At 38.0% G+C, this 142,216-nt stretch overlaps 14 protein-coding genes across 19 annotated transcripts; 6 read left to right on the top strand and 8 right to left on the bottom strand.

The window, feature by feature from the left end:
* The first annotated feature begins 2,745 nt into the window (after window positions 1–2,745).
* LOC141910352 (uncharacterized) lies at window positions 2,746–3,860 on the top strand. The gene is made up of 2 exons (XM_074801090.1): window positions 2,746–3,093; window positions 3,543–3,860. The coding sequence occupies exons 1-2, from the start codon at window positions 3,013–3,015 to the stop codon at window positions 3,858–3,860; spliced, it is 399 nt and encodes a 132-aa protein (XP_074657191.1). The 5' UTR covers window positions 2,746–3,012.
* LOC141910341 (uncharacterized) lies at window positions 3,836–6,760 on the bottom strand. The gene is made up of 2 exons (XM_074801079.1): window positions 6,103–6,760; window positions 3,836–4,531 (listed from the first exon to the last, which is right to left on the bottom strand). The coding sequence occupies exons 1-2, from the start codon at window positions 6,326–6,328 to the stop codon at window positions 3,966–3,968; spliced, it is 792 nt and encodes a 263-aa protein (XP_074657180.1). The 5' UTR covers window positions 6,329–6,760; the 3' UTR covers window positions 3,836–3,965.
* Window positions 6,761–7,438: 678 nt separating this feature from the next.
* LOC141902300 (crooked neck-like protein 1) lies at window positions 7,439–12,296 on the bottom strand. The gene is made up of 16 exons (XM_074789965.1): window positions 12,240–12,296; window positions 11,501–11,594; window positions 11,274–11,363; window positions 11,114–11,176; window positions 10,807–10,898; window positions 10,601–10,684; window positions 10,272–10,513; window positions 10,000–10,178; window positions 9,724–9,885; window positions 9,513–9,641; window positions 9,142–9,354; window positions 8,887–9,033; window positions 8,603–8,797; window positions 8,361–8,516; window positions 8,138–8,230; window positions 7,439–7,902 (listed from the first exon to the last, which is right to left on the bottom strand). Exons 2-16 carry the CDS (start codon window positions 11,567–11,569, stop codon window positions 7,723–7,725), a joined length of 2,094 nt encoding a protein of 697 aa, XP_074646066.1. The 5' UTR covers window positions 11,570–11,594; window positions 12,240–12,296; the 3' UTR covers window positions 7,439–7,722.
* A 201-nt stretch (window positions 12,297–12,497) lies between these two features.
* LOC141914742 (atypical kinase COQ8B, mitochondrial-like) lies at window positions 12,498–15,571 on the bottom strand. Its single transcript, XM_074806025.1, has 5 exons — window positions 15,252–15,571; window positions 13,840–15,162; window positions 13,606–13,713; window positions 13,252–13,404; window positions 12,498–13,136 (listed from the first exon to the last, which is right to left on the bottom strand). The coding sequence occupies exons 1-5, from the start codon at window positions 15,441–15,443 to the stop codon at window positions 12,846–12,848; spliced, it is 2,067 nt and encodes a 688-aa protein (XP_074662126.1). The 5' UTR covers window positions 15,444–15,571; the 3' UTR covers window positions 12,498–12,845.
* A 1,677-nt stretch (window positions 15,572–17,248) lies between these two features.
* LOC141898447 (uncharacterized) lies at window positions 17,249–19,168 on the bottom strand. Its single transcript, XM_074784372.1, has 7 exons — window positions 19,076–19,168; window positions 18,838–18,945; window positions 18,583–18,648; window positions 18,441–18,491; window positions 18,242–18,360; window positions 17,673–17,867; window positions 17,249–17,481 (listed from the first exon to the last, which is right to left on the bottom strand). The coding sequence occupies exons 1-7, from the start codon at window positions 19,166–19,168 to the stop codon at window positions 17,301–17,303; spliced, it is 813 nt and encodes a 270-aa protein (XP_074640473.1). The 3' UTR covers window positions 17,249–17,300.
* A 1,046-nt stretch (window positions 19,169–20,214) lies between these two features.
* On the top strand, window positions 20,215–23,055 carry LOC141914940 (G2/mitotic-specific cyclin-B-like). The gene is made up of 10 exons (XM_074806291.1): window positions 20,215–20,232; window positions 20,630–20,780; window positions 20,873–21,032; window positions 21,106–21,333; window positions 21,413–21,555; window positions 21,632–21,736; window positions 21,840–21,995; window positions 22,117–22,278; window positions 22,467–22,709; window positions 22,876–23,055. The coding sequence occupies exons 2-10, from the start codon at window positions 20,637–20,639 to the stop codon at window positions 22,999–23,001; spliced, it is 1,467 nt and encodes a 488-aa protein (XP_074662392.1). The 5' UTR covers window positions 20,215–20,232; window positions 20,630–20,636; the 3' UTR covers window positions 23,002–23,055.
* Window positions 23,056–23,472: 417 nt separating this feature from the next.
* LOC141911772 (solute carrier family 35 member F6-like) lies at window positions 23,473–26,347 on the bottom strand. Its single transcript, XM_074802813.1, has 12 exons — window positions 26,188–26,347; window positions 25,738–25,897; window positions 25,394–25,449; window positions 25,254–25,315; window positions 25,100–25,179; window positions 24,857–24,992; window positions 24,695–24,789; window positions 24,579–24,623; window positions 24,301–24,481; window positions 24,051–24,133; window positions 23,921–23,963; window positions 23,473–23,845 (listed from the first exon to the last, which is right to left on the bottom strand). The coding sequence occupies exons 1-12, from the start codon at window positions 26,280–26,282 to the stop codon at window positions 23,634–23,636; spliced, it is 1,248 nt and encodes a 415-aa protein (XP_074658914.1). The 5' UTR covers window positions 26,283–26,347; the 3' UTR covers window positions 23,473–23,633.
* Window positions 26,348–26,474: 127 nt separating this feature from the next.
* On the top strand, window positions 26,475–28,094 carry LOC141914850 (GPI ethanolamine phosphate transferase, stabilizing subunit-like). Of its 2 annotated transcripts, XM_074806170.1 has the most exons (5): window positions 26,475–26,747; window positions 26,977–27,068; window positions 27,306–27,422; window positions 27,498–27,606; window positions 27,684–28,094. In XM_074806170.1, the coding sequence occupies exons 1-5, from the start codon at window positions 26,481–26,483 to the stop codon at window positions 27,792–27,794; spliced, it is 696 nt and encodes a 231-aa protein (XP_074662271.1). In that variant the 5' UTR covers window positions 26,475–26,480; the 3' UTR covers window positions 27,795–28,094. The 2 variants fall into 2 exon arrangements, with proteins under 2 accessions (XP_074662271.1, XP_074662272.1); XM_074806171.1 differs by lacking the exon at window positions 27,306–27,422.
* A 707-nt stretch (window positions 28,095–28,801) lies between these two features.
* LOC141909592 (seipin-like) lies at window positions 28,802–31,751 on the bottom strand. The gene is made up of 8 exons (XM_074800070.1): window positions 31,526–31,751; window positions 31,230–31,308; window positions 31,058–31,133; window positions 30,905–30,972; window positions 30,678–30,812; window positions 30,479–30,576; window positions 30,061–30,278; window positions 28,802–29,924 (listed from the first exon to the last, which is right to left on the bottom strand). Exons 1-8 carry the CDS (start codon window positions 31,735–31,737, stop codon window positions 29,665–29,667), a joined length of 1,146 nt encoding a protein of 381 aa, XP_074656171.1. The 5' UTR covers window positions 31,738–31,751; the 3' UTR covers window positions 28,802–29,664.
* Window positions 31,752–31,970: 219 nt separating this feature from the next.
* On the top strand, window positions 31,971–38,686 carry LOC141905688 (poly(A) polymerase beta-like). Its single transcript, XM_074794665.1, has 20 exons — window positions 31,971–32,107; window positions 32,391–32,574; window positions 32,670–32,736; window positions 32,828–32,909; window positions 32,999–33,108; window positions 33,464–33,517; window positions 33,612–33,723; window positions 33,874–33,963; window positions 34,039–34,177; window positions 34,252–34,445; window positions 34,522–34,606; window positions 34,715–34,768; window positions 35,053–35,163; window positions 35,250–35,353; window positions 35,469–35,614; window positions 35,775–36,104; window positions 36,191–36,301; window positions 36,375–36,452; window positions 36,544–36,687; window positions 36,817–38,686. Exons 2-19 carry the CDS (start codon window positions 32,405–32,407, stop codon window positions 36,649–36,651), a joined length of 2,145 nt encoding a protein of 714 aa, XP_074650766.1. The 5' UTR covers window positions 31,971–32,107; window positions 32,391–32,404; the 3' UTR covers window positions 36,652–36,687; window positions 36,817–38,686.
* A 119-nt stretch (window positions 38,687–38,805) lies between these two features.
* LOC141913885 (transmembrane protein 179-like) lies at window positions 38,806–41,313 on the top strand. Its single transcript, XM_074805064.1, has 4 exons — window positions 38,806–39,131; window positions 39,835–39,963; window positions 40,389–40,470; window positions 40,605–41,313. The coding sequence occupies exons 1-4, from the start codon at window positions 38,845–38,847 to the stop codon at window positions 40,755–40,757; spliced, it is 651 nt and encodes a 216-aa protein (XP_074661165.1). The 5' UTR covers window positions 38,806–38,844; the 3' UTR covers window positions 40,758–41,313.
* Window positions 41,314–42,127: 814 nt separating this feature from the next.
* Window positions 42,128–55,073, bottom strand: LOC141914728 (uncharacterized). 5 transcript variants are annotated; one of them, XM_074806009.1, is made up of 19 exons: window positions 55,054–55,073; window positions 51,835–51,968; window positions 48,527–48,651; window positions 48,232–48,382; window positions 47,848–47,997; window positions 47,568–47,749; window positions 47,290–47,381; window positions 44,741–47,200; window positions 44,586–44,658; window positions 44,404–44,506; window positions 44,215–44,304; window positions 43,999–44,114; window positions 43,812–43,887; window positions 43,597–43,728; window positions 43,462–43,516; window positions 43,168–43,373; window positions 42,973–43,096; window positions 42,809–42,883; window positions 42,128–42,637 (listed from the first exon to the last, which is right to left on the bottom strand). In XM_074806009.1, the coding sequence occupies exons 2-19, from the start codon at window positions 51,889–51,891 to the stop codon at window positions 42,513–42,515; spliced, it is 4,392 nt and encodes a 1,463-aa protein (XP_074662110.1). In that variant the 5' UTR covers window positions 51,892–51,968; window positions 55,054–55,073; the 3' UTR covers window positions 42,128–42,512. The 5 variants fall into 5 exon arrangements, with proteins under 5 accessions (XP_074662110.1, XP_074662108.1, XP_074662109.1 ...); XM_074806007.1 differs by lacking the exon at window positions 55,054–55,073 and adding an exon at window positions 53,316–53,371; XM_074806008.1 differs by lacking the exon at window positions 55,054–55,073 and having other exon boundaries at window positions 51,835–52,127.
* A 454-nt stretch (window positions 55,074–55,527) lies between these two features.
* On the bottom strand, window positions 55,528–58,300 carry LOC141913319 (uncharacterized). Its single transcript, XM_074804827.1, has 12 exons — window positions 58,196–58,300; window positions 57,940–57,974; window positions 57,814–57,854; window positions 57,608–57,703; window positions 57,351–57,475; window positions 57,150–57,239; window positions 56,943–57,057; window positions 56,711–56,826; window positions 56,438–56,596; window positions 56,224–56,358; window positions 55,915–55,960; window positions 55,528–55,742 (listed from the first exon to the last, which is right to left on the bottom strand). Exons 1-12 carry the CDS (start codon window positions 58,202–58,204, stop codon window positions 55,696–55,698), a joined length of 1,014 nt encoding a protein of 337 aa, XP_074660928.1. The 5' UTR covers window positions 58,205–58,300; the 3' UTR covers window positions 55,528–55,695.
* Window positions 58,301–73,885: 15,585 nt separating this feature from the next.
* On the top strand, window positions 73,886–141,611 carry LOC141898109 (uncharacterized). The gene is made up of 6 exons (XM_074783970.1): window positions 73,886–73,993; window positions 75,782–75,963; window positions 100,234–100,997; window positions 115,853–115,960; window positions 139,864–139,998; window positions 141,535–141,611. Exons 3-6 carry the CDS (start codon window positions 100,322–100,324, stop codon window positions 141,609–141,611), a joined length of 996 nt encoding a protein of 331 aa, XP_074640071.1. The 5' UTR covers window positions 73,886–73,993; window positions 75,782–75,963; window positions 100,234–100,321.
* Window positions 141,612–142,216: the final 605 nt, after the last annotated feature.

Raw genomic sequence — 142,216 nt, 5'->3', positions numbered from 1 at the left:
GTTGTTGTTCGGAACGTAACTTCATCTGCATTCGGTCAGATTTATCCACATCTGTTGAAACTCCGTTCTCGTCGAAATCAGCCCAGTTTGGCAACGCATCTCTTTTTAACGGTAAGTCAATGATAAGACAGTCGAGGTTGGCGTATCGATCGGCTTTACTTTTGCTGTGATTGCCCCAGATCGAGTTGATCTTTTTGTCGAAGATAAACAAGAAATCCATCGATGTCATTTTGAAGTTGAGAAAGCTAGTCTGAACGTGTGATGCTGGTAATACGATTTGTTGTCTTGGCCCCCTCATGTCGACGTATATATTCATTTGAAGATCAAGTGGGCGGGGCATTAAGTGTAGATGGATTGGGCGGCCAGGGCCGTTTCTTAATGCGATGTAATTACCAATTAGGGCCGTCTGGTCTTCAGACTCCATTCATTCCATGATGACCCTAACGGGATTGGCGCGTGTGTCGCGTGGACAAATTCACCATTACGTAATACTGGCCCATGAGGAAGGAAATTGTTGAACCGAAAGAGAAAAACCTAATTAGTTTGTCACAACGAAAACAGTAATTGAAAAACATGATTTTTCGGGGCGAAATTCATGATAAGGACTGATCTCGATCGCCCTTCTTCATTTACATTCCTGCTTTTTGTCTTTACGGAAAATTGTTAATTCTTCAACATTTTGGTAGGGTATCCTATTCTTTCTGTAGTCGAAACTTTGTACCACCGAATTTTTGTAGCTCCTTCTTCTTTATGACTTTGGTATAGCGGGATTTTAACTTGACACTAACATTGATTTCATCCTTTAAATCAACACCAAAGACGAATCGTGACCAGTTTGATAAGACGACGGTCTCTGTGGAGATTCCGAACCGTCATGACCTTTAAATTTTGATTTCATCCCTTGATAAATAAGTTTTAATTTCTAATCTAAATCTAACTAGTGTTTTCAATCTCATTAACTATTCTCCAGATATGAGTGTGGCTTTTTTCCAGTGACCAGTTTTATAAATTTGTGAATGTCTTTTTGGGTTTCAAAATGTTTTTCTATGCAATAAGGAAGCAATTGCGTATACGAACACCTTTTAGAAAACACATTTTAGACAGATACAATTAACAGGCCAAATATTGTTTTGTCGTCACGTAATTGCATGGGATTCAATTAGACGGCTCGCTCGACCACCGCCCCGTTATTAACCGGGATTTTCAAACAATCTAAATAGATCAATTAGTATGTCCCACGTGATTGATTCTAATCTAATCGGCCACACTTGGGTGTGACTATCATGGTGTGGCGAGACATTTAAATACAATCAGCGGTCGGCAAAATCGTGGGCATCTAAATTGGCATTTCTTTAGGTCACCAATACCCCTTCACCTTTAGGTAATTTCTTGTCTATGTCTTGCTTAAATCACTCTTGAAAACGAACGCAATCTAAACATGACATATTTCTATTTTCCATGCGAAATTTATTTCAGAAAATTTGAAAATTTCATTCATATTCACTTATCATTGGGAGGAGAATTTCCGATATGACATTTCATATTTTAGGATTTGACAAATTAAAGATTTCGACATGGCAATCATTTTCTTGTTGATTCCGGAAACTTGTAGCAAATCGTTTTATTGCAAAGTGGTTTTTGAAGGGGTCTTTTGAAGGATATCCGGCTGTAGAGTATCAAAGTCAATTCAGATGGGAGCAGGTGAACGCCTTCGGTATTTCATAACGAAGTCATTAGAGAATTACGACAACAATAAGTAACTGTTGACCTTCGTAGGCTCCCACTCCCGTGTCAGCAAAGATATTTCATGACATTCTCGTGTTGAGTCAAATAAAACGGATGTTTGTTGAACCAATTCAAAGTGGATGTACTCATACTAATTCAGGGATCATCAAACACGACATGCATGTCTAATGTTAACCATTTTCAAAATGTAATTCTTTAAAATTGAAAGACAAATCATTGACATTAACCTTTTTGATTTATATTTATTCGTCGCGTACAACACATTTATTTAAAAAAAACAACATATAACGCCAAATTATGCAACAAATGATGTTATTTAATAACCTTTTATTGACGAACAGCAATCAATTTCTTTAGCTGTCAGAAAATTAGTCGCCGTAAGCTATTTTCGGGCAAACAATGCTCAGATGAAGTTAAGGAAAGAACAAACGCAAATAAATTCGTGTGTTTACGCCCGTGTCAACTCTCTCAGCTAAAGTTCATTCTTTGAATATGAATTCAAAGATTTTCCTTGCAAAGTAATGTTTATATGCAATATTTATTGTTTTCTTATCATCACCGCCTTCAGTTTTCTAGATTCAATGAATAAAAAATGTGTATCAAATTGTTCGGTTTGGACGACGTTTTAAAAATCACGTAATTACGGGGATAGTATGGTGGCTGATTCGGGACTTTTTCTCGTTTTACCGTGGTAATTTTCGTTTTATTGCGCAATAAAACGACTTTAAGCGTCTGTAAAAAAATTTTCAATTTTTGTAAGTTTTTTACATGGCCCGAATCAGCCGCCACATTCTGACGTGGAGAATATTTTCTATTTTCTTGTGAAATTTCAGGGCAACTTAACATTTTGGGGGAGGTGCGCACCCCTGCACCCTTCCTTGGATCCGCCCAGCGCCTGGTTATCTCGTTTGTTCGTTATCTTAAAATTATAACAGAATACCAGTGTCTGTCCCTGGGAAAGGTGCAGATGTTTCTGAATGCAGGATCGGTTTGATGACGTACGAGGCATATTCGACTTCAGTACCGCTCGGAGACGATGGCATCACACCACCAATATGTCTGCGAGTGAGATAGAGTTCATATTCATCAGGATTATGTTCTGTTGACAGTAATAATTTGTTTGTCACTGAAAGACTGAATCAATATTTGCCAGTTTTGACGTGAACCAGTTACACACACACACAAACGAAGACGCGGTAAACAAACGAATAATTTACCAGCCGAAGTCGAGGTTTCTAATACCCGTCAATACAATTCTACGACGAAATGGGGATATCGCAGCAAATGGAGACTCAAACAGACCAAAAGTGTTCAAAGGGCAGAGAACGCAAAGTTAGCATAAGGAGGGTAAGGTTCATTGGAAAGGGAGATCATAATAAAAGCTGAAAAGTCGGATTTATTTCCACGAATATACGAGTGAATGAATTGTGACAATTCTGAAAATTGGAAACCGGAAAATTGTATACAAATTGAAAACATCAATTACTTGTCTATAGTATTTTATTTTCCATATTTACAAGTATGATATAATGAACTTGGTACATAACATTTTATTTTGATAATTATCAATCACTGAATACATGTCACAGATTGGGGTAAGCTTAGCTAGGTTATCTGTTCTGTCACAATGCTTACTAAAATTATTACTTCGATGCAATCGAAGGAGTTTTATTCCTCCGACGCAATCGAAGGAGTATGACAGAGCAAACAAATACGAATTTACGACGAATTTATCATGTATTTAGGTAATTTAAAATTCATCGTCTCCCTATTAAATTTGGAACGTATATTTACAGAGGAAAATTTCGGCGGTGAATAATATACCAGTGATAGTGGAATACGGTAATCGAGACTTGGAATACGCAGCTATAGGCGCCAGAATATTGGCAGACAAGTGCCTCGTGTCGGCCATTGAGACGTTACAAGATCGTTTGCGACTATTACAGCTTAAGTACGATGACTGCGCCGAGCTGGTCAACAAACGGCGGGAACGTCACAGACGACGAAAAATAAAAGAACGGATAAAAAAGACGTTTATAACGATAACGTGGTTGTTTTGGTTGCTGAGCGCGCTGACAATCTTCGCCAAACTTATCGTCGTAATTTTCGTGTGAGGAAATTTCAAATATATATATATATATACCGCCGGACTAGCATTTGATTAATAACGCCTTATACTGTTCGCGGGTAAATAATGAAATATTCCTTTCAATTAGGCATTATATATCCGATGATTTAGATATATTTCTGTTTAAAAGCCTCTCCCTCGAAAGTCTGCGGCGCATGCGTCTTTTGCGCTTTCGTTTCATACGTTTTTGACGACGAAAGAGATTCTGTTGTTTTTTGTTAGTTGATTTATTTTTGCTGTTTTTCTTGTGGTGTTGCGCGCCGTGATTTTTTCGATGTTGTGACTTTGCTCGATTGGCTTTTGACGGTTTGTCCGCACGGTGATGGTTCTTCTTGTATTCCTTTTTGCGGCCTTTACCGCGCTTTCTTTTCACGGGCATTCGTTGCGACTGCTTTTTCGAAACAGCTACGTCCGCTACGGGGCATTGTCCGGGAGTATCAATCCGTATCTTTTTGTTATGAACACATTCGCTGACAGCTAAATGGCAGGCGGTTTTATAGGTTATTCCGTCCATTCCACAGACGGCTTTCTTACCGCGGGCAATCGCTGCACCTTTAGGGCATGAAAATATACTCGGGCATCGGCATGTAGGCAGACCTTGTATGTTGAGCATGCAAACTTTCCTTTTCGGACACGAAATGCCTTCACATGCATGATCTGGAATTTTAAAAAAAATTTACATTTACACAAGTGAAGAATATAAAACAGATTGTAACCCATAAATGTAATTCTATATCAAATAAAAACGTGGAGCCAGTCAGTTTTGATCATGTGGTCTTGAAAAATAGGATAAACTAAAAGAGGATGTAGGTTTTAGACCGAAGAAGGGTGGTAGGAACCACCTGAAATATTTTTAGTATTTTTAAATAAACCGCCATTCCACAATAACTGCGGGAATTTACATTTATGGGATGATCTAATTCTAATGAGAATACAGCGAACTTAAACCTTATCGACAACCCGTGGGAACTGGTATCATTTTGCGGGATATCGATACAAAAATAGATGAGATTTATATTTTCATTTATACTCAATGCGATGTATCTTTGCGTGAGGGGATATATATGTACGAATTTATCGCTAGTCTGCAGATGCGGGGATTGATGAATTAATATGTATTATGCATGAAATAATTACTTGAGACACGCTCTTATGGAGTACACCACTAAATGCCTAACTATCGGTAATATTTACCGAGCATTCGAGGAATAATCCATCTCGTAATGGAGGATGTAGTCAAACTGATTCGATGCGACAAGTCGATTATTGTATTTCAGGCAATACTATATTTCGCGTGTTATTTGAATACCGACACTAGATACGAGATCATACGAAGTCATCTCTTTTATCAAGATTAGGTTGAAATTGGAATCGACATTTCAATCAAACAAAACTTCCAGCAGGTCCCGGATTATTTTTTTCCAAATGGCGAGTAGATAGATTTTTGGTTAACCCTCCTTCCCATACATATCAAAACGCAAAAGTTCAAATTCAATTTGAAATAATGAAAAAAGGCAAACAAATGAAAAAAGAACTTTTATCAAGATGAACTCGAGAGTATTTTATCGTGAATATAAAAAAAAATCGCTAATTAAGAGTTTTTATCCCTCGGGAAAACTATGCATTTATGCCTAACGCACTTTTTCCATTTGGTTACAATACATATTTCTTGATGGGTGATGTCAGCAACCCATTATCCCGGATTTCTGTCTGCTTTGATCATCAGTTCATCTTCAGTTCTTTTATATCAAGAAATCGATGGCCGTCGTAAGAAGATTTATGACTTTATGTTACGACCTTAGTACCGGGTTGAGAACAAAAGTTGATGTTGTATCTGAATAGAATTTTTTTCTCAGAACGACGACTCCCAAAAATATCGTCTCTGATATATCGTAATGAAAACTGCAGAACAGTCGATCGGCACGTTTCTGGTATTCATTAGCAAACCATTTAGACACGTTTGAAAAAACATTGTGAGTGATCTGAATATATATGTGTGTATATATACTAAGTGATATGACATAGTATAGTTTCTTTAGTTAGAAGGCTTATACATGGTTTTTTATATGTACTTGATATAAGATAAAAGGTTTAAATCATATGTGATACAGTTTCCATCAAGAGTATGACAGTTTTCTGTGTTACAAAAAAAAACACGACGTTAGCTATGTGATAATTAGCTTGATTTGAAGCCTATTTCTATGTTTTAAAAATGTGGGAAATCTTACCTATTTGTTGTTCGGTCGAGGGACATATCAAACAACAGTTGCATGCGTCTTGAATCGGCGACGAGTTCCCAATGCAAGACATCACTTTCGGGCATGATGCTCGGTCACATGGCTGTTCGCATCTTCCGTTTACCGAAACAATCCCTCCAATTGGATTTCTGGCAATTGGCCCAGCAAAAACTGAAGATATTGCGCACAACAGTCCTATCCACAGTATTAACAACATTTCTTCTTTTGAGGACTGACTATCGTACCTCACTTGCAGATATATGAACTGGACAGTGCACGTATTACCACGATTCTCCTCTTATTTATTCCACACTGCGAGATTTCACATTTCCATAACGATAATCGCTCTATTTGGGTCTTTTGCTTGAACGAACGTTGAGTATGTGGTTTTAATTCGATGAATTGAGGCTCACCGAATCTTAAAGCACAAGGCAGCGAACTATAAATCTTTATGTAGTTTCTCTACTCCACGATTCTCACTGACAATGAAAAGGTGTCCCGTGAGTGACGAACCCGAGGCGCTGATTTTACGTGTCACTGGACATCAAAACTCTCTTGCGATATAGTCTTTCGAGAGTTGTGATACGTTGTCGGAATATGTAAATCTAAAACGCCCTCGTATATCCTGTTTTCGAAGATCAAAAATGTGATTCAGTGCGGAAAATAAAAATATGCGACGAGCTCCCTATCATGCAGCAGACACACGCAGAGTGCGATGGATCCGTTACGCGGGAAGCTGCGAGCCGCTCGCAAATTAATACCTCCGACGCGTTGGTAAAATAAAACACCTTAGCTTCATTGTCGACTATCGTCTAACGTTTCAAATTCACAACGGGAATTTCTTCACATTATGAAACGATTAAAAAACGTCTGATGTCTGACTAATAAGAATTACTGTACTTAATGTCTCATAAAATATGGGTTAACTTTTCTTTTTATCCCGGAGCTTCATAAGTATAATATAATGAAAATATGATCAGATCCATTTCGACCTTAGAACGAAATTTCAAGAGGCCAGTGGAAAAATGGCTACTGGTTCTAACTACACGATTGTACGTTTTTGGAATCAGGATTTAGAAAGCAGTGATCTATATGTTAAAGCAGTCAAGTTTCTTCCTTTACAACTATTTCTATTCACCAGAAAATTATGAAATTTCGTCATCACAGGCAGCGCCGCATGATGTCCTCGGTTCAAATAAGAGCTATCCTCGTTTAATCCTCTATGCAACATACACGAACTACTGAATTTTTAATTATGATACAAAAAAAGATCTTTATTTACAATTGTACAGAATGTAATTATTTACAGATCTTTTTAAATGCATGATTCTTAAATTGATAATTTCTTTTTACAATAAGAGGCACAATACATGACACAATATGTTGAAAATTAGCATAATTTAGCGTTGCGCACTCTATTCATTCAAACCAGTATTCTCGGTGCCAAGTGAACTTTGGTTCGCGGCGTGGGTGGTATTTCTGCAAGTTGCATAAAAATCTAAATTTTTTTTGCAAAACTGGGCAGGAATACAGAAACTTTGCACAAAGATTTTTTAGTTAACTTAAAGAATCGACAACAAATTCAAATCTTTCAATCATTTATGTTTCATGTCATGAATTTTCTTTGTCACCCTCCCCACCATCGTCAACATCATCATCCTTATCATTTTCGGCATCTTCTTCTTGTGCCTTTTTCCATTTCTTCGCCATTGCCAACAGTTTCAGATTCGGTTTCGCTGCTTCGTCATCGGGAAATATGTAATCGTAGTATTCCTCCCATCCACTGACAGACTGAAAATAAATACAACATAATCTCATCAATAACCAAGTTTCATAAGCAAACTTTTACAACTGTACAACTACAAACGAGAAAAAAATTTCTAATTGCCTTTTCTCAAAATTGAAGGAGTTTGAAATGAGTTTTGGCCATTTTGCTCAAATTAAAGTAGTTTCATGCACCGATAAAGTATCTTCACAAAGGAGTTTTAAGTAATCAAGTTGTAGGGACCCTGAATAATGTGCTCACCCCATCTTCATTCTCCAACTTTTTACGTCGTTTAACTTTATTAGGCATCAGTTTCTGCACCTTCTCTTGACTATCTTCATCACCGTGTTCATGCTAAAAAGAAAAATGATTGTGATAATAGAAATCCCTACATACATGCCAATTCTTAAAGTAGAAATGGCGCTAAACTTTTCTGGAAACCTATCGCTAGTTATTAGTGAAACTATCAGATTTCATGATTTACCTCAAACTCTTTCCATGCTTCCAGTAACATTAAACGTGATTCCTTATCATCGCTGGTCTTCATTGCCTGTACGGCTTCCCTGTAAATGTCTCGTGATTTCTGGACGCAGTCATCTTCACCGGTGGTCATTTCAAACTGAGCTAAACTCATCCACACCTAAAAAGACATTATTTAGAAGGGTGTTAAGGCAATTAATAAACAAATAGGCACATCCGGGAATATTTCAGTTTCATCATTATTACCTTTATGTGCTGTGTTCTTTTTAATAAACGGCGATACAAACTCCTAATTCGGTCATAGTCTTCTTGTTCAGTCTCGAAATCTACGTAAGCCTTCCACAGCACTTCGGGCATATCGAGTACAGGCTGATTAATCGCTAGTTCAAATATAGCGCGAGCTCGTTCGGCATCACCAAGAATCGTTTCCAATTCAGCAAACTGTAAAACAGAGAGAAACTTTATCACAAACCAGGAAAGATGTACCTTAACAGTGGAATTACAGAGCGCTGTAAGAAGATTGTTCATACCTTCATCCACGTTGTACAATTCTCTGGACCAAATTCGAGAAATTTCTCGTATAAAATACGACATCTGTCAAACTCTCTCAGCTGAATCTCAATATCGATATACCCGCGGAACAGTTTGTTGGTTGGACATTTACCAATAGCAGCTCCCTATACACGAAAAAAAAGAATTGAGTCGAGAAGCTATAGTATATTGAAACAAATGGACGTATATTTCAACTTTGAAACAAAACTGGTAGTTTGTTGAAACTAACTTACAAGTGCTTTTCTGGCTGTGGTTAACTCGTGTTGACGTAGCTCAAATTGAGCGTAGCACAACCAAACCTTCGAGAATGTGAACTTCTTGTGCGGAATCAATTCGAGAGACGCCTTGTAAACTTGTCGAGTACGTTCGGCGTCTTCCATCGTTAGTTCTTCGTAAACAGCGTAGTTTATCCACAAATATATATAACGACGCCAATGCCTTTTTACCTGTCGAGATAGAAAATAATTTTCATCGTTCCATATTCTTCATATTCCAATTCAATGAATCATGTTTTCAATAACTTCTACCAGAAATTTACAACCAGAACTACAATTTCATCACTGGGGAAGTAATTGGTAACCAAACAGCTGTAATCAGGCCTTACCTGAGATGGTGGTACATTAGCAATAGCGCGTTCGAACACTTCTCTCACTTGTTCAGGATCGCCGTCACTCTCCATCAATCGAACATAATCAAACCACGCATCGTAGTTATGAGGATTGGCTTTCACTTCCTAAAAACAGCATGACATAAATGAACCAAGACATTTCATTTTTGAGAAAAATCTTTTTTACAGTTGCCCGATATATTCATACCTCTTCGTATTGAAATTTCCTTTTACTAACAATCACATCTTCGATACCAGCTCTGTCGCCAAACTTCTTCTCGTGAATCGTGTAACACTTGTAGATTTCCTGGCATTTCTCTTTCGGAAGATGTTCCAAAGCGTATTTATAGATAACTCTTGCTCTCTCGTGCTTGAAAAATAAATGAAATAGGCTAGGAAAATGCAATGAAGATCAAGGCGTGATATATATATATATATATATATTTATCAACATAAACCCTTTCTCAAGAGTGCACTTCATTACCTCTTTTTGCATTTCTTCGAATCTAGCGAACGCTATGAAGAGTTTCTCATCCATGTTATCCTCGCCAAAGAATTCAACAGCTCTCTCGTAAATAGACCGTGCGCTGTTATTGTAGTGGTGTTTTTCTTCAAATTTGGCATATTTTATCCAGTTTTTAACTTCCGGATGCACAATGACAAGTAAAAGATAGTGAAGGAAATTACGACACCATAGCTCTAAGCGACCACGAAGCACGCAAACGTTAATATGTAATGATTGAATGAAAAGGATATATCGTTCATAGATATTTCGAGCTCGATCAAGTTCTTTGTATCGCAATTCGAAGTTGATGTACGAATGCCAAGCTTGCTCTTCCGGTTCCCACTCCATCCAACGCTCAAAAACCTGTCGACCCCCGGCGACATTACCGAGCATTTCTTCCATGTACGTGTACTTGTACCAAAACTGATTCGCTCGCGGTAGAATCGTGATAGCTCGATCCCAGACATTTCGAGCATGATTTACCTGTCGGCTTCTGGGAATTGATTGTACCAAAGAAAAATTAATGGCGTATAAGAAAAAAAGTTCAATCTGTCTCATGAAAGTATCAAATGTTACTTACTTCATTTCCATTTCGGCGTATTTCAACCACACCGTGATATTTCTGTGGTCGACATCTAACGCTCTTTCAAAAATTGATCGAGACCTGCAGGATACATTCGACATTATTTAGAGAGATAAATTCATTTTCAGTAACAATGCTGCGACTATTAGCCTATATGAGATGTGAATTAAGTGAATATCAATTAGGCTATAATTCGTTGGTACCTTTGAATTTCTTTTTGACTTTCTTCCCAGTTGGCGTACTTAATCCAGTTTGGCATCACTGACCGATTTTTTCGAATATTATCTTCAAACATCTGAAATATGAGACTTCAGCTTTTAGACATCGGGATATTCTAAAATGTTAGTCTGTTTTAAGCAGATTGCAATGAATGATTGTTAGACAAGTCTTTTCGCATGTCTAACAATAACTTCTAGCTACGGGTGAGAAATATTTATTAGTTTCATCCAGCTAAATGCGGCAATTAATTCTAACATGCCATCTTTCAAGAATTTTGAAGCTTCTGGTTACCTTTCTTTTTCGTAACTTATACGCGGCAAGTTCACCCGGGTCAGAAATCTTTTGTTTCGGTGGCTAAAAGCAGTGAATGAAATTATATCGGATTAATACATTTGGAGTGAATACCCAAAATCGAAAAAATAAACACTGAAGTTTGTATTTTTGAACTTACTGGAGGAACCATTTCCAATTCTCTCTCCTTAGCCTCTCGTAATAACTGTTCTGCTGTAATTTGTACCGAGGCCGGCATCTTGTTCTTAACCTATATGACAAATCAAAAGATTAGTTCTATTACCACGTATAGGTAAAAAGTAATGTCTGCATAAGATCAAAATCTGAGGATTGAAAAAGAAATCTGAATTGAGGTCTTATTTTAGTCTCATTTTAGCATATGCTTACCTTTGCCACTTTAGGCACATTCTTATTCTTTTTCCCCTCCTCCAGTTCCATGATGTCGTTGTCATCCATCTTAGACAATGTAAGCCACACGCTTCTGTAAGCAATAAGACCCGTACAGTTTAATTGAGTTCACTTAATTTTGTCAGCCCATTGATTGAACAACTCATTCAAAATAAACTCCTTAATGTAGGCTCTATAGCCTTTACTTGTTACGATTTGTAGCTGCCCGTCTATTGTAGGCCAACAACAAATGTAGTACTAGTTAGTGTCGAGAGGCTGGGGAGCCTCTCTCTTCTGATGGACTTCTTTGGCATATAAGGTGGTTCTCAATTTGATATATTTAAAAGCCAAAAAAGAATATATGAAACGATGAATGTAACAGTAATTCATGTAGAACAGAACTTCATGTTGGACAGAGGGACTCTCTGCTGTGGTGGTCGACGGTCGTCGTGTGTGTCTGTGACTGTGTGGTGGAAGTTCATTTTACGTCTCTTTACTTGTAAGTCAGACAAACAAGGGAATTCCTCAGTTGTGCTAGATTATCCTAATCTAATTAGTTACCTGAGACCTAATCGTTGGTGGTAAGCTTTTTATAATTGGATGGGCTTATACCATGTGGTTTGTGAAAATATCCGATCGTGAAACTAAACCACAGACAGGTTACTGACTAATCCTAATCTAGACAATTTTCCATGAATATAAAAGTAATGTAAACAATGAATAAACGTGTCTTTCTTACCAATTCGATAAATTTTCGAAAATTCTACGATTCGATTTTATACCGATGCACCACCTGGTGGGTTGTACTAATTAGCAACGAAAAACTAATAACACGCTAATTCGCTTGCGGCCGCCGGGTCGTCAAGCATTACGGTTAATATCGTGACCAACTCGAGGATTAACAATCTTAATTATAGTTAATTGTAGTCCTTCAGATCACGAAATCCACTTGACGAATCATAAATGCAACAAAAACAAGACAAGCATTTTTCTTGCAATCATAATTTATTATTGATTTCACCACAGTCACATCACTGCACATTTTTCATTTAGGCAGTATTGCTCATCAAGGACAATATTATAGGAAACACTCAATACAATATATAACATACTAAATATCAATTGCTGAAATCTTTCTAAAAACCAAATTCGTACTGCCAAGTAATCTTAAATACCGGTACCTGAGGAATCAATAAGATTAAAACTAGCATCATCATAAGCACAATTATCCAAAAATTAATTAACATGAATACAATGTGTTTTTTTGTAGAAGCTTTACCTATAAACTAAGGTTTTTCAAAAATGTCTTTGTATGGAAACTATCAAACTAAGGAAATTAGAATTTTTATTGAGTGCTTTCTAGAGGGCCAAATTTATATCTGTTATAGACTTCATCAAACATTACTTTACAATTCACTTTCGCTGACAGTTTTACGCAAAGTAAAAACGAACCAGACATTTTTCGATGTAATGAATACGTTTCTTCAGGTGGCGCTACTAATCGGTGACGCAGCATGATCGGAATAAGTTTATTAATTCGCGACGCGGTACTTTGAGTACCGAAGTCAAACATTCCATTGTGACTAAACGCCTCACCGAGTATCATAACCGCATCAACATGTGCACTTTCCATTACCTAAAATAAGAAAAGGATACAACTGACCTAATATAAGACCGTAAAGTATACCCTTCTAGGACACACATCCATAGGGCAATGAATCTATGGAAGAACGAAAACCTCAACTACTCACCTTAGATTCATAACCTGTCAGAAAACCCATTTCCTGAGATATTCGTATGACGGCTTCCGTATCATTATCTACAGCGGCTTTAACAACTCGGATGTATAAATCTACGAATGACTTATCAAACTGACGTGTAGCCCCGAAATCCAGCAAAGACAACTGAAAATTAATTCATACTTTATTATATCAATTGAGCAAAAATTATTACAGTCAACATTGCCTAAATCTGAATATGGCAAAATTGGTAGGAGTTCAGCGAAAGTCCAAGTTGAATACGTATTAGTTGAGCAAGATAAACTGTAGTATCAAAACTAACAAGAAATTTCTTCAAGAATCATTTCGTAATCTTTAAAAACTAACCTGGTTAAACTCTTGGTCAAAAAAGAAATTTGACCAGTTTGGATCAGTCTGCATGAACTGGAGGTCGAATAGTTCTTTCAAACACAAACGCAAAATATTCTCAGCGATCTGAAAATTGAATTATGATTCAAAAAATATTTTCACAGAAGTAGATGAAAAAAAAACATCCTGGCAAATGATGATGACAGTCATATTTAGCATTCACGGAAAAAGATATATGTACAACTTAATTACCATGTTTTTAGTATCCTGGTCACTATTTAAAGCCTGATCTATTGGTGCACCGTTCACAAGTTCCGTAGTTAGAATCTGCGCAGATGAGAGATCATCGATCACTTCAGGTACATAAAACACCGGGTCATCCTTCAATGCTTCTCTAAATTTCCTGCCCCATTCAGCTTCTCGAAGGTAATCAACTTCCCAAGCTAATTCCCGACGTGCCACATCCATTGCTCTATCAAGAAACATTCCTTCTGGCAATATATTCCAGACATTGAAAACCGATAGCAGATTGTCAATATCGCTGTTGATACTGTTTGCTACACCGGGATACTGAATTTTCATGGCTACTTCTCGTCCATCGTGTAATGTAGCCCGATGAACTTGTCCGATCGATGCGGCAGCAAATGGTTTACTGTCAAATGACTGGACCTTTTCTCTCCAATCTGGTCCTAGTTCCTTATTCAATGCAGTCTCCATTTGCCATTCTGGCATGAAGTCCGCACTTTGCCTCACTCGTTCAAATATTTTTTGCAGCTGCGGGTTGATGAAAGTATTATCTTGTATACTTAACATCTGTCCTAATTTAAGAGCTGCTCCACGAACACGGCAAAGGGTATTGACAATTCTTTCTGCATTAGCTTCGGTCAGAAATGGGCTCATATCTGACATAATACCCGTTGATTTGAAACCAAAAGTTTTCCTAGTAACCTCAGCAAGAGCGCCAACACCAAGACCGGCAGCAAGACCTCCAAAGGTAGCAAGACGTCCGATTCTAGATGATGGCACTTTTCTTTCCCTGGCCCTTTCACTCAAATTTTGTTTAAGTTTTGGTGCCTTTTTTTGTTTCACATCAGGTTTTGCAATGGGCTCAGTAGAACTAATGGGAATGTCCACTGGCTTGGCTTCCATAATATGTTGTCTCCGTTCAGTGACTACCGGCGGAGTCTCTTTGCTGGCACCAGCTTTTCCATTCTCTTTAAGTTTACTTTCTTTTAGCGATTCTTCTTCAGTTATTTCCTTTAGAGTCGAATCATAGTGAAAGTTATTCACATGATTCAGTTCTAAGTGCGGCGCTTTCAAATTCACACCACGCAATGATGCAGATTTTACCTGCCACTTAGAACCACTTGTCGATCCTGGCGTAACAGACGGACTGGAATCTTGTAATATATAATCCTCGGGAAGACCCAGGTCATATTCGGGATCAAACTCTTCTGAACCGTTTGTTGTTTTGCTGTCTCCACTCCTAACAGTTTTGGACACTTGCTGCTGGAGAAGTTCGAGCAAAGCTTGAGCTTGAGCTGGGAAAACTGTCATTCGATCAATGATTGAATTCTAAAAATATATCAAATCATAAGAATTCTGATTCTATTCAGGAAGATTCATGATTCAAGTACAATCAGATTTTCCGACAGAAAACTTACCTTTGGGCCTTGATTTCCAATTAATGAGTCCGAAAATTTATCTTCAGCTTTGTTCAGACAATCCTGCGCCGCAGTTCGCAGACTCGAATTTCGCCAAATATGTCGCAATTCCTTCTCCTGATGGGTGCATAGTGCTTTTGCAATTGCATTGAATCCACGTAGGATTCCTTGTACATCGCTGAATCGAGACATTTTTTCGAATTGTTGGAAAAAAACTGTCTAGAAATCTGAAACGCGACCGTTTCTTTCCCAGTCTCCGTAGCGTGTTGGTTCCGGTCCACGTGGACCTCCTATTTCTCCTGTTTCTGGATTCTTATCTTCTGGGAATCTCGGAAATGGTGGAATTATCACCGTTGGGTTAATTTTCTCTGCAGAAGTTTCGATATTGTCGTCCAACTTTCCTGATGGGGTTGTAGCCTTTTTCAGTTTGTTTTTCTGTTGTTTATTATCACTGTTCTGCTGTTTGGATGTTTTACTAGTTGAAAAATGACGAAGAACAGCGAATGGATATGGTGTTTGAAGCAGTTTTCTCAGAGACATTACAGACATTGCCATCTCATAACATGATCCTGCAAAAAATTAACACTGTGTGTGATAGACATGACAATATGTTTACCCTCTTGGTACAGCTAGGAAGTCAAGACAATGCTCAGAGAGATGACCTAAAGTGCAGTCTCATCAAGGAAGTAGATAACAAAACGTTTCTATAGTTAGTAGACTACAATAAAATTAAATTTAACAAAGTGAATTGTATTGAGCATGTTGAGAGCCATAATTCTATGAAATATCTATAATAGACTCAGTAAATAAACTCAATATTATTACAAAAGCAACACAACTCTATACCATGAAAGACAAAAAACAAGTTTAATGCTGAATAGCTTAAGGTATACTTACAACGATTTGAAGACTCAATTACTATTTATTATTACATAAAGGTTATATATGGAATGCTCGATGACCTTCCCTGGGAGACCGGAAAGCGCATGTGCATGCGCGTATGTTTATAAACATGAGGTACGAATCCCATTTATTCAGCATCGCACATAGTAAGTAAGGGTGGCTCCGACACAGGTCACCGATCACTATAGTCTATCTCGATGTATTTCCACTATTATGACAGCATTTTAAGATGGGAAAGACTCCTGGTCTAGCCATTGAGTCTTCGTTTTAGAGTCCATGTCTGGCGGATTGACTGACTGTGAAAAGGAAATGAAACGGCCCTGCGGCCGCATTGCCCTCCTGGGAATCAGTCATTGAATGATCTGTGTGACTGGAACTACGAAAATCGACCTTGATGAAATTTCTCAGTTTCTTTATACCTATGTCCCATTGCTGAAACACGCGATAGAAGTGTTATATTTTTGGTTGATTATCTTTTAGTGTGCGCCGGCATCTAGATTGGATGACCCCCCCCCAGCGGGCGGATACAGGGACCATACTGTTGACCGGTAGCGCAACTTATTAAAAGGGCAAACGAATCTTGATACCCTTCCCCGAAAATTTTGAAATCCTGAAGAATGATGTGTCTTTTGTTGAAAATCATCTGCTTTTTCTTGCAGAAATATATGCCCTTTTCTATTTTTGGAATTGATGGAGACAAACAATGCCCTTTCTTGATTTTTTTTCGGAATTGATGCCCGACTGAGAATGGGCCCGTTTGTGTATCTGCCTCGTCTTGTTAAGTTGTACCCTTTTCTACTTTTGGGGATTGATAGATACGAATAAATGTGTCTTCTTTACTACGGGGGATGACAAAATATGAAATAGGGCACGCAATTTTCGCGACCGTAGCACGTGCACGGTACGCTACCGTACGAAGCAAATACTTTTCCTCAAAACACACACGGGCCCCCAGAAGAGCCACTGTTGATACATTTTACTTCAAACAAAAATGAAATGCGTGACACGTAACAACAAGTTCATGAACGACGAAAAAAGGAAAATGCGACACAAGTCCATGAAACAAATATTGTATCTTGTTATTGAATATCGTAAAGAGACTTTTAAGCAGTTACATGTGAAAAAAATGAGGGTGTCATATTCGATCTATGAATTCGATATTTTGGTTTGATGAAGTTTGTCTAAAAGTTGCATCTCAGCGATTTTGGGATTTTTCGTTTGTCTCAGCATTCCAACCAGTCGTTGGTTCTCCCTCGACAAACGCGCCATGTGCCCCTTGACGATTTGGTTCTCCTTCAATAATTCTTCGTATTGATCGCCAGTGAACCTAGAAACGAATATACTTATGTATCGATACAGGAATAGGACGAAACAACATTAGAAATCAGAATTCATTTTTGAATCTCCAACTCTTAACGTGGATACTTCTTATTCGCTGAGATTACCGTTATGCCTCAAAATTCCGTTAGGTTACTTTTTGTGACATTCACATGCCCACAAGTGAATTATCTTACGCACCCTTGCAGTAACTTGATGATTTTATAGTTTTCTAAGTGAGCTTTTTTCAACTGTTGTCGGTACAACACAAGTTCTCTCTCTTTTTGCTGTAGCACCAATTGTAACTGATGCACCTGAGTTGTCGGTGAAACGACTGAAGGACTATCCCCCGGTGGAATCCAGCTTTCGGGTCGCGCAAACTTGAACCTACTATTTCTTTAGAAAATAATGCATAAAGAAATCCAACGTTATTTTCATGACGACAATTATGACCACATTGTGATCTGAAATTCTAACAAGGCGTAATTATTCACCACGGAGACGGATCAGGCCTGAGAGCGCGTTCACACGCAAATCACTTACTCGGTACTAAACAGTGCTTATCAGAGCCAAGTGAGTCACTTCTAGAACTTAGTAGTAATTCACACGCAATTATTTGACTAAAATTTGGCCGGGCCTGGTCCGACGTTTTTGGCCGGGCCAAATTTGGCCCAAGTAGATCAAAACTGTTGTTGCATGCACACGTGACGCTCTGTAGTGACTTCAATAATGAAGGTAGCCGTAAGATACGCTTTAAATTTTGGGATTACCTTTCAATATTATCCATAAAGTTCGGCATTTTCCAACATGAATACGTGGCCTTCTTTTGCTTTTTATGTTGAGAAGAATCGAATGGACTTACAATGACTGCTGGCTCATCGACGGGATTCTAAAATGAAAAGTCCAGTAGTGGACAACATAAGCCAATGCTGGAAATTACTCAAACAAAAAATGTGACGAAGTCCTTACCTCTGTAATACTACAGGTCTCCCACTTCTCGTCATCTTCGTCAACTGACTCCTGAATAAATACAAAAAATTCACTCAATTGCGAATCGGAAATTCTACAATCTTAACATTAATGATCAGTATTCAGTATTCATAAACGTTACCTGGTTTTCTGCTTTATCTTTTGTCTTTTTTGTTATAAACTTCTTATTTCGTCTGTTGACGAGAAACTATAAGAATATAAGAATCACATTCAAAACAATGTCTTGATATTCATTTAATGAAATCCAATTTTCGTCTTTTCTTGAATGAAGAATGTTAGAAAACTTTGTTTCCAATTCTAATGATATTCACGGTAACATTCATAGAAAAATGGTTGATGCCGGCACTGATATACGAATAACAAGAATTCATCTTACTCCAGAAATCAAAGCATTTGTAGCCGCCGAACAGCCTTCAACTTGTACGGAATGCCAGCCTCCAAGAGCTTTATTAAATGCGAAAGCTTTTGCAGCTGTTCTCAGATCCTGAAATAACGAAAAGAATATTACTTTCACGATTTTAGGTTTCAATGCTATCATATCCCCTGAATCGATGAATTTAAATTAATGAATATTTGTCGTAAATCTTTTTGGAGATAACTAAAAGATTCAAAACCATTTTTATTTTTGGTGGCTTGTAAACTTTCTTTCGTTTTTCCTCCGTTTCTTTCTCATCTGTAGGCGCTGGATTTTCAAACCCTGTTGCCATCTTTTTATCTATACCAAAACCTGATAAAAACAAAGACTTATAGAAAGAAATCTCACGGGACACAATCAAATTCTATTTCACCAACACTAACAGAAAACGCTGAAATGAGGATCTTCTTTCGATGCAAATGAAAAAAAAAAATAATTCCCACATTTTGATAGAGTTCAAGAAGAACTCCAAACTATAAACTATAAACCAGTAGCCATCATGGCTATTCGTTTATTGCCAAAACGTTGCTCTAAATATACCCTCATTTATTCAAGAATTGTGGGATTTCAAACGTCCACATTTTTATATTCCCTACCTTACGAAATCAATTTTTGATCATCCGATTTGTCCTCGTGAGGCAATCTTCTTTTCAAACAACGTGTGTTTATGTTAAATTCTATTACAGCAATCGTCTTAACTGTACAACTGTACTGACATACGTAAATATATAAATATTCTTATGATTTAAACGTTTCACCAGATTAACGTTGATAATGTTTGTTCACACCTCGATACGCTACGATTACCAAAGCTTCGGTTTGTTCCATTACAGGGCTGTTTATGAGGCTAATCTAATTTATCACAGGTTCAGATTTCAGTACTTATGAAGTATTCTTTGACTGGCACCAGCCTTATGGAGACTTCCCAATCTTCTATTGATACAATAAGAATAAAACACTAACAACAAAATCCTCGAAAATGATTTGATGCCCTTTTTATTTCATGTAGCTTTTCAACCTTTGATTTCGAAAAATAATTTTCACTTTTTTCAATCATTTTTACCCTTTCAACCAGTACAAATTGTTATTAACGGACAATGGTTCATAATTTCATGATTTTTTTTCATCATATATCGGTATTATGAAAATTGTTGTCAAATTGAATCCCAGTTTTGCGTTGACAGTGATTATTTCAGCGCGCGAAGTTATGATATTTTGAACCTGGAATCTGCCGGGATTGACTCGAATATCCCTATCAAAAGCTTCGCGCTCCATCGCTCCCAGGTCATGTGATTTGTATACGATATTGGGTAAAGTGACATTTCATTTCCTATATTTCGGAGTGTATACGCAGGGGTAATGTAGAGTTAGAATTCACGTATATCCTTTACTTTTAAAGGTTGTAATTCACTATCGTTATATAGATATATAGAGAGAATGTGCAGCTTTAAACTCAAAATAAATAGAATGTATGTAATTCACATTGTGATGTATCTTTTTCCATGTAAATCGGTATTATCAATATGGCTAAATGAATGTATCTATTGCATTTATTATCTTGGTAAATATGCTTACAAGTAATCTCTCTTCACTTGCTAAATTCTTATTGCATTCTAAGAATGGAAGTGTCTTACAACCTCACATCAGTTTACACAAAACGGTCTGCCTTTAATGATCATTTTCAGATAATTCAATATTCAGCTGACTCGCTCATCAGTTTCCACTCCTAAATAATGCTTTTTTTCTATCACAGCACCAAAATGTCAAGCAGGTTAGGTTACTTCAAGCAACGGGTAATAGGGAAGGGAAAAAAATATGCTCCTGATTCTGTGAAAATTTCTCGGGAAAAGATGGCCGCACAAAAAGCATTTAGGACATCAAATCCAGCGTTTTCAGCAAAAATAGTGAGTAGAGATATAACGCCCAAGAACCCTTGAACAGCAGGTGTCTGATTTAAACACTACTTTCCGCTGTATCATTCTTTTCTTTTCTCCAGAGACAGCCATTGAAAGGGATCCAAAATCAAGAGCCGAGACCGCCACCAGCGGAACCGTACAAAGCCCGAGAGAGGAGTCGGGCAGTTATTAACGATATTAGGCTACGGGACACTGAAATGAGAGACGATTCAAGCACCGACTATGCTGAACTACCGTCAGGTAAAGACATATATCCGTCCAATTAGAAATTCTATCAGCCTGCCGAATTTTCGTAATAAATCTATTTATTCAGAAAATGATGACGACGACGATGATGAAGTTATGATTCTACCAGCAGTGACGGCGCCGTATCATCATGAACGGCCGTTACTTCATCAAAAGGTGCCTTCAAAAACGAACAGGCGGGCATCTTTAAATGATTACACTTTACTGGTATCAGATACAGAGGCTATCATGCAAGCCAAAAAAGCGCGTCGAGCCGGATTCGATGTCCAGGCCCCTAGAACCATGGTTCTAATGGGTAAGGCAAGATCTGAAGATTGAATAGCCAATAAATGGATGATTTTCCTGACAGGTTGCTCCTATTTCACTTTCTGTAGATGAACCGATAGATATAAGTGGTATTGGCGTTGGAATACAGACGATGCTACGAAGGCAATCTGATATAGAAGATATAGATTCACAAATCACCGATCCATTTATGTGTCAAGAATACTACCAGGATATAATTCTTTATCTGAAGGTTTGAGACACACTTGAAAATAACTAAAATCAAGTTCCTTGTTTTTTTTTGTCAAGTAAAAGTGAATATTTTACAGAGTAGAGAGGAAATGCATACGATGTCACCAGATTACCTGGACACCAGTGGTGATATTACTCCTAAAATGAGAACTATCCTGATGGATTGGTTAATCCAGGTTCAGGTTGGTCATCAAAGAGCTTCCAATTTATGTCCAATAATCACCACTCACTAATCCATCAATGAGATACTTAACGTGAGTGTATGATCATTTTTTTCTCAAAAAGATGCACCTGAATCTACTGGGAGATACGTTACACATGGCCGTATCAATAATCGACAGATTTCTGACAGTCGCCGATATTTCACTGAGTCGATTTCAACTTCTAGGAATCACGAGTTTATTCGTCGCAGCCAAATACAACGAAAGGTTTGCCCCAGAGGTAATGCTTTTTAAATGAATTCGGAATTTTATGAATGATTTTGAAAAGAATTGCAATCACTTGTTCTCACTTGATTAATGAATTCATAAACGTTTTTATTTATCTTACATAATTTGCTAAGGTCGATAATTTGGTGCATTTAACCGATAACACATATACATATGACCACGTGATACAGATGGAGCTGGTCCTTTTGCACCACCTCAAGTTCGACCTCAGCATCCCTGGGCCGTATCTTTTCCTAAACCGGTACCTTTTGGCGGCAAGAACCTCCGATAAAAAGGTGAACACAAAATTTGTTTTTCTTTATCAGTTTTCATCAATTTCATATATATATAATCATTGATATCGTTTTTAAGGGTTTCTATCTATTGTAACAAAGTTCCAGCTATTAGCTAGCGATAACATAAATATCATATAAATGTATCTTGGGATTCTCGCCAAAATACAATGAAGGTTCAATTATTTCAGGTGCAGGACCTTGCATTATTTATCATCGATTTGAGTGTGACGGACGCCCAATGTATTCCATTTCCAAAATCAGAAATCGCAGCATCAGCATTGTATTTGAGTATGTCAGTTCTACGACAAACTACCCGAGGTGTTTGGACACCGACCCTAGCATTCTACAGCATGTACAGCGAAAGAGACATCTATCCTTGCATACGAAAATTAGCCGTATTGCTGGAAGAAATTCATAGAAGTAGTTATACGGTAAGTTCTAACCTCGGGCTTGTTCAATAACTTGAAGTACGGATCCGGCTCCTGGAAATCCGCAAAAATCATCGATTTGAAAAAACAAAATCTTTTAGTCCGTATATCACAATCGGATTGGGCGATTGTGATTGATACGTAATCTTTAAATATTCTCAATCTACAGGCTGCTAGATCAAAATACTCGAGTACTTCGGCATACGGAGCGATCAGCGTATCCCCGATACTGACCTCAAACGTAGTCTTGGAAAAACTAGTCAATGAAGAAATGGCCCTAAGAAATACAACCTAATGATATCAATTCAAATACTTTCTTTACGGAAATTATTCTAAGAAATTTTTGTAAAAGCCTCAATCTGTTATAGTATAGAAATACATGTACATATTGTAAATAAATTATCATTATTAAGTTTTTGTATATTATGCTGAACTTCATATTCCAATGAATTGAATTTCTTTTCAATTGATTGTTGTAATCCTGCTCCACATGGCTGTACAAAATAATCCTCCAAAATTGTTAGAAAACAATTGTATGCAGATCCTAGACACAGTAATATACTCACATTTTTGCAAGACTGAAACATTTCTAATTTACACAAAGAAATAAATCGGAGAATTCTTAAACTAATTTCTTTGCATGCGTTTTTTGTTCGATGTGATTTTCAGCATGTTTGAGAGGTCCGTCTACGAATTCAAAATAAAAATTGCCAAATCAACCATCATTACAATTTACAATTTAGGAATCATAAAAATATATCTTTATTTATCTGAAAAGGTATTATAAAAAAATCAATTTAAAAAGATTGCACAAAGCTTTTTAGGTAATGTTACTTTTTCATTTGCTTTAGAATATATGCGATTATAAAAATTATGTATATCATTATTTGTTAATCACTATAAAAAATGAAATCAATCACAAGTCCATTAACTATTTACAGCGCTGTCCGTATCCCGTAGAAGTTTGGTGCGTTCATCGATGTCATCATTGTCATCAATATCGTTGTCCTGTATATTTTGTCTATCAGTATGAACTGTATCCATTTGTTGACCCGACTGACGGAAACACGGCAACCAACTTAAATCGATCAGTTCATTGTACAACGCAGTACCGATCATCAGGAAAAAGAATCCATCAACTGCAAAAATAACAATTTGTGCTAAGTCAAAATTAATTTAATAATCAAGATGTAAATTAAAATAAAGATACATACTTTGTAATAAACCATAAGTAATGTTGAATTCTTCCCCAAAATTCTAAAAATGAAATTATGAAGCAATATCAAATAAGAGAACATTTAGTTTTACTCTATGGTAATAAAATGAATTCGATAAAAGACCAACCTTATCGAATGCATAGTAGATCACTAGATCAACTATCCACACCAAAATTGTTCTACATGCATCAATCAACGTCCTGTGAACGGCTGCAAGAGAAATCGATCACAAATATTGAACTGCATTTTAAATGGCACCACCAGGGACAGCCAGTTCTAGGTTTAGATTCGATTCTGGAGTTAGATCATTGAATATTAACCAATTTTGAGAACTTGAGAACTAACTGTCGAACTGTATGTCCATAGAAAAGTCATACCTGTGAGCGACTTTGTAACTGCAAGACCAAAGTAGTTGTAGAATGCTATAGATAGCAGATACAGTATACAGAATATCAATAAAGAAGGACTGTTTTTGATCTGATACAGAGCATCAATACTGTTTTCATAACAATTATTCAACTGGGAACCTGGTATGAAGTACATGGCCGGAAGCACAGCCTAAAAGTAACCAATAATAAATTCATAAAGGAAAATATTAAGATCTTCTAATACACTATTCTGGTCCTTCAAACAGTGCTTTGCACTGCATACTTACAAATGCCATAATTAGAAATCCATATGTTCCTTCCATTCCAACAACCTGGGCAAAAAACATATAGTTTAATATCCCGAATCTTTCTAAGCTGTCACAGATCAATTTCTAAAACTTACTTGTAAAGGGTGAAAATTTTTTTTCTTTAAAAACATCTCTTCGATGATCATTTGTCCAGCACTTACAATTTGGCTACAGACTATCAAAACGATTCCTAAAATAATGAGAATTACTTAGAATCATAATATCATAGAGCAAATGTTCCATTTCTAAATGCTTACCTATAATAGCATTTTTGGCATCATCTGAAATCTTTTCCTCCAAAACACTTGAAATTCCAACCAACACCAATCCACAGCAGACAATAAAAATACCGGACCAGTGGATGAATTTCAGTTTGCGTTTTAAAAAGATTCTCTTCAAAGAATAAGCATTTGCGGATTAATATGCAGCATAAGCTAAAGAACAAGCAAATATACAAAAGACCTTTTCCTTGGATTAAAAACTAGCATTTTAAAACTCACGGAAAAGATGCCAGCAAAAACAATCATAGACCCTCTCAACATTTGCCACACTGATCCATTTACATAAATCAAGCCAATCCCTGTAAAGAATGATAAAATAAATTGCTGCTCAAGTTGATGCTCATCATTGTTCTCTATTTTGGTTCCAAAGTACCAGCAACTGAAGTTCCTATCAGGTCACAAATTGTAGGAATGGCTAAAATCAGCTGGCAAACCCTAAAAATAAAACATGAAATCAAATAATCTTTAAGAAAATATGATTTTTGTGTGGGGGTTCTGGCCAGCATAAAGTACCTTCCTTGATCTGGTGGATCTGGGATGTCTTCTCCATTTTCAAATCTTTCTTGCAGCTAAAATACAAAATACTTGATCCTGTACATTGCAAACAATGGAGGTGAACTAATCTGTCGATGGGTTACTAGTAACATCGTCTTTTTAATCCATTCTACACTGAATTGAAAGATTGCAAAAACGTCTTTATTGAAAGGGGTTGAATAAAGAAAAGAGACTCCATGATTTCCGGCAATGTTTAACAATTTGTTTCCATGCCTACACATATTGTTAAACTTTGTTTATTCAAGAAAATTGTGTCTTTTTTCTATCATGTGACTCGGTGACCGGTAGGTGTAGACACTGACCTCTTTCTGCCATTCATCTCGCTGTTTTTTTCTGTGATAAGCGAAACCGATGAGACACAGAAATTCTCCCATGAACATTATGATGGTCTGAAACCAGGGATGATGAAAATCATGCGGAGTGGCCGTGTTGTTGGCGGAAGCATTATAATACCCGGCCACACTGAAATAAAAATAACAGGTGTCGAACGATGTGCCAACTCGGCTGCAATTTACATCGCTCTCTGCTTGCGAAGTCATAATCTACTGGTGGAATACAGTTTTTTTTTACAAAGAAGATAATGATCAGAATGCTGCGATGTAATACGAGCAAAATGAGAATCAGGAATGCGATTATTAGACTGTTGTAGTAGGGCATATAGGGATAGGGGTGTATATAGTATGTTTAAGTAGGACGGGTGTCGGGGTGATCCCTATTTTGTTTTACTATTCCCATTGGCGCCATATTCTTACTTAACATCGTTCTGTGCTTTTTTACTTATTGTGTTAATGCTTCCAGTGACAAGCATTCCAACTGCCAGTAACACTTGGTAACATGACAAAGCCATCGCACTGAGGCAGTAAGACAAAAGTTATGATTTTATGTACATCACAACCACAGCTGATCAGTCTAAGTGTGGTGGCAGCACCAGTCGGTAACAAATCTGGCCATTTTATTTCTAGACTGGTTGCCTGTCCAATTCAATATGGGAATTGAAGATAGAGACCGGTAACCAGTCTAGGTAGTAAGTAATCTTAAATCCAAGATGTCAGCGCCCAGGGGAAATAAAACTCTGGGTTATTATTCTCTTTCTAAACAGGGAATTTCTATCCTTCTATGGTTTAATTTGACCCAAATTGTATGGCTATCGGTACTGTTCGCCGTAGCCAATTCTACGGTTGAATTGTTCCACATTGTCAAACATCCTTTGGCCGCCATCAAGGTTTTTATGCTGGTTATTGGCTTGTTGAACATTGTCTCAACGCTACAAGTAGCGCCTACAATTGAAAGCTTTCGCAAGAAGAGTATTGAGGTACTGGCAATCACCCGCTTAGAAGTGAATATATTATCTTGGTATTGGTGCTCTGGGTATGTTCCTGGAATGATTACTGCTATCTGTGTTCTCAATCTTTCTTTCCCAAGGATGCGCCAATTAATACATGATCATTATTATTGCTGTTGTAGTAAATATCTAAGATAACATGATAAGACATGGGCTATGGATACATAGATTAATGTATGTTTGCTTATTTTATTTTCAGGTTCAGAATGTCCTGAAATGTGGGTTGATAACCTTTATGGGAACAATTATATATCATGCTATTGCAATACTATTTGGAGCTCCTGTCTTTGAGTAAGTCTTCATACTGGTTAAAACCATATATATTTTGTGTTTTCAAAAGTACTTGAAAATTGTAAGGATTATTCACATGATGTAATAGTATTATAATTGTACAAAGTTCAGCTACTAATTAGTCTGAATACCAGTCGTTGTTAAGGGTTCTCTACAACGAACGATGGCTAGGTACTAGACTATTCATCTACAAGACCGGATCAGCAGTCATGTATGCTAAAAATGCTTGCTTTTCAGACAAATGGAAGAGACATACTATTTCTCAATACTCTTATCAGCAACTACAGTACTTCCATCTTGCTGCGTGCTTGGAGCATCTTTATCGGAATGGCGAAGACTCTATCTTGAACTAAAGTAAAAATTACATCCTCGATATAAAGACCATTTCCTGTGGAAAAAATACATCATTCATTCTTCGTATAATTTCAGGCCAGAGAATTTCCTTGAGACCAATATCCTCATTACAACATTTTCCAGTTTACTTGGAGCATGGATTGGAGCGTTTCCAATACCTTTAGACTGGGATCGACCATGGCAGGTGAATATCCTAAAATCAAGTGTCCGGCTGTCAATAAGTTGCTGCCTTTTTACCGCTTTTCTTATTTTCAATTATAGACATGGCCGATTACTTGTGTTGCTGGTACTGTGATTGGTTATCTAGCTGGACTATTGATAGCAACTGTGCGTATTGGCTGGAAACAGACTGGTAAAAGAAAATCTGTATGATGCCTTAATTGGAGACATATGGAATTAGTCTCAGTTGAATGAACCAGGATTAGTTTTTGGGCAGAATTCGAATCTCACATCTTGGCATTGAGTGTTGTATTTGATCGAGCTTGAATATTAAGACTTTTAGTACTCGAGTGTGTCGTTACTAGTCTTTTTGTCATTTGTTATGAGATTTGCATGTGCTTGTTTTCAAATCATGTACAAAAAGTGGAAAATAAGGAATAATAAAACTCATGTTAATAGTCAACTCCATCCATTGTCTTTTTTGAGGGTACATCTTGGATTATTTATGGATGAGAACCAGTCATGCAGAGACAATGACAATAAAAGCAAGACAAAAAATAGAATATTATTAAGCATTTATTTGTTTATACATATTAATACAATGCGTATGAAATCATTTATTATATAATATTTAATTCAAGTTAAAACATTTGTTTTTCTATTGATCACCGGATGAATGAAGATTCAACGTATTTTTACAGGAACGTGTTAGTTCATCTGTGTCAGATGAATTGGGTTTAACCATGGACTCTAAACGGTTTTACTGTATGCCTTAATGTCACTTAAAAGAAAGCCCCTAGGGGAGCGTCCAGAAATAACGTACCTCAAAATCTCCCGTTTTTCTGATCCTTGTACCACCTTTGTACCAAATTCACTGACCCCCCTCATAGGTGCGTACCATGGTACCCATGACCCCCCCCCCCAATTATATTGATGCAAAGAACACAAATCAAAACAAAATATAAAGAATATAAATACCTGATTCCAACAAGTGCGTGTAAGGTCGATACCGGTACCTGGTATCGGGAATTCCCAGTTGAACTCTACTACAAGTCACTTGAACAAGTTACAAAAAGCCGATAAAACATCATCGGCTATTTTCATTCGAGTTTGGTGCATAAAGTATGTACCAAGATTGATTAATACCCCCTCCCTCAAAGTATGTACCTTTTTGCTGACCCCCCTCCCCCATGTACCAAACAGTAACCCCCCTCCCCCAATTAAGAGGTACGTAATTTTTGGACGCTCCCTATGGAAAATTATAATAGCACCAGTCAAATATTATGTGCGTTATACAAGAAATCAATACATATTTCAATTTGTGTAATTAGAAATGTAGAAATTAACATGTAAGCCTTATAGCTAAGAAGATAGCAAGACGCATTGACTTATTCATTCTAAAGATAGGCTTGATTTACAAACCGTAACAATGAGGATCACAGTTTTGACAGAATAGACTCCATAAAAGGACAATTATCATCAGAAAAACAACACATCAATCATGAATAAAGAATTTTACACTATAACCTTGTATCACAGCCACTCTTATATGGAGAAGCCTCAACATGAAATAAATTCATTTCATTGATGTAACTCAGTTTTGAGGTTTTTTTTTATAAATTCATTCTTTTTTTGTAACATATAACAAAACTTTTTTTCAAATAATGAGACAGAGGGTTGGAGTGTTAAATCTATAATTGTTTTAACTACGTGACCATTAATTCGTGCATGCTTTGTATTCCTTTCCCAAAACTAGGAAACATTAAACATGCGCTAGTCACAACAAACCTTTCAAAAACCAATAGCTGATATTTCCCTCCCTCTTCAATAGCCATTCTCTTGATACAACTATCGTGAAGCAACCCTCCAGCCTTTAACTAAAATTATGTACAGCATTTTAAGTAGTAAATGCTGACTCTATGATTATATTTCAGCTTAAATTTAAGTACCTGACTGATAATGCTTGAATTAGACAACAAATCACTGAAATCAAGTAAAACATTTCCATCAAACGAAATTAAAATGAGGTTTATCGATCTGATAGAGATGTCGTCAGTTCTGGAATGGACTAACGGAATGTTAGTCAAGATAATTCAGCTTTTTTAATTTCGTCCGTAATTTTTTTATCAAAACGACGTCGTAATTGCATTTCTTGGTTAGAAGTTTCTGGCAATACATTTTCCGTGTCATTCTCAGGCCCTTCATCATCTTCTTCACCGAGAATGAATAGAGTTTTATCCTCCGAATCATGTCTTTCTAGTTTCTTATCTATAACTTCAAAATCGTCAGGAACAGTCTCTGGTTCAAGCACAGGACATGACTGACTACTTGATATTGTACGCACTAAAAATATTAGAATACGCTATCAGATTTATAGATTACAATAAGATTGACCAACAAGTACAAAATAACCTGGACTGATTTACAAAGATCTTGATCAAGAAAATGTTTGAAAAAGTATATTCATCTTTAAGTTTACCTTCAGTTCTTTCTTTTTTAAGAACGGCTCGCAAGCTCTTTCTCCGTTCATCCAATGATCGCCCATGTTTTGATTGAACGTGAACAACAACTGGTCTATCAATTTGTCGTACCCACAAGAATCGATACCAAGACAACATTACAACCGCAATTAGGAACAGTAGGTTTGTTCCAACACCACCAATAGCTGACAGGATTGGCCAATTAAACATGATGAATCTGCCAATAAGAAATAATGATCATTAAATGTTAGAAATCTTAACATATACATGCACATATATTAATGATCAGAAAATGCAGAGCAGGAAATACATGTATGATTGTGAATTATGTCAGTAATTTTCAAAATCAATTTATTGTTGATTGCTTTTTCCTTGTTGAAGGACTATTAAAAGTTTGGATTCTAAATTCATATCTACCTGAGACCTGTAAAATGAGCATAGATTTTTAGAGAAGCTGAATATATTTGCACTTTCTGTGATTCAATGATGATCTTAGCCTTTGTTGCTGGATGATACTGAAAATGGTTGCAGTTGTTATACAAGGAGGAGTATAATGAGTTCAGCCTTCCCAATCAATCGACAACATGGCAGTTTTGGTAAAATAGTGAATACTCACAGCATCTTCCAGATACCGGTTAAAGAACTCAACAATCAATGTCTGTTTCTGTTCACGAGCTCCAGTTAGTAACATTGGTGAATAAACTAATGTTTCCATAGTTTGTAGCATAGTAGACTTATACCGAAGGAGAACCTGTGAAAAAAAGGAGAAAATGAGAGAACCTTGAAACATATCTTTAGGGACATATGTTTTAATTTTTGTGGGAATCATAAATCCATACGTACCGAACGTTGAGAATATTGTAAAGGTTCATCTTTGCGACTGTAAAACTGTAACGCCACCATAAACATACCTGTAAGAATAGCAAAAGATCATTTTTGAGTCAATGGCTAGATTTAATGAGAATCATAATTACCATTTATATTTCTCATACTCACCTAACTTTTGATTGACAGGTGATTCAGGCATGTCTAATTGAAGGCATATTATATATGGCTGACCTCTGACCATCAACTAGAATTAGGTATAATTAAGGACATTTCAGCATAAAAAACTTAGCTTACTCAATCAAGAACAATAACAGGCATATCTAATTTCAATCTGCAATACCTGATCTTTGTCAATAGATACAAGTGAGACATCAGCTTCAGGGAAAGATGCATATTTATCGTCTTGTGTAGATGCAGAACTGTGGAAAAAACATCAATAGGCCTATGTAGGGTGACAATTAATGAAATCATTATAATGGCGTGCAAGTCTGAGCAAGCAAGCAATTAGTAAAAAAAAAATCTGTGATAGCCTACAGTAATGACAATAGGCCCTTAAAATTATTCTAACTTGCAATATCTAATAAGCAACAAGAAATACGCGAAGAATATATACGAAACGTCCGAAACTGCTCTTACCGAAAGTGGAGATGTACTGGTTTCATGTGAGATATCGATGGCATATAAATATAGTAAAAAGTTCCATATAAAAATATAGATATCCAAAGTAAAAGCGCTAAAATGCTAATGGAGAGGACTACTCTTACAACTGTGTGTTTGATTTTGGAAACCCATACTGATGTGCTAACTTTCAGCCAATTTATCACAGCACTTATCCATGATAAAATCATTTTGACAGTTCTCTCCAAATAATACTTTTTACTTCCGGGTTTTGGTACCAGGAGGTGCTGCCACCTAGTGCCTCTAATTTGAATTTTCTTACATTAATGTAAAATTAAAACGTATCATAGATTTGATAATTGAATAATTTGTTAATTGGCAGTAATATATTAATTGGTTGATTAATTGGTTGCTAGTTGACAAAAATGGTTAGGTTTTCGAGCATTGTGGGTAATTTTGTGAATTTCCGCCATGTTTGTCAAAATTTGTACTATTTCAAAATGTTGAGCATGTGAGCGCCCGGAAAAACCTGATTAGACCTTAATACAACCCTTGCAACCAGTTAATTATTGGCATTTATCTATTCCCGTTGAAAAACAGGTATTTAATTGTGTTTAGGACTCCATGGTATGCGCTGTTGCGTGTCTTCATTTTTTTACAAACTCCATTCATTTCATTATTTTCATTGCCCCGAAAATTTTTTTTCCCAACCAGCCAAAAATAACTTATGTGACCTCTATCTTAATTTGAGGTGCTTTTGTTTACTGCCATTCCTTATCATGCTTTTAGTATCACTCCGTTGAATACCTCGTCATGTAATAATAGACAATTCAAGCGCTGTCTCATTCACTTTTTATCTCTGAATCATCATTCTTCACTTCAGTTACTGTTGTTAGTATGATGATGAATTCAATACGTCAGACTGCTACACCTCCAAAATATCCGGGGATAACATCACCGATTACGCTGGCTGGACCGAAACCATTCGACATAGAACTATCCTCAAAACTGGAAGAAACGATGAAACCGTTCGGAGTTTTTGAAAGTGATGTGGAGTTAACTCACAGGTAAGATTCAAGATTTTGCAAAAAAATTGAATTGGTCTATTTTAATTGTACTCCTGGCTGGTTCTACAGTAGATGCACGTGCATATCTCTTTCAGGATGGAGGTTTTATGTAAGATTAACAATCTTGTGAAACTGTGGATTAAGGAAGTCAGTCTAAGTAAAGTACGTAATATTAATGCAACAATTCGCTATATTCAAAAAGAAATGTACCATAATCGACTTGATCAATAATGTCATTTCTTGTGAATTGTAGAATATGCCTCCTAATGTTGCCGACACAGTCGGTGGGAAAGTTTTTACGTTTGGTTCATATCGCTTGGGCGTTCATACGAAAGGTGCGTAAACAATTCAATGATTTTAACGATCTCATATATTTCCCTTTGAATATGAATCTATCATGAATGAATTATTTTGTTGACTATAGGTGCTGATATAGATACGTTATGTGTAGCTCCTCGACATGTTGAAAGGTCTGATTTTTTCTCGTCATTCTTCGAACTTCTAAAAGAACAGCCTGAAGTAAAGGATTTGAGGGTAAGAGAGTTGAGGTCTAATTCTATAGTTAGCATATATACAAGTGATTTCCAGATTGATTATAAATATTAACAATCGTTTTAGTCTGAAATTACCTGGGTTAGTCCCATGAAGCAAACTAACCTTTTGCTTATGGCAACCTTCTTATATTTCGCGAAAAATTGATAAGCTTTGTGGAACTGACCCCTGCTGGTGTAGCTTTGCTGCCGTTAAATCCCCTTAAATCGTCACTTACTACTCTTGAATTGATATTGTGCAATAACCATTGAAACTGTGAATCTTTTTGTCAATGCAAAAAGGCCTATTTTTATGGACAATGAACTCTATCTATTGATTGATATATTTATATTTGTAGGCTGTTGAAGAAGCGTTTGTACCTGTCATTAAGATGGAGTTTGATGGAATTGAGGCGAGTTTTGATACATACAATTATTTGATTCTATTCAGTTCTGATATCCTCATTGTATATTTTTTGACCGGTTGTTTGTACATGTATCTCGTAGTTGGATATGTTGTTCGCGAGGTTAGCGTTGCAAGTGATACCAGAAAATCAAGATTTACTCGACGAAACGCTGTTGAAAAATCTCGACCAGAAATGTGTGAGGAGTTTAAACGGTAAGATTCAGAACGTTGATTCTATAGTGATGTTAGATGGCGATTGAACGATGCTTTCCATTTTAATCATTGTTAGTTTGGTTAATGTTGGTGAGAATTGTGATAATGAAATGACCAAAATAAATTCAGATTGTTTGTATTGTTTTCTAGGTTGTCGAGTAACAGATGAGATTCTGCACCTTGTTCCAAATGTTGAATCATTCAGAATGACATTAAGAGCAATAAAACTATGGGCTAAAAGTGAGTACTGTACTCTAGTGTGTGGATCTCATTTTTATTATGTTATGTGATGAGATAATTGCTGTTATTTTTCAGAACGAGGGATCTATTCAAATGCGTTAGGTTTTCTGGGCGGAGTTTCATGGGCGATGCTCGTGGCTAGAGTTTGCCAATTATATCCGAATGCAGCTGCAGCCACTCTCGTACAGAAGTTTTTCATGGTTTATAAAACCTGGTGAGTTAATTGCAATCTATTATTTGACTTGATAATGGTCTCTGCATAAATTAAGAATTGGTTGATGATTTCAGGGAGTGGCCCCAGCCAGTACTATTGAAACAACCGGAGGAGAGCAACCTCGGATTTCCTGTCTGGGATCCGCGGACAAATCCATCCGATCGGTTTCATCTAATGCCAATAATTACGCCAGCCTACCCACAACAGAATTCTACATTTAACGTGACATTATCAACCCGCACGATCATGACCGAAGAGTTTATGGAAGGTAAGCGTGTTGCGACTCGAGATAGAAAGTTGATTTGCGATTGAGATGCTGAACTTGAATATTTCTTTGCGTTCAGGATTTGAAATTACAGAACAGATATTCCTTAGCAAAGAAGAATGGTGTAAACTATTTGAAACATCGGGATTCTTCCACAAATACAAGTATGGTTTCATTACGCTGAAAATTCAGTTATAAAAACGTATATTCAGAGAGATGTTGATACTAAGAGCAGCTTGCTTTTGAAATGGTTGAATTTATCTTTGTTTCAGACATTATATTGTGCTAGTAGTGAAATCAGAAAATGAGGAGCAACATTTAGAATGGTATGATCTCTCCCGATTGATCAGTGTTCTGACGATAGTATAAAGAGAATACCACAACAATGAAGATTCTTTGTAAAAGAAAAACAAAGTTCGAGATTCCTGAAGATGACTTTTAGGATATAGTCGAAACTTTGAATAAACTACTAGCTCAAGGAAACATTTTCGGACTTCATTATTGTGGGATTCTCTTTATACTATGTTCTCTCAGTGGAGAGGTGCCATTGTTCTTGAAATTTTATGATAACATTCTAGTCGAGATCAACCGTGCTGTAATCTCTTTTCAGGATTGGTTTAGTAGAATCTAAGATTCGGTTATTAGTAGGAAATTTGGAGAGAAATCCATTCATCAAGTTAGCTCATGTCAATCCCGAATCACATGGTCCATTAGACGAAGCGTAAGTCCATCTCCATACAAACATAATCTGCTGAATTTACAAATTTGATGCAAGCTTATGTTTCATTTTGTTCACTATTCTTTCAGAGAGGGAAAATTCTGCACGAAATGGTTTGTAGGATTACATTTTGTGGAAGCAAAAAACATGAACATAGATCTAACTTATGACATAAGTGCATTTGTGGAAACAGGTTGGTTCAATTCATCATTCGTCACTTGAATTAAGTTGTGCTCGCAAAGCCTTTGAATCATCTAGTTTTTAAATAGTTGGTAAATGTTGCTAAACATGTTTTTCTATCCGTATAGTGCATCGAAGTGCCGTGGCTATCAACATGTGGAAGGAGGGTATGAAAATAGATATCAGGCACGTGCGTAGAAAAGACCTGACAAGCTATTTGCCGGCATGTGTTATCAATCGCGGCAAGAAAAAAGAGGTTGTAGTTAAAAAAGTAGTAAGTTTTTGCGCATCTGGCGCATGACATTTTCACTTGTACATTTACGATACAAACTTGGTAGCACTACCTGCAACGTGATTATTTTTATATATATATATATATATATATATATATATATATATATATATGTATACTTATCATTTTGTATAATCTTCAGATTGCGACAGCTAAAGTGGGAGGAACCGTCACAAATCTGAATGCAAGCGGCCGTGCAGTGAACGCTAATCCTACTACGACAGTAGGCGGATTACATCCTAGTAAATCGGACTCTGATCTCGTGCGTACACATCAAACTCGTACGTGTATTACGGTGGAAATGGACACTGATAGTAGTAGTCAAATAACGTTTAGTCCCGATAGCCAGGACGATAGTTCGAGTGTAGTTATGAAAAATGAGAACAGTATGGATAGTGTGTTAAGTGTAGATGGTGGCGCTAATTGTGCTAACGGCGAAACCGATGGAAAATTATCTCTAGAACCAGTTCAAGTAAGGTTTTTGATGATATTTATACTGCTCAAGGGCGTTCAGATATTTCATAAACCTTCATTCGTGTTTTGTGGAATGTTTTTTAGTCGGAAAGTGACCTATCCAATGATGCTTCACAATTACCAAAACGTCCACATTCCCCCGGTGGTCATCACGGTACCCCGCCGAAACGTTACTGTGACAAAGAGGATGGCTCTGTAAGCATCTTGTACTTAGGTTTCATGTCGCTTTTCATCGACGGTTTCACAGTTCTTAATCTTGTTTTTTCAGAGCACTGGTTCACCGATGCAAGTAGATGAGAATATGTCCTCTTTTGTGGCCGCTAAAGCAGTGCTAGATCATAAACAAGTAAGTTGTTGAAATCAATAGTAATGGAACAAGTTTGCTTTTATCAAACCACCATTATTCAGTCCAACGTTAAATGTTGTGATCATTTCAGTTGACTCGTATGCCCAGTAATGAATTGCCAGATATGTCCAGTCCCACCACTGCCCCTCAGGCTATAACTGTAGTAGGAAGTAAACCAATTCGACTAAAGCTGAAATGAAGATTGTCCCATGCTAGGGTTGTTAACTTTGTTTATGTAAGTAATCATGTTTATTATGAAATAATGTATGAATACGAAATATGTGGGAAGCAGGAAGATGTCTATATTTAGTGTACATAGCTCTTATACTCCCTCCATAAAAATATTGATATTTTTTTGTTTCAGGTTAAACAGGTGCTGATACAAAATATGTAGGGTAGAATACGACGATATTTTCAGTTGGCTATTGCAGCAATGCTGGAAACTCAGTTGTTGATACAGTGTGAAAATTCTCTGTGAGTTAAATGCTCCTGTGGTGTGGTAAGTATTTATCTCTGACCAAAACACGCATCCAGTGATTGGAGCCTACGGATTCATTACAGAACGACACTCGTAATTCATTTTGTAAAATTCTGTCTTGATATTCTCAGGAAATGTCATTTATTGTTCAAACTAATGATACGATACTGTCGCACTACTACAACAACAATATTGTGTTCAACATGTTCTCTCTTTATTTAGTACTTTAATAAATGATTTTAAAATGTAAAAAAAAAAAACAGAATGCAGACCTTGACTTGTCATATCGAGTTTGGTGTCTTGGTGTTGATTGGGTTTTAAAAAATGCTGCGTGTTCATCATGCATAGAATATGATATTTTCAGTTGTTTTAGCTACACTTGCTTCAAGATTGATTCTCATGAATCGACATGCTGGGAATAATCGTTGTTTTGTAATACTTTCATGAGTGGGAATTTTGACCTGTCGATGAAAAGATTTGCATGTAAACGTATGTAGGGTGCATGTAGTTAAGAGTGATGTTAAAATGGGAGAAATAAAATGACTGATATCAAGATATCCTTGTAAAATGGTGTAACTCGAGTCGTGCGTGATTTTATTCTAATCTCTTCACAAAAATGTAAGAAAGACTGAATGTGCTGATTTTTCAAAATGTTTGAGTTTACCGTCGGGATATTTGGATGGTTTGCGATGCTGTGACTGAGAGAAGAGATGATAATGCAGATGTTAATATTCTTGGCGTTGATAAATTCTTCCGATACGTTTGTCTTTTGTCGCGTCATATCCTCGGAATTGTTTTTAAAACTGTAATATTTGAATGGTTAGTATTGTTGTTATTATAACATATTATAGTGTTAATAGAAATGCGGCTTTATAAACGTGATGCGCGTAAGAAGCAAAAAACAAAACATGTAATGGAAAATTCTCTGTACGTGTTTGTGTAGTAGTATTAACATACATCTTAGTATCATTTAGTAGGAAAAGCTTTTTAGTTTGCACTCGAAACGAATGTGTTATTCGTGTCGGTGTATTTTAAGTTGAAATATGTTCTCGAAGAAAATGGGGATCGTGAAATACTCGCTTATTCCACATACACGTACAGTCGAAGAAAAATCGATTCATGAACTGTGCGTGTCGATTCAGGTTTCCATGTGCTCGTACTGATAGGAAGCAATCCTTTCTTTTGATGTCCACATTAGTATAATGTATTTTTGTGCCCTATGGGTCGTGCTGTGTGGTCACATGTTTGCACTCTCACTATATTCCTGTTAATTATACATTTTGGGCATTGGGTATCGATGTAGGCCGACTGAGAAAGTGAGTTTTAATGATTTTCCAGCTTTTAAGAAAGAAACCAGGAGGCACTGTTTGTCTTTTAAAATACGTAAACCTATTTGAATGTATGATGTGGAAGTTATCAGCTTCCTGTTTTGCTACTTAATTGCTATTGCTATTGAATTGCAAAGGTTTATGAAGCCTCTGGGCCCTATCCTCTTTTGTTTTGTTTTTTTAGCCTAATTAGTCAGCACCATGCTAGAATTTTGCAAATTGAGATGCTCTATTTGGAATGTCATATCATCATCATTGTCATCCTTCATTGCATAGTAAACAAACAAACATTAAACAAAATACAAAGTGTAACATATTATAGTTATATATTTGCCAAGGAGTAATAAGCGGTCTCCAATATGATACTGTACATTCACATATGAAAATACACAGTCAGAAATTTCATAATTTTGTGTAAATTATTTGATTTATATTAAAAATGAAAATAAATCGTTCTTACAAAAAAAATATGAAAGTATGTTTTCTTTTAGTGGCAGGTCTGTTAGCCTATGCTGCCATCTGGTAGTCATTGATGAAACTATTAACCAGGAAGTATAACGTCAAAATCAAATAGACAGTTGTAGAAATGGGATTAGGAAATTTAGTGATTCTAATTAAGACAGTGACTTACTCGGTGGCATTTGTGCTAGCTTTCTTCATTTTCATTCCATTGGCCGTTAACCAAAGTGATTTCAATGGACATTGTTTGTTAAATGCTCGAGGGAACTGGTTGAACAATGGAACGTTGGTTATTACTGAATGGGGTACTTCCACTGGATGTAACTTCAGTTTATTCGTCGGAGTGGCGACAATGTTTGTCTGTTTACTCTCAACAATTGTCTCATTTGTTCACCTAGGTAAAGGAATCGACATGTAAGTATTTCGGTAAGATGACATGTCTTGTCAAAAAAATAAACGATGTGGTAATAATGAATTAAGTAAGTTAACTATTATTACAGTAGACCTATAGGCCTAGGTTGTGTCGCTCCGGAATTCTAGTAGAGGCTACATGATTTACGGACATCTCATACCTGGTCAACTCGTACCCCTTTTTAAGTGTTGATGTACATAACTATTCTCCTGTTATATAGCATCATATAGCATCTTGCTGGTACTAACAAATATAAGGAAATACAACAATAACATGTAAAACCTTTCATCAGAAAAAGGGTTTTTACACAGAAAGCAAAAATTCATTCTATAGTGTGTATATCTGATGTGGTATAAGGAAGATTCATGATCTTTGCTATGAGTCAAACAGGAAGCATAACCTTGAAAATTAAACGGAAAATAAGTCTTAAATCGAGGGAGGTGAATAGCTTGTCAAAATGCAGGAACAAGTCCGCGATAAGATAATCCCACGATAAATTAGCAAAAAATGAAAAGTTCTATATCAAAATGATTATATTTCGAGCAACGTTTCAGCTAAAATACTATTAGCGATCATCAGTGTTAAGTCCGCGATATGGTAAAAATTGACCTGTTCTTTCTATTCTTATTAAAAGTTCTTTCTATATTTATGTTAGGCAATAATGGGTCGTTGAGCCTTTATTTTAGAGTTTTAAAAATCTTCCAGTGGTTGGAATGAAGGTCTATGTAATATGCTGTTAAGTTGTGGTTTTACGATACTGACATTCGCCGCTGCTATTACGATATCCACCGGATTCCAAGCATGGTGCCATCTACTTAATCAGAATTATATGTCGTAAGTATGAATTTTCATGCTCACACACTAGGCCATATACATTTTCACGCTCATGAACTGTCATTGTGCTGTTATATACATCGATGTGCTATTGAACCAGCTGTGGAGTATTGATTCATATCAGTCTTACATCCTCGTTTTAGTCACACAAGTTCATAGTGCTTATCATCATCAAGTCTATCTACACAGTATCTAATTGAAATTCATTGAAATTAATGCGTTTATGAGCATTACTGGCTATAGTAGATTGAACTTATCAGGTCAATGTTATATCCATCTTAATTTATCCATTTTGTAATGTATTTTATGTGTGCAAGTGTACTTATGCATGAATATATTCTATCCTCAAATTCTTATCGTCAGGAAGCTTTATGGCTGTTTGGTCTCAATGATAGCATAAAGATCTGATTTTCTTGGTGTTTCAGCTGTCAAGATGCTCAAATTGATTTAATGGTTGGCAGCAATATAATCTCATCAAAATTTTACACTCAATTTGGAATGGCTCAGGTATCATCTAATCTTAACAAAATAATTTAGAAACTGAAATGATAAATATTTCATTAATTTTTAGATAATTTTTCATAGAATTTTGTTATCTCCCTACTTGTTTTTGTTTACAAGTTTAAACTTTTTCTTTTCAGTTTGGACTTTGGTCTGTTTGGTTTTGTTGGCTTGTTCTGAGTATCATGTGGGTTTTTAAGATGTACAAACTTTCTGAAATTGAAGATATGAAGACAGCAGTCCAAAATGAAAGAGAGCGTCTTGTGCATCGATCAGACGCTAGTAGTATTTAATAATGAACTGAATTAGGACACTTGCGACAAAGAAACTGTCAAAGATCATTTTACTTATAGGGACCATCCATAAAATTGCTATTCAACCCTTTAACAACAAGGAATTAATCGTGTTAATGCTAATGAGATTTCATAATACGGTTGTTTGATATCCCTGTTGAAAATATTGTGATGATTGAAGAATATTACGTCGAAACAATTTCTTAAAACTGTTGACAATCTTCTGAATTAAAGGCTTAAGAGAATTGATTAAACATTTGTATATTAACAAAAATTCATAAATACTAGATTAGAATTTTTGATAATAACTTTATCCTCAATTATGCTGATTTTTGTAGGTATCTTCATTTTCCAGTGACATTGTAATGAAGCTGTGTTGAAGTAATTTATCTGTCGCAATTAAGTCTTATGTAAATACGATGTGTTTATTTTGTGTTTGTATTGTATTTTACTTTTTGAGTATTACGCCGCTGGTACTTACGTTTGAGATGGTGCTTTACATTGATTTAAATATGATAACTTTCCACTTCGGCTGTGTATTGAAATTATTTCTTTATGGCAAATATAATAGATTCTATTTTGAATAATCTGTTTTCATTGTTTCTTGGTCTTTTGGATCCCAGCACTTCTAAAAAGACTGCTTTTAGTATCTTAGACTTTTCAATCTCTGTGGTAAACCACAGTACTTGGAGATAAATAAACCCCTATTCTCAAAGGACAGACTGTGAGATGGACCAGAGGAACCAATGACTTGCCTATAAAGAAAGGACAGGGAACTTCTGGTATTCAGACTAATCTGGTCAATGACTCCACGCAGTCCTGGTCATTTTTTGGTCAACACTAAGGTGAGATATTGGTCCTGCATATTAGCTGAACAACCAGTGCTGTTGATATTGGTCCTGCATATTAGCTGAACAACCAGTGCTGTTAAAGAGTTTATGTGAGGACAACTTCTGTACTGTAACATTCTGCTTCGCTGAATGTGAAATGTTCTGTCTACATATCATCTTACTGCTCATTTCATCTTGGGTGTTCTCTGGCCGCAACAAAACCCGGGTACCGTATCTGAAACCAACCACAGCTGGAGACTGAGATGAATCGTGGACATGGGGATGTACTGGAACTAATATCAGTTGCTCGAAGAGTCAGTCATTCTGTACTATCAATAAGAACATCCTTCCGAAATGCAAAATGAAATGTGGAAGTTCTAACCTCATGGAGTCATCCTTAGCTCTATCTAATTACCTCGAAATGACAGTCGTTCAACAGTCAGGCCAGGGAAGTAGGTTGGACCCATTTCCATGACGTCTTGAGGGGAAAAACCATAACTAAAAAGAAGGCACATTTAAGAATGCAATTTTGTATTAATAACTGGTTTATTAGAAGCTGTATAAAACAATAATAATACTGAACAGCATAATTACATCAAAGCAATGTAAACATTAATTTACATGATTTGCTTTATTTAATATACTATTATGAATACAATTGCATGAACAAGATAAGCCAATTCAGAGGATTTGGTAGCCTGGCTACTGAAATTTAAAAAAACAATGGACATAACTGGTCGGTCTTAATTACAATAGGATAGACTTCGATTTTATAAACTGCTTTTTACATTAAAATGTATTAGTCACAAAATGTACAATCAATCTTAATCAGAAAACAATTGTTTGTCAAAATACACATTTCATGGTCGGTATATCAATCAGATTCTGTCAATCTCTACATGGTACAATCGTTTTCACAGATGAATTATAGATGCAATGGCCAGGCAAATTTTGCATTGATTCGTTTGTATGCAAAACTACAGTCTTTGCCCTCCAACTGAAGATCTAGTCTTATTGTAAGTGGTAACTGGGTGTCATGTAATTGCGTTTCTGAAAAGAAGTAAATGTCAAATGTTTATCTATCGGCGTGTCTGGTTTCACCTCAGTTCCAGAGATCTGAAATCTAAATCAACTAAAACTAAGCATGTAGCTATCTTTGAATTAATTCTACTGACAGAATGGCGAACTGGTTCCTCAAATTGCTACTACCGATAACTTTACCTTGTTTATTGATGAGTTCAAACAGACCATAGTCCTGAGGATTTGTTATCCGAAATTTATGTGCAATCATATTACCTGTAAACAAGGTGAAAGGTGAGCATTACTGATAATGACCTTAAGGGCAAATTTTCTGTATCTTAAAGAGTTCATTTTGTACTACTTACACACTTCTTTCGTCGTCATGTTCGGCCGAATCGGTAACGAATGAGATAGAATACTGTCATTCACTTCATCTGGTATCAATACTTTCAAGAAGCCCTGCATCTCGCTTATACTCTGAACACTTGGCTAAAATCATGAGGAAAGTCATTGAATACCTTATGACAATTAAAGTTTGAAGATATGTTTTAGATAATTACCTGTCTCATAACAAAGCTCGCATTAGTCTCTTCGACTTCACGCAGAGTTTTTAGAACATGGACAGCACTGCTGAGCATCGTTAAATAATATCCACCTTCACCATTGAGTAGCGACTGGTGTAACAAACCCCACATATAATCAGCCTCAACCTCAGCACAGACGAGATTACATTTGACTAGCACACATATCAACATCGGCAAGAAATCTGTATGACGAATCAAGTTATTTCAATCTAGAGAAATCAGTGATGATAAAACTACGGGTAGTAAGATCATAGAAACACTCTTGCTTACCATCTGCTCCCATGCAACTAACTGGCTTCAACTGATCTCCATCCAATTCTTGCACCTTAAGTTTACAAAATTAAGAAATTGTCATAAATCATTTTACTAGGAGAATAATTATCATTGAATTGTTGGTCCACTCACCCCTTTGTAAATCGAATCCGTAGCACCTAGTAGGTTTTCCAGCTTTTTCAAAGGAGAGTAAGCTCTTTGCATCTTCTTCAGAAAATGATTGATAATATCTAGAGATGTGCCCTGAGGAGGAACCAACCCTGGCTGGAATTAAAGAAAATTCATTCTTTGAAAAGTATGTTCTCAACTGCCGTATTGTCATACAAGTAGATGTATTTAAAACTCACCCGAACTCCTAATTCTTCAGGAGTTTTCGTCTGTGCATATTTGATATTATTTGACAATAATTCTAAACTGCCATTCCTGAAACACATCAACAAAATGCCACTACTGAGTAATATGAAAGCTAGATATGTTTAATGGCAACATTTCCATGGTACAAAATATGCAAATTATCATATTATCACTACTTACTTTGTATAGTGGTGTACAAATAAGGAGTACAAGTGCTGTTTGAGTGGTTTAATTACGCACTTGTGAAGTGCTCCTTCTATGATGGCGTCGATGTTCAAGAATTCGTCACATTGTAACTGTGTAAACAAAGCAAATCATCAACACATATTAAACCCCTCTATATACTGTGTGTATTTCTGGTGAAGGAAACTGTTGGAGAGCTAAGTATATATCAACCTTATTACGCTCTTCTTCAATTATATCTTCCAAATTTCCTTCACCATGTTTCGTAAGATAATTCTTGATTCCACTCATGAACTGCCGTACCTGTAGTGAACATACATGGAAATTGTGCATAAAATGAAGCCAAATTAAATGAAACTTAAAGGTAGGGTACTGTATATTACAGGAATTATAATGACTTACATTACGCATTGCGACCTGAGGACTTTTCTCGCAGCTCTCTGTTGTGCATTGGATAAAATTGTCAATGGTTACACCAAAGGTTGTGCAATGATCCATAGCCAACCTGAATACAAATGATGCATGTAGCTTATACATTTTGAGTCAAGAATATGCAAGTTATTTCAAAATCGATATCGTCTTACTTATGAATAAAAGAACAGATCTTAATGCCTGGTTCCTTTCCACGATTCTTCAAGCTTACAAGTCGTGGAGCACCTGAAAATTAGATTTTTGGCGAGAAATTAAAAAAATTTCATAGAATGAGAGACATTTCATGTATTGAAAGGTTTACACTTACTGAGACTGGAAAAGAAACTATTTCTCCCTGTCACAGAATCAGTGGGAAATTTGGAAATAGTCACTGGTCGTGTTGTTGGATTATCCAGAGATATATTCACCCAGGAGTTAGAAATATTCTCCATCGTTGGTGAACAATTTTCTGTAACGCGATTCTCATTTTCTTCTTTAACGGGATGATTCTTTCTCATACAAATCGGCGTATCGTTTTGAATATCCTTCTCAATTTGTGAAGCATGGTAACTATGGTGTTCAGTAGCCAGCATTGTGGTAGCCTTTGCACACTTTATCGGTATAACTGGCGCAATATCGGCTGCTTGATATGTCCAACTATCAGCTAATGAAATGCAACTTATGTTATCAACAGATTTCAGTCCACCGTAAATTGATGTACCATCATCCGGTTTATTGATCCAATCTAGCATCGAATCGTTTATCTTATCTTTGTTTGGTAAAGGAAGTTGGGAAGAACGGACAGATAAACGACAACCACTTGTCGTGTTTTGGAGTAAATTCTCCCACAAACTACTATCCCACGGCTTACAAAACACAGTGCTGACACTTGCCGCAGAAAGAGGAGGCATAGTGCAGTTCAAGTTGTCATAAGATGGTACATGATCGCCCATTTCGTGACCGTTGTCGCTTAACCCGGGTGATGTCATTCGTAGTAAATCTTCAACTGTTGAAGTTTCTGAAAACGAAGTTCGGTTGGATGTCACAGAGTTTCGAATAGGCACAAATGCATGGAGATTCTGTAATCGGGCACTATTCATAAGAGAATGTTTCAAATGGCCATTATGAGTATTGTGAAGCATGTCATTATCACTTTTCAATCCATCGTTCATACTTTCCACATTCGCATGTTGACTAGATGTTGGCAATTCGGTATAATCTTCATCAGTTTCAGTCTTTTGCGCTGCATCAAGTTTTTCCAGTTCGAACGTTATGTCCTGTAAACTACTTTCAATATCTGCAACCGCTGTTGCAACATCGCTGCATATTTTATCTTCAGCAGGTGAAAATGACGGAAGGGACTCTTTTTCTGTAGTTGGAACGTACACAGATTTTGTCCTGTTTGGTATTGGACATTCTTTCTTCGGTATATTTGGAACAGAACTTCTTCTTTGTTTTCTTCGTCTTGGTGGCACAGGAGGTGGTTCATTACAATGCTCATCACGGCTGAACATATTTTCTGATGAACACATGAGCACATCAGGTAATTTTGTCCTGTTCTTACACGTTTTCGGTGGTGGGGGCGGAAGACATTTTGAATCACTTGAATGACTACTTTCAAGTGCATCGAACATCAACATCTCTGGACTTGAATTCATCTCATATGACAAGCTTGATAATTCATCATCCTTGACAGAAACTCTAAGATGTTTAGAATGACACACAGAAACATCATTTGGAAAAACATCCACAATGACACTTGCTACCTCTTTTTCATTTCTTTTGACATCGCGTCTATCAACAGTATACTGCTCAAACATAGGATTTATGAAACCTAAACTATCAGCTCTTTGTAACTTCGAATGATCATCCCCGTTATACACAGCATTCAGGAATGACAGACTGCCTGTTTTTGAGAGAGACTGTTCGTTACAAGATATGCTTGACAAACTCTCAGAGCCAGGTTTACTAAGTTCTATTTTCGGTATTGATAACTGATGCAGATTTGAGGCACTCGTACATGGTGAATTTGTCCATACATCTTCATAATCGCTCAATCGATCACTAAAATTTCCAGAAAAATATTCATTCGCGGACTCATATTTATCACTTTTAGAGTTTCTTGGCACATTCGATGAACTAAGAGACAAGTGGTCTTCCTCTCCAATGCTGTAATTCCTTTCCGGAAGTGGAGGTGGATCGTGCCAATGTTCCACATCAGTGAAACTGGATATACTTTTTAGAGATAACCTGTCATCTTTCGGTTTATATCTAATATCGCTACAATGAGATTCTACTGTTTCAAACATGAGTTCTTCCGTATTGAAATGATAACACTGTGACTTCGTTAAAGCTTTAAACGTATCGAGTTTTTCAGAAAAATTGCATTCTTTTGTTTGAACTTCATCCAGCTGTTGAGTATCAGGATATTCAGAGCTTTCAGCCCCGAAACCAGCTGAAAATTTGTTCATGCTTTTCGACGTAGAGAATTTTGATTCTTGACCACGACTAAACGCATTGAGTTCATTTGGAGATTCCCATGTATCCAAGTTTGATTGAATGTTTGATGATTGCAACAACATTAATGAACAATCCGACAATAGACTCGATCCTGAAGGTGTCTGGAAAATGTCTCGTTTCGGTTTATTCTGGATGAATTTACCAATCGATATTGGTGAACTAACAGTGTGCGCAACGAGCGTTGTATCCGGTGATGCAGATCTTCTCGGGCATTCGATTTCGACAAAATTCTCATTATCATTTCCATCGAAATATGCGGTCCAAAATCCTATAATGAAATAAAATGAGATGATGCTTTCCAATGTAACACCTACCGTATGATCGATTTTCATGTACGGTATTTTCGATGATAGCTACCTTGACCAAGATTTGCCAGTGATGCGAGGTGCTCAACAGTTTCAGCTTTTAAAATCAAGTTAGGAAGTTTCAACTGAATTGGTAGTTCATCCCTGTAAATGAATGGATACATTACCAACAATTTCTATCAAGATACAATCGAATGATGCCATATACAATGTCAAGAATTCTGAAGGCACAGCTGTTTTCTGGTCAATCTGGCATAAACAGGTTAATCAACAATGAATATCTTCTTGTTCATCCATGAATTTATGTATCCATCTATTAAATTGACTTACAGAGTTTCAGTATAATGTGTTATGAGAAGAGGCATTGCTGGAAAATAATGGTTTGAGCCTTCTACGTGTAAACCTTTGTCTGTGAATTCGATCAAATAATGGTCCAACCCTGGGTCGCTGTGATTTAGTTTCAATGATAATGCCATCGTGTCTTTGTGACTAGATTGACGAACCAAAAACGTCTAAAAAACGATGTAACAGTAGAACAATTTCAGTTCAATGATAGTATCAATAGATTGATAATATATCCTGTACAGTACTTTAAAGTTCAAGTACTTACGCCGACATTATGGTTGCGAAGAATGCTAGTAGCTTCATTGCGGTCGACATCGGGAAGGTACCAGATGGGATGGGTCTTGATGAGACGCTCAATCAATGATAATGGAGCAGCAGGTTCTTCTATTTCCTCTCTTTCAGGAATATGCAGCGCCTGCATGAAGAAGATAATACATATAACATGCATATACGTCAATGTACGTAACTACAAAGCTTTAATAAATACAATCACTTTTTAGATGCTGGTTCATTGTTTTGTATGATACAATAATTATCATTTAGAACTGGTTGAGCAGGATATGATTCGGTACACAATTTAATCACGACGCAATTTATAAAATGTTCTAAGATTTATTAATATAGGAATCAATTGATCGGCAAAAGTCACCTTTTCAGAATCTTCTAAAGCAAATATGTCGAGATGACTTGAGATGACAGAGTTTTGGCAAGACACATCTGCATCGGACCGTGGCATTTCATCATCCGATGCCTCATCATCAGCTTCAACTCCTGCCATGTACTGCTCGAATATTGAAGCGCTGAAAATGATTACGATTAAATAATTCAGCTTTCATTCTTGATTCCTGTTTCATATGTTACGTAATGTTTGCAAGATTTTATAGCACAAAAGAAATTAGACCAAAAAGAATGTTTTAGATATCTCTTTTGGATGAAGCACTTACTGTTTTTCGCTTGGAATTATACCTTCTTCATCCCATGGTGAGACCCGAGTTGGACCGATCTGTGGATAGTTTTTATATAGGTCATTGAGGAGGAAATCTAGGTCATCGGCTATGCTGCTCAGAAGCTGAAATAATGAGGAAATTACTGTTGACAGCTTGGAATCATAATTACCATGTTTCATCAAACGCATTAAGGAGCGCCTGGTCAAACATTACAGTAATGAAATACCAGCATTGTCTTTCTAACTTTGAATAATCAGGTCATTGGTTCACAATATTATGACAAATGCTTGGATTTTGGGGCAGAGGATGTTATGCCAGGCACTTATAGTTCATTTGAAACTAATCATCCATAAAAATGCAAATCTTCAGAATCTTTTGATTTGACAAATTAGTTGCTTTTTTTAGGTTAGCTGATATTTGGTTCATAATAATAATGAAACTTCTTATTCCAGCACATCAATTATATAGGGATATTATTCATAAAAATGATTAATATTCCAACGCTACAACAGGTCAATCGTTAAGCTATACGTTATATAATATTGCGTGATATAAATACACCATTAATCTCTACTGTATAAACCGAGAGAATATCATACAATAAAATATCAGACTGTTCAAACAACCATTCAGCAATATATCCCCATGTACAGACGAAAATATATCAAAATCGTATGAATACCAATAATATTGTGCGTGAACATCCAGACATCATTACAGATATATGTGAAACATCTCCAATGTCACATTCAAATTTCTCAAACAGGTTACATAAACATAAACTGAATTAGATCTGTGAAAATCTAATTGAATATTCAAGCGTTACAAATTTTGATAATCATATTCGGATAGTGAAATTGAAAAAAAGATCCGCAACTGAAATGCTATCATGAAACTGGATCGTATCAACATCATCTTGAGTACAAATATACTGTCAAATATTTATGATTACTAACTTACATCCTCAATATTTTGCAGTGATTTTCGTGGTTCTACTGGATCGGATAACATGATTTCAGTGGAAGAGCTATTCCTAATGCCCATCATTAGACCCAGACTGCCGGACATATACGTCTAAACCTACGTTATTCCAGCACGCTGTTTGAGAGTCGTTGAAAATATAAGTTTGAATCCATTGAAGTTTGTCACAAGAATGGTTCATTGACGTACGCACTTTGAAGAACTAATTTCTAAATTCGATCGTATGAACTAAATTGTTGAGTATATTACTAGTACTATACACAAGATTATCAATATAAGATCATTATATGTTGTTCTTGTCTCCACGGTTTGTGGTCAAATCGCCATGTAACATAATATCATTACTCGGAATTATGACTCTTTGTTTGCACACAATACATGTCCTCGATCGGAGTAAGCGTCTGGTATGTACCGATAACTTTTCCACAAAAAAAAATGATATGAATTCATTCCGCCAAGCCTACTGAGAGGTGTGTTGATCTGGGAAGGAACTGTGTCGGATTCAATCCTAAATAGATAGCGCCAGTCAATCACATCAACATAAAGCCCTGCCTACACTTTGCATTCAATGTTGGTATTTAAAAAAGTATTTTTCCATTACGGCAAAATGGCACACGGCCAATTTATGGCCTGTCACCTTTCATAGTAAAGTCGATAATGACTTTTATGTGACTTCCGGTTACTGAGAATTTGTTTTGATATGTGTATAATTTATATGGAATTCACATTATAAATGCAAATTGCAGAACGAGGACATCATAGAGTACTTCTGATCTCTTGTATGTACAAGCCACAATGCTACTAACAAAATCAAAGATTCACAAGGGCGGATCCAAGGGGAGGGTGCAGGGGTGCGCACCCCTAAAAATGTCACAAAATGCCCTGAAATTTTATGGGGAAATGAAAACATTAAACAGATACATAAACAATAGAATTCATAAGTTTGTCCTCTGTTTTTTTCAAAAATGAGTTAATGTTTTCTGATGAGCTTTCTTTTGGGGTACCCTTTTAATTACATATATTCCCTTTTTTGGGGGTGCACCCCTCCCTGAATCACACCCTAGATCTACCCCTGGATATGTCGATATACAAAATTTCAAACACTGTTTAAGAACCTGTCTGTTTGTGAAGAAATCTCAAAAGAAACTTAATGTTTTTAATTTAATCTTTTTTTAATAGCCTCAACCCACTGAGCGCCATGCAGGGCATTATTAGCAGGTTTGATTTTATATTTCCCCAATGAGGGAGAAACCAAAGAAGAACCTTCGACCAAAAAACTCCTGTTGCCACCAGGGTTTGGACCCATAAACCCTGGATTGACGAGACCAGTGACCGGCGGCTTAAACCACTAGGCCACTGCACCTCTCATGAGAAACTTGTACTGAAGATTCCAAGATTCTGAGAATATGAATTTGTTGTCAAATATCTATAGATGGCTAACATGGTAATTGCAGTGCCTGTCAATAGGCCTATGTCAATTCCTACTGCCTTTGTTTTATTTCACAACATGTTGGACGTCTCAATTAGTTTTGTCAACACTTCACTAAAAATAAACAAACTTTTTTGACAACGAAGAACCACAAAGTAATCATTTTGACTGACTTTTCTACAAGCATGTAATGTACGCATATTTGATTAAAACAAATCAAAGAATGCTGAGTGACACAAAGAATACGGAGCCAGACAAATGGAAAATATGGCTAATCCTATCAAAGGCATTTTTCTTTACATAAAAATATTCAATCAAAAGCTCTGTACTGTATGACTCCACAGGGGAATCTATTTCAGGAATGATTCCGCGGAACCAGACAATATTCCACTCTCCCGTTGAGAACGCTAACAATAAACTACCATATACAAACTAAAATACCAAAACTCCTACCAATTAATGTTGTTTTTCGTATTGATTGAAAATTTCGAAAAATTTACAACAGCATTTCAATGCCGAAAGAATAGTTCTTTAAACTGCTCATTATTCCAACGATTGAATGGAACAATTTTTTTGACTAATGGTTTTATGGCCACTTCAAAAGGCGCAGAAATCTAGAGCAAATCACTCGCATAATGTGGTACATAATCAACACGACACGAAATCATAAATGACATATTCTGCGAGCTAGACCCTGTCGTTCAAGTCTTACCTTAAGTCGTAAATCAGAATTGATAAATTTGCGGGGAAGTATGTTAAATCGGGGTCTGAATTTACATTTAATTTGACAGTTTGAAATTATATGTGTATAGTACAGTTCTATGGTACTTGTTTCCTGTAAATATTTTTGTAACTTCGCATTGTGTATATTGATTTAAATCTTAACACAACTTACCTTATGGTAGCTGGATTTCCGACCAGTTGAACTTCTGTAATTCACCTCAGATTCCATTCTCGGTTGGTAATGTTAAATCCGAAAACTCACTAATCTACGACGCGCCGCCAGCATATCTCCGTACTGCACTGGACCTGAAATACACACAGCAAAAATTGTTGTTCATATTTCGTCGTTTCACGCCTGCCCGCTTATTTCGCACTCATAAATACACAAGCGAGGAATTTTTTTCTGATTCAGCTGTATTGTAGACCATTATTATATAATATCCACTGGAGTCTATTGATATCGATTCATTTGGGACCACTAATTTCGGGAACACGAATTTATCTGTTATTGACAATGAAACGAGACAAATCCAAACTCTGGTTTTTCTGCTGCATACGCACTGTACACCAGTGAAAAATGTCCCCTAGAAAGCGATGTATCAGAAGTTGCTTATTTATTCGAATCGATATATGTATGTATCGAGTTCAAGATGTAGATATCGTGTCAGTGATAGTCTCTTCGAAATTAATCTGTCACACTGGACCGCCGCAGAGAACGGAGATGTTAGTAATAAACTCAATCTCTGACAAGATGCAGATGGATGAAGCAACAAGCCAGCTCAGCCAGCCAGCCGTTTTTTCGTTTCCAGACACAAAGAACACGATTCTCACTCTAAAAATATTTTGATATCCCGCAGGAATCCGGGAGATTGACTCACATCTGAAAAATGGCTTATCTGTTGTTTAAGAGTAAATTACATAAACAGCGAACCCGAGGGAGATCTTCTTTTTACTCTCTGAGACCAAGAAAGATCTCATTCAGACTACGAGAACTAGTAAACACTGTTTGAAAGTATGAATCAGCCTCAGAATTGTGATTTTAATTCTTTCAACATAAATATTGATATCTCAAATACTGCAATCTTTCAATATTTTAAACGCAGGGACCAATAGAATAAACCATTCATGTCAATCAGGTTTTCAATAGGATTTGTATGATCCACTGTCATTAATTCTAGAACACTTGACTGACTATGTAGGACGATGGGCAAATAAGTAAAATCACACATTAGCCCATAAAACCAGTTATCTTTTGTTCATCAATGACTCAAAATAGAATCAATATTTGTTGATCAGCCTAGTGCAGTGATGTTTCCATGGAAGTGTGAAGGGCACTGGTGAAATATTCCCTGGAAATCATCTCAATCATTGATATTAAACACAAACTAACCACAACCTGTCTAGTCCCTGGAAATCAAATAGCTCTCTTGACGCTAGGCCATAGGACCACCCTTCAGATGAACAAAAAGGTAACCCCAGGTAATAGGGTTATTCAAGTTGATATTAAGCTAATGAATTCAGTGATATCGAATTATCAATTTCACTTATGAAGTTCACAGAAAAATAGTTTAAATACCTGTCTAGAAAATTGTAGGACAAAATTTAAACTATGAAACTTAAAAAGTTCTACTCAAATCAGTTCAAAAGTTTTACCAGGCAAATTGTATGTCCTGTCAGAAATGTCTGGCATATCCGGAACACAAACAACATAGCCAGTCATTAAATACGAGTGCACTATTTTCAGACACCTGTCAAAATACACGGCTTAAAATAATTTGCATAATTAATCCGCTCAAGTCGGGAGTACATTACACGAAAAGAAAAATCTGATGATAAAGTTTTTAGGTAAACAAATGCACAGTAGACAAGTTACTTACAGGAAGGACTGTCAAATGATTGCGCTGTGTACACAGTTCCAGCTGATAGTGACACAATTATACAGAGAAAATGTACACATAATAATGCACTAATGTGGCCTCATTCCACTACCGAGTTAAGAGAGACCTACCTTTAAACACTTAACCCTTTGGTGAACTGTAGCATAGGTGTTGTACGGATTACTTGCAACAATAAATTCATCGAAGAAAAGACAATGTTTTTAATAAACGTGGCAATTATTATGCTTTCTTACTTTAAAGCAGAAACATTATAGGGCCTACAGTCAGATTATTTCCATTTAGAATGCTCTTTATTCCATTGTCTATATATTGTCTATATTGTCCAACCTGTAACTAAGCTAATAAATTTCATTTTCAATGATGTATCAATCTCTAATGGGTAACACGTACTTTGGAAAATGAATTTAAAAAATTGCTTAAAGCAACTATCCTAAAATGAATTCAACAGGAGCTTGATTTCTAGTTCCCACAGTCTTAATAATTTAAGAAAAAGTTCTTTATCTCCTTAATAATGAGGCTAACAAGACTTTGAACAGGAAATGATATGTGAACTACAAATGTGAAAAACAAGTGATTACGCAATTAAACCGTAGAATACTTGGTGATTAGACTCAGTCTATTACTGATATAGTGTCTGAATTGATTACTACAATTATGTGTCATTACATACAGAAAATGATAAGCATAAATACATTATGACACGTCCGTTCTGATATTTCATGCACAAATAAACGTATGCTACTAAAATTTAGTAGGATATTTAGAACACCGTCCAAAAGGGCCGTTCATAAATATGTTAATTATTATGCAATCCTGAAAATCTAAATGGTAGAGCTATATTAGCAATTAGCAATTTCCAATAAGCACGTAGGTGGTAGTAGGCCTAATAATTGGAAAAGAAATTGCATTCAGACTTAAGACAGAAGCTAGAAAAAAAGGCTCAGTTAGTTTACAGGGTCAGGGGCCTGATGCAAAAGGTTTTTGATCCCAATATCGAAGGTACCTCATAGAAATACTTCTGATGTTTTATATAATACCTAGGATAGAGGGGGTCGAAAACAGGAGCAATCCAATTCCAACAAAATGAATACTGCAATGCCAAAATAATGGTAAGTACTGCTACTAACTAGTGCCACGGCACAGGGGCTCGTATCATAAGTTTGGGGGTGAACTGTAGCTTAGATCATCCAGTATCCCTGGTACTATATATATATATATATATATATATATATATATATAAATAATATATTTCTTCAGGGACACTGGATAATCTAAGCTACAGTTCACCCACAAACTTATGATACGAGCACCTGTGATTCAGACTAAGTAGTGCTAGCGGAGCGGGAAAATTTAGTTCAGCCTCCTCACTTAAACGGCAAGACTCATCTTCATATTGGCCTAAATCAGGCGGATATTTCTAAAATACAGTCACTAATTCTTATCAGCCTTATTTACAACTAAAACTGTACAGAAATAGATCGACTTTACTTTACCAGCACAAGTTTTCAAATTCCCGGAAGTATTGTACTTCCGCGTTCAGGCAATGTAAACAAATACACGTGCTTTACACACAGCCATACTAATGATCGCACTATACAGTCTAAACAACTGATTGCATTTATAACAATTTCACGAAATTAGTAGCGGTTCAATGCAAGTTGAAATAATGATTTTTTTTTTCTAGATAAATCAAGCAGTATTTCAATATCAATGTGCCTCAATAGTGACGTCGATGACCGCGAAACAGTCCATTAAACAATCTTGGGTTGATATTATTACTTTTAGCTTTACTCAGTGTTTATCTCGCGTGCCACAGTATGGAATGACGCTTTCGTAGTGGCGCAACCGTACGTACTGTGAAGGAACCCTCTGGAGCCAGGTAGACTTCCAATAATAGTTTATAAAGAAAACATACAAGAAATACCATAAAAATAAAATATTACTGAATTGTTATACATTTTGTTCTTTATTTCCTTCTATTAAAAATAATTTGTCGATTTATTGATCATCAATAACATATAAAATACTACAATTACTTAATTACTACAATTAGAATTAATTCAATGATATTTCAGAATTTTAAGCACCAGTTCTCATATATCAGTCCTTGACCTGAGTTTTTTTAAAGATTTCAATCAATGAAGAGATTTTCTATATGGCTCTGGAATACAGTCCAACAAATCTGAAAAGGATCAGTAAAGGATACCAACACTAAGAATTGTATTTCAGCAGCTGAAGATCAGCAGTTCTTAATGGGAAAAAAACATTCTATGTTTGAATGAATCATTCTTATAAGAAAAATTCTAGCATGCTTTACTACCAATCCCTGTCTAATCTCTCAAAATTTGCCTTACCTTTACTTTTCAAGAATTCCTTGCTGAACAGTTTAGCATAATATCTCTGAAATTGCAGGAATTTCAAACATCAAACTGTTAATTTAAGTGATGACAAAGGTAAACAGTGTATGGGTATTGCAAAAGAAATGGTTGAATTCATACTCGTAACAATTATATTTTTTGTGGAGCAATAAACTTTAATCTACTTATACCGTAATAACTACAGTAGACCTTTTAACTCAAGGGGTCCACATAATGAGAATGAGTGAATCCAATTTGCGTAGTTTGGGCATTTTACTATTTCATCATAAATCAGTAAACAATTACCTGACCAGTGTCACACAGGCAAGTGACAATTGTGTGACCTGGACCAAGTAGTTTAGCAGCTTGGACGGCACCATTGACATTCAATCCAGACGATGCTCCAACAAAGAGTCCTTCCTCATGAAGCAGGCGAAATGTCTTCAATGATAACATAAAAACATTGAGCAAAGGAACGTCCAGTCAACATTTAAACAGAATATCAGAAAACTTTACTTACCATACTAACAGCATCAACATCTGTGACTAGAAACGCTTTACTAATAGGGGCATTTTTTAGATTATTAGTTACTCGACCTTGTCCAATGCCTTCGGTGATAGAGATACCATCGGTTCTTTCTAATTTCCCATATTCAAACCAGTTATACAATACACTCCCCTAGGACATAAGAGAAATTAAGAATATTCTTCGCTGTCATCAATACATATATATAGCCATGTTGATTTTTTCCTGTCATTTCGCAAGGAACTCATGCTTTTGGAAAATCTATACCTGAGGATCTGCTAGAAAGACTTTCACATTGGGATTTTTCTCAGTTAGATATTGGCCCACTCCTGCTAGAGTTCCACCAGTTCCAGTACCAAATACAACTGCATCCACTTTACCATCTACAGAAGACAAACAAAATACATAAACAGTTGTACACTCAAAAGTTAAGATACGGTTTTTTCTTGGAGATTACTCCAAGGTTTATTGAACAGGTATATTTTGTATTGTTTCATACCTGTTTCCTCCCAAATTTCAGGTCCTGTGGTTTCATAATGAGCCCTTTTGTTTGCAGTGTTATCAAACTGGTCCGTCCACACAGAATTTTCTAATCCATCCGCAAATCGTTTAGCCTAAAAAACACGGTAAAATTTGTCCTCGATAGACACATATCAATGTTATAAGAAGTAATTCTAAGCACACTATATACCAGTACCTACCCTACCTGATGATTATAATTATCCGGGTCTTCCCATGGGACAGCTGGGCAAGGTCTGACATCAGCACCTAGTGTTTTTAACATGTCAATCTTTTCCTGAAGTAACAATTTGTTTTCAATGATGATGATGATGATGATGATGATGATGATGATGATGATGATGATGATGTTGAAAGATGAAGTGAGTTAAGCTGATAAAATGAACACCTTTGATTGCGTATCAGGCATATATATGACACATTTATATCCCATTGCACAACATAAATGAGCCAAACCAATTCCAGTATTACCAGCAGTTCCTTCTATAACCGTTCCACCTGGTTTCAGTAAGCCTACAAAACATCACATATCATGTATCAGAAACAATTTCCAGGACAAGGTAGCGCGTAGAAATGAATTAATCTTGACTCCATGTCCATGTCCATGTGGAACTGGATCAATTGCAGTATTGCATTCTCACTGACCCTTCTCTTGAGCATCTTTTATGAGGTATAATGCTGCTCTGTCTTTGACTGATCCTCCTCCATTAGCAAACTCAGCCTTTGCTAATATTTCACAACCTAAATTAATGTGAATCAATTGAAATATGAAGAAGTACAATTATACCATCATTAAAATGAAAACTCAATTATTTTCTACAAATCAATTAATCACCACTATCATGGCTTACCCATTTCATCACTAACTTTATTAAGTCGCACAAGAGGAGTCCTGGAAAATATCAAATCTATTTAGAAGTAAGGTACACATGGTAAACAGATATCGGCTATGGACATTATCACCACAACTATATTACCTGCCTACCATTCCAACCAACCCCTTTCTGATAGACTAAAAATAAAAATAAAAACGAAATGATAATGGAGTCAAATACCCGTACTTACGTACCAAGTGGAAGGTCACCAAGCAAGGAGGAACTGGGGAGTGGACAGGTGGAACTGTCAAATCAGTCAGTTAAGTTCTATGACTATCATCATTTCATTTTCAATCCGACCTCCAGAAGGAAGGACGATGTCATATTAGAACAATTTATTCAATTGATAGGTCCTTACATTTGACATGCTCCTACGTGCGAATAGTGATAATGGAACGATACTGGCGACGGCATTTTTGTTTTTAATTTGCCGAAATGTAGAAAAAACTTTTATCAAGGAGGCTGCCATCTTGGAATGAAAGGCTTCAGGGTGGCTCCGAGTAAATGGGTAGAAGTGCCTGAAGTCCATATCCGTAAAATAGGTTCATCCGTCGCTGACTCCCGCGCCCGTTACGAAGTTTCTTACGATCGTGAGAAGGCACGTGGCATTGCTTGCAATTGTTTATTTGGGCGAAAAGTTTCTGTAGCGTTTGAGCCCGGGTGAATAAACTCTCTTTAAATTTTGAAAGAAAAAACAAAATCTATCATAGGCCTACGCTTAAAGAAAACTGAAATGATAAAGAATTCAAACAAATCTAGTTCATCTATGTCAATGTCATGTCTTCGTGCCCGTGGCTGGGCGTATTTAACTTAAAACCGAACAAAAGCGGGTGGTTTCGGCTCTGATAGTGATACCGTGGTATATTCGGTCATGGTTCAGTTAAACATGCCAGTCACTGTTATAACAGCAATAGTTTCGAGAATCTTAGACTACATGATGAAGGGGTTGAACAAGCGGGAACAAATTAGGGATGCCAAACGTCGGTGGCACTCAACCTTTTTCATTCGCGTACTGTGTCTGTCCATCAATACTCCGGTCGGTGCTCGAGATGTAAAGTTCAAATCTACACGGTCCAAGCCAGGCCGAAACTAGATAATCCCACAAACATCAATAGAATTTTCCAATCCATGAGTATCGGTAGTTCTCTGACGAGGGGTCCAGCGTGGAGGTCGTGAAATTCAACTGAAATGGACTCAGACTAGAAATGTTCTGTCTGAACAGAGGATTACGAACATTATGAAATTTGAATATTAAGCGGATCTTAGGCAGATTTTCCCCAACATTATTTTCTAAATCTATCACTACCGATGCATAAACAATACGCTGACTGTCTTCCTTGTAGCCGTAGTGTAGTTTTTCTCGTCGTCCGATCTAACGGACGCTTATGCTAGTACGGTTTTATTCCGTTGCGCTGGCTGGCTGCTGTTTGGTCGACTATGGTAGAGATTTATTGCTTTAATGCGCACGTTGATTCGTAAGCTGATGATCTGTCATCGTATTGCGTGCTGTTTGTCAGAAATACTCAACCCATTTGTCGCAAGTGTCATGCAACCACCGGTCATCGTTATATTCATCGGGTACTTGATACTGTCCGGTAATTTTTTACATGATCACTTTCAATATTCCCGTGCATAATAATTCGTCGTATTCATCGGCCTTCATCAATCTATACGTGCTTGTCAGTAGCAGTTTGTCTGATTAATCCGTAAAAAAAAGAAAAAAGTAAATGAGTGCGTATCAGTATTTTTTTCATTTTTCCCCGGGTCCCGGCCTTCGCGACTATGAGAAGAATTGCAATGTAGAGAAGATTGATCTTTCATTTTATTACTTCAATGATTTACTGTATTTCACATTGATTAGTTATCAGTATACGTGTACATGTATCTATTGACATACGAATCTGTTGAGGTATCGAATGCAGCCTTTCTTTTATTTTACAGCCAAATACATAGTGTAGTTTTTGTGTTTTAAGTATAGTATTTCAGCCATGACTGGCTGTCAAATGTCACCAGTGTCGTTTAGCCGTGATTTATTAATGAACTTTCGGAAAATGAACCCGCGAGAATTAAACGTCTGCGCGTGCCACTTTCATTCAGGTGTAATCGTCACTATCTTCCATCTACTCTGCGTCTTTACTTCTCTTTTCCACCACTCTGCTGTGTTAATGGCGTATAAAATGTGAGCCTGCATCAAATGCGTCTTGCGCGGGGATCATGTAATTACTACGTGTACTGTCATGTTTTCCATACAATGAAGTCACCTTTCTAAATAAACTTTATGCTCGGCGAAAGGTTAATGGACGGAATCTCCTTGATTCGGGCTCCATCGTGACTATTAATTTCGCTGGGTAAATTGTTTTTTCATGGCGACTCGTGGTAACGTCTTCAATACCAATAACAACTTCCACACAGTCGGCAAAGTAAAGTAGATTTTCATCGTGAGGTCATTCTGATCGGCGTTGAAACTAAAATTTCCCTGATAATGTGATGTATTGGTAGGTCTAATGTACAAGTATTGCATAATTATGATTGATCATCTTGAGTATTGAAATTGTGTACACTGCGTCTCCTGTAAATCGTGTCTTAGTCGAGTGTGCATCGACTTCTCTGGGTCTTCTGTATTTCATTATTGTGCTTGATTGTAAAAACATTCATAAATCTTGCACATTCCTTTACCATATAATGTAATTTTGAAATGCAAAATACAGTTAACCCCCGATATATCTATAGCGCCCTCCTAGATATCGCTCAGTTTTCTCAATGTACATCTCTATACAAATATATAGTAAAACACCCCCGATGTACCACCATACTCTCTATACTGCCAGAATCGTTCTGCACCGATGTGGGCATCATGACTACGATTCTTTTGGCTATAATCGAAATAGCTTGCAAGTAATTCTTCTTTTCGCAAGTCACATAATGTCAAGTCGTTTGATCATTTACGAACGCCTCGTAGATAGAGAAGTAATTTGCTAAAATTCCGTTTCCTGTGAGGTACGCTTATGTTTCGACTCTTGATGTGATGTGCTTTTGAAATATTCTTCATTAGTCGTTGCTTTATCTAACAGTCGCTGCGTCTTTTCTCGTTATAACAAACCTAACAAATTATGTAACTATTGATGTGAAAAATTAACTTTGTTTCGGATTTATTTGACTCTTTGAATCGCGATTAGATCGGAAATTTACTCTCGTTTTACACGATGAGCCACGGGCTTGCTCATTAAAGTTTCTCATTACCAGTAGAAAATCTATACCGTGTACACGACGGTCAAGACGACGGGAAAATACTACGATCTGAAAATTTAGAAAATAGTACGCAGCTACCACAGGAAATGTGAAGACGCGCTTGTTATTGAATGAATGACTGAGTTCGCTCGTGTCATAACGTTTATCGCAGATGTGACAAGAAACAAACGCAAGACATCAGATGTTCATGTCTCATCATAGTAAACAATCACACCCCTAATTAACCTTTGTTTGAAAAAATACCGTAGTCATCATCACCGATACATCCCGGGCCGTATATTTCTTCCGAGGTTTTGTATTTCACGAGAACCCGTATATGTCCGAGTGGATCAGTACACGATCAACGCTCGTTCGGTCGTGAAATTCTGGATAAAATCATTATTGTCAAAGCACTAGATCCGTGGGTACTAGCATGCAAAGAGACTGTTTTAAAACTGCTTTCGAAAACTGTTTTATACGAACTTGCTATTATTTTTGATTTCGATGAGCTTACACGTGGAGACAAAGTCTCCCTTCTCGATCGTTTCCTCGGCGTACATACAGAAAAACGCCAACACTCAAAGTGTATATTTGTCAAGGAAGATGGATTGATTCTTTGATCTGCGTGTGACTGGCCACACATTACTGACCGTACCTGGAGGTTGTCCGCCGCCTGCGTGACAAATGGCCTCTGATGATGATAGAAGCGCGGAGACGAAATTGACCAGGTTTTTTGTCCCTAGGCTCGGATGTCGAACCGGTGTTTCAGCCAGTCGAAATCGCAGAAAGAGATTTCGTAATTTTTCGGCTGTTTTCTTCGAAGTAATCAAATCTATCGATGAAAAGCTGCTCTTACATAAATGTTTAACTTTATGCAGCCTTTTAAACGTAAGATTCTGTTGTCACTGAAAATAGAATGGCCTTGCCTTGGCCTTTGCATATTTGACTGTAAATTGCACCAGTCGGCATTGTGTTTCCTCGACTTTTTTGATCGGTTAAGTCAAGATAATCGATATCGATGGATATTATCCTCGTGTCGGTTTAAGAGACCCCGGGTTCAAAATTCGCATTAATACTTAATATGCGTTCAATTTTGACGCGCGTTGCCCGGAATTTAATTGAATTTTCGAATATGTCATCTTATCGTCTGGCACGCCGTCGCTTTGTATTGTTTCAAGTTATTATCCTTCAAACTCGTTAGTCGTAACCTCTTCCGTATCGATCGCGTGCATCCCGGCATTACTTAATATTCGTATCTCGACATCGTTGAGATATTCATTATAATATATGTTGCAAAAGATATTTCGACGATGTTTAGCCGTAAATTTTCGTTTTAACCGTTTGATTTAACGACGTTGAATTCCTGGCATTCTAACCGATTTTCGTTTTTGTTTTGGCGCGTGAGCATGCGATGGCGATGGGTTTTTGCTGTCGTCATGAGTCACAAGTCAATCCGAGTGTCAGTGCTCTCCTTTCCCGTTCACCGTTTTCATCTTCCCGTTGAAGGATGCGTCGCTATTAAAGGGAAGCGCGTGTAACGGTTTGTTTTCTGTACATTGTCGTTTAAAATGCCTCGACGCTGAAACATCTTATAAGTCCACGAATAGCGTGTACTTAACCCAAATGTTTTACTAGACAACAATAAGACAGTCATTGTATAAACTCGATAACTTTTTCAATGAAATGTTTGAATCACATAAACGCAAAAAACATGTCTTCAGGCGTTAAATGTTATTCGAATTAATTGAACCTTGAATGAATTAAATACTTTGCAGACGTTGATTTTGAGGTAATGTATATATACATATCCACCTAATCCTCTTATGTCTCCAAAATACTGGGAGGAGAGAAAAAAATGTTTTTCAAAACATTTCGATATCAAGATATTTCGTAGTGAAAAAGAGGTCTTTTGAAGGTCGACAATTCATACGAAAAGGCTAAGTCGATGCATCGCGTTCGTTGAGCTGTTTTTTATGTGATTATGTGGCGTACGGTCTTTTATCCTCTTTGATTCGGTCAGTCCTCTCCAAGTACAGCCATAATCTGATAGAAATATCATTCATATTTAGCCGTTTGCCGTCGGCTATGTGATCTTTTCCCAGCCGTATATTATACTGTGACACCACGTTTGCCTTGATGTGTGAAAATTGTCGGATCTTCTTCCTTGATGTGTAAAAAATAGCCATCTACGCTGATACTAATGAAATAGCCGCTTTACGAAGAAATAAAGGTCGGGGAACGATAGCCATGCGCCGATGCCATGTTTAACCAGCGCAAGAACTATGCTAGAAACGATTCTCATACCAAATGAAGGCTATTATTTTTACGGAATCGTCTGAAGTAGACGTACACTGCAGTTATCTCGGTACATGTAGTTGCAATATCATGGCATTTGCTTCTCGTTTTTCTCGGTTAAAAATGAAACCCAGGGCACTAGGTCCACTAACAAATTTACAAACAAATGTGTGGGTTTAGAGGATGTGTGACTCGTGACCTTGTAAGCTTGCAACAGTGGTCGTAGATCTCTGATAGTTTTTGGAATATCTACACCAATACCTTTTGTATATCGTTTAGTCTTCGGGATTTTGTATAATGGTTGTAGATTCATTAGCATTGCAGGTTGGATAATATTTGCCGAGTACATAACGTTATTCTATTGATGAGCTTATCCTTATTAAAAGATAATGTACCTTGTAGTTTAGCGCTTTGATGAGTTGTGGTCTTCTCATTTCTCTCTGAGTTTACTGATTGCGTTCGGGGAATTGAGTTTCATTAATATGTGATAAAACCGCTTTTATCGTCTTATTGCACTGATGCAGAGCTACATCACTGAACGCCGGTTAAAGCTCATCACAAGTTTTGTATTGAGTGTTTACTCTGCTCAGATTCGGGGGCTTATGACACTATATTCTGAAAACCAAGTCACGAGAATCAATAGATTATGAAAGTCTATCAAAATTCCGAATCTATGAAAATTTGAAACTTTTTATTAGAGGTAATGCACTTGACGTCACAACGCGACACATCCGACGGCCAGCACAAACGGCTAACTGAAGTAACAAGAAAACTTACTTGAAGGTTTATTGACGTCTTGAAAAATAACACATATATGCACATATTGCTTAATATTGTCGACAATGAATTGTATAATATGAATTATATAATATCGGTTGGAAGAAAAACCCTTCCTCACATAGCCGAAATGATGATGACAGTATTCAGGATCGATGAAGTTATTTTGGATTTGAATATATCGATAATTGCATTGACCGGCGCATCGGCTCACACAGAACCCCTTAGGTATGAATGTATATAAAAATTATCGTAACGATTTTGTCGGCGTCAAAAAATCTGAGGTTGACTGCTATTTGACGTTCAATATGACGTCAGTGAACACTTATAAACCGTTGTTTGTAATCACCAAGCATATTTTTCATTAGCCTTTTTTAGTTTTCGGTTGAGTTCGAGATGTTTGAATTAATTTTTGATAAATCTTACGGTACACGTATTGCGTTTTGTTTTTTAAATTATAAGCGATGATGGCGTATGTTTGGATCAAGCTGCCTGTTAACTAACTGTTCAATTTTCGTACGCCATAGGGGCTGGTATGAGTATCGTGTTTCTACACGATGTCGTTTATCATGACTTCCACTACGTTTATGTTCGAATAATTAATACGTCTTAGGCTATGAAGGCAGCCAATTAATGCCAAGTTTTCCACTCGAGTGCCACCAGATTAGTAACCAATCAGGTGTGATTGCAGTTCCGTTGTCAAGGGCTTATTTTGTGTTCGCGTCATCCACTACGTTGTTGATGCCTTGGCACCGATTCAAGTACCCGTTACCAAGAAACTAGTCAGAACATATCGCGACATATATGTATATGTCTGAAATTTCAGTTTTGTCGTGAATACATTTTTTATAACTTTTCCCAGAAATCCTTGTTTAGCCGCGTCGAAATATTCCTAGTTTGAACGATAGCGAAGGCTTCGACATGCCGTTGCGAAATTGAGCACAGATTTCGTTCGACTTCATTTGCACGAAGTTAGATGGATATCCACGTAATGCAAATAGTCGTGTAGCGAATCTTTCAATTTTAATTGACAAGCTGTTTCGATTTAGTTTTAATACCCACGAGTAGCAGTGTTTATTTCCCGCAGAGATTTGCAGAGCTGTTTTACATCATGCTGCCGAGTGAAGTTTCAATCATTGAAATTTTACCTTTTATAATTAATCACCTAGCCTTTCGTTTGACAAGTCAAATTGGATATAATACTTCGAATAAAGATATTTTGTTATCGTGTCGGGTATTTTCACAGCACACCACACGCGCTATTTTTGGTAAATTCAACCAAGCGCACCGCAGCAAAGTTATCATTCATGGCTGGCTTGCTTTAATACAATCCCTCGTTAAGGATGCCCCGACGTACAGAAATGATGCCATCCAAGAAAAGTTATATCCCAGTGATATAAGAAATATAGAAGATTCAATTCAAAAAGCTATAGACAATACACACACGTTATCAAAAATTCGCCTTATGTGCTCCACAGGGTATTTGTGGCAAGGAAATGATAAAAGCTGTCCGGATAATAGCTCAGGTGTAACGGTCATCCGTCTTGTGTGCGTCAAGAATTAAGCGGCTCTTCTTTAAATCTGCATCTATCACCGTGGATTTATATTGAGATGCACGATCGGTTGTCAACGCGAAATCTAGTCACCCTGAACTATACGTGTCTCAATGGCCGACAGGAGTTTTATCCTGTCTCGTTGTCCTTTTTGTGATGTATAAGATCGCGGAGCTTCAAATTTACGTATTTAATAAGTATTCAGGGCCCGGTTCTATGGTCGACAGGTCCAAAGGCGGTTTTTAATCTCAAGACTGGTCTTGTTTAAGCCGTGACGGTATCAGCCACAGATGATAACGACTTATAAAGTTTTCTGTGGTAATTTTGAATTATTCGAATGCCTGCCGTTCAATTTCATACGTGAAATATACTTGTACATATTCATTCATCGATTGGCTCGCTCAATAATTCTCTCAAAGAGTAAAATAGATGTGCAGCATTTTTGTTGCTATCGTTGTCATCATTTCCATTGTGAAATCATCTCATGTCGCTGTCACTGCATGCACTAAAACGGCTTTTTGTTTTAACTCGTACGACAGCGGTATAATTCAATTAACTCCGTTATGTTAATTCGCATGCGGCGATTAAAACGTTTCTTGCTATCTAATTAGGCTTCCGTTCCGTGCGAGAATAAAATGCAGGCATTTCCTTGTGTACAAGTTTCCGTCGCTGTAAACGACATCATCGTATTGTAACTAATTCATTTTACCACTATTGACATTCCGTCGTGGAGGGAATAACTTTTCGTGGAATATCAATCTAGGGCACTGTATTAAAAAAATCTAAATCCCTCAAACCGCACTGTTTACTGGGTCCAGTTTAAAAAGTAAAGCTTAACTTTTGGTTTAATTGCTATTGGATGCTTCATGTTTTCAATGCCAGCAAAATTCAAACTTAACCGCCTTAAACTTTTGCATGAAACCAGACCTTGGTCCGTTGCCATTGGCCATGGCATGGAACGGGGATTAGAATGTAACGAGTCATGGAATAATCCTCTTTCCCAGAAGCCACACGTTGACCGTCACCTTTTTCGGTGCGCCCGGAACATACTGTCCTCGGGTCCATCTCACAGAGCAGATTAAAGCCTCATTAGTCATAGTAACGCAATGCTGACGAAACTTGAATGAAATATTAAGTCGTTCCGCGAAACGGGTCCCAGAACAGCCACATAAGTTGAACGAGAACACTCTTTTCTTGTAAGAACATTTAAGGTAATATCCGTTTGCGTTTTTGACTAGAAAAACCGTTAGAAGCTAATCCATATTGACTCTCTTGTCAGAAAGAAATGGTCTCTCTCTCTCTTTCATTTAAGTGGCTAATCTTGCATCAACGAATGACAACGTTAATAGCAGACATCAGTGCGTACCACGGCAGACGGATAAAATGCCGTAACGAAATGTTCGCCGACGTTATAGCTGATCTAGTCGAGTCCTATAACCGCACTACGATCTCTTGTTCTAGTAATTACATTACTCTGCGTACATTAAAGAGACCCCTAAAGATGATTGACTTTAGTAGTGATCGCTCGAATCCGATATTGATTAGACCGCGATTAGAAATAGTGTTTTAACCTCATCCGGCGATGATGAGGCGTAAGCAAGATAGATGAACGTTTCGAGTGATGGAAGACCGCACCATCGCGTAAATCATAGTTTATTGAAACTCAGAAATCATCAAATTCCACTGGAGCGTCAAATGACAATCGACTAAAGCTTATATCCATAAATTTAAGCCGCTCTGAATAAAAAAATAAGGAAACTGGCAGCTGTCCAGGAATTCGTTTCAAGATAATGGAATCAAATCTGATTTGGTATATCCAGCTGAATGGAGCTTTTGGGCACGGTAGTAAAATATCAGCTAAAGCGAGTTGAAAATATACGAAAATTTGCTCAAAATCATTATCTTCCAGAAAAATGGAAGCAACGAATTCTGCACCTTTAAACGGGATAAAAGGCCACCTTGCGTCGCGATAGATCTGATGATATGGCTACATGCAAATATAGCTGTACACCGTCGTGTTTGTATATATTCAAGTACCATCTGTCGAAAAAGCATTGAAGTTAGCCTGTGCATAAAGAAAACCTGGCCCAACGTTCACCCATAGTGTTGCCTGTATTACTTCTGGATAAATCAGCGAACGACTGATGTGCTAGTATAGTATTCGTGCTTGTGATGATTCGAACTGATTTCGTTTTCACGCCTCGAGCCACTGGAATTGCTAATCAATGGAAATCGTCGAAATTGATAAGATTCCGATGAAAATAAAAATTGCATTGAAATGTAACCCGATTTATCGACGGGCAACGAATGATTGATGGAATTGTGTGTAAACTATGGTTATGTCATTGCGGCAATATATTATACGATATATCAAATGGTGCAAATACAAGAAAATATGGTAATGACTTCTCGTATCTTGATTTTATTGAGGTAAATAATTCTTTAAAAATCACTTCGTCTTATCAAACACTTTAAATGGATGAAGTTATTATTTTGTTGCAAAGCGGTGTTGTAGAGCTTTTGGGAAAAGTCGCGCCTTCCCGTTGCATCGGCGTTTTCCCCGAATTACAAGGACCCGAATTTCAATGAGAATATGAATAATCTAATCCGATTGAATAATCTAATAAGATCATTGATTCGCTACATATTTTACTAGAATGCATTTATTAGTAGTAGCTGAGACAGAGAAAACATCAATATTTACATGAATCCTATTGAAAATTACATTTTTCAATTATCATTGAGCATAGCGCTCTGCGTCTCGCTTTGATTATTGTGCGTCTGAACGCACATGTTCGCCAGCCAGCCGATCAGATGCACTTAACGTCCCTTAAAACACCTGGTGATGCAATTTAATGCAGTGTACCGGGTATATTGATGAAAAAAATCCGTTCAGCTGTTTTTCGCTTGAAAAACATCATCATATCCGGTGACTGGGATGCACATAACGTATTGTGTTCATTTTTTCACGGGTGATGGGCCCCCTATAGCTAGAATACCGTCTTTTGTGCAATATTGATCATAGACAACGACATATTGATTAATGTCTGCGCTGATAACATTATATATAATCCGCCCCAGCCGTATCATTAAGGACCGTAAAATGTGCCCGAATTGAGTGATTGAGTTATGTATTTCATAGATAGTGTCACAAAAAATATTTCAACAGATATCCGACTTGAAAGGATATCCGAGTTTAATCGGATCCGACTCGGGCGGGGTCGACTGTATATGTTTCGGCTAAATTCCGATAACCTTTGTTTTGACGCGATTATCATCGGTATATTTTTTGTGGTATGTACGCAAAAGAACTAAATCTTATATCGATGTGACACAGTGCAAGTTAAACAGCAAAATTATCCTGGCCTAGTCCACCTCCTCAGCGACTACTACATGAATGGGCCTATTTCAAGGATTCGAAACTAAATTGAGGTAGTTGCACCATTGCTTTAAGCATCTTAGTTCGCCTGGCCTGCTCCTATAGTGGGTCCTGTGGTCAATGTGGCTTCGATAATTTTCCACAGGAGAACTTATTCCACTCATTTTGTAATTTTTATCGACATATTTCTAGAATGAAAATCTGAATGTAAATGAGTTTTACCTAATTATTTACTTAATTGCGAAATTATTCCAACTGTTCTTGGGGGGTTCACGACTAGAATATAGTTTTAGTTTATAGAATATTTGCACCGTACTTGAATCCGACGATACTGCTGAACTGTGTATGTCCCCAGGGTGCCGTCGTACTTTAATGCATTCGATACGGTCTCGAAATTTCAGGTCGTACATGTAGAGTCGGTATGCGTCTCAAGTAAACACGCTCGTATCACGTTTATCTCAGTTAATGGATTAATGCGTACAGACTCTCGTTTTTAGAGCCGCTCTTTTCAAGACTGCGCGAATTAAAGTGTAAGGAAATATTATTACATCAATCACACTCGATCATGTCAGACAGCGGCCCCCGGTGACACATCAGTTTGTCGGGCCTATCCTGGGACTCGGCTAAGAGCGCGATTTACTCGTCCCTATTCATGTTTGATGTCGTTGTTAAAGAGGGCATCCCCTCTCGTGGGTATTACGGGCACTACGCCTGTTGTCGAAACGTCTTCGGCGGGAATTTTGCATACGATCGACGACGTAAATATTAATGAACTTGACTGAGTATTCTGAAGTCAAAGGGTTAATTGATCTTGGATTTATGTTGCTCAGTTGATTATGAGATTGGCGTTGATTATGATAACTTTATAATTTGATTTTTTACACTTCACTGAACGCCTTTTGTCACCATTTCTTTTATGCTTTTCAATCATTACGGGCAACCTCTAGTTTTGATGTAGCAAATCAATTTTCCTCAACTTAACGCCAACTTTGCCTTCAATGAAACTTAACTCGAAATTAACGTGAATAAATCTTAAAACAAACTGTAGGCTACGGCAGGTGAGTTTGCCATCGTCACTTCACAACCAAGCTATGATTGTTTCGTTTGTCAAAATACACCGCAGTTACTGCTTCCGCGGGCGGATAGCTATTGTTACTTCAGTTCCCCCTCCCGATATCTGTCAGCAGCGGCGGCCATGCTCGGGCAATTTTTTTTTTCGCGTCACCATATCAACTCAATTCATATCGAGCCGACCGAACGTCGAAATAATACCCAGGTGTCGGATAATTCTTAATTGCGTACGCGCGCTGCCTCTCGTCGATTGAGCTCCGCATTCGTCATTTCGCAGTCGATCGGTGGCAAAAAAGGCACGATTTTCACCAGCAGAATTTGCTAATTAAGTCCCACCTCGAGCGGTGACGGTTGGAACGACGCTCTAGTAAACATGCGAAAATGTTTTCTTCACCTTTCACACCATTTCATTACGCCATCTGATCGTCGGCGTCATGCATCATCGAGTATTCTATTAGCAACAAGACAGTGGTACTAATTCGGGGACGTTCTTCTCGCTACACTGATATTCGAATAGAAATAATATGGATGGCTTCATTTTGTAGACAACATCTTTACAGGGGCGGATCTAGGATTCCCTGAAGGGGTGGACCTGAAAATTTGAATGGACACTTAGGCCTATGTGAAAAGGGCAGATTTGGTAATGCGAGGGCTGAACGCGAAAGCATTGGTGGGGGTCCTTCCACAAAAAACCTATGACAAAAAGGAGTTTTCAATGCTTATTCGTGTGGCCCATTGGTTTGATTTCTCATTTTTTTCGAAATTTTCTTCGTAAAATTCAAGACATTTGGGAGGGCAAATTCGAATTTTGGAGGGGTGGACCAGTCCACCCGATCCACCCACCTAAATCCACCGTTGCAGTATTTTGCTGCATTGACTTTGCTACATTGATTGATTGCTCATAAAAAATAAAAACCCGTCAGCTTTTTATGTGCGCGAAACGATCGCATTCATTTCGATTCATTGAAAGATTAAGCTTTTCAACTGAAGTGCACCACCGAGGTTATCATTATTTCATGCCTGAAAGTGACGTCGTTTCGCGCAGAATCTCGCTCTTCAACGTAGCTTTAAATGCAACATTGATGAGGCATTTGTTTAATAACGATTTCATGTACCAAATGAACCGGCACGTGTTCATCATGAGACAGAACTGTCATTATTTTGATCATCCTTTCTTCGCTTATTCATTTTTCATTAGAAATAATTCAATTAGCTCTCTTATGCCGTTATTCAATGGTGATTGATTCTGGTGATATTATCACCATATGGATGCAGAATTCATACAGCCATTTATCCATTCACCCACTTACCGTATTGCTGCTTTACTTTAGCATGTAGCTTCTGGGAGACGGGGTACCGTTATGACATGAGGACAAGAACAAGATTATAAGAAAAACATTCTGTGGAAAATCGTGATCGGTAGAAAAAGTTTCATGTAATTTTCTGACACCTCAATATTTGAGTGTCGCTATACTGATGGTGACCCCGATGGTAAAGTCTCGTTTCCCAGCTCTACATCGTTCAGAGCTGATGATGTGATCGTCGGGACATCATGTATTAAAGTGGCACAATTAATCTTACCATTTCCCCGGCAATCAGGTGAAATGTCAAAGTGAACAGCTTTCGTTTCCTGTCGAGCCTCGTCGGGACAAATTCGTATTTGGTAATGGTTGTACACATGAGTGGCTGTACATGCAAATTGTTATTTTATTCGCTAGCGTAGATTTGAGTAGTTGTAAATAATGTTTGCCCGATAGAGTTTACAAAGAAACAAAAATACAAAAAATAACATTTCTAGGGCCTGAAAACAAGAAGAACTTGTCTCTACATCAATCTTACTACGTCTTGCCGTATTAATATGCTGTTGTTGGTATTTTGAATTTCGCATACGGCCGGGTATTCTAATGACGTCCAGGCGATAATCGTCGTATAAATATGATTTCATCATTGTTGCGGAAAACGTAATCTTTCCTGACATCAATCTTGTTGCGGCAGCGAGTTTCCCAGATTCGCCGTGAATCATAAGCAGTCGTTAATAGAAGCGAACGTTTGGTCAGGCCATTATGTCCGGCGAGGAGTGCACGTCTGCGTGTGAGAAAGACGACGATTGACGACGGATGGACTTATTATTGACCATCACTTTCATTCTCTCTCTCTCTCGTAAACCAATAAATGGGAATTGGCGGAATGTCCTCGCTGAGCGTCACTCAGGGAGTCCTGAACAAACTGATAAATGAACGAGATTTACGTTTATTCACTGCAGAACCAATATATTTTTCTTTCGCATACGATATTTTACCTACATGTTCTACTCTACCGGACTTATACATATCTGATAATATTTCATGTCGATCATATTTGATGCTTCTATTGGGATTTGGTCTCTCGAAAGATATTCCAGGTATAGGTTCGTGTGAGAGTGAATGATTAGGGTGAATGCCTTAACAGAAAACCTGCAGATCTTTGCATGCTGCCATATTCCTAACACCCTGTTATAGGTATATATACTGTTTGATTTCATCGGTCAAACGTCCACCTTACTAGACTTGATTGTTCTATGATATTTACATTCACAAATTATTAATGATCAACTTGGTATCAAATTATCAATTAAAGCTCTTCTCTATATTTGTACGTCATCTCCATGTCTGTATTATATGTAATGAATTGTTGATGATATTGAATACGTTGTGACTACATGCCCTTAACTTTACTTTACTTTATTGACAAACTTTTGACTGCAGACTAACCATATAGTCTTATGCGGTCATTACTGAATTGTTTACCTGTTAAAAATTCGCGTTCACATTTGATAAAATTCGCATCTCAAGACATTTCACGTTCCGACCAAAAGTGCACGAAGGGTTTTTTTACGCCACCGGACTTGGCGTCGACGATGACATTTTTGTATACATTTTTTGCCGCAGCACCCCGCCGTGTCGCGGTGTCGTACGGTCGTACGTCGTGATGGGTTGATTTCATTGAGTCGTTATTTGTGTGTGTAATGAGCCATGTCAAGATTGGGGGTATTACGCGAGAGTGACCGTAATTGACGTATCATTAAGTCATCATCGGTGACCGGTAGTTTAGCTGCTGCTGCTGCTGCTGCTGCAGAAGTAAACGCTCACGCTGCTTCTTTCTACTATACCGTCTGCGTTGCTGAATTGCAGCTACCATTGTGAAAGAACAAACTTCTTTCTGTACATCGCACAAAATGCCTCAATGTGCAGAGAATATTTTATTATAAGCCAAAATATCTGTTATTTGCTGAACATTTTTGAGTCTTGGTATTCGCTTCATTTGTTAGTAAATTAGTCAATTATCTTGTGTTATAGGCACTCGTCAACATCATCTATTGAACTCACGTTGCGAATCCGCCTCCTTCCTATACTTTCGCAGCATTATCCGTGCATCCGTGCGGTTATGCAATTTTTTACTGAGCTCGAAATCTTGTCATCACAGTCGCGAGAAAAGATTTTCTAAACATTGAAGAGAGCATTCATGAGAGGTTCCTATTCTGCCCTTTTCTTCATGTAATTAGACTATATTATCTAATTTTCCTGTATTTCTTTCCGTAACCTGAAACGTCTAAAGCCTTATTCTCTAATATTTCAAACCTACTTCTTACAATCGACATTCTCTTTTTTTCCACAGAAATACGATTATCTTAACGCGTAATTCTACGCTCTTCTTCGTACATAAAATTTTGAACTCTTCGCTGAAGTATAACCGTCCTAGAGATAAAAGTAAAATGGTGTCGTATGACTCGTCGTGACACCATCAACAATTGTGCGATGTTTGTATTGTTTTGCATAGACGCAGAAGAAGATAACAAAACCTCAAACAGCTAAGTGTACGTAAGCTTGTAGTAGTTTTGACTAGTTTCAGGTTGTTCAGAAAGATATAATTACATAAGTAAAGGTATGCACGTACGCTTCGGTACTTCATAAAATACTAATCAACCTCGTTCTGTAAAAACTTTATCTTTCAATATCAGAAGAAGTTATGTATATACGTGTGTACGTGTGTACGTACGCATATAGAGTATAATGCTTACCGTTTCTCACGAAGCGACTTCAATCGCCTATAAACATCGTGTCAAATTTAATTAGGAATCGTGAAAACTCTCATACTTAGAAATAGACAACATAATAATGATATGTCATCCACAGAACGTAGGTTAATCATACCCGTGTCCACATTTAGATCTCAAAATATGCACATAGTATTGCATCGACGATGAACAATCCTGATTTGATCTTAAGTTCCATTTTTACACAAATCATCATAGATCTAGCACTGTTAGTGTGGCTAAATGAGAAAAGAAAACTAAAAAACAACAGTGTGTACATGGATATTATCAATCGTGGCACATGTATGTATGAAATAGTAGAACTTTTCCTTCACTCTAACTCAGGATATTTGATCGAGTTTTTCCATCCACGTTTACGAATAGTAACTTATCGTTTATTTATACTCATTCTCACCAGGCGTTGTTAGCGCACTTGTCTTTGTACGGAGCACCAGTCACAGGAAAAGCTCATGGGCATTGCCTCATTGCGCGTTAGTTTTTTGTCGTACTAGGCAACATAAACGCAAAACTGTGATAAACCTTGCGGTCTACAAGCAAAAAATCAGAGAAGCCACTAATAAGCAAACGTACCTGGATCCGGAAGGGTTCTCTAACCGCACGTGTTGTGTATGGTTTTTCGTCGAGTAATCTTAAAAACGCTTAAGACTTCGATTTTATCGGAGAAATGAATTAATTAAATTCGGGCTCGTAATATGTTTTTTTTTAAGATTCGAAATGATGAGAATCGAAACACACTGCGCCAGAGACCGATCGCTGTGACGTGTGACGGTTGACTCAAGTTTGGCTCGCGTTATTAGTGGTTTGTTTCGAGACGTAATTTCTACCTAGGGGGAACAGACGCCGCTTGAGATTAAATTTATTTTGCTTGCAGACAGCTTCGGCTTTGAAGTTGTGTACCATTGAAATGCTCACTTGGAGTTTGAGGACGGCGTAATTAAACAGGAATTGCCGCATGTTTATGGACTTGTTTTAATTAAAACCCGTACATCTGATGTCGAAATTTATATTTGATAAACGCTAGCATTTAGCCATAGATATCGAAACTGATGATTGCATAACTGAATGTCTGTAGGCATCCTACCGAAGGAATTCGATAGACTCCATATTCCTGTAAAATAGTCCTGATAAATTCATGAGAACCGTTCACGACAAAATCAATTAGTCTATATATGAAATAACTTATTCAGATCATAATTTTCAGTATGCAGAGACGAGTTAAAGATTTTCCTACGAATTACTGATAAAACTCATTCATATTAAAAGCTTTTAATTATATTCATCGCTTATGTAAAGTTAGATAATGAATTTGTATCTTAAATGCATGGTGTCTCGTTTCAAGAATATTCTATTTCAGCATAGTACTGAATATCCCAGTTAAAATAATTGTGTCAATTAAATTTTGAAGAGCGACAACTTCACGTAATGGTGTGCCAGTGAATTTCGTCGAGTGTTTTCATGCCCATTATATAATTTTTAGTTTTTCGTTCATTCAGTCTGAAATGTTCTACTACGACTGAAGATCGTGTCGCTGTTATTGTATTTTTCCAGAGCCAATATGCTGCCGATACTGCTAACGCATCATCGACGAGGCTGCAGCAGGACTAGAGAGACATCTAGCGTCGCTGCAACTTATGCTGCTAGTTGCTGCAAGTTTTCGAACCGACATTGGAATAAGCCACGCTATGAATCACTGAGTGCACAATTCCAAGGCGTATTATTTGCAAAAGCAGGTAGGTAATTCGTACCAAACTTCTACGTATTGTTCGTTATTGCGTTTAGTTTTTATTTTCGATTTGGCGTTTTTGTGTGCAATCGGTTTAGCAGTTTTTGAAAGCGTTCCCGTATGGGGTGGGGCGCGGTTAATATTTGCAAAACAAATCCGGCACAGATACGGAAAACAATCATTACATTGCATTTTCGAATCTTTGGTCTGCATAGAGCTATGTCTAAACTCGGAAGTCTATCGTCGCATTGAAAAGAAATCCAAATATTTCGGATTAAAAAAAACGTGTAATGCAAAGAGAGATGTCGCCGGGCTATTTATCATAAACGGTTGCATAATGCGCAGCACTCTGGGCTCGACGCGAAAAATATCGAATTGGTCATTATATTGTTGTGGTTTTGAAAACGTCAGAGATAAACCATTTCGAATTATATTCTCTCCAGATTCGCGCATTCAAACGTCATATACGTCATAAGCATATATTAATTTATTAAGTTATTTGGGAGTTACGTAATCTTCGATAAAGCTTCTGGCTGTTAAGATTAATTAGGAACTGTATTTTGACCGAACACGTACAAATTCAGTCTCGGAAATATATTCTTGACTTCGTGATTATACCGAGTGCGATTTCGATTTTAAATATATTTGTTCCTTCTTATAATATTAAAATCACGTTATCTGGCAGCGAGAAAAACTTTCATTTTTTTGTAAATTTATACGCAATAAGAGAATATCGCTGTAAATATCATATCATTACCAAAAACACTTTCGTTCTGTCGACGCAAAGCTTTCTGTAAAATCCGGCAGGTTAAGGTGGGAAGGAAAGAATCGACGCAAGAAAATGATGATGACGTTTAGTACAAGTTTACGTTTACGGTTAGTAAAAGCTTATATTCCCATAAATTAAGCCCCAGTTTTTTTTCGAAAATTTCTAAACTTCTTACATTTTCCTGCTTTCACTGTTTAACCCCGTTGTCGAAACAAAAATTCGAAACATTTTTGTTTGTTTTGTAGTCGAATAAGTGATTTCAATTGATGGAATACATGTCAGATCGCGTATCAAGCGTCTCTATGATAGTGTACAAAGTAAATTTCATCGGCAATCATATATCAGTGAATAGATGTGGCTTTATTTCACGGCGCCGTCTCGACGAAAAACGGTTCATGCATTGTTTTAGCCGAGGGCCTTATTTGTTAGCTGTGATCTTACGCGTGTGAGTCTGTATCTGTGAGAGACATAGAGAACTGTGATCATATCATACATACTTATTTTCTTCACCACACACACTTTGTACACATCAAAAAATAAAATATACCCCGTGTCGCTATATTTGTATAGATATATGGTGTGTATGGTTTAGAATTGTTGTTGATATTTTGAGGATGAAAAATTGCATTCGCATTCTACCAAATAAATCGCCTATGAATGTTTGATGAATCAAATGAATTTATTCTTATGCGAAAAAATCTCTGTACGTATGGAACACGGAAGTTTTCGCATCGAATGGATGTTTGAAAATATCGGCCTAGCCAGAAATATCTTTTTTAAGGAAAATATCAAATTCATTCCATTAACGGGAGCTCGCGAGCTGAAATTGAACATTTAACGGAAGGCACCCCGTGTATATTACGCAGCATCGAGGATTTGAAGCATTTCCCCGTTTTTTTCTTTCTGAGTCTGTTTTATCGATATCGATAGCACTGGAATTACCTTATATGTGTTTATCGTTATCTGCGCAGTGAAATAGCATGTTGCCGCTCTTTTTCAATAGATCCATTCTTTAACTAAACAAAGTATGAATCCAATAACTCTCCAGCCAGCTGTCGAAGAACGACACCGTTTCACCGTGTTAATTAATGGCGGAATCCGACGATATTTTTCATCGTTTTGTCGTGAGAATACTTCTTCATTGGATGGAGGCGTGATATCGCAATCCGGTCCGATTGTTTAAAGAACGATTTACTTCGTGAAATTCAATAACTTTGTCGTTTTATGGATTTCCGCCTCGGCAAAACAATGGCCGTGTATCGCGCAGGCGCGCGCGTGTTTGTCTTCGCCGTGGAATTTCTTTAGGAAAAAATATCTCCATTCAGATCGAGGTATCCGTCGATATTGCCGCGTATAGTTGCCTATCATTCGGTTGAAACGATCGAAATGTTCGATGGCTGAAATTCGAATCCGTCAGGGTTGGTTCTGATTTCCGATCCTTAAGTCGGGGAAGAATTCGACACTCGTATGTGTTAGATTGACGGCGACGATCATGAAAGAAATGTTGTAAAATATCATCACACCTTCGATGAAAAATTAATAGAAATCGTCGGAAATTTTCTATGAAAAATCTTCAGAATCCATTTCAGCACGGAATTGCACGCCAAGCGAATTATTATAGTACCTTAACATGTCTTTTGGAAATGTCATTTCCTCGCTCATTTCTTGATTTCTTGATATAGTTTTATTTGTTGTGCATTGTTTGGAAAGTCAATCATTAAATTCTTGTATTAAAAGTTTTTTTTTGAAAACGCTATCGCAACGGACCGTGTTTTCTTCTTATTATTCTGATAGCGAAGGTTATAGCTGGGATGCTATCAGTGACTTCGGCATGAAGACATAATTGATTCTCTACAATCTGTACAAATCCCTGCTATTTTGCTCTGTTTTCTTTACATCATGTGGGGGATAGCTGCTATAAAGGGTTCTCGGGTGAAAAATAATAGTTTAAGTTCTTCTTCCCAAGTAACCACAACGAATGCGTAGTTCAGAATACGTAGAAGAAAGAAAATATTTTGTTGCTATTTCGTTTAAAAAGATTGCAAATGATAAAACCTACACTAATACTATGAACCATGTGATTATGATTTCGGCTTACTCGGATTTCCAATTCGGAACCAGATCAATTTCGAATCTACTTAAATCACGTGACACCGCACTATCAAAAAAGTGATGTGTCAGATTTGTTTTCCAGTTGGTTTACGTACAGCGATTGATGGGATTTTCGTTCGTCTTTTCTGCTTATGTTTACGCACATTCATCGCCGCTACGTAAGAGAACCTTTTCGACCGCAAAACGACGTCTTATACGTTTTTGTCGAGGGCGATCGCTTTCTATCCGTATACTAGGCGATTTCTACTTTTTACGTGCGTCGTGTGCGCACGTTATTATAGTCGAGAAATCGCCGCGCGAGAGAGTATCGGTGGCGCTCAGCGGTGGATTAGATTAAAGATGTTTGCCAGCGAAATTGGAGTAGGAATCGAAATTCAATTGTATCCGAATCGAATGACTGACAAAGTTATCGGTTGTAAGACACAAGTGGTACGGCCGTGTATTATTTCTGCTATGGCGACCCTTTAAGTTCGCCGAATTGGAAAACCTGAAATTCGAATTCGTCTCCCTGTTGTTCCTCGGCTGCAAAGTCCATCGATTGTTTTCACACACCTATGATTATGAATCTAATATCATCAATGGCTTCACCTGATCAGTATAACTATGCCCCGCGGGCGTAATAACCTATTTCTTTTACGCTAGCCACTCTGGACAGGATTTACAGAATTCTGTTGACTATTTCCCGCGAGATACATCGCGAGCAGGGATTTCTCAAACCTGGATCGTGGACTCTGGAGAGTTTTCCGATCAGATCTCGAGATGTGTATCAATGAATGCATCATTTTTCTCAGTTCATCGATAAATATAATAGTACGACGTGAATGCATATAACTGCGGTGAAGTTCAGTTGATTGATATTATTCGACGGAAAATCAGATTTCCACGAATGTGTGTTTTGCCCATCAAGCCGGCATATTAATGCTTGTCCCTGTCATGATTCCCTCATCAGGCTTCGGTCTCAAGTGCATATGATGACATCATAAGTGCCGGACAATTTCCGAGCTCTGTACAATCAGGAATTACATGTAAGTTGCGTAGTTATCAATCGAAAGTTGCGACTCGGTATAATCTTACATGCTTCGAGGCGCTCTTCAATTAATAGAAATTAGTTTAATATTCCAGCTTAATTCATTCCAGTCTATCGCATGGTCACAGGTCGTACATGATTTTTATCTATACGATTAGAACCGTCGTTTTCAATTTTTGCAACCCGGCATCTTTGCTAGAAAATTCAATTTCAAAATTGTGTCGTGATACGAATTCCCCTGTTTGAAGTAGAAACTGAAAACACGGGGCCAGTTGCTCAGAGGTTGTCTTAAGATAACCGGTGGATAAATCCGTGGTAATAATGGATTTTTATTTTCATTATGTCAACTATATCCACTGGTAAACTCTGACTCTTTTTTTTCATTGAGATATGCGCTCTAATTCAAACTCGTTAGGTTCGAGGACAAAGACCTCAGAAAAAACCCGTATAACTTTGCCGGCCAGTTTCTGTAGCACTGGCCGCTGTAGCTCTTATGATAAGTCTCCCTGAAATAGAAATGATGAAGACATTTCATATGGCGATACATAAATATCTATTAACTCGGTGTGTCGGTGGAAAGGTGTTATTTCTCGGCTTCGGTTATTACGTGACAGTCTAGTCGGTGCTGGGGTTCATCTATACGCACCCGGTTACCTGCGGCCACGAGGCTATCACCGTATAGAAGCGATATATTAATTTATAGCGCATTTTTCCCTCACGATCGCCGCGCGCGTTATTGACGCCAAAAATCTGATTTCTGCTTTGTCTAACAAGATGACGATATTAAAAGCGCTAATATGTCAGCGGCCGACCAGGAAAAAAGGCGGACATATTTCATTCTCGCGGGCAAGTTCATATGCGATCAGGTGATATGATTACACAAGTAGTAGCGACTGCATTTCACGGGCTGCATGTATCAAATTATGAGAATGCCGGTGCTGCATGGTTTGTTAACCTATCGATACGCATACCGCTACTACAAATTAATTTTCTGTCGGGTATAAATAGTTCATGCACGCGCGTGCGTCATTCTTCAGATTATATTTAAAACGTGAGCAAATGACTTTGGCGCGAGAAAAAAACAGCCCAATTTCAACGCCCGAAGCAGTTCAAAATGCCTGAGAAAATTTAATGAACTGAAAACTTATTACGACGACATGTATTTTCCTGTAATTAGATACGTAGCTTATTATTTCGTCACAAAATGCGTCAATCTGTTTTCGTAGTTGTGGCAATTTTAGTGACGAATCGGAAAATGACTTTCGTGTAAGACGTTCCTAAGATTAACGCTTAGAAACAGGCCTGAATTTGACAAAACGATAAAGTATAAAACACATAAACACTAATCCGCAATCAGATTATCTCGACACTATGGGTACACATGCGCTGAATATGAATATCTTAGATGAGTTCTCGCGTTTGAAAAATACCCACGCCCTTTGCATGGATCTCTCCGTCCAGCTTTCATATCGTTATCGCGCACGGTTTGTAATTGGTTATATCACGTTTGCTGATATTTTAAATCATCATCATCATCATCATCATCATCATCATCATCATCATCATCATCATCATCATCATCATCATCATCATCATCATCATCACCATCATCATCATTATTATCATCTGCAGCTGAGATGATATGTATGGCGCTTGTACGAGCGTAAAAACCGTGTATGTGTGAATTTTTCCCAACGCATCGTGACATTAATTTCAAGTGACAGCACCTTTTGAGTAGGTAAGTGCTCTTTGATGTAGATACATTGGCACACTTAATTTAATTGTAAATTCGCTCTTCCTCTATTGACGGTGGTCATACTGAAAATGTGAATTCGTCATAACCGTCGCGTATGAATTTTCCGTATCGAATGCTCTTACGGCCGGCTCAAGTTTTCTCTCAATTTTCATGACGATAAAACACTCGCCTGGTTAGATATCATATCGACGCGTTGTTTTTAGCTTAAAAAGTTCTCCATTTCTCGCTAATAAAACCGAATCTACACTTGATCGGGGAATACCACGGTAAAATAGTCTCACAGACACAGAAGTGGAGCAGTAAATGAACAGATATGAAATTTGTTCTTGAAGGCTTTTTACTTTTTTATCCAGATAACATGGGCGATGATGATAAGGGAAAAGTACCCGGAATTTTAGCAAATCTATGCATGAATAGTGTCAGGTGAAAAAGTTAAACAATGATGAAGAAGAGTTGATTAACGTTTGATTTTTTAACGAGAATAATTAATCATCCCTGATCAATATCGAAGCGCGTGACTTCCTAGCATCATATATCAATAAGAACTTACAAATTGCATGGCTAGTTTTTAGCGGCTTTGTGCGTCCACTTGTCATCGACGAATCTCATGAATGAACTAGAGAAAAAATGTGGAAACGCATCGACGCTGGGATATCGCTGCAGAAAAAATCCTCCGTTCTCGTGTGAGTAGTATTTCTAGAACACGGTTGCGTAATCAATGAACATACGGATTAGGTAGATATTCGTAACGAGAGACCAAAGTGAGTGTTCATCATACGCCTAGCGTTGTCGTTAATCAATTTATTCTCTACGGACATCGGCCTCCTCTGCTCCGGTTCTATCCGCCAGTTCTATCGTTGAATTTTCATTGTGCGCTCGCGATATCAAAGTTTCATCAGAAATACCGAGGATTCCTCGGCCCTGCAGTCGGCATTTCATTCAGACTGTCTTGTCCAGTTCGCTGGTGTATGAGAAAATATCTTCATCGTATTTTCGCTATATAAATGCTGTTCTGGCCGAAGTTATTGGACTCGTTTCTTCTATGCGATGGGAGTATTGTGATGAATCGCGATTGTATTGTGCTTTAAACCACCACTAAGCATGCCAATCAAAGTAAAAAAGACCATGAAAAGATCTTGAAAGATCTTGGAATTTCCCAGGCATCTATTGCAAAACTATTTAACACAGATGACACACTATTGATTAATTTAAATTTGGGAAATTTTATGTATGCTTTGATTTGACTACGGTTCATATGTATAGATCTTCAAGTGACACTCCACTAAATTTGAACGAAACATTGCACGCAATTATCATAGATGGGAACGTAATTTTGCCGGATACACATACTACTTCTAATCAGCGTATCAGTAATGTATGGTTTACTAGATTATTCGCAGTTTGAATATCAATCGTAAATCAAATTCATCACGGCCCGTTATTGAATTAGACGTATACGATTTGGTACGATTGTGTAACTACTCGAGTCGACGCTGAGTCGAGGGCTTTCTTTCGTTAATGAATGAGAGCGAACGCGCGATTGAATGGTTTGTCTGTCCATCCGTCGTCATTGGATTGCAGAAGATATTGGAAGATTTTTCAACTCCCTCGGATATCTTTTAGTCTCTGTCTCTTGGTGCAGACAGATCAGTCGCGCGTGGCACAATAGTGCGTGAAATTGTATCTTTTCGAGAAATATTAACACATCTGCAATGACAGTGTGGACTTATTTATTCAATACACCGACGAGATTTTTTGCCATTGACAAACGAATTTGCAATCAATTTTTGTCCATAGTTATTTCAAAGATTTTCTTTTTAAAGGTCCTGTTATCATAAATGTTAGCGAGAAAATAAATCAATTGAATATGATATTTTGGATATTCGACGTGCTCCAGAATGTTTCCTTTTAATGGTGGTTATCTTGATTAATGACGTATTACACATCATTTGTTTAAGGCAAGCATAATGTATTTTAGACTAATAAAAACAGTATTATCATTAGACAAATGTAATTTGCGCCCGATGCAACGTGAACCTCTCAAAATCAGCACCTAAGCAACGCGATCTTCTCTCTCCCAAGTGAGTAATTTCACGCCTTGATGCCGACATCAAACCGAATTTTCCGCGTCGACTTGACGCTACATTTAATCCTGTTACCTCTGCGAGGATGCTTGACTTGACCCCTGGCCTTCGTCGAGAAAATGACTCAAAACTCTCACTGACCACACTGCCTGACCGATTCTCCTCGCGGTCCGGAACTTTTCCAACGGTAACCGTATGACTTTTTCACATCGTCCTTCCTTCATTTCTACATCGGTCGCCGTCTTGACAACACTCATAAATAGTAAGGGATTTTAGAATTTAGTTGGAAAATATTCTGGCAAGTGGGTGAGTGCAGGAATACAGATATCCATCTTCTTTTACGAAATTGCATTTTAATGTCGTGAATAATCCGCACACGAATTTGAATTCTAGTCAAACCTTGTCAAAAGGAAAACTTCTTCGGGATTTTCCGATTTTGCCATAGTTGTCAGAGTTCATGAGGCGGCAGTGATCGGCTCATTGTAAAAAAGTAACACAGAATTTCGATCGTGTTCAGGTGATATCGACATCTTTAATCTGCGAGGCCGTGTTCAGCGCCGCGAACACCGGGGACGCGTCAGTCTCTCGCCAAGTCTATATCGCTTATCGACCATTCGCCTCAATAAAATCGGTTGTATTTTTATTGATTGTGGCATCTGTTTTTGTCCTCGCGTCCGAACGAGGAAGGAGTCCCCATAACCGATCTAAGATCCATACATCAATACAAAAAGGGTTTTTATAAATGTCAAGTATGAATTGCCCGTTTTTTGTACGGCAATTTTTAGTTACACCCAAACAAATTCTATATTTTCACTTTTATCAACTTTCATTTCAGTCGCATTTGTTTCTTACTTAAATCCGATTTAAGACAGAGCCAACGCCCTATGAGTGGTTTGTGTCTGCAATTTTGTGGCTTTGGATGGGTTATTATTAAAATCCTTGTGGGGCTTTCCTGGCGCAACGAGAGTCGTTTTTTGCTTTTTCCCTTCGTCCATGAAGTCAGCGAGTTTTTCTTCTCGCGCGACGGTAATTCAATGACGGATGGCGGGTACATAAAAACTGGTCGAGCCTGACGCCTTAAACGCTTGACATTTTTCTCAGAGTAATTACTTTCCGAGTCTTACCGCGCTGTATCATCGGCCGGAATAAATAGTGCTAATTCAGGAATTTAGGAGCATTCGCAAGTGAAAGATCTTTAAAAACTTAATAGTGTCTTAATACTATAGAAAAGATCGAAAAATGTGTTTGATTTCGAAGTATATCCATATTCAAAACTTTGAATTTAAAGTGGAATAGGGTTGATGGATGAGGAATTTTATTTCGTTTTTCTGTTCGCTCGTTTTATTCCGCGTAAATCCATTCATTGGCTTGTCGTATCGAGTAACAACGCAGCCAGTATTGAGCGCTGATCTGTTATTTTAAGTAGATTTAATTCCTTCCTGTAGTCGCTCGCGTACCGTCGTTGGTTGTCTTCCTGTTATGACACCGAATTCGAGCAGTAAACTGGCTGATATATCATAATGACGTTCACGATTGAAATTATTCTGCATGGCCTATCGTAACTAGGCGTACATGTAGTAAATCGCTTCAGTAGCTATTACGACGATAAACTGCGGGGCCGGTTGGCAAGCTATATACCAACTTCAGTCTCTAGAAATGCTATGATAACAATTTATCGTATTGTCCTGATAAAAATGCATACAAACAGTGAACAGTGGAATTTAGTACCACTCGTCACTGCGATATCCCGCATTCTTAGCCCATTGAATAAATAAGAATATTGACTTTTCTAAAAAAAAATTGCGATAATGACTATAATTTTCCGTTATTAATGCTGTTTAATCAAAATCACATTAGAACTTTTTATCAATTGACGTGTATGTACTTTATTGGCGTGGTTACATTTTGAAAATTGACATATACATCAAATAGATTTATTGCGTTCTGAACTCTGAATGAACACTTTAACAAATTGGCGAGTATTTGTACTGGGGCTATGGAAAATATATTCGCCGAATGAATTCGCGTTATTCAATTACAGTATTGATATTCACTTAAATATCGCGTGTTTACCCTTGAAGATCCGGTTCACCTGAAGAAAAGCATAGGTTTATACATTTTGAAGTTGGAAACGAATTAGATTCAGTAGTTGTTGTTGATTTTCAAGTATTTCTTGAAACTTTTCTTTGAAATTCATGTCATATACATTTATTAAGTCTATTTAGAGATTTGCGTTGTGTGATCTAATGGTTCTTTGCTTTTTTACTACGAGATGAAACGACAGGAATGAATTATGACCAAAGATGGGCTTAGATCTTAAAACTGGTCTGTATTTAGTTAACTCCTGAATTTATCATTCATAGAACCATGTCCTTATCGATATCATAGTAAGGTGTTGCCGTCTCTACCTGCAGATGAATTCATGTTCGTCGTTTTGAGGTTTTTTTGGCGTACGCACGGAGCTAAGAACCCAACGAGGATAGGATGATCTGTGAGTCATTGATGGTGATGACAATGAAGAGATTGACGGATAAATTCTGCGGCGACAATGCTGCAACAAATACGATCAAACCGAAGTGTCCAATCCATCATCACCGTCTCGGACAATCGCCATGTTCGATTCTCGTACTAATATACACCTTCTTACAAGTCACGATCTTTCACGCAGCTAAACTACCTAATACCGTATACAAACTACAAGCCCGCGCTCAGGCTACTTCGCGCATAGTACTCTGGGGTGTATTTTGTAATGTTCCAAAATGAAACGACGCGTCCCACGAGTGAACGCACTCTTATTGCGCGGCGACGAGTATGTGGTGATAATGTAACTTGTAAGCACGCGTATCATCGTCATCATCATTATCATCATGGATATTTCCTCTTCGATACTTTATCTTCATCTCGAGAATCATCATACTTAACCTGGGATATAATGACTCAGATAGTATATTATTAGCCCCCATCAATACAGATTTGAGAGAAGAACTTCGGTAATGAGATTCGATTTGGGATTTGATTCCATGTATATACTTATTTTTGGGAACAGAAGCCACTCGTGTGAATTATAATTTGAATGCAAAAATCCTCAACCAAAAGATCTCAAAAGACGCGCTTTAACTTGTGTGTTCAAATCCTATTACACAATCTCGTACGCAACGCGAATTACTATGCGAAGTCGTCAATTACGATGTTTTTCTTCAAAAATTAGAAAATTATGTTTGCACTAAGTTCTCTGCTTCCGTCTCAGCGTGATATAAACTCTGTCGATTGTGTGAGCTGCTAGTCGAGTAATTGTTTTCACCTATAGGCAGATGTTCCCGCGTAGATTTTTGCGGTTAGAATAAGCGGTAACTTTTTTAACCCTTTTATTCCAAAATCCTTTAATCCGTGATACGCATATGCGGTGCGCAAAGGAATATTTTGCTCATGGTTTACTGAAATTCTGGTGGACTGAATCAAATTGTGAAAACTTGACGTCATAATTTTCGTTCTTTGTATTGCTCAATTTTACGTCTTTTGTCAAATCATCAGTATACAAGATTTCTGAGATCGGAAATATAATTAAAGTTCAATTCAGGGTATATATTGGGTGCTAAAAATACGAAACTTCGCTAAAGGGCATGTGACTAAACGTGTATTTATATTCACGTGTATATATTTCAGAATCGTTTCAATCTCTTGAACGAATATTGACACAACGCTTTACATACGGATATTTCTTTATCGACGCATCGCTAACCGGTGAATGAAAATTGTTTCCAAAGATATCGAACTGTTTTGACATGAAAAAAAAATAGACCGATTACTTTTTAACGCCCGCGGATGTTCCATTACGGGATGAATATCGGCCCTTTGGGGGAAATTGGGAAAACATTCATTCGTGCTCATAATAATTTCACACTCAGGAACAGTGTAAGGTCTGAGTGATTTCAGAATGTAAGGGTAGGATTTCGTGAAATAATGAAGCGGTTTTTAAAAAGCTACTGTTTTCCGACGAGGCGACTTATACACTGCGACTCGAAAGCCTGCGAGGCGTATAGGCGACGAACCCTTGATTTCTTCAACCGCTGTCAAGTTGACGTAGCTTGATTACTGTATGAAAGTACGGAGCCAAAAGCCACTCGTTCCCGCGAGACTCGTAAAAGTGTCACAGCTCCAATCTGAACTGCTGCTAAAAGAAGATAGTCTTTATTTGGTCGAGTGTAGAAAACCAAACGTCTTAAGGCTAATTCTGCGCGGCAATATTTAGAATTTTGCGTGATCAGCCTGCAGCTAGACTGAATACTTTTTATCTAAGAAAGTCGTCTTTTTCTGAAATCTCGCTTGTGCATCACATACGAGACATAAAATCCAGACAAAATATAATGATTTATGTCTGTTTGATACTTCTTGTGAGCTGTAGTCATTCATAACGCTTAACTGTTCATTTTTCTGACAACATTCATATTTTCTAGTTTCGTACGATAATTTATAAACTCCGTACGTGCGCAAACTCGAAATCGGTTTTGTTTGATCGTCTCTCGAAACGTGGTTATTTCGCTTTGATTTATTGAAACCCCTCAAATTTACAACACATCTACACATCAAGCCGAGATCGAATGGAATTCATTTCACAAATGAAACATTTCTTTATACGGCGTGGAATCAGAAAACGATTCTTTTGAAAAAGCGAATCATTAAGATCTCGCGTTTATGTGTACGATATGTCCCTCTTCTTCTGAGAAGGACCACAAAATGACCAATGCATAACTAGATTGAATTAGAGAGTGATGCGGAATATCCATAATAACTGGCAAGAATTTTGTTTGGTCTGAAAAGTGAGATGGATTCGTGCTATGCAAATATTAATTATCGTACCCTTGAACGGGCTACCGTGCTGTATCCGTTTCGATTCATTGTACCTGGAGATGTTAGCTAAATTAATTATTCACACGTCCGAATGACAAAATAGTCGTCTTATTACGCGGTGTAGCGCGCATCGGGGATAAACCGACTCAGACCTCGAGATCCGTTTCATATTCGAGAGAGATCCGCATTTAATAAAGCGCCAGCGATACTGGATTGAGCGAGGTGTGAGTTGGTCAGAATATCTTTTCAGTCCCTTGAGAAGGTTATCGCGCAGCTGAGTAAATCGTTCTATCCGTCCGTATGCTGCTGGGTTCATCGATGTCACCGACCGAGGACATCGAATAATGTGCCCGGGTTCACTAATTTGCTTATGATTTTATCGCCATAACTGCAGTCGACGAATCTTCATTGCGAAATAACAAATATGAATACCAACTGCTTTCTTTATTAGGATCTTCCAAGAAAAATTGCGATGGAAAGTTGACTAGAAAAACATGCTGGCGTCTAATTTCAGTTTCGTATTACCTCGGGTTGAAATTGTAGATTTAAGGTTGATGACGTATTTGAAACCGCTTATACCCTTGAATCTTCCAGGAATTGCGAAGACACTTTTGTGAAAAACCTAACTGGGTACTTGGTTCAGAGTATGCGGGCGTATTTCATTAGATTCACCGTTAGTTGTTTTTCACTTCCGTATGAAAATCTGATTATTCAAACGTTTGAAAACATCAGAAGGTTTTTGCGGTGTACTCGGGACTCTAATGCTTGCCGTAATCAAGGCATGCATTTCTAATGTATTTAATTGAATCAGGTTTGAAGTCATTGATCGTTTATTCGATTAAAATCATCATCGTCATCTTTAAATTCGACTTGAGAGAGAAACTCAACGTGAGTCACGTGGTCACTAGTAAAAACCACACTCGCTTGCCAGTGCCGGCGTCATTACTGTATCAAAGTTATTACCTGTCAGCGTTAATATTACGCACACCTTGGAAGCCCGGCGACACGTCTACGATGTCAAAACGTCAGAGTGTCAAACGAAGGCCCACGAATCTCCGGGGGATGATGCCAACATAAATCGATCAGATATGACACGTTATATAAGGTACGGTTGGCTGATAAATTGGATCGAGTCGACTGAGAGGTTGTACGGGTTCCGTGGCGCAATACGACGGGTAAGTGGCCACCGTTGATCGCGTCACCTCGGGTGAAACTTAATGACTTTGAACTGCCGTAGCGCGTCTTTGATCTGCTGCAAAACGAAAGGAAAGCTGCTCGCGCATCCTGTACACGACGAAACCGGCGAGCGTAAAAACGTTAAGGTGCCATTACTCGTTAATGCCGCGTCGAGACTGAGAAAACATTTCAAACGTAGCGAATTAGCTCCTTTACGCAATTACATTTTCCGTTGATAGGTACTTCGCTTATTTGGTTAGTTAAAGCCTTATCTTTATCCGTAATTCAACGGTTTAGATATTCACCCCAAGTTTTGCTTTAAAAACGCACAAACCCTATTGAAAACTTCTGAGTAAGCACGTGAACCCACTATATAAACCCAAGAACTGCGTATAACTCGGTAAATGGCACCGTATTGAAATAGGAAATGAACGTTCATAATTACTAAGGGCAACAGTCTGAAAGCTGAGAGTCAATTTTCTTAACGGCATGAGTCCATCCGCGAGATCGATTCGTTAAACAGGATAAAAGGCCTTTCATTACCTGTGCAAACATGTAATATACCATCGCATTGTTCGTCAAAAATACGTCGTCGGAAGTTTGTCGTCGCTTATTAGAAAATACATTTTCAATTGGATGCAGTAGTAATAATGATAAAACTCATTTACTACACAGTTCTCAATAACTATGATTTACTACTGAGAAATCTATCAATTTTTTCGCGGTGCCCAGGCGAGAAATCTTAAAACTAATCAAACAACTCAAGTCCAATCGAAAGCTCACCTAAAAAGTTCAACCCATTCTCCTAAACTCGCCACGTTCAGAGAACAAGATAGAATCTTCTCGGTCGTTCTCTTTATGGATGCATGACTGAATTGATGACATTTGCCTGAGCTCATTATATTCAATATCGTGCAGAGACCAGCGAGTATCGTTTTTCTACTTGCCCCACGTCTGAATTAATGTGAAGATGTCATGGTAAATATTTGTTCAATGCATTATTATTGCTGTTGCTGATGTGTATATGTGTTAAGTGATTGATACGACAAACTGTCCGATCATCGCATATAAAGATGGCCACCATACGAATATAAATCAGTCTTTATGATTAAGAGTAAGCCGGGCAATATTTAGTCTTAGCTATAGCCCTAAAATATCTCAAAAGATTTGATTCCAAACTCAAGGAAAGAAAGCAGAGAAAATGCACAGATCTTCTATCTCAGTAATATTCGCTTGTGTTATTGTGTCAGTTTAGGTATATGTATGGCGGTATATGTACAATGTTGTATCGCTATTGATTGATCTCTCGTTTCGTGGAGAAAGCGCGAAATATCTTTAAATTAATCAAATCAACGATTTATAAATAGTTTGTATATATAGACAAACTGGGTGTGTAAGTTTGATATGGGAAAGCTTATGCGAGGGAAGATCTTGAATTGTGATGCGGGTGGCGTTTTTTTTAAATCTTTCACTATCAATGCAATAAAACTGGTGACCAGCTAAGTGCGCGTGGCTCGCTGCTGTGGCGATGGTTGATGGTATGTCGTGTAGCCGCATTATTAAGAAATTAATTGGTGGCTATGACTTGTTCCGACAAGGCAATCAAGACGGACAATCAGCATTTGTACTATGTGAGTAGCCAGCTACTCTAGCAGAAGTTCCATTAATTCATCAGCGGCCACGGCGAAGAGAGCGTCGTTTGAAACGGAACGGCGTAACGTCTCCGGACGTTACCGAGGCGCTAATGTACATGTATATGGAAACCTGCGTGGTGGCTGCTTCGGTCGCCGGTAGTTTTCTAATATTGGCCGTCGTTCTGATTAAAAACGATGAACCTTCGACACGGGCTGTCATCGTTCGGAACGCTTCTCCCCACAGCGCTTCGGCGATTTATGGAGCATGGAAAATTCCCATCATACGAAATAATTGGCTCGGTAATAGCATTGTTTCTGCGCTTATGGTCAAAGCTTCGTGCTTTGTCACGCACTGTTGCTTTTTGCATGTAGTTCTTGTCCTTCTACATTGACGTATAATATACGCGATTTGCATTACACATTCGTGATACGAAGATGAAATATTCTATATTCACCCCTAGAATATCTGTAGATATGCAAAAACAAAACATTCAAACGAAGTCATGAAGTATTCAAATAGGGTAGATCGATTTCAAAAGTCGTTGCATGCATACTGCGTATTCTACCGATGCCTTGGTGGGCTTAAGTAGCCGAGTACGAGTGCAAAAAATATTTACATTTAAATCCTGCTCGCTGTTTACGCAAAGCAAACGGCGTTAAACAAAAACATTTAGTTTTAAATGGCATAAAAAGCGTATCTTTTCAGGCCCGCGCGCTCATCTGGTAAAATTACAAAGCAGGTGTATTAATACGTATACGGCATAATAATCACGTAATGCATCTTTTAACCGTTACTGAGTCTAACTTTCATCGCGCAGTGAGAATTTCTTTCAGCTATTGTGAATTATTATTTTCTTGGCGCGCGCGAATATGGAATATCGGAATATTGATATTATCTTTTGGGATCGTGGATCTAAATCTAAGGTGAGGATTTGTATCAGGCGGTCATGTATATACGGGTTCTAGGCCACGTCTTAGATCATCATATTGACTAGAGGGTCGGAATAAGCTTAGCATATGTAGAATATATTTTTATTGCTCACAGAAGTACATTTGCTTAGAGCGAAAAAACAATGCAACATGTTATACAATATCAGAAACAAATTCTTAGACCATAGTACTGGGCACAATAAACTTTTACCGTAGGCTTATTTCTTAAACTAGTATTGATTAACATTACGAAAGCGACATGACATCGGACATAGGTGGCAGTTTTTCTTCAGTACATGTTTCCATGGCTAGTCTATGAAAATGGGCTGCGAACGTAAGTCAGGCGTTTTGGGCTTTACGAGCTGCACTGGTCTCTGTTGTATCAGCGATCAAGAAGACACGCAGCTCATGACATAAATTCGATGTCCACCGCACGGTTCACCCATCCTGATCCGGTTAAGCCATAAATGTCGGCGATAAATGCCGTTTGTTAGACTCTGATACAGATTTATCGTACCCGTTAGTCTTATCAGTAACTGGTTCTCGATGTCGATACAACATAGGTGTTACCCGAACCTGACAATCCATATTAATATAATGTAATTTGTCCCTGTGTCCAGTATGGTCATTACGCTGATGGACGTTGTATTAACGATATGGCGAGGTGAGGGCTCTCTCGGCATCGTGTTGGGAAAAAGCTAGATTTACCGAGTTATTATGACTTTCCGAAGTCGAGTGTTCGCAAGGTATAGAGCCCTTCCCGGTGGAATAATTTATCTCTCCCTGTCTTTGAGTATACATCGATGTTAATAGTGTATAATACGCGACTCATCGTTGATTCTTTCGAAACCTTTGGCTATGTAGACCCTGTTTCGGAGAACAAGCCTATCAAATCCGCGTGGGTAACGCAAAAGCGGCAATACTTATAATGGGACCAATCGAAAGAACTCGCAGTTTTAAATCAATTATCCCCAGTTCCTTGAGGGTTAGTTCGATTTTCGTTGCCTTCCTGAGAATCCAAAATATATATTTGGTAGTCTATGGTGAGATGAGTTCGTGTGAATACTGCTTCATAGCATGACAGTGGTTAGGTGACTTACTTCTCGACTCATAACACTGTCTCGTAGTTGGTTTATGATGTCTGCCCGAGACAAAGGAGTCGGAACCAGTTTAATTGTTTATTGCTCGGAACGAGGAGGTTTAATGTAAATCATTACCGCAAAATTAATAAAACTCATTTACGGCTGTAAACAACCGCAGTTCGTTGCGACGATGAATTTTTTTACAGCGCGCCATAAACAGGCTCGTTTAGAAAACCAAGCGTCTTGAGACGATGGACTGGAACCAGGGTGGTAACTTACCTGGAAATTAGGAATAACACAGGAAACTTTCATTTCTTTAGCAAATTCAGGGTTCGATCGAGTAAGACCGCGTATATAACCATACGGTTTATGTCTACGTTTTACGCATTTCCTCTGTTAATTGATAGGGTTCTTAGCGGGTTAAGTCAGGGAGAACAACTTATATATCAGTAAATAGTCAGGCAAAAAAAAGCAAATCGCCACCCTCATATTTCTATTTATCAGTTTAAATGGCATTTACTTGTTCCCCAACGAGCTTTGTCTGGGCTCTATATTTTATGCCTGTACGTTTTCAGTTTGGGATTTGTATTGTCCCACATTAACGTTAATCTGGTTGTAATCAACTAATAAGATTGTTTTGTGTGCAGTTCAATCGGAACGAAATTACGCATCGAAAATTAAAATCTTCAGCGTAGACTCGTCTACTGCCGCTAGAAATAAGGGTAGAGATTTAGTGGTAAGAGTTATCTGTGATTAAAGCTAATGTTATCAGCAAATAACAGGAAGTTACCCGGTTTACTCAGTCACATTCGCTCTCACCCGGGGAATCACAAGTTAAGACGATCTTAATCATTCTTGAGCTCCGGCAGTGATTGCGTTTCGTCGATTTTTCTCAATTAGCTGTTTTTGTGTTCGGTTGTAATTACTTCGACGCGCGGTAATACGCTTCAGGACTGAATGATTGCCAAAATTAAGTTTCCAGATTTCCCCCAATGAACAATTATTTCATACTTATTCGAATATATAGATTTGTGACAATAACTGACGAAGCTCATTAAGATTATCAGTATAATTGGGGGCCTCCTTTGTTTCTATATGGTACTAAATCTGTGATTTGAAGCCAGTCCCTCGTGGTCCATGCATTAGATAGCAACGACTGAACTCATTAAATACATGCAGTATGGACTCATGAGTACCGAGGTTCGATTCGAAATGAACTCGTGAGAATCAATTAGACTTCCAGAAATAGAAGAAGGAGTTTAAGCTGACACCAGTTCACGGACTCGGATAATTTGATTGAATATAATTTGTTTGCTTGTCCACGCCGAAATTTTCTCCGAGTTCGAGTATAGTGTTGTCTAACGTGGTTATGGATGTTCTGCCATTTCTGTTCCGGCTACGAACGATATTTTACATTTCGAGTATATGATTTCATTACGAAGACGATGCTTTCCTCGCGATCCGACTTTCAAAGCGGACGACAAAATATGATTATGAAGAAAAATGAACGCATCTCATTCGAATATTCCATATAACAGCGACCGCGTCGCGCGGAGCGATGTCAAGAAATCCGCGGTGTGGAAGTCTCGAAGTCCGTTGTGGATTTATGGTGATTCTTGAAAGTTTGAAATTCCGTCGGATTTCGCTGATCAATGATTTGATTTATTGCTCGTTGTTTATTCATACGACAGAAAAGAAATAATTTCATGCGCACTCGGTGTCTCCCGGGATCGTATTAATATCGTCATGTGTCACACGCGCTATTTTCTCTTGTCATTGGGAACAGTTGGAAAATTTCAAACGGTAAACAGTCGGCGACTTGTCTTGTCTCTTTGGTAGATGCAATCTAAATGGTATCGTCGTTCATTGTCATATAACAAAAATCGTTGAAAGAAGTGAAAATTGATCGCTTAGCTGTTTGTTTCTATAATAAGGCAATTTTAGAAAAACATAGAAACGCAGATTACCGAGTTTAAATCATCGATCGGCCAGCCATGCGAGGATTCGATCTTTGAACCACCGTCCACAATCGTCCCCACTCAGCCACGCTGATTTCATAAAGCCGTTTATAGTTACAATTAATAAGATGCGTACATTCAACAACAAAAGGGTATTCAAACATCATTAGAAACGTTATTGTTTCGTCATTTCAAGTTAGCATGAATACATATGGATTTTGGTTTTTACTGGGTTTACAACACGGTACATTATGATATACCGATCATGGTTCTGTAGACACATAAGACCAAAAGACGGTTAAAAGACGGATTAGACTTTTTCCAAATGACTCAGTTAACGTAGTTGTCTTCTTACACGAAGTCCGTGTAATCCTCTGAAAAGGGACTTGCTTCCGTTTTATCTGGCTCAGCCACTGACTGAGAACATTTAGTCGAGCACCCGCAGCCGTGTTTTGTTTTCATAATGAATTTTGATATGTTTCAGTCACCGACTCCTTGCCCTGCATAATCGTTACGTCACTGCGTTCAATGTGTCCAAATCAAGATTTCTACGTTACCGATAACTAAGGAGTCAACCTAATGAACTATTTTCTTTCCATTAATGGCGCTCTTTTGTCACAAAACAGTCATAGCCATTGAATTTAGCTATTAAATTTCGTTTACCTATATGCTACTATGGGGAGAACATAATGACTTATTTAAAGCGCTAAATTTCTCTTAGACTGCGTTGCGTTTTGTTCTATTTTTCATTAAAAGTTTATCTGAAACGAATCAAACTGCGTTGATGACTGTTGACGTTGGTTCTCGTCTATTCTTGTGTAAATTCCACCTACGCGAAACATCGTTTAAATTGCATTCAACCGCTCCGTTTGAGTTTACTATAGATTGCGTAAAGTTTGGCCAACGCGATTAGTTTTGTTGGGACTGAACGATGCGGTTGCTAACGGATACAGCGTTTGATATAGTTTAGAAGATATGGCAACCCTGGGAGCTAGTCTTGGTGACGTCACGCGGTACTCGGCATAATATACGCATCGGTAATCCAAACTTGTGTTTATGGACGGTCCATTTAACAGCGCTAAGCACTCGATATTGGAATGGAAGAAGATTAACTTCTAATCAATAGGATCGTATCAAATACTAACGCAAAATTATCATTCCACTCCGGACGCGCTTAAATACGAGTCAGTTTTAATTCGGATTTTAGAATCTGATATCATCGTCTCGTTTTGTCGAATACTACGAAATCGTGCGCTTATTTCGGTAATTAATTGAATTTCCGCAATATCTCGAGAATTAATCAAATTCATCGTCGCTGCCGGGAAAATATCTAAAGCGTCGCTTCTAATTCATTCTACACTTCAAGTAGTTTTTGCGGTATATTTCTAAAACAAAAGCTCGTTAGCTAAGATTCGAAATGTATTAGTTGTTTTAATCGTGTGAATACTGTAGTATCGAACATCAAATGTATGTATAGAATGTGACTGACAAGTTATCTGCAGGTGATACGATCTTTGCTTGCGGTTAAAAGCCGACGCTGTCAGACGGGGAATTTAAATGTCGATAAATTACGCGATTAAGATTTTTCATTTTATCGTCGTAAGCGCGTGTATGGATTTGGTTTGATGAATCGTCGGGTTTTAATGGCATATCGTGGTCATTCGTGTGTTGGCCGTCGACTGTACCCGCCAGCATAGTTTCACTGGGTTTTATTAGCGCCGGTGAAAGTGAATAATTGAAAAGTAATGAGCAATGATCGGTATCGAATAATTACCATACGGTTATACCATATTATTAGCCCCTGGAAACATCCCGACCGGCAGTACACGTACTGCTCGTGAATAAAACAAGACGATTCTTTTAAATGTTTTCCCTGTTGTCTAGATGTCACTAAAACGTAACTTTCCGAACTGAATTTGAGATTCAAATAACTTTTGATGTAACGTAAGTGAGAATGCGAGAATTCTTTATTTAATGTGTCGCAACACCTTCTAAGAGAACAACAAAGATACCATTTCACTAGATACCTGTTGTTGTAAGCTAGTCAGTTGACAAACGTCTATTCCGGGTACGTGTACCAAGCCCTTGGAAACACTACTCAATGTCGAGGATCCCTTTCCTTCTTACCTGTCACTTTCAAAACCTCTCAGCTTCACCACTTCTATGACTCATTCGCGCTTTAAGTTTCCCTATTAGGTAGCGCAGACTTCCGTTATTTACGTTTTGCCGCAATTAAATCGCAAGTACATCTTGGGTTATTATTGCTGATACGTTGTCGCTAGAATGGAATATGAGTATTGTGTAAACTGATAAACATTCACAGTTGACTATAATTGATTTTTGTTTCCCAGGGAAGCGTTTTATAAGGAAACATACTATTTCGTAATCATCGCATTTAGAATTCTCGAGTCAAATTGTTGGATTATCAAGGTCTGTGGTTTAAGTTACAACCAGTCTATAAAACCGGCCCTGGCTTTCTTCGATCTTCTTGGATAAAGTGAACCACGTGTTATGAATTGTTAGTTACACTTCGTACTTTTATTATCGAGTGGGAATAACGTGCGTCGATTCTAAGCGTGCGATCTTTTTCATGTGTCAAATCTCTTGTGGTTCAGCGTGAATGATCTGTCATGTACAGCATTGATTGTTTTAATGCAACATCACCTGGCCCTCCTGGTTGACCATCTCCAACCGCGCTGACCTCAGATCGTCTGCTTACTCATAATCGACCGGTGAAACAATCTATACAAGTTTTTTTTTCTTTTTGGAAATTAAATATCAATCGCTTCGCTTCGGGCTTCCATTAGTTTACTGAATTGTATAGGGTTGGTTCGGGGTCATGTTCGCTGAAGAGAAATTGTCGTTGGCCGGTAGTTGATAGCGATTACAAACAGACGACAATGGCGGTGCGCTCTCGATGTAAATCAATCGGAGCATCGCGCCGTATCAGTAACAATCGTAAGCTCAGCGATAAGTTAATTACGTTTTATGAACGATATCGGGGCCACTAATTCGTACTGTTATCAATTATCCGGCTATTCAATGGCGGCCATTCGATAAGCCCAGCTCGGTGCGATTGATTGATCGTTAGAACCCCGATCACTGACTCACTCCGCGGTCTCTCACGTAGTCCGAATACTATGAAATTACTACGTTACCCTACTAATGATTTCCCTGCGCTGGGACCGTTCCGATATTGGGAATCTTTAAAGTGAAAAACCCGCAACGTATTATCAGTTATGATTGCATCTCGTTCTCTGGTGAGTTCAGTTGCAGGCATTGACCAATGGAATCGCTTATCGACATTTACCCGCGTGTTGTCAGGGGGAACTATGATAAATGTATCGCATTGCCGTTAAACGTCTTTAAACAGTTCGTTTCCCGTAATGCGATATCTTGACAGGTCGGTCTTTTTCAGTGCCGTGACGGGTCCGGCGCGAAATCGCTTTCAAAAAATCAGCGCGAGAGACTTAGTTTTATTGACAAGCTGCGGTCCCCAGCGAGTGGCACTAAAAAGTCTAAACGGGCTTATCTGATCCCGCGAGGCCTGGTTAATGATCATGTCACAGCAAATGGTCAACGAAGATCGATCAAATGTTTATAATTAATTGGAGGGTAAGCTGATGGCTTTGGGGCTACTTGTGTCACGGAGATATTCATCAATCAGTGTTGAGAAGAAAAATGGATGTTGTACAGATTCTATTTGAGCCTTACGGCGCGGTCAAATTCACATAAGTTTCTTGCACGACATTTGTAGTATAGTCGTACAACGCGAATATGGATGTAAAGGTATTATCTCTTGGGGTTGTCGCTTGTTTACGCGGTGGAATGTTGGCAGCTTCTATCGAAAGAGAAGGTTTCCTCAACTTTTTTGTCAATTTGATCTCGACAGGTGTCGATTGCTTCCCTGAAGTGGAACCCGACTCTTGAGTTAAGCTTATCAATGGTGGTTTACAACACTTTCCCGAGTTCTTTGCGAGAGTATATCATGCGCGCTATATGGTGCTTGTTAATTGTTTTTCCATGGCTGCGATCGGTTCATATACTACAAATCGAGGGGAGGGAGAAAGGGAGGAAGAGGCGGCGGGAGGGAGAGAGGGAGTGGGAAAGAGGAAGAGAGAGATTAATCAGTTACGCAGAATCTCCGTAATTATCTGGAATGTGCAAAAATCATATTCATATTTCTGCGGCGTCCTACTTTAATTGGGCTAATCTTTTTTTTCATTGGTGATAATTAGCCGGCGAATTGTAGCTTTAGGTTAGCGAAATAACAAAAGTATCCTCGACATGAGCTGCAGGTACAACCTGTCACTGTCACTATCACGGTTATAACGTACGCGTCAGGGGGGTGAGTAAGAGTTTAACTGCGGGATGAACGAATGAATATGATGAGAATATAGAAAAGTAATACACGTTGTAGCCAATTTTATAAGCGTTCCTTCATTGGCGTCGTGTATAAATGCGAATCGGGAATTAAGTAAACGGCGATTCTTTGAATGATTGCCAATAAACTGTGTATGCTTTGGGCTATGATCGTCGCTTTCGGTTAATACTGAGATCTTTTTTATCGGGTACATTACGATCGAGTTCTGCCCGGCAAATTTTGAGTCACGAAAACACGGTTCTCTTTACAAAGTGAAAGACAGACAGAAACATTCATTTTAGCAGACCATATGGTTAAGCTATTAGTAGAGCATTGACGGTGCTTGATAACTACATCATATTACGCCTTGGTTGTATTTTGTATGGCCAGAAGCGTACAAGTTCTAGTAGTGCTATTTACTTTTATCCAGTATTCAAGTTATTTGGATGTAATTTTCAGTGGGCCCCCTTTACTTACAGATACGTCTACCACTGTTATAATTTGTTAACTTAATTTTCATCAATCTATCTACTTTCAGATTGTGATTTGGTTCATGTGATCTCAAACACGCGTTCCTCGTGCAAATTGGCCGGTTGGAGATGTAGTTGTTGGCGGACTCTTTTACAATGGCAGTTTGGAAGGTTCTATCGCTGCTTTTTGGATTATACCTGCGACTGCTGACTGTTCAATCGAAATTGATCAGTCTCGAACCCGTGTCGAACGATCTATACCGAGGCAACACAGTCTGGAGTAGCCACCGCGTTAGGGATAAGATGTCCATATTCAAAGTGGATATCAAATCGACAATGTTCATGGGTTTTAAACTGGATTCGGTGAACGAATCGATCTACGGCGAAGTGGGTTTGGTACGTAGTTCACAGCTACGGCTTTACGGGCACTGTGTCCGCAAAGGTGAAAAAGTCGACGTGGAAATGTTGAAACACGGCGGCGGTGCTACCACTAAGGAAAACAACGTTACCTATCAACCGCCGAAACAAAATGAAGTTCATAAAATCTACGTGGAACATATGCCGAAAAACCAGAGTTGGGATGACCCGATGATCTTTTCGCGCAATACAATGACGCCAGATTTCAAGACGGCCGAACTAGCTTATACCCGCTGCAAACTGGAGAATATCGTCGAAATCGACGTGACGGATTTCCTGAAAGAGGCGATCGAATCGAGAGCGAAAAGGTTCAATTTAAGGATTTGGACCGATTCGTGGAAGTTGGACGGTTTCTTCATTGCATCGTTGTACAACAAGAATGAGGACGTTAGACCCGAGTTGAGAGTCGAAACTAGTAAGTGTTAGATGTCGTTACTGCCGCTGCTGCTTGCTTTGTCGTCGTCGCTTTGCTTAGCTATCTTCATCGCTTAGTTACAATTGCTTTTGTATCGCTCCTTCGACACAGAAATATTTGGATAAAAAGTGTTCACCTATCAAACATTTGCTGCGAATTGCCTTTCTATTTCGCTCATTGGTTAACAATACGCATGTACATAGTAAAAAAGATCTTGTTTAATCATCGACGTTAGAATTTGGAAACACCAAACACGATGATGTCGTCTTTCTGTGTTTGTTATATTGTAACTCTGTTTTGTATATGTTACCTTATATGTTTGTGTGGAGCTGAGTATTTTACATTGCAATATTCTTTCACCGAACTTAAGCCATTAACCATCATCCGATTCACATAAGTCGAGAGAATAAATTCCCACAATAGTTGAACAAAATGTTTATTAGAATATAGAAATATTTCTGATGGTTTCTGCCACGTGTCTTCCGTCTAAAATGATATGGAAAATGAATACACAGTATGTATGTTTAAGATAAGATATTGTGATCAACTGATTCGTCGAGACAACGCTGTCATTAACAAACGCCGTTCAGTTCATCTTTCAGTTTAAGCGTCACATGAATGCGAAAAGCTCGTTTAGTTTGAAAATTGAATTCATACACTGCTGATTTGTAAAGAACAGGTAGTTGAGTAAACAGTAGGGTATTTAGTAATCAGCAGTGCTGCTTGATTTATAGAGCCTTAATCGACGCGCGTTTTAGCTCGTTTATTTCAAATGTCACTTTGAGATAAATTTAACTTCGTTCGCTATTTTGAATCTTCAGGTGTTCGGTAAACGATTCCAAATGTGTTGGCGCGCGTTTTTGAGATTTCTGTCTTTTGGTTTGTAGATTGTGAAAACCACAATAGAAAGAGAACTGAGGTTCTTCTCCAATAGCCTTATATTCCTAGTACTTGTTATTTGTTGAGTATAGTTGAGATTGCACTGAGGGACGGATCCAGGGTTTTTTCTCTAGGGGGGGGGGGGGGGGTTGCTTGGCTCTGCTTGACATCCACAAGAAATCCCTAAAAATTACTCTTATTTTCATGCATTTTGAGCATTTTAGGCCCTACTCGATCATTTCATATTCGTACTTGAAAAGTAGAGTTGAAAAACCGAATATGAATTACACGACGAAGGAAATTTTCCCAGGAGGGAGGGGGGTTCTCTAGCACCAAAAGCCCTCTGGATTCACCCCTTGCAAAATATGTTTAATATTCAGGATTACTTAAGCACATTGTGATTGATGGTACAATTTGCTAATCATACTTGGAATTTCTACGATGTGATAACATTCATTTGGAGAATAAATCTGGGTCTAGAAATATTCACTGCTTATTCATCTGTGGTTTTATGGTAACGTCGTTCACTGCTAGCACGAAAGATTAAATACGCTATAGCCATAAAACGAATGATAATTGCTCATTTTAATAATTGATAAGGTTTTAATTATTTGTGACACTGCGTGTCTGAATATTTAAGGGCAAAGTCGTCGTGGTGAAATATGCCCAATGGAACACCAAATGCGTGACTTTGATTAGGCACATGAAACTTCCCGGTTGAACTGTCCTTTAATGAGAGCACGCGGTGTTATAGCAATGAGAGGCAAATAAGCCTCGACGCGACAACGATGGGAGCTATTGTTTTTCTGGTGGGTCTCACTAACTAAATTTCCGAATATATTTCGCTTAAGACCTCTCAATCGAGTGACTTCGAATTTCGAAAAGATTTTTCTCGGTCACCTTTGTTCGGGGTATCTAAGGTCAAAGTACATTCGAAGTAGCCATTAATGGTGTTATTGATACACGCGCGTGCATGCATATTGATATTACTGGATCAATTAATTTGGAAGTAACAATTTTATTGGTTTATTACGGTTAGTGCGCTACGGCATGGTTACGTCATGAAGAGTGTCTACCCAGAGGTGATTGTCGCTAGTTGGTATCCGCGCGCCGTGCGGTTCCAGGCACAGTTCACGTCGCGTCATCCATTCACTCGGCCGCATCCGTCGATAATGCTCGAATTACGGCCCATTGAACGCCGGTGCGGAGGCCTCTCGATTTTGATTAAAACGAAACTCGGTCGTTGATTGAAAATCCGTGTTCGAGCCGATATTTTGAACACGAACACGCGCGTACGCTAACGCCTCTAAGCCGTTTTTATTACGAATCGCAGCGTGTTGGTAATGAACGGCCGCAGAACGCAAAGATTAATGACGCAGCCTTGTTCCTACAAATGGGGCTGATCTATGTACAATTAATTATCGCCCGATATTTAATTGCCTCACTGTTTCTCCGATAACCTACACACGATCTATCGTCGCTGTATGATATGAATGAAATATCCGCAGGACCAAAACAGATCGAATGAAAATCGGTTTGAACTGGAATAATGTATAGTTAAACAGTTTGTCAAACGCACACCACTAACACCATTTGCCTCTACATCGAATCTAAAGCGAAGGGACGTGAAACGATAAAGCCGCTCATTTTCGTTATTGAGTCCATGTTTGGTTTAGAAGAAGGGCCGAGTGTAGAGTTTGTGCGTCCATGTTGTACATCTTTGCTTATGAAATGACTGGTGTGGGGTCAATAATTTTCGAAACAGTAGAAAAATTGCCTTCTTTAAAAAATTTTCATAGTAAATATAGATTGCAAACTTACTCGCGAGAGGTTTGTAAGCCAATTTATAGATGATACCAGTTTGAAGTGGGGTAAATCGCTTCATTACCTTAACTTTACAATGTGACCTATAGTGCGCGGTCTGTGTACTTAGGTTATAGAATAGAATACATGAAGGTAGTTCAGCGTGTCGATTTTACTTCGAATTTCAATTTCAATTTTCAATATGCGCGTCGTAAGTTACACGACGATTCCATCACGGCGGGTAAATACAGAATCGCGGTTCTACGTAGCTTTGGGCGACGCCTGATTCAAATTTCTGATTCAATCCGAGAAAATTTCAATCAGAATAAACTTACGAACAATTGATACCTTCCTTCCGCGCTTCTGGCGCCACAACTTCATATCTTAAAAACAATTTCCAGCACGATTTCCTAGCTGAAAACTCTTAATAAAAGAGTGCTTTGATATGTATTTTAACGCGGTAAAGTAGAATTTCTCTAGAACTAATAGCTTCAATGGTACAATGACAATTTATGGCTTTCGATTTCAACGTCTTAGGTTTTCTGGATTTCAAAATGACATCGTCCCCTGAGAGGCTTCTTTAGTTCATTATAGGGACTCACAAACGATACGACAAAAGATGCTTTTTGCAGGAAGGTTTTATCCGTAGGTGAGTGAATGTGCATTAGCCAATCATGTCATCAATAATCTCGGATGTGGTTTCATTGACTGGCACTCAATTGCCGCAGTTAGCGCGCTAAAAGACGAACACCGCGTAATTACACTTGAAATACGCGAATCGTGATGCCGAAATAACACTAGTTTCCGCGATGATTAAGGGGTGATTCTCGATTCTTGACGTGCATTCGAATTTATGTTCGCCTGGAATGACGGTCGTACGTTACGATTTCATTCTCGCGATTGACAGAACATCGTTGGTATTATTCCGCGATCTCCTCGACAATGTGAAATCGGTCGAAACCGGTAAAAAGTTAAGATAATAATTTTTTTCGGAGAATTTCGAAAGCCAAAAGCTCATTGTAATCAATTGCGGAATTAAGGTAGGGCTTAATTACAACGCGATTGAGTGATTACGATCATCTAGATGATCGTCAACTTTCTGAATTCGAAATCTGAATAAACAGATATAGGGCGTAGAAAATATGTATTAAAATAAATCGTTATCCAAGGTAAATGCGTCAATTCAATCGACCCTGTGGTGAATGAACGATTCTGTGAATGGCGCAGCAATATTAATATATCGAATGCCGTTCAAGATTTAGTTGCGCCCAGGGCAAGTATACGCCTATAAGATGCAAATATTGTATCATCTTAATGTCAACAGTTATACACAAAAAGTATTATATACATGTATATATGACAACGTGTCATCGGACTTGTGTTTCTTCTCGGAAACAACTTCGCGCCAAATGATCATTCATTTCTTAACGCGATAAATCGGTTGGAAGTAATTCACCGTACGTGGCATTCATGTGATGTCTTACTTAAACCGATCGTATGATTATTGAAGTACTGCTTTTGATGGCACCGTATCTATCCCTTGAATATAACACGCGCTCACCATGACGTCCATGAAAACCTGAAACGCCCGTTTTGGAGTTGATTCGAAGGCATAAAAGTCTATAAGGCTGGTAAATGTGTATATTTTGATAAGGTTTTGAGGTTTGAAGAGCGTGGTACTGTTTGAAGATGAATTAAAGTCATGTTGTATGACAATGTATTAACCACATGCCGGATTTTGATTTGGGTCCTTTTGGCCTGGGGCCGTGTGAGCTGGTCTGGCCAGTGCCCTCCCTGTTGTTGCGTCCGAGCTGAATGAGTTTGATCATTGTGTTCGCATTTCACTTGTTTTTCACAGCACAGCTCTCTTATTGGTGTATGTTTAACCTTTTAATACATTTGTTGTAATTTTATATTCCGTTCAGCCTCAATCATTTGTATGATTATTTACTGAATAAATTTTGAATTGAATTGAATTACCTCGGAGTATAGATTATGTTAGACCAGGACGATTGCGTGCCACCAAACCAGGCATCGATAGTGGCGACGTTCTTTACTCGCGTATAGCCGCTGGCTCTTTCGTGTTTGATGGACAGAGTCGCGTGGATTCCTCAGTTTGATCATTAACTTTGCCTGCATCGACTGGAGTGCCAAACATCTCATGTCACACGAGAGATGTTAGCTTCACATTGATAGATTCGGTGAAATATTCCCATGAAATATTCTTGACAACGATGCAATTTTAAAATCACTCCAAGAATTATTTCTATGAACTGATTAAATGACTTTTCTCGAATGATATGACTTGAAGCGACCGAACTAGAGTCGCCTTAATAAATGCATGTTTTAAACAACCTGCCAGTCGTTGGCTGTCAATAAACCATCTTGATACGTGCGCTCCTGGGACGAAGGTGATAGAATTAATTTCAATGAAACCGGTGTCGCTGCTTACTAAACAAACTCGCAATTTATCAAACCGTAATACCCGAGCCCCGGTATCAGCTTTATTTATTTTACTCCGGGTTGTAAGGTTGCATCCCGGCGCGACTTTTAGCGACATTAACATGCGCAGACAGTCGGGTCAGCTGTCAATTGCCTGTGTGATCAGGCCCACCGGGCTCGTCAAACTGTACGAAACGGTTCGAACGTCTTAATAGGGCATCATTTACTCTGAAATTATTTTGCGCGCTTTAAAGACGCGACTGCCTCGGTACTGCGAGGCGGGCAGACGATCTGAACCGGGCGATAATTGGCGACATTTCTATGCGCGGGGTAGCTTATGTTTAATCAACATCGCCTGTCAAGTGACCATAAATAGTTCAATCTTGGGTGCAGCACGCCAGACCGAACGGGCATTAAGCCAGTCAACAGAACTCCGTCGGATTTCGCGTCCGTTGTTTTTCGTTATATTCGTTGCCGATGCGTCGATTGTAAAAATACGACCGCGATGATTGAACGCTGTGTTTGATTGCTCCGATGTTCTGTGCCCGTCTGCCGTGAATATTACCAGTCTAATTGCAGTACCAATGTTTGCGCAGCTCTGTTGGCCGCGAATTATCAAAAGAGTCACTGGCCATTTTTCGGATTTATGGTGTTATCAACAACGTTAGGACGACTCTTATCCCTCGTGCGAGTCAATAGAAAGTGTCTTGACCGATAAGCGAAATATAACGCCGATGTAAAACCAGTGAAATGAAAAAGAAAAATTCTGATTCATAGCTCTTTCTGTGAGCTGCCGATTAGCAATTGGCATAGCTGCCAGCAATGATAAATAATAATTATCTTTATCAGTGAATTCGTTGAAATTGTAAATATTGCTTTGCATAAAACATCACGTGATTTCTGTATTCTTAAAAAAATCGGTCAAAAAACCTTAGAACTGCGGCATTTTTCTCCTAGTAGATCTCTGTAAAAAGTTAAAACGGTAGCGTACTCGTTGTATATCGCAGACCTGAATCATAAGTAGTGTGTTCTGGCCATGTAAGTAAAGAATTAGCTGAATTTGCCTGCAGTGCGAATATTAGCGGAAGAGATTAATTTCGTGTAATCTGCCCATGAAGGCAATCATCAATTGGGTGCTTACGGTTATTTTACATTAATTCTTCATATCAGCTCCGTCACGAAGGCAGACATTCTACTCGGTGATCGCCTTTTTTTTGCTGACTGGAGAAATAAAAACTCGCTTCAATAATTCGCGTTTTCAAGGATTGCTTCAATACCATTTTATGATAATGCACTGCAGGCATGATAGGGTTAGAAAATCCCAATAGTTTTTGCTAATTTCAAGCCAATAGAAATAGTGACGGAGAATCCCAAAATAAGTGGTCCTAGCAATCTGCTTGCGTTATAGCAATAGCCAATCTTCTACAGGTAGATTCTGTGAGCCATTCTGAGGTTTAGGTTAGGCGCACGTACTCGACCGACTGGGGACAAAATTTGACGACGCTTTTTAGCAGCGTAGGAATTCCGGAGCGTTTTTTTATCGTTTAGTCGTCGATATCTCGTGACATTTTCTCTGCAAACATTGTCAGAGTGTGTGCAGAATGAAAACTAGCGTCTGATTAATGGCCCGAGCCGTTCGTTAATTAGACATGTAAATCTACGTGAAAATGTTTACTTTCCGACCTCCTGTTCATTCCCAGCTGGTTACTCGTCAACAGTAGAACCCTTCTTACACTTCAGCTTAGTCACTCACTTGATTCGAATCAGAACAACGAGCTCATGCATGTTTTTGGCAAAGGGATGCTTCGTCGATATTCGCTGAATGAATTGGTCTTTTTTTATTGTCAAATTCAAATATCGTGCTTTCATTTTGAGTTTGGACCGTTAAATCACTGCCATCATTATCAGTGAGTAAATTGTGAATTTGGACTTCGCTTTATTGTACTTTGTGGCAAATTTTGTACGGTATGATATTATGTGTAACCAGGAATAAATTGAATTGTTGATTACTATATTTACTGAACTATATTCTACTGATTCGTACATTCATTTTTAGACGTCGTAAAAACCGCCAGAACAATTTTTATATACATTGATACCTGATACGCGTTGTTAAGGGTCCTGTGTGAGTCGACGTGCATTACAACATCAATACTGGCATTTCAAAATAACAATTTCAATCGGGAATATCATTATCAAATGTATTTCAATAATATTCATATATTTGAATAATCAATTTTTGAGAGCGCGTGCACTACGTCACCTATATCGGTGCTAGACTGGTTGCCGGTGATGAATTCAATCGGTATGTTCAAATCAAAATAGTTCCCTAATATCGTACAGTTTATATCATCTTATCTATTTTCAAGAATATTAAGCAATATATGCGTTATTCTTCAAGGCGTCAATATTCTTTCGAGTTCGTTTTCTTGTTTGAAATGAGTTTTGGTACAAGTCGCTCCGATCAAAGAAGAGAAAAACACGTATATCGCGTCGCGTGGACTGAAAAACTATTCGTGAAGCATTATGAAAACATTCTCGCATCTTTCAACGGAGTAGACAATTCTTCACAGCGCATTTACTTCGATATTGACTCGGAAAATTGCTTTTCATGAATTGCATGTGATTTTAACTCGCTTTTCAATAAAATGTGACTGATTTAATTGAATTTCAACAGTGGTTTCGGATCTTTACGCGCTAGAATAGCTAAACGCTGACTGACTATTAAAGTGTCACATTCATATTAATCTATTTTCATTAAGTTGACGTTCCGTGCTGCGAAGTTCCTGCTTTCAATGGTTTGTGGAAATGCTCAGGATTTAAATGCTTGTCGTCGCAATGTGTCACTACAATGTCTACGTGCATCCCACTTACTGGTTCTCTACTAGACATTCTTGAGTACGATTCTAATAGGATTTCGCCTCATATTTTCCTGTACGAGAATCATACAAACTGACATATCTCACGCCGTTCTTCAAAAGATAGGAAAAAACATCTGAAATGTTTGTGCCCTTAATGATTGACACAGTCACGAATCAGATACACAGGGCTGCCAACCTCTAAAAAATGCTATCAGTAACAAATTGAATTTTTTAAAGTAAAATGTCATTGAAATATGAAAGAAAATGTTCAAATTAATCGGTAATCAATAGTAAGACCCCCAGTAACATCTTTCATATTTGTGTACGCATCAAACAAATCAAATCAGTATTTCTCGTTATAAAACAGTAACAAATACTGAAAATCAGGAACAGTTGGCAGCTCTGAATACATATGTATTTGATTTAAATAAACAGTAGTAAAGTAAATACATTGTATTCCTAATTATACATGAATACAAGAATCGGATTTATTGAAAATCCGGTGGTTGTTTTCATAGTTATTTACCGCTAGTGCATTCCCAAAGCATCAGTTGAGCTTGTTTGCTGTGGTTGGCCTCGGAATCATGTTTTGTTATTTTTACCGTTGACATTCAAACTGAGCAACAAAAACAAATTAGCATTCCGTGTGCCGAATTTTCGATATAAACTTTTTTATTTGCGTGAAATCAATCATCGGCACGGTTAGCCATCGTTGAATTCATTATTGAGGCCTCGGGCGGACGGCTGTATTCACTCTCCAGCTTCATTCCACTATTTGAAAAGTTAAATGTTGTCAGGTTACAAACAATGCCATTAGGAATGATGCGAACGCATGGCTTCGGATTTCATCTCAGTAGGCTTCCTGTTTTTGCAAATTGCTGTTGGATAATTAATCACCAGTTATTAAATTCTGAAATGAATTCAAAATTGATCTAGTGGATAACGGCATTGATGTAAAGATAGCTATACATGCCTGAAATATTTCAACCAGCAGTAAAATTCACTAACGGTAAGACGCCGAGGATTGACATCCGCTATCGACGTCACAGTAACGTTCCTGCTTTCAAACTTCAATATGTAACGGCAAAATAAGATACGAGTTTCTTTTTTCAACAATTTCACGCCGAATTTCTCAAAGTCAATATCCTTCGCAGTCAAAACCTATTCTAGAAAATGTGCATCGATCTTTAGACCAGCCCTAATGTGTTAGACTTTAGGTAAAATGAGCTTAGTCGGGTCTTAATTTTAAAGGTTTTAATCATGGAACTCATGGTCAGTTAATGATTTTGGTTAGATGATCCGCTGTTTGTATGGATCCTTACTATTGCTTCTGTTTTTGTGTAGGTCTCGTCTATACGATACATATACAGAATATCGTCTGGTCATTGTAATTGGCTTTGGATTTAGGATATCCTACCGGAGAGTCGGGTATTAATGTTAAACCTTTCAGCAAATTCCTCCGGCCGATTGTCATTGAAATCAATTTCCGCAGATGTTTAACGTGTAACTTTCACACACAAACACGACGACGACGACGACGACGACGACGACGACGACGGATAGCAGCCCTGCCTCGGTAGATCTGTACGTGGAAATCTGTCTTACAGAAACACGACTAATCCATGTATAATCAATTTTTAGAGAAATATGACAAAAGTCATCAATCATGTGTTACTTAACGCAGTAAACGGTAAAAATGTCACGTACGTGACCGACTGACGTAAGTTGGCGGTTGATTTTAAAAAAAATGCTACATGTATAGATAATGAAAAGTGGTTTGAATTAGACACGATGACAGATATTGCTCCTTATACATGTATTGAATTTTTTTCTAAATATTTTTGTTGGATTGTCACGAATTCTGTATCACAGTATTTACCGGTCTTACTGGAAAGTACAAACCCCGCGGGCTTGCTGCTTACATCCCACGATTATGAAGGCAAATCAGCATGAATTGTCTTACAAGTGGGCTAGTCACGAGCATTTTTTTAAGAAGTCACATTCTGTTTGATCTTAAGCTGCTGGTTAGGGTGGAGCGATTCTATGCAATATCTTAAACAATTATGTGTTTTATTTAATGATAACCCCACCTATACGTTCCACTGAATTAAGCTTTCCTATATACAGAGCCATCTTGCCAACATCACAAATATCTTATTATAAAGGCTATATCAGATGGCGACCAATTCCGTATCGATCTGTTGAAAATTGCCGAGAAAGTGCTAAAAAACTGAATTTAAGAAATTTGATAGAATAAAAAGTAGTTTTAGTTGAAATAGTTGAAGTGATAGTTGAAGTGATAGTTGAAGTGAACTCGATATGTTGGTTCGAGAGATAGAAAATTACTGAGATTTGATTGTCAGAGAATCCAGTCAAGCCACTGTGGGTATAGGATATAGCGTCCAGTCGAAGTATATGTTAGCTAGTTTAATTCTAATCAGCATTTTACTTTTATGCTTTTGGCCCTATTGATGCGTACCATAAATCCTAAACTAACAGTCCAGTTGTTTATAATTCTGCAAAAAGTCAGAATTACTTTTTGAATGTATAAATGTTGTGCTGCATAACATTCACTGCTTGAATTTATTCGGTTCAGCGTGAAATCATTATCGACGGAACGTTTTATATTCGTGAAAAACTAAACGAAAATCATTTTCAATTTTGAGGCTGCAGTCGATAATGTTAATAGAATACGTATGTTAATTCAGAAAACACACTAATATAACGAATGACAGCGCATATGTTTAGAAAATATCAGAGTTGAATAATATGTAGAAAGATCTAACTGTGATCGCTTGATCTATTTTACAAGCTTTAGGTTTCGCCACTTGGCCTACCGAGATTTACTGGAAAAATATAGCTGCTTCTAGAAATGATATGATGTCTTTCTTAAAGGCTAATTGTAACTTTTCGCTGAGCTACATTACAGTTAACATCTTCACCTCTGTGATGTGCACATTTTAAAAGCCACATTGTGGATTTCAAACAGGTCCCTCGGGTATCATGAACGAAGTAATGGATTCACCTTAGCGTCAGATTGTGTAATGTCAAGAATTTCATTCGAACAAAAACACGTTTCATACGACATAGATTGGTGATCGTGTTCTTCAATGTAATGCTTCCGACATTAAGATTTAGATATACGATTTTTCACTTTTCTATACCAAAATTAACAGTTCAGTTTTGGCATTTTAATGTATTGTCGAAAACTGTATATGAAGTATATTCGTTTAGATTTCTAAAATTCGCCAGAGGTGCAATAACGCGTACCGCAATGTCATAGAAAGATAAATAGTCGGGATGTATAATTGGCTTAAAACGTTTCGAGTCTTCGGTCAAATGCGTATAAAGTGAACACTTTTTATCGGAATATTGTACATCGCGGGGCCGCTAATCATTTGCCACTTTCATATCGCTAAATGCAAGGTAGGGCATAACTGTCACTATGCGGACTGCAATAGCTTCATTTATGATCTGTGGCGAACCTCGGGGGACAATCTGGACAACGTGTGCTGCGGCGAAGATTATGAACAGAATGGTCAATCGCGCTATAATACGCCTCCTGCAACGCGCTCCGGATCATATCAACCGATCATGAAAAATGCATAACGATGCGGCAGTCGATCCGCCCGATACAATTTGCGAAAAAGCTGCTCCATACACCGGTAATCTCTGGATATGATGTTTAATTGCGAATTGATTGTCTTCGCTCGGCTATTCCGCTATATGAAAAGGCGATTGATAATACTTTTGAAGCGATGATGCTTTGCAGATTTTTCATTTTTGTACGATATTTCTATTATGATGCCAAGAATGTGTTTGATCTTCGGTGTGTTGTATGAACATTTCAGGTGTTTTTCTGAACTGACGACGGAGATATTCTTTCAGTAGTAGACGGAATCGATATCATTGTAGTAGTAGGATGATATATATGGCAAGGCGCCAGCTTCACTCACGTGTCAAACGCATCCATTCAAATTTGTCATTGCCCCATTGATGAAAATGAGAATATGTGAAAGAACAAATTGAATTTCAATATCTTATTTTTGAATAGTATATATTTTCAGTCGGTTGAAGGTTTTATTCAAGATTATCTCGGTACAGAATTGATAACAATAACACACAGTACGCAGTACGCAGGGGCGGATCTAGGAAAATCTGAAGACCAGGGAAAAGAGATTTTCAGATGAAGTAGCCATGGGATAGGGGTCCCACCATCGGCATTAGATATGTTTGAAGAAATAAATCCAAATGTGCACAATTTCCAAAAAGATGAGTGTCAAATTTGCATGTCTTAACTATGTCGGTGTTGACGAAGAGGGCAACCTCAATGGGAAGGCAGGGGTCTGGACTCCGTGAACACCCCTAAATCAACCCTTGGTACAGCATTAAATCCAAGTTCTTGTATCAGATATCTGATACTTTCGCCCACAAAAGGAAATTTTCAAAATGATTTCAATACATGTAGTACATTTCTTCGAAGGAAAACTATAGGAGCGAACATAGTTTTCGAAGAGTTTGGTCACGTATGATATTGAAGAACCTGGCCTTGCATCGTTGTCTTCGTATTATTAAGCGATGATCGCACGATTTGATGGGATATTTCCTCCTGTTTAAAATTACAAATCCTGATGTCAAAGAGCTTCATAAATCACAAATCCGGCGATTGCAGCAAGCTATGCATTGTCATGCGCATTTTAGTCAACATACGAAATGCATACCTGCAGGCAGAATTTGACAATGGAATTGTAACAGCTTGGTGAAATAAAATTCAAACTTAAATATGACCATTTTATTGTGATGTATAGATGGTATTTTTATGCAATTCCCTATTCTACAGTATATCACCTTAGATTAAGATAGTTGTGTAGCGTTTTGTGCAAACCATCAATTTAAAGCGCTACCATAATATTTTTAGAAGGGTTTTAAGAGATAATTCGTTTTATATCGAAATTCGATGTATATTTTCTGTCTGGAAAAATGCCAGCTATGCATTGTTTAGCCTTGTAATTTGTCTTTAACCTTCCATTCATGCTATGATCTACAACACCGTAAGATATACTGATTTGCAAAGCAAATAAAATACAAATTCGTAACATGTGCTGCTAATTGAGTTCACGCGAGCAACGCGTACGTGAGCGATCATAATTGCAGCTTTCAGGTATAAATTTTACTACGATTTTACAACTGATTAATTTGTAAGCCAATTCGAGAATCTTTTCAATGATAAAATCGCTCTGTTTTATGTGAAAATTATTTTGTTGTTGATTTGATTTTTGTTTGATTGTATCCCTTTGTTATATGTATACATACAATCTCATTTCTACCTACAAATAAAATACGAATCGTCCTATCAATACAGTATTGGAGTGCATACTCCAGTCTTAACGATTTTTTATCAAAGTTTTCATCAAGAATACTTTCTTATAAAAGTACATAAGGATTATACTTTTGGTTATGGGTATGGCATACACAAGTTTCATGAACAGATTCCGGCGCATAGTGTGAAACATTGCATTCTTATGCCATCTATGAATACGCAGTGGTATCAGATTCGTATCCACGTGGCAACGATATCGATAAAAATATCGCCTGATACCCTAACATCGTCAACGTGCGCACATCGCCGAATCAAGAATTCCACAAATATCAGAAATGAAAGCCATTCATATCATTGTCCGCGATGGAAATAACGTTATCGCTAGTTTGATGGCGTTATTGCGGTTTATTTTATCAGAAATTTCCCTCCGTACAATCTGATTTCACTCGTGTAAGCCCCATAGCGCGATGGCTCATTACAATCTGTTCTGAAATTTGTTAGCAGAAAATCAATGACAGAGATGCTAAGAGAAACAGCAAACAGCATCCCGAAGAAAACCGCTGACTAGATAAACACTCAAAAATTGAAAAAGGCGAACCGTTACTTTTAGAACCTAAATGCCTACGGCAATCACTTTTTACCAGAGGAAATACTGACAGATTGTTACGAGATTTAGAAAAAAAAACATAGGGCATTGAATAATCTCCTAACCTTCGGAATTCTTACTTTTTAAAAGCGAATTCCGGACTAGCTTTTCGACGACGATTTGACGAATTCAGAATTCCAAATTCATTACTCAAAAAGGAACTCAAAAATTGCTATGCTCCGATTTGAATTTTGTTGCGAAAGATATTATTCACTGCCAAAAGTTTATTGTTCGAAAAATGTACACAGCATAAAACTAATATTGGCCAATACAAACGTACAATTTATTGTGTTTGTAATCTTCTTAGGCCGGTTCTTGCGCGATTTGTCATTAATGCGGGTTGCTGGATGTCATTGTGTCGCATTCAAATTCAGTTGTACTGGCGCTGAGGAGAAAGTTCTATCGAAATCAGACATCAGAAAGTGGCATATTGCCAATTTGATTTTCTATGCATCATCTCGGTTCGCCACTAGAGAAAATCATTCATATCTTTCATCAAATTGTGCCATTCAGACGATAACGGGAACGCGCGGGCAGGGGAAGAGACGCCTGTACGAAATCCACTGCGCCATCGGGAAAAAAATCAATTCAATCAATTTGATCAGAATATCATGTCGATCCAGATGGGCAAACGCGATGAATTTCATTTTGTCAAAATATAATGCTGATTATTGAATTTACCTCGCAAAATGAAATAACAATTCTCGATTTCATGATCGTGGCAAGTCGAATGCAAAATTTCAGAAAACATGTTTACATAGATGAATATGGCTTATGATAAACAACATATGATTAATGTCTCGTCATGTTAATGAATGTTCTGTCGTTATTTATAGATAAACTTATAGAAAAAAAAGAATTTTATCATGAATCCTGATATTTGAAAATATTTAATTTCTTGCAGAGTGTGAAAGCGATGAGCAAACTTGTCTGTCCGGTGATTGTTTGAGGAGGACACAAATTTGTGACTTTCGACCGGACTGCCCGGACAGAGATGACGAACAGAAATGCAGTAAGTAATTTCCAGCGAAAAGATCAATAAAGGATTCTCCTATATCTGGTCACAAATCCAACCCCTAAAATAAACCCCCTTGGCCCAAATTCAGTTGCGAATGCTAAACCTTTTTTAGGACTTGCATCAGGACTTTTTAGCCGGTTAGATGCATTTTTGAGAGTTAAGTTTTAGATATCATATCCTAGTAAGGTTAAGGGCTGTTTAATGGAAATATAGTGCGGCTGGGGATTTTGTGGATGGTCAATGGAAGGTGACATCTGGAATACTCAACTGATAATAACTATGCTATCAAATATCGTATCTCATTCTTGACGGTGATTGGAATATCATAAAACACAACGGGAATATACATAATACGTGTCGTGGTCACTAAATAGACCGCGTTGTATGTGCCGACCTATTCGGAATAATGTTTTTTGCCAACAGCAGCGGCGGTGGCTATGGCGGATGCGTAGCGTTCTGGATTTATTCGCCGTAATCTAACCGACATCTGCTGGGATTACTTGTGCGTTATCAACAATAGTTCAGCGCGCCGGGAGAGATTACGTGACTCGGATTCTCTACTACTACGAGAACGACAGATGCACGAAATAGTAACCGTTGCCAGGCAACGCTTTTTCATGAGATCGCATGGCACGGAGCGCTGCAACGGCAGCAGCATCAGCCGCCCACGGGTACTGGATTATTACTACCGTCATCTACACTAGCGACATCTCGTGGATGCAGTCGTCACCTCGTCTCACTGGAATAGTTCATCGAATTACCACCAGATGTGGCGACCTTTGCTTTGGAATATTAAGCCTCTCATCGACCATTCCAAAATCATCTAGTTTAGATATACCCAATAGAATTATCCATGTACATATAACTAGATATATGTACATATATCCATTGTACGTAAAACAATAACATTTATGAAAAAATGGTTTGGCTGTGCAGGATTTGTGACCAAATACGTCAGACTCTTTTTCCAACTGAATTTAATATTTCTTTTATGACGATGAATTTATAGAGAATTTGTACAATTAATATCTTCATTTACAACATTCAAACGTATCTTAACCGAGTTTTTTTCACTATGTGACAATTAATAAGATGAAATAATATCTTAAGCCAGGGCATGAATTATTCAGACGTTGAAGCAGTAATTGATGCAGTAAATTTATGGCGACCAATCAGTTACTGCAACAGTGCCGTTACATAACCGAATCTCATTATACAGCATTGATGTAGCATCGTCAGTATCTTCGATCATTTCATAGATGGACCCACCAGTCTTCTATTCCGAATGAATAAACAACCAATGCGAATTATCTGTCAGTTTTAACAAGCTCGCATTCGAGCAATATCAAAACTCGTATATTTGTTTTTTCAAATAGCCATTTCACAGCGTTGTGGGTTAACATTTTTCAATCTGGATTTAAATGAAAAGAAAATCGAAACGACAAAGGCTGAACTTATTTCACTCAGACACGAAAGTCTAATTTCGGAATTCTCGAGATGGAAAAAACCCGTAATGAAAAACTGAAACAAGAACTAGTGATTCACATGTATAGTTCCGGCGCGCTCAACGGAAATAAACCCGAAACATATTGAATTTCAACAATGGCTATCTCCAATTTCAATAGAAAATGTATTCGCCCTGTATATCCTGTTCAAAAAAGTTTTCTAATCACTAACTCCATAATCGTCTCGAAATGCGAACGGTGATAAAAGGGTTAAAAGGTACTTGGTCAAATTTGCGGTATTCGACATGTAAGGCGAAATGGATTCTCGATATAAATAAACAAATGCTCGCGGATGACAGCGAGATTATTGTTACGCGCAGAGTCAATATTTTTCCAGCAAACATCGCGATTCGAGATATCTACCCGTAAGCCGCGCGCGGAGAGCGGTTTTAGCACCCCGAAACGTACGGCGCAGATAATGCATCACGCTTGACGAAATCGCCAATGCATGGAGTAACCTGTTATTATGAATGAACAATAACAACAACGATGCCGAGGCAGAATCCTCGCCGACCATCGGCGTCGTCGTTAGATGGAATTAGATTTTCTCGGCACTTGTCAGTCTGCTCGAAGAAAGCGCGCGGCACAACTCTGGGTGTGTAAAAAAGTGCAAATCACCGGTCTAAGCTATACGCGTTGTCGTACAAGGAGCTTAACACGGCGTTTCTCTCCTGACTTGAAAGGTGCGAGTTAAGTCTGCAGGATGCGCTGCATGCAAGGTCTCGACGACGGCAGTTTTTCAGAAATTTCCCCTGAAAAGAAAATTATTCGTCGTCTTCCAATGCCTTAGTAGCATAGCGCGCGGCGGCGGCGCATACTTCTCCCGACGACTCAAAGAGTTGCCTGTTTCATTGGTGATCGGGCGCGTGACGACACACGCACGCAAAAATCCGTGCAAATGAGTTTCTGAAAATCAGATCCACGTGTAAAACTATCAAAAGTATAACGCGCTTCGACGCAGCGCGCTGGAATTTTTCCATCGAAATATCTTCGAGCGGAAGCATCGATATCGGGGAATATATTCTCAAACGAGCTTGAAGTTTTTTAAGTATTCAGCGGCGGCTAGTTAGATATTGGCTGTTGGACGGTCGCGTCGAGTATATCATATTGCCATCATTACGAACGAGTTGACTGTTGTTACGTTGAAGATGGGCCATGCGTTCGCATGTCACCGATTCATTTCGCGACTGGTATTCGCGCCTCCACGCTCATGCCATAATTGCCCGGTTGGCTAATTACCGCGTCTTTGCCTGATTTGGCTTCCACCCGAGGTGTTCGTTTTGCGACCGTCGGTGTGGCGATGGCGTCTTCATGAATTTTCAGAACCTGACACTATAGACTCGGGCGATGAATATCGGCGTATGGCGTATACCCCGCTTCTACGAATCTCCATGATCTACTGGGGGTTGTATACGTGTTATGTGGCCGCTGGGCGTGCATATTTCACAATCTAACATTCATCTGTCGGCTCAATTTTCATATAGTTTGCGACGTGAGTCTTCCACGCGTGTTTGGAAATATGAATATGTTTAGTTTTAATCTGACTTAGATTTCGATTTATCTTATATAACTTTTTTGTTCTCCCTACACTAATGTTTCTTCCGGCGGTTTCTAATTTACTAATGGATATTTGTAATCCAGGCATGACACCGTGATAAAGTAAAAAATGAATTTTCTTAAAATGACTTAAATAGCCTGTATATACCGGCGTATACCGACGCTGTGAAACTTTTAAAATCTATATGGTAAGACAAAAGAAAACTGGAAAAGCATTCCTGAAATGTTGCCAGGTTGAAATAAACAATTTAAATCCAAACGTGTTTCATCGAATACCTATAAAATGAATATAATATCTTTTTGGTTGTAAAAAATATGAAAAATATGAAATTCCCTTTTATCGCTGTTAGTAACTATGGACTTATCCTTCGGGGTTTCGTAAGTGATCTGGTCCGAGTTCCATAGATGTTGATTTGGGCTAACCATTGTATTGAAATCAGTTCCTTAAAATAAATTTTATAATAATTTTTAATATTTAGCGATAATGGGGTCAGATTTTAGACTTCAATCCAGATCGTGGAACCGGGACCTGACTCCTGGTCAATTATGGTCGGTTGGGTTTGAGTTACAGGAATGAAACGAGCACGGCGTCAAAAACGGTCTTGTAGATCTGGCCGCAAGAGTAAGATTAATGCGACGTCACATGCAAGGTGTCGGATACCCGGATTAGTTTCACTAATGTACGAATCCCTCTGAATGAACTTTCGTTGATATCGAGTGCCTGATTTTCATATTCCTGATGCGTCGGTGACTTGCCACTGACCTATGACCAATGCTATCCAATTAAAATCATAGTTGTATATAGTATTACGACTGTTTCTCAATGAACCGGTGACGGTTACACCTACTCGGTAGCCTAAAACACGGGACTGTTAATTCAGATTTTCTTGTGGGCCGAGCGTCTCTCGTATGACTGGTATATCGGTCGCGTGCTCACATCCATTCCGTATACTAAATGCCCTTTTCATCTACCAAGTCGATGTGACTCGAATCCAAATCGGGGAAAACTATGAATAAATCGTGAGTATGCGAACGACTCAACCCACGACTAGGGCACCGACATGAAACGTCCATCCTTTCGTTCGCAATCGTATAATTGGATTCAGTTTGCGCCCGTAAAACGCTAGTGCAGCATGAGGGAATGATTACGAAAAAAACCTACGCTGAACGAACGAAAGATATGCCATCGGTGTACAACCGTTTATAGTATCAGCGGTGCATCTTTGCAGCATTGGATGGATGAGATGATGGTCGGTTTTGCTGGATGATAATACGTTATTAATCGCCGCTGGAGTGACAAATGATGGATCAGCGTTCTTGTGTCGACAATGCAACCGTTCATTTTAAGAATGACTGTGCATTCTTCTAGATGAGAACTATATGGAACGCATTGCCCTTTAACAAGAACAAAACTACATACCAAATAGAGGTTTCATTACAAAACAGACACATTTATATTTCTCAAGATATACATGTATCGATGAAATGGCGATTTAAGAACCGTTTTTATTATATGAAATTATAAACCCAATCCATGACAGCTTTTGGACGAACTTTTCATATAGAGCCGCATATGTCAACAAATATGGATTCTTTATCCTGAGACAATTTCCTCATCATTTTGTAGTCGCTTCTCACAGAATACCCTTCAGCAGTTAGGCTGATTAGATTTTGATTTTCTTCCGAAAATAGAAACTTTCTTCTTAAGAAATCTAATACACGCCCATAAAAGGCTATAGACGATGTTTGTCTTTCGTTTTATGTTTAGTTTTCGAATTAAACTAAACTTCTATCCGATCGATAAAGGCAGCATTCTCTACAACTTTCGCTAATTTCTATTCAATTCATAATTGTGCTCGCGCAAATAACTTAGTTTCCTCGTGACTGCAGGCGTTTTTTCGTTTAATGCAGTGTGTGATAATAGAAACCGAAACGCATCGAAAACGAAGAGGATCTGTCGGACGAAAACACATGTGGAGGAGTAGTACACCAGTGAAATTTTTTGAAATATGTTTTTGCCGATGAAAATTCCTCTCTACTTATTCTAGAAAGGAAATCTTTTGGATCTAGTCGATTTGTAAACAGTTTCTAGATCATAGTGAAATTCGACAAACGGGGAACAATGATTATGGCTGCTTTATTCTCAAGCGACTTATGGTTATCATTAGTGCCCTATAAGCCTCTGGATTCAATTCTAGACCCAAATCCTCTAGACCTTAAACTCTTTCCTCTTTACCTTTAACCCTAATTTTCTGCAGTTGTAAAAGCTTTTAGGTATCGACGGTACGGTCTTGGAACTATCATTAGGACCCTGTATCGTACGTGTAGGCCGTGTACGTGACGTCATAGATTGTCTGTCCGCCAGTGGAAACCTGCTATACATAACGAAAGTTATTATAGTCTTTTACAAATTTCGGGGAAATGCCATGTAAATATCTCTTTGTATTGACCATCAATATGGTGTCATCAAGCTTACGAACAGAGGACATTTTAAGTATATGGACGCCATAAGTAAATTCCTCATCTTGCACCGAAGCAACGAGTTCCAAGTCGGAATTGAATTATCACATCGAAGTTTAATGGGTTAATGTTGACATTGGGCTCATAATAAATTGATTTTTCGGCTGTAACATGTTTACCATCTCGACCCGAATAATTGCTTGTATTTGCCGCAAGTACATCTCCAGCCACTTTTTCCAATTAAGTATCAATTACAGGAGAATATTCAATCGACTCATATCCCCGATGCCATCTGCGCTCGGTATTCGTCAACTCGCCGGATCGAACTAGTTATTAGTGCTGCCAGTGTTGCTATTTTACAGTTTTACGCGCAGGTCGATCCGTCGAAAGAAGGCATTGATTTGAAAGTAAGAGATGTCCGGCCATATGTATGCTATAAAACGCATTTCTTGTAGATAAAATCTCGTAGAAAATATTGGCTACGAACAAGATGGGAACGGGTTTTTTAACGCGAATGTCGCATTTTACCTTCCGATTTCCATATCTATATTTCATTCTGTATTTGAATCAAATCGTATGATTGTCATCTATATTGAATGGCCCGACTCCATCGCCGTGTGTCGTAACGCGCATAGTAGAGTAGTAGTTGATGGAATATAGAAAGATTGATATAGATAGATGTCAGGGAAAATGTCTTAGTGAAGTCGTGCGGGTAATTGTGTGATGGATTTATCAAACTTTTTTGATGCAATTGATAGGATATTCTAGATATAAGATCGTTAATTCGTCGCATCCATCATTCCCACTGTCTACCGTTATAGAATGCCAACGTGAGACTAACAAGACTCACTCATTATCATCCATACGAGAAATGACATTGTTATTTTTTTGCGATATACGGTGCGCATTTACTCGAAATTAAAACAAATTACTAAAAAGATGACCTTTTTTGTCCACATCAGATAGGCTTATGGAGGGATGGAATGAATGAAGGAAGGAGAGTGGTGTGGATGTTGATAGGGTAGAAGATGAAGACAGTGTTATAGAAATAACTATAGGGCGTAACGATTAAGAAGTGATAGCGAGATCACGTAAGAAAGCGAGCGTGCTGAACAGCAAACCAAGAACTTGTTCGAACTCGTTAATTTTGACTGTCTTCGGGCGTTAATCATCGAGTCTGAATTACTATGATTGTATTATTGATCCTGTTGTCCATGCGGAACGAGGTTTTACCGAGATAACTTCGGATTCCCCACCGATACAACGATTAAGTGATACAGTGAAATTTACGTGCACTCACCAGGATCGAACCCGGGTCTCGTACGTAGAACCAGTAAACCAATAGGACTAGTCCACTTGGCAAGTGGTTATACAGTTTGATGGAAGTGACATTATAAACTGTATACATCAGATTTTGTCCACAGGCAAAAATATCAACCTGATTGTACTGAAGAAAATTCACTGAATTGAATTCCTTATTGAAGTGCCTTTACAGTACTCTTCTCTGGCAAGTACTCTTACAATAAGCAGGGTATGATGATCGCTGAATGCTGTCGGCATTGATCTGTGAAAAACCCTGCGATCTGTACTTAAACGAATGAAATTTACTAGTTAATTGATTGAATAATTCGAAATCTCCCTCTAGGCGGATATCGCTTCAATCGAAACGGGCACCTTTGATTGTGAAACGAGCGCCGTAGACATCTGAAATCCGATTGGTAATTACGTTTGTGAACAGTAAGCAGCCACGTTATCGCGTGGCATGTCGTGACAAGCTAGTAGTATATTGTTAAATTCTTGCCGCCAATGATAAATGTACGGTTTGCATTTGTTGTAAACAGTCGCTAACAAATTACCATCGGCGTCGTCGCGAATTTAACACGTGATTTTTAGCACCAAACTCATTAGAGTTAATTCAAGAAATGTTGATTTATTACGGTGTGTGTATGCTAGCCTCCGGAGAGAATTCACTCATGTCCCGCTAGAAGTTTCATATTTTCGCCGTTGTCGTCCCCACACACACACGCTCGGTGATTTGGTTTGAAAGATTTTCTCATGTCAACGCGACTCTGTTCGTATTCCTTAAAATGACACATTCGGATATCGACGCCGCATTAGAACAACTTGTTCAGGAAATACTCGTGTATGTTGAGAGTTGTCAAAACATCGAGAACTAGACGCGTAAATGACATGCGATATGAAAACCATCTTGACATCGCTGACAATCCGCAGAATATTTCTCCATCGAGGATTCTACTGCCATACAAACAGAAAAAAATCCCTGGAATATAATAGAAAACGATCTTTACTTTTTCTTTTTCTCGGATCTGCTTGAGAATTTTTTTCGTGAAAATATTATCGTAAGCGGCAAGTCGGAGCTGTTAATATGTCTAAATTACACTGGCGGAATTGATCCGTTTTGTAAAGAGTTCAATGCGTTGAATAGAACTTAAAGCGTCTTAGAATAGATTCTTTTCTTGCCGTTTTAAAGTGGGGATGTATTTCTCGAACTCGATGCGACGCGAGTGAGTGTGCGTGTGAGTGGCGAGTGCGCGAATCGCGTGAAAATAACTGGAATTGTCTCGGCAGGAAGTAATCCAATATATCGACGTTGAACTTCCGCCATGAAAAATGATAGAACAGTCGGTGTTCATTGGTTACTAATCTAAAATCGATTCTAGGTTTTCAATGCGTTTCTCTCGCTACGGCGGTAATTTCGGAGACGGGGCCGCATCAATGATTAGTTATGTTACGAGCATCGATTTTGTGTGCGCATCTTTCCCTTGCCTCGCTATCTCTGGCGTTGCCGCTGATGTCAGAATTAGCTTTCTCCACGACGTCGAAATGAACAACTGTTTTCGCGACCTGTAATCGAGATTTGAATTGCTAGTTAAAGCGTGTTTCGCGGTATCGTCTTACAGAATATCTTCACGCGTTTCCGGTTGAACGGTAGATTCTGAAATACGACTCACGTCGATACGAACACCGTGAATTTCCTAACGTAAAAATCGTAAATAACCCATTTACATCCAAAACAGATCTATAGTTTGTAGAACCACAATAGAATCAAAAACTTTGTTGTTGATTAATGATTTGATGATAATTATAATTCATTTAGTCAAATACGAACATTTCATACATTTTCGTAACATTACATAGTACTATTATGACAGGGATGTATGGAAAGCCATTATTGGCAGTGGATCCAATGAGGGGACCATTCCCCCTCCACAGGAACACAACAACAAAAATGAATTTTGATAATTAGAAAAATGAAGAATGACATGGCAGGATGAAGATGATTGAATTTTAGAGCAAACTGCCTGCGAGGTACACTCTTCTTTGGAATCACATGTTAAAAGTTCTGTTTGTTCATTTTTATAATGGTAGGCAATCAATTATTTTTTGAAACCAGCTATCAATGAGTTTTTAATCGGCGCGATGTACTGTAGTTTTACAAAACATTGGTCTCTCTATCAAAAGTTTAATATCTGTAGTTCTCTCTCTCACTGATCCAATATAGAGAGGCTACAAACATCTTGGTATTCATTTTGCTCTTGTTTCCATACAAAAAACCCTCAATTTTTTTCGTAGATTTTTAGATACATCTACGTAACCTTGGAGTAATCAACAATGCGTTTAAGACGGGTAAATTATTTGGTATGGATTGATATTGGATTCTAATCGAAAGATCAGAGACGACACTATTCACTTGTCGCAAATAAGAACGCACCGTTCGAATATTAAACAAGTCAGTTTATCAGTATCAATGAAATAAGACACAGGCGACAACAGCGCGCCCCAGTTCTTATGAAGGTAGTATAGAAGCGGATTTGTCACTGGCTCCCGTTGTGACTCACAGACATGTAACTGCGGCGGCATCATCGACTCTGCGAGAGGATGAGGCTGAAATAATCTACTCACACGGTGTCATTCGCTCGCAAATATGACATTTGGCCCCTGTCGTCGTTGCGACCCTGCGGGCAACGACGCTACAAAGCTAAACTGGCTCTCGACGTAGCTCTCGATGACAATCTCGATTGACATTTTTTAGTCGTATTGACCAGACGATTATGTCCGTCTTCGGGATCGTGTGTCGTTGAGAAAATTACGCGTGGACATGATGATAGAGTATTATTTTCCAGCGACATACTGTTCAGCATTTAGCGTTACTGCGTTTTATTTTAAATCTTTTCTTGGAAAATGTTGTCTCTCCGATCCGACGCAGACGAGCCTCATGTGACACGTATAAGCCATCGAAATACAGCTAGTTCTTATTTGGTGAAACACACGAAAAAGAAATCGTTTTTATATCAGTTCGCTTGGAAAAACGTATGCTATCGCATACTTTTTTTTAGTCGGGAATTTCTGTTCAACGTCTCCAGGCGTCGTCCCAGATCTTAATATCAGATTATTGAACGACTAGTTGCGACTATTCTTATGAAATTGAAGTCGGGAAGTAGATTTTCTCGATCTCTCGAATGAGCGCTGGTCGAACAGTTCATATGGTGACCTTAGTTTCATTGGGTATAAACGTAATTGCGCAGATTACGTAGAATTAATGAGTATCTCTATAAAGAACACATCTAATGAAACTAATTTACTTGTCATTTCAATCTTGTTCTTTTTCACATAAGGCTGAAAGCGATTCTTCAATATAGCGTTGTTGAAATCACGAAGGTAGAAAATTCAGTGCATCGTCTATCTCTATCTATCGTTTACCCTGAAGGTCGTAGCACAGTTTATTTCGCACTATGCGATGCACTCGTGCACATTCCGTCCGAAAAAGATTTCGCGTAAGATATAAGCCTTGTCGCTTGAACTTGTCGGCGATAAAGACTTCATCGCTGAAAAGAATTCTTTCACAAAATGTATCGCTTATCTTACGTTCAAGTGAAATGGGTGATGTTTGATAATGAAATATTAGGATCCCTATAAATATATTTTTGGCGTATATATGAGTAGATAGGTCGTCGAAATATTAAATGGATTTGTTATCTAGTTTTTAGGTTGACAGCCATTTGATCTAATGAAAATACCATTTGTTGTTTACATCGCTCTAGTAATTATCCCGTAAACAACATTTTCGAACCAATTGAATATTCGTTTGAGAAGTAGAAAACGATTAACTGAAATAATGCACTGACAATTTCGTTGGATTTATGGCAATCAATTGCTGGTGATTACATTTTAATTTTGTACATAATGATTGCGAGGGAATAGTGGGAGCGCATTACTTTGATTACATGTGTTTCAGAAAATCATGATTTCTGCCATATACTGTTCTTTGGAGAGCACTTGTCGTGAAAATCAGGCCGAAAATCGCTTAGTGTTTAAGGAGATTAAAATAAGTTTGATTCGTGGGAAAATGCGAGCTTTGAACAGATGCCGCAACACTGTGTTTATGCCGATATTCCGCATCGGAAAACGTTATTTTATTAACGCGAAGGTTCAACAGTGGCTTATAAATCTTCGATATGAAATGAAAATGTGCCCAATTGATTGATTGATTGCTAAAAATATATAGATTATTAGAAAATCTCGCTGATACGTTGCCTGATTCAGATTCCAACACCAGTATAGCGGAATCAGCTGGTTATAAAAGTAAAGACGAATTTCAAGTTTTCAATGCCGCTGCGATATAGAAAAATTTGAAGGAGGTTCATTCGTGTCCTTTCATTTCTAGTTCTGTTTTAAGGGTTAAAATCTTAACGATGGTCTGGATAGCACAAGTAGTAGAGCGTGGATGTCTCATTCACGTTAACATCAGCCCCATTTAAATCTTCCAGCAATGAGTGAAGGATTAGGAAAAGCTGAAGCCTTAATGAATTGTTGTTATACCGTGGATTTAGTGTTTTCACTTCTGCGTGGATAAATATTGCATGAGGTTTTATTGCCAGCATTTCTTGTGCTTCATTAACCTCGGTGAACTTACGCCTGGGACATCTCGTCTGTTGTTCTAGAATATCCTGTGTCACCCTTGTCCATTGTCAAGTTACAGTCTATCGGTTCATCAGAGGTCGGTCATTTACTTTAACACGTTAAATCATTCTTTATAAGTAATAATGGAGTGTATCGTATATAGATGAGTTTGAAGTTTGGCGACCACGTCCTATGGAAACAATCTACGTTTTGTCAGGGATATGGCCGATTAAATATCGTTAATCCTTCCTCAATTAATGGAGCTGGGTATAAGCTCATGTCGCGATACGCCGCAGGACTAGCCCCCGTAGTAAAAAGTAGTATTTGCTAAGATGGATTTGTTGCCGAGTTATTACCCAATCATTACTCATTAGCAAACGTCCGATATCCCTAGACACTTCCAGTGTAGGTTCAGAATCCCCGGGGAAGTTCTAATTATCCAAAAAGGGTTTATTTACCAAATGAAGCTGCGATGTCACATGCAATGGCAGTTCGTTTGGTATCGTGCAATAAAAATCATGTTTCCAAACGAATACGATTGTAGGTTTTACATGGTGGCTGATTCAGGCCATTACATACAAATTCCTGATATGCAATAGGGTACTAGAACACCAGGGGCCAGTTGCTCAAAGGTTGGTTGAAAATAACCAGCGGATAAGTACCATAGTAACAATGAACTTTTAATCGTCGCTATGTCAGCTATCCACTGGTTATGTCTAACAAACTTTCGAGGAACTGGCCCCTGAACGCCAAAACAACAAAAAAGCGCCGAATTTCTTAAATAGTTATCTGAACCCATCAAACACAGTCATCGGTTTGGGTAGCGATGGTCTGTCGGGGATTTTATATTAAATCTTCACAAATATGAATGAAGAATCCTGTACGCGCGCGAGAGACTCAATAATTACAGCTGCAGTTGGATCGCGTTCGTGCAACCACCGGTGAAATATGAGAAGCGATTCACGACGAAATTGATTATCGAAAGCGATTTTATTTTGATCGTGCGGTGATTCGACCAGGGTTTTGATGGATTAAGGAGATTTCGCTGATGGCGGCATGCATGTCCTTCGCCATGGCGATGCTTGGCAGGAAATTGAAAGGAATTATTATTTCTGTCCGTCTCTCCTCCTTGTGAATGTGTCTGTGTGCTGAATTACATGCCGATTAGATAGTTGGATGCGCGAACGAAGAACATGACGATAATAGGCCAGAAAGTTCCGAATGCATTTACACAATTTCATGAATGACACTCATGGGCAGGACGTGATCTGATAGAAATTATCTGTATCGATTTACAATTTTAATGCTTGTAAATCATTATTTTTCGATATCCGAAATTATGTCTGTTTTGTATATCAGGCATCGAAAAAAATCTGAAATTCTGGACTCGAGAATGATTTATGGAACTGAGTAAGAGTTTCGAGGGTTCGAGGATTCGAACCCAAATTATCGTTGTTGCATGTTGCATCCAGCAATAAATAAACAAATCTACCGTAGTTATAGAATTCTCGTCATCGATAATCTGAGCACCATTCTCGACTATCCCGGCAAGTAGGCGCCATAGCATAGGGTATCATCCCTGGCCAGTGACGAAGACCTAAACATCTTTACATGTAGACAGTATGTTTTTTTCCTAGGAGAAATCATAACACCCCTTGATATACCAAAAAATGAAGTGTATATCAGTTAGATACGACAAGTCCAACAAGTTACCCCAAAACTGTCTCGTTATTTGCGGAGGTCGAATTCATGAGCAATACAAAATGATTTTCTGTTTAATTTTCACGTTGCAGAAAACCCTGTTATCAAAAAATACCGTAACGAGAGAAACACTCATTTACCGTGTATATATTTACGACACCGTGTATTCAAACTCAAGCCCACAAGTCATATCGATATTAATTGAGATCGGCGAAAATGTATTGTATACGTCGTATATCTGAAAACATGAATCGTTCTATTCGGTTACGCTGAATATTCTTCAGACAAAAATCGGATAGTTCTATTCAATAATCACAATGATTGATTAACTTGAAACATACGGAATTCACTGCGTCTGCGACGATGAAGTCTCGCCGCGATGTTTTCAATTTACCGACGACGTGAATTATACGCAGCGAAAATGACGGATCAAACATTTCATTCGAATTTGATTCAGCCGACAAAATAGAAAATTACATAGAAATCAAAGATCAAATAATAAGCCCATTAATAAATGTTAAGTTTCCTCATAAGCCGCTTGACTTCGTCGAGGCACGTGGAATATATAAAAAAAACAACAACTCTTTATTTGCGTTGTTACAGAATCGGTTGCTCAGCCTCGATCGTGCGCTACACCGATGCGGTTCTGTTGCCTCTCCTGTTCGCACGGTTGTTCGGGCTATCGACTGCTCGCGATTCTGTCTTGATCGTATTAAACTCGTAATGGTGATGGATGAATTCATTGAAAACTGAATTATCGCGACATGATATTAGAAAATGAGCTGACTCGACAGGCTATTACTGGATATAACCGACTTCATTCTCTCTAGTCGGAATTGATAATGCTGTCTGAAGGATGGACTGTACCCGACGCAATCAAACCTGTTTACGGCATTGACTAGTCTTGAAATTATTTTAGAAATTAATTCAACCAGGTTTATATCTAGTTAATTTTATTCAACCATATTATGACGTTACATCTATCAGGTTAAAAATAGCGGGATAGGTCTCCACAAAGCCCTCATATAACCATGTGAAATGCGATGAAGCAAAAGAAAAGAACACGGGATCATAAGATCATTAATCTCTAGAATATATAAAGTAAGACAAAATGGTTTTTAACCGTACGTGGGAGTATGGCGAAGATAAAAATAACTTGTCGTCGGAATCAGCACAGATCCGCGCGGCTGACATCGGTATCGAGGTTGTATCTTAAAGATGATATCACCGAAACGTTCATCAGCGTTCGCGGCTGTGGTTGGACGAATGAAGTGAACCCTGGATTTCGTAACAATCCCGCTAATAATCAGCCGCTTTCAGCGCGGGCGTTCATTCTCCGAGATCTCATTGCCCCGAATCAAATGAATGAATGAAATAGTCACCCGATGCCGGGAGTCTTATCAATGGTACTACGATAACAAACCCGGGCACGATGAATAAACGTATACGCTCATCGATACTAAAAACCTATCGACATTCGGATATTAACTGTAGGTAAAGCTTGCAGGTACTCGGGGGCTCCGGGGAATACGGGTGATCTTAAATGCCACTTTGACGAAGCCCTATACATGTGAAGAAAGGTTCCTTTGTATTCGCTATCGAAACAGTTTATAAACGACAAACACTTGATGTTGCATTTCGCATCTTCGTATACAATATTTGATTATTTCATGAGCTCTGCGTCATTTTCACAGGCGAGGTGAACTGCATGAGAACTTAGAAGTGAGGTGCGCATTATGTTATCTGTTTTGTAGAGTTAAGTGCATCGCATACACCAGCCGGTAGAGTTCTGACTCCGCTGTACGTTATGCCATCTTAATTAAGCGTTTTTAATTTCTGTCACACTGACAAATACGGTAAATTTGTGCAGGGTGAGGAGTAGAGCAACAATCGAGTTATTATAAGTTATTGCTTTTCTAATATTTATGCAGGTAAAGAAATTATTTCGCCATTTATTAATGATACACGAATTGTAAAGCATCCCCTGTTAAAATACGCAACGCGAACGAATCATTTAATAATGATATCGTCATAAGCAGTGAAGCGTGTGATGATGCAGTGTGTGGTCTGTGCATCGTTTGATCGTGTGTCATATTAACTTTGGGCCAATATTTCCAGCCTAACGCCTATTGATTCGTTTGGTATCTTTTTCTGTTTGCTTCAGCTTATGTTTGACATCTCGCATTCGGCACACGGGAAACGTCTTGCTTGAACTGTCGGGTGTTAATTAGGAAATGGCAGGTTTACACATTTACCACGTAATAACTGGCTTTATACATATACTCATATATATAATAATTTGAATATTTTTCGGTATCATATGAAGTGGTACATCAAATATTAAAAGTGTTTTCTATTTTAACATACGTACTATACTATCGTGAGATAAAACTTTTGAAGTTCACTTACGTATGAAATCAAAGCTTACAATACGTGTATAAGCAGACTATCTCTTTAGATTATTGCTGCATTGACTATCAGAGATGATACGTATCTAGAAATTTATTAAGACTCGGGGACTCTAGGAGATGGGTGTACATCCTGTTCGGGTATTTGTGACTCATTGACACTCAGAATTTCGTCTCTACTGACATTCGTCAATTTGTTTCGTACTCCCGTTTACAATCGACTTGCCTGGACGTACTTATTTCAGCTCAGCGAATAGTTTTCTGTCAGGTCTTAAAACCTTTTAATTCTTCTCTTTTATTCACGTAATTCCTTATTCGGCGCAGTGCTTGAAGGATGCTAGAAAATATTCATTGAAATATATGTTGTAGTTCTCTTTTAGATGACAACGTGACGTCAAATTTAAAAATCTATGCTCTGACCTGAAAAAAAACCTTATCCACGTGTCATCGTATAATACCGAGGGTTTCTAGAAACCATACATACATTCACTTCTTTTATTTGCAACTCTTTGGTATACTATTACACGTATACATCACTAGCTGGTGTGACAGAACGACGAAAATCGTCATTCATTCCTCATTTTCTCGCCGTGAGACTGGTGAGATTAGTTCAATTCTTGGAAAACATTGACTAACTTTGCGCCGAATACGGATCAAATTAGATATCAATGGCAAGGATGGATTTTCCAATTTCAGAGCACAGAAACCTTTGAGGATATCTAGTGCACAGTCATTGATTTGTTGTTGTGACTGATTTTCCTGTGTGCGTTGGTTATCGCAAAATCTATTCCAACTCCATTTTTGTCTGAAAAAAATATAAATGCTGGAATGACCTGGCATTTGGCCGATTAAAGATTGGAAATGCACCATTGGCACCTTGTATTGGAAATTGGAAACTGTTTAAACGTGGCAAATTCACCAAATGAAAAAATTACTAATGTGTATATTTCGATCTTTCCAATGATTTTTCCGGTGTATTTTCAAATCAAACATACCCAGTGAAGAGGTCCCTATCCGCAGCATAGTAGCCAGTGCTGCGTAATGTCTTCGGCATTTTTTATGCATGCAAACAATTCCCGGGTCGAACGTTGTCTTAAAGTCCTGGTTTTACGTATTTAGATTTGACTGTCGCTCAGGGAATACAAAGGCTTTTTTGATGCTAACGTTCGAGCGATGTTACTCGCAGTACACGCGATTCCGTGTAATGGCTAGTATAATCTATTCAAATTGATAAAATCTCTCAAGAGTTTCTTTAGGTCGCTTTTTCACACCAACCTCCAATCAATTTCTGACTTTCTGGCTTGGCTAAATGAACGGCGTCGTTGGCTTATTGATATTTCGTGGGGATTAACGAAACGAGAAAAACGCTACCTAGCTCCGATATCGTGCGTATTAGTCACATTTCATTCCCAGTCAGAATAAACACCTTCGTTCGCTCATTCGCTGGTTTTTTACCTGGCCAGTTCTTGAACTCGTCCGACGCGGATCGAGATGGCGTAGAGACGATACTGCATCACGTTAGTCACAAGAAACAGGGATCAATATGTTTCGCTTGACTCGGGGAGTCGGCGGCGCCGGTTTTGTCGTATACACGGTTTTGATGTTCACGCGAGTCGACGTTTGACTGATCTGCTACGTGTTTCAGAAAAACTGGCACGAATCTCACTCGAATCGAGTTAGACAAATTTGATTGCTCGATGGCTATCAATCGCTCGACAGCAGACGGATGCGACTAACGCGCAGTCAGCAAATCAATGCTGTTGCTTCTCACACGAACGCCGATTTCATTCATCTGTTTCCCGCCTTTACAAGATAATTTACGTCACCCAGTGAAAAATCAGCTGGTTTTGGCCGAGATGAACAACCCATTAGCTCATCAAAGTAAGGTGAATATTATAGAGAGAATCCCACAATCAATACGAAAAACCTAAAGTCCGAAGATGTTTCCTAGAGCTAGTAGTTTATTCGACGTTTCGGCTATATTCTAATAGTCATCTTCAGGAATACTGAGTTACAACAGAAATTATGAAATATATTTACAATTCAGAGCAAAGACACTAATTTCAGTAATCAAAAGTGATACAAACTAAAGGGGAAAATCAACATAGAAACAGTTACACGCTAAAAACAACGGAGCAAGCTAGGCGGTAACTATACAAATACAATAGAGAATGGATAAAAATCAGAAATATGTTCGGACTTTGTTTTTTGTCTTTGTCGTGGGATTTTTTCTATATTATCGTCGCAACACGTATATAGTATTTTCATCAACGGCAAGGTGAATACTTTGGCTCGGAATCCAGATTTGCGTGCATTAGGTTAATAGGATTTGGCTTGGAATCGCTCAGGAATTATGGTCGCTATCGCAGAGTTTTGTAAATACAATGCTAGTAACAGATGTAACTGACTCATCAATTAGGAAAAAACCGCCTTAAGCCACTAAGATATACATAATTAGCGTTAGTTATCTGATGAAACTACTTGTTTCTGATATTGGCGGATTATGAATCACTCTACAATTAATTGATTGTTTGATCTGTTTCAGAATGTGGCCTTAAAAACTGTGCGATTGTGCACGTAATTTGTGATTCAGACACAGAGTTTATTTCGTCATTTTGCCCCCAATATGTGTCGCATTATCATTCTTCCAGGCAACTTGTGGATTTACCGAGAATGACTCAACAGAAATAACAAGGCACACCGGACGAATAAAAACTCCGAATTCCGAATTTACGTGAAATTATTTTTTTGTTGCGATTTCTACGTTTCATAAGCCCAACGCACACGACGCACGGAAACATTTTTCTGTGTCCCATTTCCGCGTTTACCTGCAGGAATTCCAACCTGATGGCTTCAAGACTCGTCTCGGTACGAAACCCTGTCACACTAGCCTGGCTACAAGTGCAGCTTAGATTAAGTCATTATTAGCCAATCAGAAATCCCGTTTTGTTTAAGCCAGGTATTTTCCATTCAAAGTTAATCCGTGAAATTTGCCTCAACGACTTTACAACGAGAAATCTGATTGGCGCCGCAAGTTTTCTGCGGCAAACATGCGCATGTACCTGCGCATCCGGTCTAGTGTGGCAGGGTTTCGTGTCGTGGCTGAGCCCAGCGATGCCATCAGATTCGAATCCCTGCCGAGGGAAGATGGGCTTTTTCTCTTGTTCCACTTGTCCCCTTTAACGCATGCTGTTCCATAGGATTCAACCTCAACTCGTTTAGATGGAATCTAACTTTGCCATTGCTTTTATACGAGTAATGCTTCCCGTGCCGCAGTAGTGCATTCTAGCCTAACTTGTCAAAATGAAAAAACGTACGTTTCGAGAATACATCGGGGACAAACCACCAATTAAAAGAGGTTTTATCGTTTGTTGGTATGTGCGTACTCATAATATTTCGTCTTCTGATCAAGATGTAATTATGAGTCATCACAAAATGCCGAGGGAATTTCACTCTTTTATTCTTTACGGGAATTTAAGCATAAAATCTGATTGGCCCCTGGGAGCGTTCGGTTTTAATGTGGAGACTGGGGAACAATTATTGAAAGTCTCAATATAATACATAAACACTGCACAGACGATGGCACGTCCGCGGATACGATGAATTTGCTTTTCATCGTAGCTGTCTTCACTATATTTTGATTTCGAATTATTCTTGTTTGCGCAATCGATTTAGCGATTTCTGTAGACACATACGGTATTTAAATGATTAGCTAATGATTTTTTTGCGCAACACTGCGGGCAGATACTTACAACGAACAAACGACCGAGCGCTAGTACACAATTCTGCGACGGTCGGAAGAAGTCAATATTCGTTGATAATCAAATTATGTCTGGCATCTTTTTATAGAAAAAGTTTGAAGACGTTTAAAAGAAATACAAAAAGAGACAACACCCAATACAGTTTTGACATATTGCTGTCGGTTTCAAGAAAAGTCACCTTTTGTCACCAACCCATTCGGAATACACGATTGCCTTAAAGCAATGCTTAAAGCTTATGGCTTAATCAATTTATTGAATAATGAATAAAATTTACTCTAGAATTTTAGTGAGTAAAATCATTACTTTGATATGAAACATTTCTTGCGTTCGATTATGGAAAAGGTTATTTCGGTCAACAAAATGGGAGTAATTCACTACAAATTTCCTGGTGATAACGAAATTCATTTTGTAACGAGAAAATTACACCTTGAGGGCAGAAAATGATGTCAATTGGAGTCAAAACGTTTCGTCTTGGACATCTTTCGCGTTTAAGTCTTAACCGAATTCTTTCAAGACAGTTTTGGTATGATAAAATCCAATACTGAAAACAGAATTTTCTTGGTTTTTTTTCATGATTTTAAGATGTTCCTCGACACCCTGCTGTGCGTTGGTTTAGATATTCTCAATTCGACGAGCGTGCATCCTGGACTATCATGAAACGCGTATACGCAGAATGTTGTATCAAACAAGATTTTATCATTGCAAACAGGTTTTTTAGGTTCGAATATTCACACGACTATTTTCAAGTTGCTGATACGCAAGAAGCGGCCGTTAAGTGTACGTGCCCCTTGCAAGAAACACAGCGCGCGGAGCATTGTTATGGCGACGACGACAGAATAGTGTTGATCGAATTGAAAATTTCTTGAAGAAAAAATGACGTCCTATGAACTAACGAAGTCCACGTTAGCTCCAACGCAAGCATCAACAGTTTCGAAGCAAATAAACTTCAACGTAAATTTGGTCATTTCCCATTAGATTACTGTGAACATGCTTATTACTCCTGCTAAATTATTCAATGTTTATCACGAAATTTGAAGAATAAGATTCATGACATGAATGTTAACTTACCACCATTGTCTTGGTATCATTGGTTTGTTTTTGGCCGAAGGGCCGAGGGCGTTATGATATTTTTTGCATGGTTTCATATAAAGGATATCAATGGATTTTTACGTGGTATTTCTATAAAAGCTTTCTGCCGAAGCTGCCATAAGTGTGATATCATCGCGCGTCTGTGGTCACGTCTACAGCCGTTTTCATTAGTGTTCTTTGCGCAATAATTTCCGCATTTTCTTTGATTGAATTAAATTCGTTATATAATGATGAAGTTACACCACGTTGTCGCGTGTTGTACATCGCCGCGCGTATACAAAGTTCCATAAAAATTCATTTCATTGTATTTTCTACCTTGAACATCGGCCACGAATACCGATATGAGTGATACGAAAGATAATAAAAATGGAAAACACCCAGCAAAAATAGCTGTATTGACATAAAACCAGCTGGAAAAATGAATTGTTAATATGATTAGACTCTTTTGATGCGATAGGAAAGGTAGTAGGCCTGATCACAGATGGCTATGTCTGGTCTGCAAGACACTAAAGATTAGGTATATGGGAGCTATGCGCGAGCTATCCATATTCCAGGGGAGATTGAGAAAACACCTAATTATTTCTAATGATTAAAACAACGAAATAAGAGTCGCTTCAAGAAATATTATTAACATAATAGAAGATTAAGTCCCAATCGTGTGTCCTGGCTGTCTGTGTGTCTAAGTCCATTGTACCGGAAATACTTCTATTGACGGTAAGCTATTTTTCTGAATGCACGCGAGTTCTTTGAGGTCGATTCGTGTAGTAGTATAGTGCGAACGCTACTCATTATTTATAGGTTTTCAGCCCATTCGTTATTACTTTGATTGACGGAATAGATGACAAATTAATATACCGTTGGGAAATCACACTGATTTTGGCTGGCTTTAATGCATTCTTGTACATTATTAACGTCTTAAAGAGAAGTAGTCTACTACTGCCTCATTCCCTCGGGGCTTGAATTTATTCACTTTTCTCTGCAAATAACTATTAAATAAGTTTTTAATTCGTCGCTCCGTTCTATTTCAATACGCACCGTCTCTCCGATACCTGCATCGGGTTTCTCGAGATTACGTCACGTCCATTCATTCCCTTCGACATCTCCGATTGAACGCCATTAATCATAAAAATTCAGAGAATTCCTCGAAATACTTCGTAGCGCAAGACGTTCGAGATTTAGATTCTGAATAAATGTCATTTGGTAATGAATGCATATTCAACAGGGCTGTCAGTAATATATACAGTATATTAATTGACTTCTGTCATTATCAAAACCGTTGCAACAACTACAATTCATATGCGATGCATGTCGGACAAGTTTTCATCATGCACAGAGTCAGTGGTGGGAAACGCTGCGGATGTCTCCCTTAGAAAACAAGAATGTCAACAGTCTTCGCGAACCGCTATCAGATATATTCCGGCTAACTTATTCTGTAATTGATACTAGGTACCCCCTGTTATATGTATACGTGCATATGTATACATGATACGCCGGGCGAGATGTGTCTGTACAGAATAATGAATTGAGAGAAAGGCCATTCCATATCTCGGTTCTGTCGTCTTTATGAGGATAAAAGTGGAAATGTTATGAACTCGGAGAACATGAAATACATTGATTCCAAAGAACATGAAGAACATGAAATCCAAATTGAGTTCCCTTCTTTTCCAATTTGACTTATGTATTTGAGCTTTTTTCAGTATTTGGAGTGTTTTCGGAATACATCTTCCTACATTAGCTTATAGAAGTAATTCCACTAAAGAAGACAGACTTGTCTAACTCTTATGTAACGCATCATTTTGTTATGATAACGCTACTAATGATATATCGAAGCCGTATAAAATGAAGACATATCACGATGTTTGAGATGAAGCGTTTGAACGTCAGAGTTATAGGTGTCAAGCGGATTTGCTAATCAAGGATCTGCAGGTGATAATCAAATGTTAACGGCCAAATGTTTAATTAAGGGGCCGTTTCACACAGACCGACTTGAAGTTCGATTAGTCATGATAACACAATACCAATGAAACTACGAGGAAGCTTCAAGTTGTCTGTGAAACGACCCCCTGGTCATCACCTGCTCGAAAATGTTGAACATGAATCACCATAGACCTATGTCCAACGAACAAGATGTGGAAAAGAAATTAAGAGATCTTGCACTCTGATTCACTTTCAACTGCGAAGATTCGCAGTAAATTTTAAATTCTAAAGGCTTTGCAGCGATGATGTGTCATCTCCGTTTGATGGTGGTCTTAATTAAAAACTCTTCACCCGCTATTTCTGTCGAATTGCTTTTTGCTTTAATTAAGATAAGTTACGAAGTTCACTGGCCTCATAGAGCAGACGAATTTTGAATTGAAACAACCACCAACATCTATATCTGTAGCGTTGGCGATACATCGAGAGAATAGCAGATGATACTGAGATAAATAAGTCGTTTTCAGTAGATTTCATGGCGCATGATTTAGCACCGTTCTACGTCGTCGTAGTACAAAGCGTTGATAATATTGCGATGGCGAGTTAAAAGAGTGTTTTACACCCTCCGGCCATCAGACGTGTATCGATTCTCGGCATGATTCGACTCATTTGCCTGTCCCGGCATTGCATATCGGTATTAGTTCGGGTCAACGCCAATAATATGACGCTGACAGGCGAAATGTAATCAACACCTAAACCATCATCGACTTGTGCGCGGTGCTGGAATAGCAAATCGTACAGTCACAGCTTCGTGGCGATTGGCTGATCAGTCTGCCTATTGTAATCATTTTCCCGCCATCGCGCGCGATAACCATGCTGCATGGCTGCTAAACAGTTCTACAGCACGCGCTCGTGCAGCAAAGACAAACACTTTTAAAACCGATCAGCGCGCGCGACATCCGCGCCATTCCTAGTTAGGATAGATAATTCTTATTAATGACCAAGTTTTCGATGTACTAAAGAAACGAATAATTCAGATTCGTCGTGCGATGATGGTTTGTTTCGTGACGAATATGAATCGAAAAACATGTGACATGCTAATCGCCCCGGTCGCTTCTTCTTGTTGGTGAACCCCGTAATGACATCATCAGTGACGCTGCTCTGCCGTACTCACAAACAACCCAACCGCTCAACGAAAACTTGTTTCGCGAATGTTTCCTACTCGGCTGCGACGAAGGACTAACCTTTACCCGGATATATTTTACGCTGAAAAATTATTCATTCGCTTGAATAAAAAAATGTGCGCGCTCGTATTTTCGCCTTCCCTGTCAGAAAGGGGGGCCAAAACCGTCTCAATTTTGGAGATAGCCGCTGAAGAATTGGATAAATATTTCTAAATATTATAGTGTTTGTCTCTAGATAGTAAAACGTAGTACGGTGTTATCCACGCAAATTACATTTTGCCGTGGGCGAGGAGAGTTCTTTTTTTTAGAAAAAAAAAACAATTTTAATCGAATACATAGTCGCGATCATGCATATGTTGCATGGATTTGTGATTTTCGTGTTCTTGTTACCTATAGGCCAATCGTGTGACTTTGACACTGAATATTGTACATGGGTCGTGAAAGGAGGGCTGCAACGCGTCACAAAAGATAACACAGATTACGGAAGTCCTTATGGCCTGCAAAAACCAGAGAATATGACCGAAGTGAATGGTAAGTAATGAATATACCTTTATAGAAACTTTCAAATAACTTTTGATTAACTTTAATTGTTTTAGATTTGTTGACATTTTAGCAGTGTGAATCACCTTTGCTTTATTTCCACGGGCTTTTTATATCTTTATTTTCCGTTAGTTTGACACCACACAATTTCGTGCCAGCTAATAATTCATGACAAACGCATCACAAATGTTATCAAAAGACTAATTTCAGAAATTTTGGATCGTATGAATCTATTCGAGGTTGCTTAATTATTCATTGCATAAATTTGTGCAAAAATGTAAATAAATTTTCCTAGAGATTTTATTATGTTTACTCAATAAACGCAACGCGTTTTCCATTCGAAAGATGTTTCAACTGTGCGCGTGAACAAACGAGACACGATGCAAATCTTCAGATATAAGTTCTAGAACATTTCTAAGGAAGCATCAATCGTATACAAGATTATGAATTAATACCGTGAACTTACATTCTATTTTTGCCACTTTGATGATGTTATTCGATGCTCTATCGCTTGAAACACTACACGAATATGTTAACAAAAACTTGATTTTATGGTATCGTCGTAACTTGAAAGTTCTTAGAAAAATTGATGTTAATATCTTAGATACGAATAAAGTCAGCCTTGTAAGCCATGTAATAAAATCTAGCAAAAATAGAAAATCGCTTTTCAATAGCTTTCAATATATGAAGCAGTTTATCTATGAAATCCTGACGCTCAAAAGACAACAGTAAGATAATTACAATCGAATATGATATGAAAAAAAATTCTATCTTTTATAATGATAAAAGTGAGTACTGCCTTCTGACCGAATAAACCTCCATTGTTATAAATAACGTAGAAATAGAGGTTCGAATTTGGCAAGCACTTCGTTTCAAAATATTGAGCGCGTGTAAAATTTGTCGAAAACATTTATGCAATTTGAAAGCGTTTCGATTCGGGCATTAGTTTCGAAACCTCCGAGTTGTGAAAGACTCAAGCGGCGAGCGAGCCTCGCTGTAACACAACCTACTGTGAGTCACACCCATTTCGTTTTTTTCCTAAGCATCGACATCTTCAGTCGTGGAGTTAAGTCCATCGTAAACCCATGATTTCGAATATTCGAACCTGCATAATCAGAATTTTGTCATCACTTGCAACTGCATATGCATGCATTAGCGCATGATAATGCGTTACGTAAGTCTTATATGCATTCAAACATCCGTTAGTTGAGTGAAAATACGACGATTTCCGAGATAAATGTTCCCTAAACTATGCTATTCGTTCATATGCAAGTTATCGGTAAGGTTTATTGAGGTCTGACAATAGGTATATATATTGCCTGGAGGGTGTAGCTGGTATCAAATTAACTAATAACCCTTATGCGTTTAATTAGAACAGATCAAATTTCATTTAATGACTAAGCTATTTATTTCGTTCTGTATACTGTTATTTCTGCTTGTTTTCCTTATCAGGTGTCGAATTCATGTCGGTTTATTTTGTTTTGCATGTTTTTCATTTCTGTTATTTATTTACGTTGCACATTTCAGGTGGGAATGTAACAATTAGTCAAAATGGACACGTGGATCTCGAGTCAAGTAATGATATTCAAGCCTTGAAAAAATAACAACTAAATGATCTTTTATAATGCACTGTATAATATATATGTTATTCCCGAATCGCTGAACGCACTTAACTAAATCAACTGCCAGAACCAATTTCTATTCCATTATTAATGAAAAGTCAACTACTTACTCATCCCTGAATTTTCAATGTCCAAAGAATAATTTTCATTTTGAAACCAATGAATGTCAGGGCATCGATATTTGTTTACATGTTTCTCCTTCATTGTTAGTTGAGAGATTCCCTTGAATTTACTGTATCCAAAGGATATGTTCAAAGAATAATGGTTTTCCTAACTGCAGTCAGCTATCCCTCGTTGTTACCGTACAAGTCAATACGCGACCCAACGTATTATTGCGCCTGAATCCATTTCACTGAAAAAGTTCATCTCCGTTTTTCGATGACAATCTCGTTTGGATCGACGTCGAATTATTTGAATCATAACCCGACGCTTTCCTCGGGTCGTCTGAAAAATTATGAAACATTCATCCCATCGGACTAAACCGAGCGCGGACTCGAATCGCCATTAGCAATTCACTTTGGTCGGATAGCTCATGGCCGCGTTTGTATATTCGATGAATATTTCATCGTGAAGTTGCACGTGTGAAT

The sequence above is a fragment of the Tubulanus polymorphus genome, chromosome 1 (genome assembly GCF_964204645.1).
Source record: "Tubulanus polymorphus chromosome 1, tnTubPoly1.2, whole genome shotgun sequence".
Classification (NCBI taxonomy): Eukaryota; Metazoa; Nemertea; class Palaeonemertea; order Tubulaniformes; family Tubulanidae; genus Tubulanus; species Tubulanus polymorphus.
The sequence above is the reverse complement of the archived record's forward strand: the minus strand, read 5'-3'. Positions and strand labels throughout refer to the sequence as shown.

Excerpts from the sequence above, each read along its gene's own strand:
- LOC141910352 (XM_074801090.1), top strand. The coding sequence starts at position 3,013 with ATGGGGATATCGCAGCAAATGGAGACTCAAACAGACCAAAAGTGTTCA. Across the intron at positions 3,094-3,542 it reads GCAAAGTTAGCATAAGGAGG|AGGAAAATTTCGGCGGTGAA; the intron begins GTAAGGTTCATT and ends GTATATTTACAG.
- LOC141910341 (XM_074801079.1), bottom strand. The coding sequence starts at position 6,328 with ATGTTGTTAATACTGTGGATAGGACTGTTGTGCGCAATATCTTCAGTT. Across the intron at positions 4,532-6,102 it reads CTCGACCGAACAACAAATAG|ATCATGCATGTGAAGGCATT; the intron begins GTAAGATTTCCC and ends TTAAAATTCCAG.
- LOC141902300 (XM_074789965.1), bottom strand. The coding sequence starts at position 11,569 with ATGGATGACAACGACATCATGGAACTGGAGGAGGGGAAAAAGAATAAG. Across the intron at positions 10,685-10,806 it reads AGTCAAAAAGAAATTCAAAG|GTCTCGATCAATTTTTGAAA; the intron begins GTACCAACGAAT and ends TGTATCCTGCAG. Across the intron at positions 10,514-10,600 it reads TACGCCGAAATGGAAATGAA|AAGCCGACAGGTAAATCATG; the intron begins GTAAGTAACATT and ends ATCAATTCCCAG.
- LOC141914742 (XM_074806025.1), bottom strand. The coding sequence starts at position 15,443 with ATGTCTCGATTCAGCGATGTACAAGGAATCCTACGTGGATTCAATGCA. Across the intron at positions 15,163-15,251 it reads TTGGAAATCAAGGCCCAAAG|AATTCAATCATTGATCGAAT; the intron begins GTAAGTTTTCTG and ends ATATATTTTTAG. Across the intron at positions 13,405-13,605 it reads TTGACCAAGAGTTTAACCAG|TTGTCTTTGCTGGATTTCGG; the intron begins GTTAGTTTTTAA and ends ATTAATTTTCAG.
- LOC141898447 (XM_074784372.1), bottom strand. The coding sequence starts at position 19,168 with ATGGCAACAGGGTTTGAAAATCCAGCGCCTACAGATGAGAAAGAAACG. Across the intron at positions 18,946-19,075 it reads AGCCACCAAAAATAAAAATG|GATCTGAGAACAGCTGCAAA; the intron begins GTTTTGAATCTT and ends TCGTTATTTCAG. Across the intron at positions 18,361-18,440 it reads AGACCTGTAGTATTACAGAG|AATCCCGTCGATGAGCCAGC; the intron begins GTAAGGACTTCG and ends TTTTCATTTTAG.
- LOC141914940 (XM_074806291.1), top strand. The coding sequence starts at position 20,637 with ATGTCAAGCAGGTTAGGTTACTTCAAGCAACGGGTAATAGGGAAGGGA. Across the intron at positions 21,033-21,105 it reads CTATGCTGAACTACCGTCAG|AAAATGATGACGACGACGAT; the intron begins GTAAAGACATAT and ends CTATTTATTCAG. Across the intron at positions 22,710-22,875 it reads TTCATAGAAGTAGTTATACG|GCTGCTAGATCAAAATACTC; the intron begins GTAAGTTCTAAC and ends CTCAATCTACAG.
- LOC141911772 (XM_074802813.1), bottom strand. The coding sequence starts at position 26,282 with ATGGCTTTGTCATGTTACCAAGTGTTACTGGCAGTTGGAATGCTTGTC. Across the intron at positions 24,482-24,578 it reads GATTTCTAATTATGGCATTT|GCTGTGCTTCCGGCCATGTA; the intron begins GTAAGTATGCAG and ends GGTTACTTTTAG. Across the intron at positions 24,134-24,300 it reads AGTTACAAAGTCGCTCACAG|CCGTTCACAGGACGTTGATT; the intron begins GTATGACTTTTC and ends TTTCTCTTGCAG.
- LOC141914850 (XM_074806170.1), top strand. The coding sequence starts at position 26,481 with ATGTCAGCGCCCAGGGGAAATAAAACTCTGGGTTATTATTCTCTTTCT. Across the intron at positions 27,069-27,305 it reads TTTGGAGCTCCTGTCTTTGA|ACAAATGGAAGAGACATACT; the intron begins GTAAGTCTTCAT and ends CTTGCTTTTCAG. Across the intron at positions 27,423-27,497 it reads AGACTCTATCTTGAACTAAA|GCCAGAGAATTTCCTTGAGA; the intron begins GTAAAAATTACA and ends GTATAATTTCAG.
- LOC141909592 (XM_074800070.1), bottom strand. The coding sequence starts at position 31,737 with ATGATTTTATCATGGATAAGTGCTGTGATAAATTGGCTGAAAGTTAGC. Across the intron at positions 30,577-30,677 it reads ACCGGTATCTGGAAGATGCT|TATCATCCAGCAACAAAGGC; the intron begins GTGAGTATTCAC and ends AACCATTTTCAG. Across the intron at positions 30,279-30,478 it reads GCTCATTTTACAGGTCTCAG|ATTCATCATGTTTAATTGGC; the intron begins GTAGATATGAAT and ends TCTTATTGGCAG.
- LOC141905688 (XM_074794665.1), top strand. The coding sequence starts at position 32,405 with ATGATGATGAATTCAATACGTCAGACTGCTACACCTCCAAAATATCCG. Across the intron at positions 32,737-32,827 it reads AGGAAGTCAGTCTAAGTAAA|AATATGCCTCCTAATGTTGC; the intron begins GTACGTAATATT and ends TGTGAATTGTAG. Across the intron at positions 35,354-35,468 it reads AAGTGCATTTGTGGAAACAG|TGCATCGAAGTGCCGTGGCT; the intron begins GTTGGTTCAATT and ends CTATCCGTATAG.
- LOC141913885 (XM_074805064.1), top strand. The coding sequence starts at position 38,845 with ATGGGATTAGGAAATTTAGTGATTCTAATTAAGACAGTGACTTACTCG. Across the intron at positions 39,132-39,834 it reads CTAGGTAAAGGAATCGACAT|TGGTTGGAATGAAGGTCTAT; the intron begins GTAAGTATTTCG and ends AAAATCTTCCAG. Across the intron at positions 40,471-40,604 it reads CTCAATTTGGAATGGCTCAG|TTTGGACTTTGGTCTGTTTG; the intron begins GTATCATCTAAT and ends TTTTCTTTTCAG.
- LOC141914728 (XM_074806005.1), bottom strand. The coding sequence starts at position 49,597 with ATGTCCGGCAGTCTGGGTCTAATGATGGGCATTAGGAATAGCTCTTCC. Across the intron at positions 43,729-43,811 it reads CTGAAGAATTAGGAGTTCGG|CCAGGGTTGGTTCCTCCTCA; the intron begins GTGAGTTTTAAA and ends CTTTAATTCCAG. Across the intron at positions 43,097-43,167 it reads CGAGCTTTGTTATGAGACAG|CCAAGTGTTCAGAGTATAAG; the intron begins GTAATTATCTAA and ends TCATGATTTTAG.
- LOC141913319 (XM_074804827.1), bottom strand. Across the intron at positions 56,597-56,710 it reads TCTTTCTAGCAGATCCTCAG|GGGAGTGTATTGTATAACTG; the intron begins GTATAGATTTTC and ends CTTATGTCCTAG. Across the intron at positions 56,359-56,437 it reads ATGTTGATGCTGTTAGTATG|ACATTTCGCCTGCTTCATGA; the intron begins GTAAGTAAAGTT and ends TTATCATTGAAG.
- LOC141898109 (XM_074783970.1), top strand. The coding sequence starts at position 100,322 with ATGGCAGTTTGGAAGGTTCTATCGCTGCTTTTTGGATTATACCTGCGA. Across the intron at positions 100,998-115,852 it reads CGAGTTGAGAGTCGAAACTA|AGTGTGAAAGCGATGAGCAA; the intron begins GTAAGTGTTAGA and ends AATTTCTTGCAG. Across the intron at positions 139,999-141,534 it reads GAATATGACCGAAGTGAATG|GTGGGAATGTAACAATTAGT; the intron begins GTAAGTAATGAA and ends TGCACATTTCAG.